Here is a 144,179-nt window from a genome sequence, read left to right as displayed (position 1 = left end):
CGAATGGCAATTTACTGTTTTAAGTGTGGTTGAGTTCTACGATTTCCTGTAGAAAGTGGGTTACCTGGATTGAGCTATGAACAGTAATAACATTGATAGAATTTACGGATGTGTAATGTGAGTGACGATTTTATTTTGCTTAATTTAAACTACTGTCCTCCTCTGGCAGTTGATATCCTAACCTATATAACCTGGAAGCTCAGTGGCCTGCCAAAGCACCGTGTCATAGGAAGTGGTTGCAATCTCGATTCTGCCCGCTTCCGTTACATGATGGCAGAAAAGCTCGGCATTCATGCATCAAGCTTTCATGGATGGATTCTAGGAGAGCATGGGGATTCTAGTGGTAGGCAATTTTTTATGTATTTATATTTTTATTTTTTTATTTGGAGGAGTAAAATGGCTGGATCTTGATTTATGTCAATTAAAAAAAAAAAAAAAAAAAGTGGGTCAGTATGGAAATTGCAAATAAAAACAAAAAGGAATGAAGTAAACTTGGTTAAAGTTTTTTGTTTGAATACAAAGACATGGTATTTTACATCAACTACATTGTGTTTTTGAAGATGTAATGTATGCTATTTCTGAAATTGATACCTGCAGCATGTTCCAAAAAGTTGGGTTGGGGTGTTTTGGGACTAAATGTGGCACCTTTTTTTTTTTTTTTTTTTTAAGGTGGTGATTAGCAGGTGATGCAACCCTGTTATAATTTAGTTTTGGAGAAAAAGGCCTAGTCCTTCAGGAGTAAGGATGGTTTGAAGCTCATCAGTTTGCCAGCAGATGCATTGATCAATACTATAGCAGTATGAGAACAGTTTTCCTCAAAGACAGATCAGTAGTGACTTCACCCTCTACAGTTCACAATTTACTTGATACAAACTATGGCCCAATCTTTGAGTGTAAGGGACAAGGAAAGAAACCATTTCTGAATGAGTGTGATCTTGAATTTCATGGTATTAGACTGTTCTGCATCTTTAGTGGATATTCAAATTTGGACTATGGAAACTTTAAAAATTTCAGTTGACACCATTCACAGATGCAAGTTAAGGATTTACTAGGCAAAGCAGAAGCTATACATCGCCAACTTCTCTGGGCATGGTTTCATATGAAATAGATAGTAGTGCAGTGAAATCCTGTTGTGTGATCCAATGAGTCTGCTTCTAAAGTAGTTGTGCTATCTAGGCCAAAGAAAAGGAACATCTCAAGCTGTTATCGGGGTCTGTTTTGGTTTGGTTTGGTGGTGTGCTGTGGCATGGGTGACTTGCTCAGTTGTGAGGAAACTACTAATGCTGAACGGTATGTACAAATTTTAAAGCAACATCTGAACCCATCCAGATGCCATCTTTTTCAGGGATGTCCCTATATTTTACTTTGGGACAACCCCAAACCACATTCCGCCTAGATAAAAAGTACATGGCTATGTAAGCAGAGTCCACAGATACTAGATAGGTCAGGGGCGCAGGCAGACCGATCTGTTTGAGAAATGTACAAAATATGGCAATGAAGGTCCTTTCACAGTTGTGTCACTGAGGACCTGCATAATGGATAAATGATGGGGATTCCACTTGCTAAAATTGTTTTTCCTTCAGTACCCAGTCACGTAAGTGTCATTAAAGGAAATGGTCCCTGCTTTTTTTGGTGAGTGTAGCAGTCGTCCGATTTGACACGAGCATATTTTCCAAAACGAGTTCTCAAGGTGAAATATGAAGTGTTTTAAAAATAATACAAGGTACAGTAATTACAAACCAGTCGTCCCCAGAACCCCGACTGTTTAGTCCTGTCGGGAATGTCAAATGAAAAATAAGGAGGAATCCTTCTCGGAAGAAAGAACAGATGTACCACCATGTCATAAAAGGCTGGAGAAACCTGCTTTGTTAATCCCTGGCAAACCTGCTCGCCTGCAGTAACCAGCATATTAACGTTTCACCTTGATGACCTATTAATCTGCATACCAGAGAGCTTAAGAAGCAGGTTTTTGAGGGGGGTTACTGGTGGGGGATCCATCCTGCAGTTTTCAGTGAGCAGCTAAAGTGGTGCTTGGGAGGAAAAGCATGCTGCTGTAGTATCAGTATTTGCTGAGAGGTCCAGAAGGAGACAGATACAGGATGAAAAAAGAAATGGCTACTTAATGGCTTTGAGCGTCCATTTGAAAGAGGCAGATGGCAGTACTAAACATATCAAAGTACCTGGCCTGGGCACAGCAGAGATGGCATGTAGGGGTCACTGACTAAAACCATGGCGTAATACCTTTTTGGTGAGTGAGATGCAAGCCGTCTATAATGTGTTTGTTTTGAGGTTAATGGGGACATTACAGGGGGCATTTTTATGCAAAGCTGCATGTGGAGCAGAAAGGTTTGGGGAGATAAGGAAAAAGAAATGGAAGCACAGGCCTTGGCTTTAAGGTAAAACCAGGGGAATGGAATACAGAACTTGAGTCTGGTCATCCTATTGCATGTAGTTCGTCTTCAAATGCCTAATCCCACAGAATCAAGGTGTGCTTGTGTTCTTTAAAAGAAGTAAAAGGCAGGATAGGGATACAATGTGGGAGATCAAATTGAAGGAGGCCAGGGTTAATAGGAGGTAGGAACTTCAAATCAGGTGGAGGGTAAAAGCCAAATTCTAATTAGAATCTGGCATAGAAATGCATTCCAAGATTTTCATGATCTGTCGTGGTTGCCTTTGGATTAATGCATACTACATGAATGACACTGACAAAACAAGGAACAATATTTAAATTTTAAAGCCTGTTGGAGCTGGAATGACGGAACTGACAAAAAGGAGATCAATTGTTTATTCCCCTTGGAATGCTGCCATAGTTGGTGAAGGTAATGTTCTGCCCTGTTGAAGGTGTGACAAATTTATAAATTTAAGCAAGTAATCTCAATGTGTTCCATACATTATAATGACCCCAAATGTACCCAGCAAAGGTACGGTACTGCAAAATAGGTAAAATGTATAAATTTCTGCATCCATGGACATTAAGACCCCAGTATCCTTATTGCTGAATCACATTGTCCTTTTTATTGAGGTCTAGGAAGGATAACCTGATAATGGAAAATGTGTGTTAGATGGAGATATAGAGATATTAAATACCTAGTAGACTGGACTTGAGTTTTGTACTCGGTATGAGAGACTGCATTGAAGAGCAGGGTGTAAAGGCTAACCTTGCAGGAGGGTTTATTGGGGCAGTGTTCTTTGACAGAATTTCACTCTATGCAATACCTCCAGATAAATGTGATTATTGCAGGGTCTGCCAAAAAAGCTAAAATATTCCTGGTGGTGCAGATCAAAAGTGCTTTCTTTTGATAGTAATTTTTAAGCTTTTTATGTGTGGTGTATATATTGTGTTTTTGTGTACTTTTAGTGCCTGTGTGGAGTGGTGCTAATGTGGCAGGTGTATGCCTGAAGAGTCTGAACCCAAATGTTGGCACTGACAAAGACCAGGAAAACTGGAAGGATGTCCACAAACAAGTGGTTGACAGGTAGTCCTTTCTTTTCAAGTGATCTACTGAATTGCTTTTGAATCGTAAATGTTCAATTTTGACCTGATGGATAAACAGGAAAATACTGTGTTACGTTGCAAGTCGGTGCCTTCAGCTGCTTTGAAGTTGAATAATGCAACACACAGTCTTTGACCCCTTGTGTATGATGATAAAGTGTTAACACTCTGGCCATCACTTTGTAACATTACTGAAGAAGCCATTAAATTTAATTTAAAAAAAAAAAAAGCTCCCTTAAAGTATGGAGAACCAGCTCGTAAAACCTGTGTGAATTAAGCTTTATACTTTATTTTTTATTTTTTTTTTTTAGTTTAAACTGACATAACTTTTGTCCAATCTTATTTTTCAGTGCTTATAAAATAATTGAACTGAAAGGATATACCAACTGGGCAATAGGGTTAAGTGTTGCTGACATTATTGAGTCCCTGGTAAAGAACCTTGGGAGAGTTCACCCCGTATCAACTATGGTCAAGGTACTGTTTTCTTTCTGCTAAATGGAATGGTTGGAGTGTGTGGATTATTTTTTTTTTTTTTCCCTCATTTTTGAATACCATTTTTAAAGCAACTTTTTTTTTTTTTTTTTTTTGTTAGTTTTCCTATAAAGTTTATTTTAACTTGCACAAAATGTTTTATATGTGAAATGCATGTGCTCAACTTTTGGTTTTGCCTGACGACTGGATGAGTGTCTAGGATGCTAAAAAGCCTCGTAGCCACTTATGCATGAGGTGTCCTGCTGGTGAGACACCACAGTATTTCAAAGTTGGTTGCATACATTGCAATATACCCACTAATTGGTCAAAAACAATGGATATTTTTTTTTTTTTTTAAATATACATGCCCAAGGATTTTTTTCCCCCCTTCAAATTGTTTCCATGTTGTTGTTTTGAGCAGTGTGTCTCAGCTGAGTGAGTGTTTGTTTTTTAAATCAAAGGTCAGATCCCAGTCACGCCACAAGTTGAAAGGCTTATTACCATTGGAAATCTGAGGTTCAGAGCATTCCAATGAGATCTAGTTATCTAATTAGTTATTCATATTCAGTGTCACAGCTCTGTGTTGAGATTTTATATGTATATGTGTGAGTGTGTGTGAGAACTTGAGTTGATTGTGGAATTTAACAAACCATAGGACAAACAGTTTGTCAAATACATTAAGCAGAAAAATTACTGGGGCTCTTTAGACACCAGCAGCAAGTCGTGTGTGTGGTGGGTTTTTTTTTTTTTCTCCTTCTTTTTTTGGTCATTTTAATGTATTTTCAGACTAGTTTTGTGTGCATGGATTTATATATTTAAAGAGCATCTGTAAAAGCCACAACTTCCCTCTTGCAACAATTTTATGTAAAAGTTTAAATGTGGGCATACTCCTGTAAAATTGCATATTCCTGCAGGTAAATATGTAGTATTATATGGGTGGTGAAGGAATTAGTCTGCTGGAAATTTGTTTTCTTTCCATGCACAACTTGTTAAAAGGTGTGTGTGTGTGTTTGTGTTTGTTTTTTTTTTAATAGAACATGTATGGAATTAATGAAGAAGTATTCCTGAGCCTGCCTTGTGTTCTCAATAATTGTGGAGTGGCTAGTGTTATCAATGTCACATTGGCTGATGATGAAGTGGCCAAGCTGAGGAAGAGTGCGGAGACCCTTTGGAACATCCAGAAGGACCTCAAGGATGTGTGATTTGCAAGGCCAAATACCCAGTGCTGAATGTCATACTTGATGTTTTGCTTTGTCTCTTGGTTTAACATTTACCAATAAAAGTCCATTTAATATTCACTTGGTGGAAGCTAGTCTCTGTTATATTTATCTGGGAATATTTGAACAAGTTTATTCTTTCAAAGGTAGCCTTACACCTGGATGTTCAGTTGTTATCCCATTTCTCTGTTAAACCTCCTAGGTGAAATCTTCGACTGGGGAGATTCTTATACTACTTGTATCCAAAACGTGTTCTCAAACTCCCTAGTTTGTTGATTCTAATGATTCCTTATCCAAGAACACTTTCACCTAATGAAATGGTATAACGGGGTACTCTACCCAAAAATAATGTTACACCTTTATTTTTTAGTGGTGGCCAAGAAATTTTGTATGCTTGTTTTCATGTAAGAGACAGTCCTGACAGAATGGAACCTAATAGTGACTAATGCTAGCCAACCACTTGAATGTGTGACACTTCTATAATGCATGTCTTGCAGAACGAACAAATCAATTCATAAAAAGGAAACTTAATCTCATCACTTCACATCTCTGCTTCAACAGCCTTGCTGTGCAGGAGCCATCATTCCTCTGCATGCAGGAAGAAGTGGAAGTGCCTTGTGATTGTTGCATGGGGTTGGGTTGGGGGGTCATTTGAATTTAGAGAATGTCCATCCATTATCCAAGCCGCAATATTCTAACACAGGGTCATTGGGGGGGGGCTTCTGCTGGAGCAAATCCTAGTCAACACAGGGTACAAAGCAGGAACAAACCTAGGGCAGGGTGCCAGCCCACCACAGGGCACATGCCAGGGACAATTTTAGAATTGCCAATGCACCTAACCTGCATCTTTTGACAGTGGGAGGAAACCGGAGCACCCAGTGGAATTGCTTTTAATAAAGTGTACATTTTTTCACTGAATTATTGAGCACTGCTTAGAGGAACAGGCATGCAGCAACAGCTTCGCTGTGAATTTTGCATTGCACCCAGGTTGACTGCTGTGTCTGCATGTACAGTATCTACAGAACAATTGAAGCCCATTCTGGGCGGTAGGTAATCTTTCCTGTTTTGTACAAGTTTTAAAAAATTGGCAAAAACATCTTTAAAATAAAATTGGCCAGACATTGAAGATCTGACTCCTATATCTGAGTAATTCCAAATGCCCCCCCTACTGTCATCTTCTTAGCTGGCCATACAATCGCAATCGGCAAGCAATTTTTTTTTTCTTCCCTCCCAGCAATTGTCTGGAATTCCATAAAAGTCTATGGTAATTATAACTGTCATATTTGCATTTTTTGACATTTGGTTGTGTTCTCTTGGTATATTTTTGCAGAGTGCCAAGTGGTGTGTGTTTTTTGTTTGTTTTTTTTCCCCTCTTCCCCTTCCCTCTATCTCTACATTACTCCAATTTAGTGTGCTTTGCCTTACCACTTGCTAACATTCCTGTTAATGTTGCTAGTTTCCCTTATCCTTAATAATAATAATTCTACACTGTCATGCTCATGTATATATTTTTTTTATTATGCAAATCTTCAAAACTCTGTATTGCTGGGCTATATTACTACAGCAAAAGCAGGGATAATTTTAGATAAGGGAAATGTGAAATTTATTTTTGTTAGAAATTTAATCTTAGGATTACACTGGCCTGAGTTTTTGCTCTCACTGAATATTATGTGTACTGTATAGATCTGATGGTTTTAAAAATAGTGTTCAACAGAATTGCTTTCTCAAATTTTGAACGGGAGGCTTAAAATTGGGGGATGTAGACCCACTCTTTTAGATAGTTACTATCCAGTGACCAAGTGCAATTTAAAAAAAAAAAAAAGTTATTTACACTTGCTCCATTTTCCACTATAATGTCTCTGCATTTGAGCAATGTCCTAGTACTACCTTTCCTCGTGTTTGTTTATCAGAGACCTCTCCTCTGTTCGCTGGGTGTTGTGGTCCAAATGGGAGTGTAGATAATGGATTTTTAAAGGCCTGTTGCACACAAGTGGTTGGTAGGAAGAGAGAAGCTCCTCAACTAGTTCAGTGAAGCCGATGGATGGATCAGTCCCACCAATGAAATTCTTAACTTGAATGTCTCCCATAGATTCGTGACCGTAATAATGTCAACAATACCGAAAACAAATGTACAGTTGAATATTAGATTCATAGAATATTGTAAGCTGCCCTGTATCCACCTAAATACAGAAATAGAAGAATAGTACATGGATTCTGACATGGTACTATACAGCTGTTACTGTGTACCTTTAAATGTGAGGTTATTTATTATATATTATATCTATAATTATTTTAAATTAAGTAAAACTGTACAATTGGCTGGTCTGATAGGCTGTCAGTTTTATACATTTTTAATAACATGTCCAGATAACACTAAGTTCAGTTTCAGTTGCAGAATCAAGTTTTACTTATCGGACATGGTTTAGGTGCAGGTATAATATATAAGAAGGACTCTTAGGTGAAGTCACAACAAAAAAGCTGCCAATCTACGCAGTTCCGAAATCCCCTATAGGACTTGTTTTGTTAAACTGTTTTGTCTCGGATAATGTAAATTAGGTCTGTGTTTTAATTTAAATGGCTAGCAAATCATTGCTTTCTCATGTTTTAACCGCCATTCTCATTGTGTTACAGACTCAAGCATAAGTGTGCCAGGTAGACCTCTAACTTTGTCAAGAAATTTGCCTGTACTGTCATTTCTATCACATCATAATACATAAACCCTTACTTTTCCATGGCCATGCATTAGACCAAAAAAAAAATCACATGACTAACTTAATTCATAAACAAAAAAAATTCAAAATCGTGGGAGATGCTTTCAATTGTGCCCTTGCAGTCATAAGTAATCAACCTCTCGTCACATTGCAAAATGCAAATATTTATTTTCCATCCATTGCATCTTCATCTTTTACTACAACTCATGCTTCTATTACTATGCTCTTCATGCTTTATGTGATGAGTTCTGCATCATAAAGTCCTTAGAGGAGCATTAATTGGAATATATTCATGAGTTTCCCTTCTGTTATATTGAATTATGTGTTACATTATCATCTTTTAGTATTACATCGATGAATTTCTTTTGCAGGGGTTATCTGAAATACTTTATTGGGCAAAGCACTCCAAGTAGGTATGTGCATATAACCTGATAATAACACCTTTCAATATGCTTACATTTAATAACACATTTAAATATTCTTACATTCTGAAAATGCTTCATACTACTAATATTGCATTTTGCCTTTGTGTCTTAACAAACTAAAATCAATTAGTTAAAATTACTTTAGTGTATTAAAAAACTAAATTAAGTCAGTGAGAACAATCTGAGCATTGCAAATTGCATGCAACCAGCAAATGTGCAAAGGGAGGAATAAAAAAATGACCATAAAGTATTTATTTTAGTAAATCTGAACTTGTTTGCAATTTATATGTTATATTGCATAGGCCTCACGTGATAGAGCATCTACACTCTTGTCTAGTAACCTTGCCTCAGAATGCCAAGAAGGACTGAAATTTCCTGCAAAGAGGATATCTGGTGCCTGCCTTGCTTGCTTGCTTTCTTTCTCTCCTCCATGATTTCTTGAGTCATTTTTTGCCTTTGTCGCCACCTAGTGGAGAGTTCTGTGATAGCTTGTTACCCAGTTGTTAGATTTTTGTAGGTAAATGAGTACATATTAAGCAACTGAACACAGCACTGTGACTCTGAATACTATATTCATATTTTTAAGCACCTGAATTAATTAAGAAACATGTTTGTATTTCATAAAATCCTAGGAGAATATGTAGCGTAACACTGGCAAAATCTTTAAAGGTCTGGCTTGGTACAGTACATAGTCCAAATGAAAGTTTTTTTTGACAGTTGTGTTATACATATTTTTAGTATGAGAATTATTTGAAGCATTTTATTTGTAAATTTCTTGTGATTTAAATAGACTTCCACCTCTTTATTCATTAATGTGCACCTTTTTACATTTTTAAAACAACTCATGCTACTGTATATATATATTCACTCTAAAATAAGTAATTGTTCAGACTCTTTACAGTCTTATTAAAACTGGTCTGTAATCCACACATGGAATAATTTGTTTTCAAATTACTGAACAAGGATAATGTCACAGAAAATATATACATATTTTCTTCCTGCATTTCTCATAAATCTTTGTGAATAAGTCACCACCTGATTAAGCAGATAGAAATGGTTAGCTAATATCAGTATTGTGTTTTGGACTGATGGCACGGCAGTACGGTTTTGGCACTTTTATACACACACACATCAACCAAGTACAAATAGCACAGCAGCATGTCAAACATGATTTGAGAGAAATAACACTGGTGATACAGAATTAGTATTTTTTTTTTCTTTCTAAAAAATGTTCTGTATGACATTATACCTTAAAGGTTAACACATCAAAAAGTGTTTTGTTTTTGCTGTTTTTAATTTTTCTAAAATCCTTAGTTTTCTGCTGAATTGAAAACAAAAAAAGTACTTCAGCATTGCACATAACACTTCTTAGTAAAACGTCTGAAAACGTTTCATTAAAAAAAATGCATGGAACTGCAAACATACTTCAGGGGCTTTTCTGGTACTCGGTTATTCTCAGTCCTGCTTAATTAGTTTTGAATGAGGAATTGTACAGTTGTGAAAACAGATTGTGTATGATTAGGATAAAGTAGTGATAAGGCTGGCATCCTATCACACATTTAGATTTCTGTCAAGTTTCAGGCATCAACATGCTTTACTTTTGAAAGAATTAAGGCTTAAAGATGGAAGAAAAAATAAGAGAACTGGCCTAAACCCTATAAGAAGATCCAACACCATTTGTGCAAGACTCGTAGTATTTAACCTGTTGTTCATTAAAACTATTTATATTTTGACTTCAAGTGTTAAGATATTTAATTACTAAACTCCACTTTAAAATCCTTTTAACTTTTTTTAATTTCTAGAGGTCACTTCCATGGAGCCTTATATAGTCAGTCAGTCGTCATCCAACCTGCTATATCACAGGGGTCTGCTGGAGCCAATACCTGCCAGCACAGGGCGCTTGGCAGGAACAAATCCCGGGCACCCACACACCAAGCACACACTAGGGACAATTTAGGATCGCCAATGCATCTAACCTGCATGTCTCTGGACTGTGGGAGGAAGCTGGAGCACCCGGAGGAAACCCACGCAGACATGGGGAGAACATGCAAACTCCACGCAGGGAGGACCCGGAAAGCGAACCCGGGTCTTCTAACTGCGAGGCAGCAGTGCTACCCACTGTGCCACCGTGCCGCCCTGTGCCTTATATATTCTTTTCTTTATTGTTTTCTGTACATTGCTTTTCAGCTGCTTGGTTTCTGTGTTTTATAATTTACATTAAAAGTAGCAACACTGTATTCATCTACTAAAATAAAGTGTAGTTTTTTTTCTTGGCTATTCATCCTAAGAGAAGCCATTGAATTTTATTTTTTGAAAAACATGTATCCTTATTTGTAATTTCCTCTTCTACCTGTGTTTTATCGTTTATATTACACTTACTGTTGTTTTTATTCCTTTTCCTGCAATCACATATTCTTATTTAAATGTATAGATGGGGTTACTATATTGGCATCCCTCTTAATGTTATAAGTGGTCTTTTTATTGTTTTTCTAGCAGTACGGGATTCAATGTGATGCTTGTCCTTCATCTAAACATGTCCGGTTATTTGGACCTGTTGTCAAAATGTTTCTGGTAGACAAATGCCACATGGCACCTTCATTGAAAGAATCTTCCCCCTACCACAAGTACTGATTTAAATGAAAACTATTTTCATGAAGAGAGATATTTACAATATACTGTATATACATATGCACTATACTATATTTATACATATTTACAATATGTATAATGTACAGCATATTATGCAGTTATAATTTAGCAAAAAAAAAATCAATAAACCAACTTTACAAGATTTAATGTTTGAACAGATACATAAGCTCTCTGTGGTAATTGAAGTGTGTATATCATTTTCCAAAAACGTAGAAGCCTCCAGAGGTGACTGAGCATTATACTGTTCTGAAAAATTTGCCATTTTGTGCCTACCTGTCTGATGTGTGATGCCAACAGGCATTGCATTTTTACTTTTACTGTAAGTAGTACTGCCTTAGTGGTTATTAAATCATTTTCTTATCATATATTTTATACACTTTGGATTTTTAAAAAAATAATAATTATACAATTTGATTCATTACATAGAAAATCTGCTATATTTGCAAAGGAAGGTTTTTGCAACTCTTCTAAGGAAATGGTATCTAAACAGAATAAACTTTGTTATGCTTTGCAAAATAACCTGCTTTGCATCAAGTCTGGATATTTTGCATTAGGACTGAAATTTGTGAAACAGTGGCATCACTTTGATTGAACTTGGCATTGTTTATTTAAGAAATTTGTAGATGGCTGAAGGTGCTGTTTGGACCAGACGCCCAATATCCTGATTTTGTTCATTTTTGTTGGTTACACGCTAACTCTCAGTACAGGCAATTTTGGGATGTGCTTGGATAATGTTAGACACTTTAAAAAGTTACAGAATAACCCCATATATACTTGATTGCATAAATCACATTGGTCATCATCTTTCCTGGTGGGCTGCAGTGGCTGTAGATTTTTCTTCCAACTGAGTTTCTTCATAAGAAGTCAATTATTGCTCAAGTGACATTTTTCTGCTTCAGTTTAGTTGTCTCGCTTGTTAAGATTCCCACCCTTAATTGGTTATTTTAGTTTTTAAAAGCTGCGTTCACTGTTTTAATTTTTCCTTATTGCCATCCATCCATCCATCATCCAACCTGCTATATCCTAACTACAGGGTCAGGGGGTCTGCTGGAGCCAATTCCAGCCAACACAGGGCACAAGGGCTGCTTATTGCCAATAAAATGCATTTATTATGATCAATCTGGTTTAATAAAATATTTGGAAGGAAACTGAAGAGAAAAAATGTGAAGGACTAAGAATTACTCATCTGCTTTAGGCTACAAATCATTTGGGTGATATTCTTGTAAAGGAAAGAAATCTACAATTTAAGAGTGACCTGACATGGCACAGTTTCATGCTTTGGTTAATTATCACTTTTCACCAATCTTCACTAATGTAGTTTAATCTAGCATAGTTGAAAATGAGAGACTAGGGAAATGTATTAAAAAGTTATTGAAAATAAATAAAAATCATGTCTCTATGCATATTTAAGCTCACATTATTTAAATAAACACACTGCATTATTGTTGGATATGTGTCATCATTCACAGTTTTTTACTCTACTTTCTACAATTCTTTGAAAATAATACAGATTGTGTATTTATAGATTACTCATTTGATGACTCATTTTTCAGGTTTTTATTATTTCTTTTAATTATTTAATTGATTACAGTGTTTTTTCTATCCTACTCAAAGCACTGTACATAGATAGTGGGGGACGGGGGGCACTTCAGCCATCACCAATGTGTAGCATCCACCTAGATGATGCAACTGCAGCCATATCTGTGCCAGTATGCTTACCACCCATTAGCTGTTAGGTGGTGAAAGGGGTGAGAGAAATTAAATGGACAAAAAGGAACATGGGATGATTAGGGGGCCAGAATGCACAAAGTCATGGTAGGCAATTTAGCCAAAATATCGTAAACATCCTGTTGTTTTCGAAAGACACTCTGGGATCTTTTCTGCCCACAGAAAGTAAAGATCTTGGGTTTATGTCTCATTTAAATGACTGGGCCATTTTAAATACAGTGTACCCATCACAGCACTGGGGCATTGGTATCCACACACGGGCCAACACCTTTTCCTGCAGCAGCCCAAACCTTCCTGGTTTGTCATCTATTCAAGTATAAGAATAAAATGCACAATTTGTTTTAAACTGCTTTTGTATTTAACGTTTTTGGGGTACTTAATATCACGTTTTATTTAAAAGAACATTCATAGGTCATCATACTTGGACCCCATCTATTTGAATTTATAATTTCCTGCAAGGCAGATTGGCAGTTTTTACTTGTACGAGTATGTAGTATATATTTGTACTTGTGTCCTCTACAATGGACAGGAGTCCCATCCAGTTGAGGTTTCTGCTCAGAATCAGTTGCTACTAGGTTAGACTTGGACCTCCAAGAACCCTAACCAAGAGAAAGTTGGGTATAGAAACTGGATAGGTGAATTTATTTCTGTCTCATTTATTGAGAAATCTGAGAACATGGTTAAAAGTTTATTTTATGAACTGAAATTATACAAAACAAGAATACATTGCAAGTTTTGGGAGTAAATAATGAGTAGAGTCAATTGCATTGTTAATTTAACAATATGCACAATTTATAAATATGATCAATGCAACTAAAGCAGTAGTCTAATAAAATATTTATACTTTCTAACAATCCTTGTTTTCCTTACAGTGGGAGAATCTTGATTGTTGATGGCTCAGAACGTAAGACAATAACTTGTTGTTCGTAAACACTGTACTCTTTCCATTTGTGGTGCTGTACATTTCACGCTTTCCAAAGCGCAGTCCAAATGGATTGAAGTTAAATTTACTTCTGGTAAACCGAAGTCTGCATGAGATCTGACTCTCCATTTCACTCTCCTGAATGAAGTAGCACAGGCTGGCCTGCTCTGCAGAGTTCTGCGATTCTGCTTCTCTGGTTGAAAGGTCGTGTTCTGACCCAAAAGACTTGCTGCTTGGGTACAGGTGATCTGGAATAATGTAAAGATGAGTGAACTGTTAAGACTGCTATACATTCAGAGTAACATTTTAAGTGATATTCTGTGTTGCAAAAAAAAAAAAAACACTGTACAGTAGATTTTCTGAAACTGCTCATTCAAATACAGGTTCATAGGGTGCAGAGATGTTGGAGCCTTTTCTTTCAGAAAGTGGCATAAAGCAGGAATTAAGTGCTTGTCCATTACAGGGCACTCACACTCACTGTTACTCACACTGCAGTAAATAACAATCACTAATCAGCCAAATCTGCAAGTCTTTGGGTTATGAAAAGAACCCAGATTTCCCCACAATCACCGGGATCATGGACAACCTGACCAACACACAGCATTTTGGGAGGCTAAAGGATTGTGTTTCAAAAATGGTGGTGCATAATACTGAAGCACCTCAGGGAAATATCTTGTCTTCCTTCCTGTTTACCCTCTACACAACAGAATTCCAGTACAAGATCAGTGCTTGCCATCTACAGAAATTTCCAAATGATTCATCTATCATAGGCTGCATTAATAATGGATATGAGTCAGACTACAGGAAGGTTGTGAAGGACTTTGTCTTATGTTGCAGGGACAACAACCTGCAACTCAACATCAGCAAGAGAAAAGAGCTGGTGGTGGACTTCTGACATGCCAAGAAGCCAGTTACCATTCAATGGGAGGACATGGAAGTGGTGCAGAGCTACAAGTACCTGGACTGGTCTGACAACTCAGTGGTTCTGTACAAGAAGGGCCAGAGCAGACTGTACTTCCTAAGGAGACTTGGGTCTTTTGTAGAATGCAGCAGTTCTGCTGGAAATGTTCTAGCAGTCCATAGTAACCAGTTGTGATGTTCTACATTCCCCTGGGGAAGCAACGTCAGCTCAAAAGAAGTACTGAACAAACTTATCAAGAAAGCCCACTCCATCACAGAGTGAACCCTTGTCACACTGGAATATGTTATGGAAAAGAATATGGTGGCAAAATTGAATGCCATCATGAACAAGTCCCTCCATTCCCTCCAGAAGGCTTTTAACCACAGGCTCATTCCATCACTGTGTGCTAAGAAGCTCCTCTGGGGTTCTTTTCTGCCCACTTCTATTAGGCAATTCAGTGCTTCCTCCTGATGTACTCATTGACTTCATTTTGAAATTAAGCTATAATGGCTATATTATTTGTCTTGTAAGTATACAGTATATCCTTATTTTTTATGTTTCTGCTGCCGTATGCATCTGACTGTCCCCATGAGATTAATAAAGTTTACCTAATCTAATTAAGGAAAAACATATAAACACAGGAAGAATATACAGATCTCACTTATGCAGTGTCCAAGCTATGTTTTGAAACCGTCTCTTTAGCTGTGAAGCAGCAGCACTCTCCACCATGCTAATATATACTGTATGTTGTGCTGTTACTTTTCATTGAGAGAAAAGTAAGTGACTAAAAATCTACATTATACTTTATAATGACATGTCTCAGCTTCCATGAACTTTTTGAAATCAATTTTTATCAATAAAAATCATATATGATGTCTCAGTTATTGTTTCCTACTTATACATTTTACCTAATGGTTATGCAAATTTTGAAAATTGAGCTGAGATGATGTTCTTTAGAAAACTTTCATTTCTATTTGAATTTTGCCAACCACAAAAAATGTTTTCCGCCATAATACAAAACATAAGCAATAGTATCAATGTCACAGACAGAAAAGTCCTTCATTTAAGTGACTGGACAAATGTTTAATCCACTCAAAACTAAAAGTATAAAGTTATGATCTATACCAAGAAAAAAATCTTTCAGGCTAGAACTCTACACCATTACCTCTTAATAGTTCCTTGGAAATTTTAAGTTTAGTTGAAAATTTACCTTTTGTGTTTTAACAGCTTCTAAGATCAGATTTTACATTTAGCTAAGGCTTTACATTATTGTTTTAACAATACTATAGTAAAGTATAATAATTCCTATTCCAACTAATACCTTTCTTTTCCCAAAGTATGGGATATTGTTATACATCTGCCTTGTAATCTGCTCTCCTGAACTTCTCTTTCATTCTGTCATTGAGTCTAAAACTACTGTAAAACTCTTGCTGCAATCATCAATTATGATTCTTGTGTTTCTATTTTTTGTGCATTCTATAATGAGTTCCTTTTTATTTGGATGTCTTAGCCATTCCTTAATTATGTAAGTTTGTGCAGCTGAATCTTTTCTATTCCATCTTGACATTATTAACAGTATTTGCTTTTTTTAATATTCATTTTCTCACTATTGATTGTAGAGCATGCCTGTAACCAACAGAATCTCCCATGCACCTGCATTATTCAACAGATCTTAGTCTACACTGATTTTACCATCAAGCTGCATTTTCAAGTCTGTGATGGCTTTTATTTAACAAATATTATTACATTATTCTCTTTATAAAACGTGAAAAGATCTGGGCTAAGCATCCCACTATTCCTGTTGCTTCAACACCCAAGTGTCCCACTATTCTTATTGATTCAATACAAAGCAAGTGTTTGTCATTAAGCTTATCTACAGAAATCTACAATACACACTACTACCATCATGCTATCAGAGGCATACTGGTGGCAGTCACAATCTGAAATCTAAAAACAGCTGTTGAAACAATTTAAACTATTTTATTGAATTACTTAAAGGTTCAACTTGTGTTTAGTATTGGAAGACACATTCATTTTCCAATGGTAATCTTTAAACCTTATCTAGATACAATACCTCTGTACTGTGTGTAGTCTATTCAAATTGTTTTGTTGTCCTTGCAGGACACAGAAGCTGCAGGCTTTTACTGTAAATCAATTGCCTAACTGCAAGTCAATCCTGGCCAATAACAGAATCTTTTAAAATTGTATTGCTTTTTAGAGCTTTCATTCTTATATTGTAGATTCTTCCTTTGAGAGGACATCAAGTAAAATCATTTCTGTCCTAGAGCATATAACTAATTCATAGTCTTTTGCTTTTTTTTATTAAAAGGAATACTTAATGATAAACAAAGTTTACCAAAGTTGAAATTGGGACCAAGCTAGATGGTTGATTCAGCTCATTGTTAACTTCCAGCTGGTTACAAAAACAAGAAGCAAATAAAAACTCAAATACAGCTGTTTCAGACTAAAAGAAACACTCAAGGGCTGAAGTACAAAAATACTGCTTGAGCAATATATACTTTTGCAGCAATATTAACTTCTAATTAAAAAACTAGGTTGGAATAAAAATCTACAGCAGCTGTGGTCCATGAGACCCATGAGGACAAAACATAAGAACTGTGATGTGATGTGAAAAATAGGAAAATGAAATGGTTTAAGCATGAAACAAAACAGAGCTACACGTGTATTTAACTACCATATCATATTCTATTATTCTGCTTTTTTTTAATTTCATGCAACTAAGACTTTCACTGCAATCTGTACATGCGACAGTAGTGACTGTATAAACCTATCTTTGTATTCACTCTTTCAACCTCTACTCAATGTTGTGTTAACCTCTCTGCTAGACTAACTAAACCCTCAAAGACTGCACAAATCCAGACATCTTAAATTTCTTAATACTATTATCCCTCAATATGTAAGTTTTTTTCACTTGATCATGTATCAAATAGCACAGTAATAGTTTTAGCTTTAATATAGAGAAATAATGCAGATTTATTCTGTGTTTTGTTTATTATGGTCTATTCCTTTAGTGCTGCAAGTCATAAAAATGCTGCCAAGTAAAACACCAAACCAAAAATAAAAATATCCTCATTTAAAATGAGAATTTATACCTAAATGTTCTAATTTCAATCTTGATATCTTATTACTATTACTATACTAGTAATATAGCCATTAACAAAAAGAATGTGGCTTGTGCTTGATTGGTTAAGCTTATTTTCACAAGCAGCTTCTTGTTTATGTGCTGCAGTAACTTATTTTTTGAGTCTGACTGACCTGCACCCAGCGAAGCTCTGTAGTTCTTTCATTTGCTTCAAAATGACACTCTTCCACTTTTTAATGTTTCATTTATTTGTCTCAGCTGGCACAATACTATCATTATTTGACCTTTGGAGTTTTAAGATGACAGGCCTGTGGGCACGCATTTTGAGTGACTCTACAACCGTGCATCCAAAAAAATTATCAACCTGCTATATCCTAACTACAAATGTCACAGGGGTCTGCTGGAGCCAATCCCAGCACGCAAGGCAGGAAACAAACTTGGGCAGGGCACATACACACACCAAGCATAATTCAGAATTGCCAATGCACCTAACCTGCACGTCTTTGGACAGTGGAAGGAAACCAGAGTACCTCCACTCAGACACAGGGAGAACATGCAAACTCCACACAGGGAGGGCCCGGGAAGCGAACCCGGGTCTCCTAACTGCGAGGCAGCAGCGCTACCACTGCACCACCCTATATATATATATAAAAAAACAGAAATCTTGAACCTAGCTGGGCAGTTACAGATTAAGACTGTATTATTGTATGCAGCAAGGGTCCTTTTAAAATCATGAGCCATTGTTATTTCACAAATCTGTTACCATCTATTTGTGGTTATTTACTTTATGGAGCCTGTTATGGATTGAAATAAAGTCTGAAACCTTCAGGTCAATGAGCCTTTTGGAAACCACAAATGGTTCCCCCTATGGCACTGAACCACTCTGGCATCTTTGTTTTTAAGAGTGTAGCTATGTGCTCAATATAGCCCTAAACATTTTGCTTTATCTCTTTTCATGGGTGACATATGTACTTTTTAATTTTTGAGAAATAGCAAAGCCACCTCATTTAAAAGAGTTAAGTTTTTTAAATTATTTTTTTTCAAATCCTTTGATTACATTTCAAATAGGCTACATCTTAAGAGTATATGTACAATATTAAAGGTTACCGCACTCTTTAAAAATAATCATGAGAAATGAGCATACCTGTAGTTTTATGATTGCCAGAAAGTATGTCGCCATAGGATGATTTTCCAATAGATACATTCTGGCAAACCACCACTGTAGCCAGTAAAAACAGAAATTTGGTCATGATATCTTCCTAGAGAAAAAAAAAGTATCAAAGCGTTAATGTATAATTTCACGTCCTTTAATGTGAACCCCATCAGGTCATCATCTTGTCTTTTTGTATATTACATTTGATACTGTACATATTGTGTTTTACTTCCCTGGCTCTTCAGCCATTTAAAATGAAACCTGAACACTTGAACACTTGCTCTTCTTCACCAGACATTTAATAAGTACTTAAAATACTATTACAGAAAATACAAGGTATTCAATAAGAAGACAATTTACACATTTAAACATCCACCTAAAACTATCTTTATATGTAAAGGGAAACAGGAGTAAACACAAAATGTATGCATTCTCAAGTATTAGTTAAACTTCTGACTCACCGAGATCCCAAACGCTCACCAAGAGGGTTCGTAAAATGGATTGGTGAACGGACAAGCGGATGGATTTATTCGTCGGTGTAAAACTGTTGATATGAAAGTGTTAAAAAAGCGGCAAGACGGGTAGATACGTGGTTAAAACGATTTGAAAAACGTAAATAATAAGTGGTCCGCTTACGGGACAAAACAGCAAAACCAGTAGAAGTATATTATAACAGCGAACATATTTTATCCATCCATACTTTCATTCATTCACCCGTTTACTAAGCTCGGTTACGGGGCGGGAACCAATGGGACGCGAGTCCATGGGAATCGAGCGCACGACTTTTAACAACGTAGTGTTGTATCTTATATGAAAATATCTGTACGTAAATATTAGAATATGCTCGGTGTAATGCATATGACTGTATGAACTTCGAAATATATAAATAATTGATAAACTTCTCCCGTTTGCTTCATTGAAAAAAGCAAGTGCAGAAATGAGCAGTCTCCCTTCACACTATCAACGATATACTATTTCACGATTTTTTTTTATCATAATGAAAGAATGGTACATATACATCCAAGAAGGGATGCATATAGAAATATTAAACACATTATTTCTAATAAACGTGACTTCTGAATCTTCAGTATTTACTAGTGGCTAATGATTGTTTTTCTTGTGCAAATAATGCTGCCTTACCATAAAACAGAAACACGTGTAGCATATACTGCGCAGTGAAAATCTACACAATACAGAAAAAGTACATGATCTCCACCGTTATTGTGGATGAGGAAATAAAACGAGCAACCGCGCCGCTTAGTAACACCACGCGCCAAAGAGGAAGATTTCAGACACTTTTAGGGTTAGAGCACAAGCGAGGCGCGCACAGCTTGCCAAGTTCTCCTCACCAGACGCTTCAGCTTCGCGTCTTCTCCCGGGTTAGCATCGGGGCTGTTAGTGTTGGCGCCTCGCTCTTCTTACCTGGATGTGTTTCTTGAGCGCGACGCTCCTCACCGCTCCTGCTGTTTCACGCTACTTTTCTCTTCCCTTATTTCGCTGGTTTCGAGTTTTGTGATCCTTAAACAACGTTTCAGTGCAGAGACTAAACAACTGTTAACTTAAGAATACAATGAAGTAGTACGAAACTCAGCAAATGACCACTACGTCCACTGGCACGGGGAAAAAAAGACGTGCAAACCTGGAAAGCACAAACAAGTAACCGACTTTACATAAAATACGCTGGATGCCAGATGAAAATACTATTTATCTCGCTCCCCCTTGCGTTGTCTCTCCCACTCTCCTTAGGTGGGGGCTGCCCTTAAAGTCACTCTATACCAAGGTGAGCTATTCATAAATGTTTATTTTTCTCGCTTTTAAAGTTAAAGCTGTACACATGCTTAATATTAATTCTTAATTATTTCATTTAATACTTGCCTGTGGAGTTGCTGTTGCTATAGAGTACAGAGCAGATATTCATTCCAGATTATACACTGGGTACATTTCCTCTGACTTCAGCGGGTACAAGTGGGCCACAGAAGTTTTTAGAGTCCTTATTCGTGTTAAATAAATTTGTAACATCAGACTAACTCGATTAAAACGTGCCCAGACAGGACGCAGACGGAACCCATTGTCCCAAATTTCTTTGATTATAAAATTAATTAGTTAAATTGCAGAATACCTTTACTTTTCAAAATAAAATTTAATGAAAACCTATTCAAAGTCAAATATTAAAAAATACGTACAGTAATGTATAATAAAATAATATAATATAATCCAAAATCCATGAGCATGTTTTTTTCTAACCTGATTAATCCAGACCAGGATATCTGGAGCCTACCACAGCTAGCACAGAGTGCAAGGCAGGAGCAAACAGTGGACAGGGTGTTAGTCCATTGCAGGGCAAACACACACCTACACTCACACACACACACACACACACACACACACACCAGGGCCAATTTAGTTTCTGCAGTTTTCCTAACCTGCATGTATTTTAACAGTATAAGATGTATATCCCTAATTGTTTCATTATTAACATAGTGATGATGCATAAATAACATGTTTAATATGACTGTATAACTTTAAAGTCTTATGTATGAATTAACAAATGAGTACAAATAATTTAAAACCACTGGAAAAAAATAAAAGCGTTTGACCACTGTTTGAGTTGATTGACAATGATCCTGAGATGATAATGCCCAGGATCCCCACCATGCAGACCACTCAAAAACTTAACTTAAGGGAACACTTCATACATTGGCTCTTGATAAATGAAATATTCAAGTGAAAATCAGTACTGAGTAATACCATGTAATTCGTTGAGAACAAAATGATGTAATGACAGTCAATGGAAACCAAAATCACTAACCCATTAAGGGCTGCATTCAACATCACACCGAAAATTGAAGTCACTTCAAGAAGTACAAAAACTAAACTTGGCGTAAAGCCACACAGATTTTCACGGCAGCTTCACACCACGCATACACACTTTTCTGTTCGGTTTTGCAAACTGGCGACACCCAATGTCAAAGCAGTTCTACTGTTTCTGTAATCTTTCTTTTTTAGTTTCACATTTGTGATGCGGGCTGTATCAAATAGAACAAAATTAATTCCATATTGTTTACAAATTTAAGGCACTTGATTGTAATCATTCTGTAACAATATAATGGTGCATGGAATGTCCATGGTCAGGTCAGGTTGGGGAGCGTGCACTGATAGAGCACCTTGCCGCACCAATCACATGACAAAACAGCTTGGGATCCTGGTTGACAACCCCCCAGGCAGACACGCAACACAGTCCCACCCTCCAGAAATTACCCTCTATCCGTCGCAGCCAGGTGTTATGTGGGCATACCCTTGGCCTGGTCCAGCCACCCAGCCCTCAACAATGAGGATCCTGTGAAACGGATCACCTTCAGGGAATCATGCCATGGGACCATAGTGACGTAACTGACGCTCCCTCACAATGTAGGTAATGGGCCTCGTTGAAGATTCCATGAGCAGTGCTCATTCGACACAAAGTCAAACCAGCGGTACCCAAGGATTCTCTGAAGAGACACAGTACCAAAGGAGTCCAGTCTTTGTCTCAGGTCACTAGATAGCATCCATGTCTCACAATGATCTAGCAAGACAGGAAGCACCAGTACTATAAAGGTTTGGACCTTTCTCCCTTTGCATAAATAATGGGAGCACCAAACACCCTTTTCCAGCGACCTCATGACCCCTCATGCTCTCCCAATCCATCTACTGACTTCATAGGAAGAGTCACCAGATACATGAATGTCACTGTCGTGGTAAGTAAACCTCTCAACAAGGTCAACACTCTCTCCTCAGGCAGACACACTGCTGATGGTTATGCCTAAGAGGTCATTAAAGGCCTGGATCTTGGTTTTAGTCCAGGACATTTGCAAGCCCAGACACTCAGACTCCTTGCTCAGTCTCTCGAGAGTCCTGATCAGAGCTTCCATTTTCACCACGAAGATCACAGCATCGTCAGCAAAGTTAAGATCAGTGAATCTTTCTTCGCCAACAGATGCCCCATAGCCACTGGACCCCACAACCTTGCCCAACACCCTGTCCAAGCAAGCATTGAACAGAGTAGGTGCAAGAACACAGCCCTGAAGAACCCCAGAATAAACTGGGAAAAATACAGAGATTCTGCCTCCACTGTGCACAGCACTCACAATACCAGTGCACAGGTCAGCCATGATATCCAGCAACCTTGAGGGGATCCCACAAAGTATCAGGATGTCCCACAGGGCAACTCAAAGTCGAACGCCTTATGAAAATTGACAAAGGCTGCAAAGAAACTCTGCTGATATTCACCTTTGTGCTCCATGAAAACACTCATTGCCAGGATGCAGTCAATGGTAGACTTCTTAGGTGTAAAACCAGACTGCTTTGGTCGCTGGTAGATGAGCAAATGATCACAGATCCTATTGAGGATTACCCTAGCAAGGACCTTACCTGGGACCAAGAGCAGTGTTATCCCCTTGTAGCTGCTGCAATCCAGGTGATCACCCTTCCCATTCGAGATAGGGATGTGTGAACGCTGGCCCCGGCACAGACAGACAGACAACATATTTTGCACCCGCACACTGTTTATTCACACTATTTACACAATATTCAAAGTCACGTGCACTCACGAACCCCAGTGCCTTCAGCACCGATTCCCCCAAGTCCAGGCCACACAGTCCTGTGTCTCTTTTCTCCTGGCCACCTCTAGTCCTTCCTCAAGCTCTGTCCTTCTGCCTCCCAACTTCCACCGCTGACTAGAGGGAGGCGGCCCCTTTTATGGGGAGCCGGATGGGCTCCAGGTGCTTCCCGGCACTTAACGGTGGCCACACCCCTGTGTGGCGGAAGTGCCAGCTGCGCACCCGGAAGCCGTCCGTGTCTCCCGGTCGTCTCCCGGCACTTCCTGGTGTGGCGGAAGTGCCGGGCTCCCGGGACAATTAGGCACTGGGGCGCCGCCTGGTGGTGGCCACGAGTCCCTACAGGGCTGGGCTTCAAAGCCCCCTACCCGAGGCCCCCTGCATAACCAGGACGGATGCCCCCACTCGGTCTGGAAGAGGTACACGCCCTCCTCTGGTCCTCTAAGGCGTCCCGGCCGGGCTCCAGCCCCGGCCGAGGACCACACGGGATAAACCGGCATCGGGGCTCCGCCTGGCGGTGACGACGGGCCCCTACAGGGTAGGGCTTCCATGCCCTCAACCCGTGGCTCCCAACAGAACCAGGACGGACGCCCCCTCACGGTCTGGAGGAGGCACAAGCCCTCCTCACGTCCTCCTGGGCGTCCCCGGCCGGGGACCAAAGATGACAAGTCCCGTTTTCCAGTCAACTGGGATGATGCTAGTCTCCCAAATGGAAGCAAAGATTGCTTACAATGCCAGGAAGGCAGCCTTACCACCAATGCAATGCAAACTCACTTAGGCGTTAATCAGGGGAAACTGGAATTTACAAAAACTGAAATTGATGTGAAAATATTCTTTTAAGTACTGAGAATGAAAAGTATGCATATTAGCTTTTCTTCATTCACAAGCATTGGTAGCAGTTTCTCATGTCAGTACATGATGTATATGAAAGCAAAGCCAAAAAATGCGTGAAAACCTTAAAACCCAAACCACTAAAATGTGTTACGTTGATTTTGCTGTGGCCTATAACAAAACCTGTGTATAATTATTTAAAATATTTTTTAGGTAATATGTGACATTCATGACAAAAGTCTGGCATCATTAAATACTAGTTGGGTTAGTATATGAAAGACATCTTTGAAACATAAGCAGCCATTGCTTTGCTAGATGAATTAAACAACATCACACTACGCGGAGAGCCTGTTTATACAGATTAGTTAGAATTTTTTACTACTGATGATGAGTGACTAATGTGCTGTTACCAGCTCACAAGAGTGATCCTTATGGACAGAACTGTCTTTTTGCTGGCCAAAAGGGGTCGGTGCTCTGTGCATTGTGGTTTAGGGTGTCCCATGCCTGCCAACCCCAACTTCCAAAATCTATATATACACACAAATATAATATAAATAAATGCATTAAAAAAAAGACGACACACATGTCTCTTTCTTTTATCTTTTTTTCACAATTCCTTGTGGTTATTTTTACTCTAAGACCAGTACTGCACAGGGTCCCTGCTACGCTCCCCCTGAGACAGTTCTGCTAATTGACCTCTGCCAGTTGCTGTGTGTAAGCCTGGAGAGCTCTACAATGGGTGATCATGCAACTCCAGTAGAAATGCACATTCTCTTTGTTCAGGTTTCCTTGCTTAAAGAAACTTTCCGACGGAATTAGTAGACAGCTCGGTAGTATTTTAACCTACTCTCAGTCAAATACCTGATTTTGATCTCCTACTTGGCTGACTGCCATTATCTCAGACTGCCAAGTAATTCATTTTGATTTTCTAGTAACCCTAGAGCTCAAATAATAGCAAATAAAATGATTGCTCTGGCTTATACCATCATCAGAACCTCTGTTTTATTTTCTTAGAAATGTTTATTTTTGCTACAGACTTACCGTTCATGTGCCATTTTATTAAAGTTACTCATGGGTGGTTGCTTGCAGTTTATATGGTGTTATTTCTATTCTTTCATATTAAAGATAAAGTATGTATGGAGATTTATGATTTAATAAAATCCATATGTGTGAAAGCTTTAGGAATAATTATTCTTGTGTACTGATATTTTACAAATATTTTCAACTTTTGAATACTCACAAGTCACGAGGTAGAATCAATTATGCTAGATATGAAAGGAGAGTAAACACATGGTGAACAGTGAGTCAAAAAAGACTAATGGCTGTGCATTTCTATTTGCAAACATAGAGGTAAAAATGAATGACTCCAGAGACAAGGATGCTGCTCTGTCTAGCCATGTCATGTTTTAGTCACAAACTAGGCATATCAAAATGTGAAGAAGAAGGCTAAAACGTTTTCAACAATAAATCATTGTTTCTCTTAACACTGCCAACACATTTAACTGCTTTTAATATGAAAATTTAAGATTGAAGATTTAGATGAAAATTGAAGATTTAATTACACTAGTATTTAAAACAATCCATTTTCAATTTTGCCTAATCCAGTTGAGGTAGTAGTGACAGAAGGAGAATTTTTATGAAGGACAGGGACTGGACATATACCATTTTGGAAAACCAGAGTAAACAAAGACAAAAAACATGAGAAAACATGCAAACTTCAATAAGTCAATGTCCAAATTAAAAGTCAAACATATAACTATTAAGCTATGAGCCAGCAGTACTAACTATTGCACCATACTGCCACATAATCAAAACAAATGTTTAAGGTAATATAATTTAATGTAGTCACCTTAATAAACAAACAACTTGCATTTTTTATAGTTGCTTTCTATAGTGACTACTGTTTCTGTGCAGCCAAGCTATGGTTTCACTGTTACCTTGTATAGTTGAAACAACCACAGGTCAGTTGATTTGCTCAGGATCATATAATGAGATTGAGGCAGGGATTTACCAGGTAACCTTGTGGTTTTAAAGTCAAGTGCCTTAGCTTCTGGAACACACTGCCTGTCAGTAAACAGATATAATTAAAGGGTTAAATCTTAGAAACAAGCAGGAAAGGCAATGCAGTACAATTCCCTACAATGAGAGAGTATGAAGTGTAAATGTTTTTGTTTTGATGTGGAGAACTGCAGTCTAAAATAGTGATACCTGAAGCCTGTAACTTGTAAATGCCCCACAATACACCTGCCAACTAGATAACTTTCACCCCTTCTAGCATGGCTTGTGTCAGTACTCCATCTCAATCCTCAGCCTATAATTAGAATTCACTTGATCAACTCATTGTCACCAGAATCTTGAAATTCACTCTGATGGGAGCCATTATTTTTGTTTTTTGTATAAAAACACTGAGTTCACCCTGTGATTCTGTAATAAACAAATGTATGCCGACGAAAGCCTTGCCCTAATCTGATAACTTTAGTTATTAATGTAATTCTACAATAACCTCCAAACAGATAAACATGTTTTTGAAATACATTTTTCCCAAATCTTATTTTCAAGGAAAACTATTTGGTTAACATAAACTTAAATTAGATTAATATTCCACCCAAAAATTATATTTGTTTGTGATATGTTACTTACACCATGTACTTTGTAGTGATGATCTCATGTTTTCATGCAGAACAAGAGAAAAAAAATAATGATATAATAGAACCTAATGATGGTCAATGCTGTACAATGGCAAATGTTGTGAAAAATGTCCATGAACTAAAAAATCTAATTGTACTCATTGTACTAATCCATATGTTCGTTATTGTTCTTATGTTCAAAATGTGCAACCCACATACATTTTTGCTAAAATATTATTAATTGCTACTTCTTGCAAAATCCTAACCATTTTCCCTGTATGCTGGGTGGCAGCATCCATCTGCTGTAGCTCCCATTTGGACACCCACAGGGCTGCATGGGAGTTTTAGTTACGGAAGGTGGCCCTGTAGGAATCCTTGGGAGCTGTGAGAGGGAGCTGTGGGGAAAAGGCTCCCCTAGGAATGGAGGTTCCACCAGACTCAGAAGTGCTTCCTGGCTACATTACTGTCTTGCTCAAAGTACTTCCAGGTCTGCATTAAAAAGGAGCCATCTACCTCTTCAAGGCAAGTCAAACTCAGTAGAGGATGAGGAGAATAAATGTAACCTAGGGAGAATAGGAGGAGAAGAATATTACTGTATTGTGGTAGGAGTCCAAGAAGATGTATTTTGTTAAAAAAAATAGCCCATTTGAATCCAGGACAGTTGTGAGTGTGGTTGTGTTTAGGGTATGTGGGTCTGAGACACTCCCTAGCAGTCAAAGCAGCTACATGTACTACAAAAAGGTTTATTATATTGCTGTATTACACTTTCAGACATTACACAAATAAAAAAGTACAACAAATGAGATGACAGTGTAGTTATGCTGTATTCAGTTTTATTCTTCAACACACAGGGTTATGCCAGGCTAAAGTACTTAATCTAAAGTGCATCACATAGTTAATTGTTTCAGGCTGAGCACCTTGGGTAAGCATGAAAAATACAGTACTTAAAACTCAGAAGCCTCTATTGAAACTAAAAATAAGCTGATCAGTACTGGAAGTTTTATAGTTTAGAATGATAGAATTCAGATCTATGAATGCCTAAACACAAAAAATAGTCTTTGAGTATCAGGGTGTCTGATATAAAGGATGATTTAAACTCTTTTACTGACAGTGAATTCTACACTGTGATTTTCAACAATCTCTGTGTTTCTGCAGAATAGTTTTACATGGGTGGCACAACAGTTAGTGCTTCTGTCTCTCAGCTCCAGAAAACACTGTTTAAATCCCAGTCTTATCACAGTTTCAGAAGAGATTCCATATTCTTTGTGTGTTTGCATGAATTTTATGTGGGCCTTACAATCTTATCATAAGTTTGTTCCTGACTTATACTTGGTAGTGTGAGGATATAGACTGTGGCCAAAGCAAACCTAACCTGAGAAAAGCAGGTATAAGAAATGTAAGTTTGCAAATTTCAAAAATGCATGACATGCTACTCTTATAAAGCAGCTGAAACTACTGTGGTTACTAAACTGGGTATCCTAAAGGAATCATCATAAAGATGATGTTACAAATACAGTTTGCATGATCTATTAACTGGCCTCTGTGCTTTAACAGTCAGGGTTCCTTATTACATTTTATGGTTTAAACCTTTTTTAACAAAAACTGTGTTCTGTATAAAAAGTGCTCTTAATTTCACTGACGTTGCTACGCTGTGACAAATTTACAAATCACCAAAAGACTTCACCACTAGTCAAAATGTTCAACACTGCCCCTCAATTGCCCTTGTGGGTATTGCTTGTCTCACCAATTTTTTAGTCAAGGCTATTGCCCCTATTTAAACGGCCTCATTAGCTGTTGTGGTGGTGCAGCGGTTAGCACCTAGTGCTGTTGTTTCACAGCAACTGTGTTCATATCCCTGCCCATTTACTGATTGTATTCTATCACATACTCACATACATAGGTTTTCCAATCACATACCAAAAAATGTATGGGCGAGGCTGATTAGTGCAGCATGTGTCTAAGTTGGGCAAATGAGGAATTGTGTGGGACTGTACCTAGTGATGGACTGAGATCATGTAAAAGGCTGCTTCATTCCTTGCTCTTGCTGAGGAAGGTCTGGCTACCAGTGTTCCTGAACCAGAATAAGTGAGTCAGGTTTTAGTTAACAGATGAATGCACAGATAATTGGTTTCAGAATATATATGGATGGAATAAATGGTCACTGCAGCACTGAATTTTCAAAACAGACTTGTGTACTCATCTGCCTAGAATTCAGTAGCTGTTACTTGAACTTGTGAGCATTTAAAAAAAAGTTATTTTGTTATTATTTATTGCTAGTTATTGAAAGAGTCAGATAGTAGTAGTAGTCAAATGTAGTGCTAGCTAGGAAGTAAAGTCCCAGATTCAGCACTGTGCACAGGATTACTTTACATCTACTGTGGTCCAGATTAGGTTTTCATTTTAATTGACAAAATCATGAGCACAGAGACAACATTACCTATCAGTGAAGTTATATTTGTTCTCTATTTTCTCCCTCCATCTGAACACAAGGTGTTCTTTGACATAGAATGGGCAAGAAAATATTGTCCTGTCCTATTTAGTGAATATTAATGGTATCCAGTCATTTTAGAAATACATGTTTAAATGTACCTAAACTTTTATATTTTTAATATCAACGAATGCTTCATTTGATCACAGAATACTGACAATTCCAAACTGACCCTGTGTGATTGTGGGTGAGTCCTCTGGCTTCTCTGCCATACTCCTAATGCTGCAGGTATAGGCTCTGGCCTCCTGAGACCATGAACTGGACTAATAAGTTTGAGAATGTAAATGTTATACTTAATATCCTTCAAAGTTTTTTTTTTTTTCATTTTTATGTGTTAAATCTGCCTTTGGCTTCGGTGGTTTTATTAGCAATTTTGCATTGTTTGTCTCTACATGCATTTGAAGTAAACAGAGAATCCAATCATTTTATATGCAAGGAATTTAAACGATTTAACAAAATGATGCAACTCTCATTAAAGGCATTTCCTTTTTATTAACCCGAGTTTTCGCCACTAGATGCCGACAAAGTTCGTATTTTAGAGATACTGCCCGCCGTCGCTAGGATAAAGCTTAATAGTTTTCTTACGAAATAAAGGTGAGGGAAAATTCTCAAGTAATTTTCTCGTCGCATTTTTGTTGTGTTGATTTGACTATTTTCAGTGGTGCCATCTTCCCTTTGCAATGTACATTCAACTAATTTCCTGCCAAATATTCATAAAATGTCCCATTACTAAATGATAATTTATTATTATTATTATTATTATTATTATTATTATTATTATAAATTACGAACTGCCATCACAGTAATGTTTTGTGGAATGTGTTTTGCTTTATTTCGGGTCTTAAGGACAGAATAACAATTCAGCATAGATATAGTTGTTTCATTCGATAAGGGTCAGCTGTGCAACTATATAAAGTACACAGCACACCTACGCGCATCTCAATCCGTTTATTGACTTACTGTCCCTTCTAAAGTGATTTTTCTGAATGAAGAACAAACAGGATCCTTTCTTAGCCTGAGGACACTTCCCAAAATAACGTTACCTGGGCGATCCCAGCATCCATATTTGCCAATTAGTTGGCGTCTATCTTCTCCCACCATCTCTTTATACATGATAGATCTGCCAGGTCACTTGCTGGTTGCGGCGTTGTCCGATGGGGCAATAGGCGGGGCGCCTTGTCCTCTACTTTACGTCGCCGCACTCCAGGACATTTCTCTGCCTCGTGTACTGCAACAAGAGATACAGTAAATCCAAAGGATCACATTTAATCTCATTGAATTACAGGCACAGGTCACAACTTTAAAACCTATTATCCACTATCACCACCGCTGCCGCCTCCAACTCCAGGTGCCCGGTCGAGCCTGGGTCAAAGTGGTGGAAGTGTATGAAAGTGTAGTGCATTACAACTAAGCTATCAGTGAGAGTAAAGTGGGGAGAACAGCGGTACTGTTTGAATCGTATAGGTGTCTCTTGCTAACTGGAAAACGTTCATACCAAGATGCCCCTGTCGAGATCCCTGTCAATGACCTCCTTGAATGGATTACCCCTATGGGAAGATGAGGATCTGCCTGTTGAAGACTTGATTCTTTTTGAAGTTGCTTGGGAAGTTACCAACAAAGGTTTGTGAGCGGCTTATACTTTTAAAGAACCGTGATTAACGGAGTGCCATCAATCCGCGCTTATACAGTAAAGTCAGTAACACTTTTATTTCCTTTAGCTGCCTACAATAATATAACATCAATGTTTATTTATGATTTTATGGAACTGGTGTACTTTGTTAACATTCGTCACCAATTAATTTTAAGGGGACGCCTTTATATAATATTCATGTACATTATATTTTACAAAATTGCATACAATAAAGGTTTAAATAATAAATAATAAAAAGAGATTACCACTCTGTAAAATAAAAAGGAAGATTAGAGACGCAATGTTTAGGCTTTTAGCCTTAATCAGGCGGGTCACTGACTTTAATAAAACAATAATCTTTCGGTTCCACGATTGATTGTTTAGAATTGTATGTTCACTTCATGCGTATTTAGCAATAAAATACTTTTACCCCAGATACTGTAATATTTGGTATTCTAAAGAGGTAGTGGTGTAATATGCATAGTGTTTAATGAGTTTCAGTAGAATTGGAACAAAATTCACTTTTATTTTAGTCATCTGATAATGAAAAAAGAAATCTAAAAATAACCAAAAGCCTACTCAAATTCAGAAGCCAAAAAGCAATGTCAAAAGATAGTATTGTTCTATTTTGGACCGCCCCAAAAAATTATTTTATTTTGCGGAGCTAAACTATAAGAAATTAAGTTACCTAAAATCTTGTAAATGGTTACTTTTCACATTACATTACTTTTCATTCTCTTCAGTAATCTAATAATGAAAAGACTAGTCAATCTCTTGGATGGGTATTAACATCTCCTACCCTTTACACATTATGTACTTTGATAGTTGATTTTAAAAATGCAATGTTTATGGAGTTAATGTATACATTTAATATATTTCCAGGATTTAATTATGTATTATAAAATATCTAATAAAGTCTATTGATATAACTGATATAATTATGTGAGATCTTGTCTTGATGGCTAGTTCATTATGCTTGACATTACTATGCTAAGATTACCAATTATATATCAGTCAATAATATACTCTATAAGAATCATAAGCTGATAATGTATAATATAAAATTTCTAATGAAAATACATATATGGCAATGTCAAAGTCCAATCAGTAATATTTAAGGCCAGGGTCCTGCTCAGTATTGATTCCCTGAGGTTCAATGAACTTGCATGTTAAATTTCGTGTTCAAAAGTTTTCCTGCACCAGTTCAAATCAGCAATTGAGTAAATTATTGACAAAACCTCTGCAACAGTTTATCACACTTTGGGTCTTTAAAGTTGCTTTTATATTTTCAACAAAACTTGTAAATAGCTGTACTTTTTTAAAACAAAGGTCATAGGTATTTTTGTATTTGTCAAGGCTAATATTTTTGAATGGAAAAGTTTTGATTACTAATTTCATTGAACTTAGAGTGTAATACTCTTGTTATAGGATGACTATTATTTTTCTTACTTTACTTTATAGCATCAATAATCTGCTCTCATATAAATCTACACCATGACCTGTGCAAATAGAAACAGATTTGTACCAATCTTTAATTTGTTTCTTGCTTAAGGTCATTAATTATCTCTGGAGTTTGGTGGTTACTTTCACAGAGGAATTTTATCTAGTTGTGGGTAATCACAGTGAGACTTAAATCTATTTTTCTGATGTATCTAAGAAAAAAACAAAACAAATCAAAACAAGTGATCTATAAATGTCAAAACTCATGTCTGAATTACTTCTTACATACCTTAATGCAGCAACAACAATTGATGAAGGCCAGGGATAACCAAAGAAATGAAACAGGTATAAATAGCTTCAGACTGAAAAATGTTTTTGAGTAAAATATTAAACCTGCAGAGGCTGTTCACTTTGTTCCTAATGCTTGAGTAATTAATTTTCTGCACTGGTATTTTGATTTATATGAAACAAATAATCAAACATTTAAATAAAAAATCATCACAAATTTTAAACAAAAAGACCAGGAGGCCTCATGTATAAATGTTGCATACGCATAGAAATGTTGCGTACAAACGTTTCCATGTTCAAATCGGGATGTATAAAGCCTAAACTTGGCGTAAAGCCACGTACATTTCCATGGTACCTCATACCCTGACGAACGCAAGTTCTCCCCTCGGTTTTGCAGACTGGCGGCACCCAGCGTCAAAGCAGTGCTACTGTTCCTGTGTGGTTATCCTTTCTTTTCCTGATGCAGCTTTATAAATACACTGAAACTAACTGCATATTGTTTATTAGTGTAATGCATCTGATTGTAATTAACCTGTAACAATATAATGATCCAGGGAATAGCTATAGTATTCTAATTACCATAGCTGCTTTAGCGTTGTTACTGTCACTGCACCTTCTTTTCTTCTTTCAGCTGCTCCCGTTAAAGGTTGCCATAGCGGATCATCTTTTTCCATATTACTCTCACTGCACCACTCGGAGCTCACAGCAGCTGATCGGAAAGAGAATTATCGGGATACAGCATCAAGCACACGCTGCCTCAGCCATGGCAAAACACTTCAGAGACTTTCCTGTACGGACCGCGGTTCAGAAACAGTTTCATCCCAAGAACTTTAAACACAGTCAATCAGTCCAGTGGTTCTCAACCTGTGGGGCGGGCCCCCCTAGAGGGGCGTGAAGTAACAAAAAGGGGGGGCACGAAGATGTGAAAAAAAGAAAACAAGAATCAAAAATATGAAAAAAGCATCTGTTGAAACCAAAACAAATTAACTTAAACTACATTCTGATACTAGAATATTAAATATAGAGTTAGATAAATGTTGATAAAAGTTAAGTAGGTATAATAAAATATGCATCTACATTTCAAAAAAATGTTAGGGAGGTGCGATTAAAACTGTTATGAAAATTCGGGTCGCAAATACTTAAAGGTTGAGAAATGCTGAATCAGTCCATCAACTGCTCCTTGTAGAACTGTTTGTACTTATAAGTACGTACAATCACCTTACTGTAAACTTGCACAACAGTTATAATATTGCACAACCTGCGCCACTTTATAAAGTGCATATTTACATATGATGACAATATAATTTTTAAGATGAAATGAAGCAAAATACGTTGGTTATATTATACAGATAAAACTTTAACTTCATTTACATATTCTGTATTGTTAATGATTAAACATGTGAGGACACGGTGCTGCAGCGCTAGCTAGTTAACAGATTGATCCTATCTTGTGCTGTATCTATTTTTGCTGGGCTGGCGTGACACTGGAAGGATAGATGGATAGAATAATTAAACATGTACTATGAAGATATTTCAATGTTCCTTAAAAATTTTAAAGAATCGTCGTTGTAAGCTTACAGATGGCTTAACGTCTATTACAGAGTTGATTGTATGGCGATTGGGTATTTGGAGAAAGAAAAGTAAGGACAGGAATTGGAGGTTAGTACGTTTGAAAAAGAAAGTACAGCTGCAATAATTTCATTGAAGGGCGTGCACAATCACTGTGCCACCGTGTTCCCATGTTTAATAACGTGCTTTCATTCCTATCATCATGAAAAAGATATCACGTATACATCTCAGTATTTTAATTATTCAGAGAGCTGTATTATTATGAATGTAATGGATTCTGTGTCCTGTCGGAGAAAGAGAAAGCCGGTTTAAGAAGCACATAATGATTCACACACATAGAGCACATAGAAGATCAATTACAAAACAAAGCATTTAACGTACTACTTTAGTTACGATGTGATTTGAGAAACTAGTAAATTAAACGATTTTAAGATGAAGTTTATGATGTTCTACTTTAATGACAAAATAAACTACGTGATTAAAGTGAAAATTTCGAGATTAAAGTTGACATTTCATGCTTTTTCCCCACTGTGTGCCTTTTGTTTTTCTTTGTACCCTAATAAGCTTTCATATGACACTCAGACGGTGGCCTACGACTCGCCTTTTTACAGCGATTTTGATATGTGACTTCTTTTTTTATTTTGGGCACTGTGCGACTTTGTGAACTTGAGCTTTCGAGTTTTTCTGACACGCTATGTCACTCGATCAGCTTCCTTTTCTTGTTTATACCACTATTTAAACCAACAAATAGTATATTTTTCATTGCCTCCACTTGGTATTCGGTGAAATTGTTCTATTTTTCCTCTTGGTTTTGCTATTGTCTTTTCACAGAATGCTGAGCTTAAGGGCTATTTATATTGATTTACATATTCAAAGAGGCGTAATTCTGGGAAGAGTTGGGGTGAGACACCAGGCGCGTGCATGTGCATTACTTTTCACTCTGATCATGATTTATGTAGCAGAAGAACATGGAATTTTGCGTATGCACCGATTCCTGCATCTTGTGCGTGCGCACACTCCCGCTTTTGTGCTTACGCCATGTTATAGTGTGAGTTGTACGCACGGTGTTATACATGAGGCCCCGATCATATTTATTAGATATTTAAATTTAATTCTGTTAATAAGATCTAATAAAACCTATACTGAAACGTCCAACATTTCCAGTGTTCACCCTTAAAATGTGTATACACTCTTAAAAATATGTCAGAGAGGTTCTTCAGCATGATGCCATAGGTGAATCATTTTAGGTTTCAAAAAGATTCATCCACATTAAGGTTCCAGAAATAATCTTTTATTTATTTAGATTTGTTACATTGCTCCACACAGTAAATAACCATGAAAATATGATAACAGATTTGTGAAATAGCAATGGCTCATGATTTTAAAAGAAATCTCACTGCATACAATAATTTAGGCTAAGTCCATGTTTTCTTAATCTGTTAGCGTCCTGCTATTTGGACTCCCATGTGTTAAAGATTCCTATTGTTTTTACATATTTGGAAGTTTTTCAAAGCACAAAGAACCAACTTCATATTAAAAGAACCATTCTTAGAATAAAATGGTGCTTTGACAATAAAAAACCACACAGCATAGTAAAAAAACACAAAGTGCCATTAAAGAACCATTATTTATAAAAATATACTGAATGTTATAGGTTACATTATCTTGTGCATTTTTAGGTATGTTTTAGTGTTGCGTTAAGACTGTCAGTCATGTTTATTTTCTCTTTTGAACAAATATATAAATACTTTGAGCTAAAGTTAAGTCAATTTCTGTTCGCCTTCTCTGCTACAAATTTGATTTTATCTATCTCTCTATCTCTGTCTATCTCTGTCTACCTATTTCTATCTATCTTTCTGTATCTGCACTTGAATTGACACCATTCCTGGTATATTCTAGCTTTGTGATAATGAAAAAGCTATAAAATAATTTTAGCATTACATGGAAAAATCAGAGTTCTCAAGGTGAAAATATTATGTGTTTTCATTTGCAATTGTGGTGTCCTGTCCACACTCAAACATTTTACCAGTGCCTTCCATATAACACTTGGTCTAGACCAGGGATGGGCTAAGTCATTCCTGGAGGGCTGCAGTGGCTGCAGAGTTTTGTTCTAGGCTTTTGGATGAGTAGGATATCCTTGCTCAAATTTTTCCCAAATCATGAGATACTATTACAAACATGATGCTTGGGACAATATGCTCTCTTGAGTCACCTGTATTGTATTTTGTTTAATTTCTACATCTGCAAATTAGTCTGCAAAACTAAAGAAACGTTTCACATATTTAAAAGGCGATTTCATTATTTTATTTCTGAAATTTGACCTTCATGAAATTTGACCTTCTTGCAATAGTAAAAATAAGTATTTTTATGTATATTAATTAATAACTTCACAGTTCTATTTTTTGGTCTCCTAAACCTCTTCATTTCAAGTTAGATTTGCAGAAAGCTGGAGCCTGCCTTGGAAGCACTGGACACAATGTAGGAGCCAAACCTGAAAGAGGTAATAACTCGTCATAGTCAATCACAACCCATGTAACCACACTCTCTCATACAGAGTCAAATTAGAGTCTCCAGTTAACCTAATATGCTTGTTTATGGTTGTATCTGTAAGTATATTTGCACATACAAAGGAGAGTATTTGCAGACCTCCACAAAGAGATTTACTAAGATAGAATTTAAACTAAGTCCCCTCGACTCAGTAGTAATAACTCAATTGTTCAAGTTAATTTTATACATCTCCTAATAATGTTATTTCACCCTTAAGGCCAAACATGAAAGCAGATCTTTCAACCTTAGTGTCAATACTTACGTTGATTAAGTTCTTCCAGACTTCATTATGAATTTTTTCAGGCAATTAATATGGATGCATTGCTATCTTTGAACAATGTTCACAAAATAAGCTTCAGCATTAGTTAAAATATGTAGAGAACCAGAACTTTAGACAGTTAGAATTGTTCACTCACTAAAAAAAGCAAATTTACATAGGATCAAGTAGTACAACCCACATACAACACTGCAGTTGTGAAAACAGTAAATAATCCTGCACATATAACTGAAAAGAACAACAACCCAGAAGCAAAGAGAAGTCGCCTTCCTATTCAAAACCTAAAAATGACTCTTCTCTGTAAAAGGTCATTTTTGAGGCTCCTACCAAAACCATGGTACTTCACACAGCTAATCTTACTACAATTGCAGATTTTCTAAAAATGAAAACCTCTTTTTTATACTGGTGGGTGGTGTAGTGGTGGAATGGTGAGTGCTACTGGGTCACAGATTCAGTGTCTTGATTTCAGATCTCACACATGGTCACTGTCTGTGTTGAACATGCATCCGCTTTCCTTGTGTGCATGGATTATTCTCCAGGTATTCTGGTTTACCTCCCATATTCTCAAAACCATGCAGGTTAGGTTGATTGGCAATTGCAAACCAGCTGCCAATGGTTGTGTGCATGAGTGTGATGGCTTTGTACTGTTTAAATAATTTAACCCTTACTGCTGACATAGGTGCTAGCCTCTCTGTAACTCCAAACTGGATTTGGCAGATCTTAGAATGTTATGTTATATTTGAATGTCTGTTTTATAATATTAATTAGCAAGAATAAATGCATAAATAGGTACTCTAGATAAGTAAGAAAGTAAGCAATTAAGTAAATGAATAAATATACATATACTTTGATCTCAACACGCACACCGGAATTACTATAAAGCAAAAAAAAAAAAAAATTCAAAATAACGAAAGGTTCCTAATTAGCTGTCACAGTCACAGAGAGCCATTATACGGATGTATTGCTGTTGGTATAAAGGAGCCCCAGTAGCATTTTTTGACATTCTTCTGCTGAATAATTCATTGGCTGAAAGTACTCAATGCTACTGTGTCACAGAGTGGATGTGGAGCAGTGCTCATAATGGTACACTGCTTTGATTTAGTTTTCTCCTTTCCTACTATTTCCAGGAAACCATATAACTAAGCTGGTCCTTTTAATTTGCCTGTTGATTTGGTGGGCCTCTTTTGAAGTGATCTTACTAGCCTAGCACACCACAGCATAGAAAGTCACACTGATCATCAGAGTTCTAGATGTGAAGGATGTCACTTCCTATATTAAAGAAGCACAGTATCCAATGGAAATAGAGACCAGTCCTACCTGTCATAAATGTGAATCCCCAAGTACTTGTAGGAGTCGACCACTTCCACTTCTTGAATAGTGACTAGTTCCTTGGTTTTGCTGCTGATAAGGGGCACAGAATTCTCTTTGAACCAAGAAACAAACTTTTCCACCTGACTCCTATACTCTGTCTCATCCCTTTTATCAATAAACCCCAAAAATGCAGAATCATCAGAGAATTACTGCAAGTGAAATGACCTGGGGCCTCATGTATAACGGCGTGCGTAGAACTCGCACTATAACATGGCGTAAGCACAAAAGCCGAAATGTGCTTACGCACAGAAAAATCCAGATACAGGAATCTCTGCGTACTCCAACTTCCATGTTCTTCCGCTACATAAATCCCGATCAGCGTGAAAAGTAACGCTCGTGCACGCGCTTTATGTAACGCCCCAACTCCTCCCAGAATTACGCCTCTTTGAATATGCAAATGAATATAAATCGCCCTTTAGCTCAGCCTTCTGTGAAAAGACAATGGGAAAAGCACGGGGGAAAATATAAGAATTTCAGCGAATACCAAGTGGAGGCAAAGGAAAAACATACTATTTGTTCAAATAAACCGTGGTATAATCAACAAAAGGAAGTTGATTGAGTGACATAGTGTGTTGGAGAAACTTGAAAGCTCATGTTCACAAAATCGCACAGTGCCAGAAATAAAAAGGAAGTCACATATCAAAGTCACCATGAAAAGGCGAGTTGTAGCCCACTGTCTGAGTGTCATATGAAAGCTTATTAGGGTACAGAGAAAAAAAAGGCACACAGTGTGGAAAAAGCACGAAATGTCAACTTCAGTTTCGACATTTCCACTTTAATCACGTAGTTTATTTTGTCATTAAAGTAGAACATCATAAACTTCATCTTAAAATCGTTTAATTAACCAGTTTCTCAAATCACATCGTAATTAAAGTAGCACGTTAAATACTCTGTTTTGTATTTGATCTACTATGTGCTCTGTGTGTGTGAATCACTACTTGCTTCTTAAACCGGCTCTCTTCCTCCAACTGGACACAGAATCCATTACATTCGTGATATTACAGTTCTCTGAATAACTAAAATACTGAGATGTATACGTGATATCATTTTCATGATGATAGGAGTTGAAGCACGTTATTAAACATGAGTTTCACGGCGCAGTGATTGTGTGCAACCTTCGATGAAATAATTTATTGCAGCAGTACTCAGGGGCGGCTCTAGGCTTGTGGTGGCACTGGGCAGAGGAAGAATTGGTGGCTCCTTCACCCGCCAATGTCAATATGGTATCTTATGCACGGTGGATGGCCATGCCCGTTGCGGACACTGCATAGCTGCCTTGTGCTCATGACACAAGCATTTAACTTTTGCCGAAATTTGTCGCTGCGTTTTTAGCTGTGTTGTTATTTTCTCTTTCTGTTTTATATTCAATATATATTGGCGTAGCCGCCACTGCAGTCCTTGCTTTTCTTTCCCCAAATACCCAATCACCACACAATCAGCTCTGTAATAGAAGTTAAGCCATCTGTAAGCTTAGAGCGCTGATTCTTCAAAACGTAAGATTATTTAAATGAAGTTAAAGTTTTATCTGTATAATATAATAAACATATTTTGCTGCATTTCACCTTAAAAATTATATCATCATCATATGTGAATACATGCTTTATAAAGTGGCTCAGGTTGTGCGATATTATAACTGTAGTGCAAGTTTACAGTGGGGTGATTGTACTTATAAGTACAAACAGTTCTACAAGGAGCAATTGATTGAGTGCGTTTATAGTTCTTGGGATGAAACTGTTTCTGAACCGCGAGGTCCGTACAAGAAAGGCTTTGAAACGTTTTGCCGTGGCTGAGACAGCGTGTACTTGAAGCTGTATACCGATAATTCTCTTTCCTATCAGCTGCTGCTGTGATTCACACTCAGATACAGTGATATAAATACTCCTAGTGGTACAGTGAGAGTAATATGGAAAAAGATGATCCGCTGTGGCAACTCCTAACGGGAGCAGCTGAAAGAAGAAGAAGGTGCAGTTAGAGTAACAACGCTAAAGCAGTTATGGTATTTGGAATACTATGAATATTCCCTGGACCATTATATTGTTACAAGTTAATTACAATCAGATGCGTTACACTAATAAACAATATGCGGTTAGTTTAAATGTATTTTTAAAGCCGTGTCAGGAAAATAATGTGTAACCACACAGGAACAGTAGCACTGCTTTGACGCTGGGTGCCGCCAGTCTGCAAAACTGAGCGGAGAACTTGCGTACGACAAGGTATGAGGTACCGTGGAAAAGTGCGTGGCTTTACGCCAAGTTAACGTTTTATACATCGCGATTTGAACGTGAAAAGTTCTTACGCAACATTTCTGTGCGTACGCACCGTTTATACATGAGGCCCCTGGTGGTATATTTAGAGGCTGAGCTGTACATAGTAAAGAGAAAAGAAAACAGGATTGTCTCTTGTGGTGCTCCAGCGTTTTTCACATCTGTATCAGAAACACAGTCCTTGAATCTCACAAACTGAGGTTTGCCTGACAGAGAGTCCATTATCCAGGACACCATATGCTCATCTAGCTGCCTATCTCTGACTTTACCCCTTAACAGGGATGTCTGGATGGTACTGAAAATTCTGGAAAAATCAAAACAAAATCTTCATAGTGCTGCCAGCTTTGTCCAGGTGAGAATCAACCTTGTGGAGCAGATAGATAATTGCATCCAACACTCCAATGTCTGTCCAATAGACAAAATTCAGTGGGTCTAGGTGGTCTACGAAAAGAAAACTCATATAGTCCAGGACTAGTCTGCTAAAGGTCCTCATAATATGAGACGCAAGTGCCACTGGTCTGTAGTCATCAGATAATGAGGCGCCTGCCTTCTTTGGAATAGGAACAATGCAAGATGTCTTCCATAGCAGTGGCACTTTCTGAAACCTTAGGGACAGATTAAACAGGTGACAGAGAACACCACAAAGTTGGTCAGCACATGCCTTAAGAACTCAAGGACCAACTCCATCTGGTCCTACAGATTTTCCTGAGTGTAGCTTCCTCAGTTGTCTCCTTAGTTGGTCTTCAGTAATACCAGTTATACATAGTCCACACTGATGGTCAGAAATTGACTTGTCACCATCCATTCCAGTTGACATGGTTGGATTTGTTGATGTAGTATGGACTGTGTGAGGAGACTGGTTGATAGGAAGACTGTCAAAGTGGGAGGGAAAATGTATTAAAATATTGGTATTAGCTTTGTCTTCATTACCCTTCTAGCACCTGAGCCCTGGATTACTTGAGTCCAGTATGCCCAGTCCATTTCAGACAACTTCTATGTTATTTTGATTGAGCTTGTTTTCTATTTTTGCTTTGTAAACTTCCTTTCCTTCACTCAGCTTTTTCTTTAGCACACACTGTATGTCCTTCAGAGCGTCTTTGTCACCAGATTTGAATGCTCTATTTTCTCATACAGGAGATCTTTTAGTTACTTAGTAATCCAGGCCTTTTTGTTTGGAAAGCAAAGCATTGTCTTTGTGAGTACCACTGTGTCAACACAGAAGTTAATATAGTCTGTGATGAAGTGACAGAGTTCCTCAATATATCCTCTACAAAGAAGTACATAAGCCTTGTGTGTTTTTCTATTACATAGCGAAGAGTGGCAATGTGTTTCATGACTGTTAGACATGAAATAAGGAATTTCACTGCACTCTATACACACGGCAAAACTACTACTGCTACTACTATCCAAATTAACTCTCTCACAAACTCACCCATGCTTTTATAAACTTGCTCACTCACATGCTCATTCATTTACTCTGCATTTAGCTTTTCTTGTTGAGGGCTGTCGTGGTAATACACTTTTACTGCCACAGCAGGAAAACTGTTAGTCAGAGGTGACAAAAAGGACTGGAATATCATTAGTCTGAAGAAAAGCAAAGTAAAGGCCAATACCAGGAAGACAAAATGAAAACAAAACTCAACATCAAAATTACCTAATCAAAAAGACAAAAACTGTGAAATTTACATAGAGCATTATCAATATTCTATTATACACAATATTCACAAGCTTGGCCAATGAAAGGTTCATTAATTTGGTTTAAGTATCATTGCATTAATGATGACAAACAGTGCTTCCTAATAATGGGTTTCCACATAATAACAGCCAGACGTCATAATGGTAATGCCCATGAACACAAATAATAGAAGCATAACAGTAATAATAATAATAACAAATTTTACATCAAAATCAAGCTAGAAAACAAAAGTGAAAAGAAATTTTACATAACTCAAAACCATAACAAAAAGTACAAAGTTCTCAGAGAAAAAATTCTCAAGTCCTAGAAAAATGAGTAAACAAACAGTGAACCTTATAAAAACTCATTTAGACACTCTTGCTTCTAGAAAGTTCACAATCATGCCTTGACTGCTTTAGAGATATAATCCCTTAATTATGCCTGGGATCATCTTACTCTGGGTCCGCTCACATTGGAAGCTCAAAGGTAGATTCCCACTACATGCCAAAACAACTCCAATGGGTTCTTTACATCTGAAAAAAGCAGCTCTACTCAACAAACCTGAAAAACGTTTCAGCTCACCAATCATGGACAGGAGCCTCTTTTTCAGTGCTGAGATGTCATGACCACAGGTAAAGATGGGAAAGCGGATTGACCAGTAATTTAAAAGCTTTGTTGGAGGGATGTGCTCTCACTTTAATATCACAGCCCAGTACACTGCTTGCAAAGCTGTGAATGCTACTATCACACCATATTTTTTTTTATGCTACTATCACACCATATTTTTTTTTTCTAGAGTTTATAATAAAAAATATTCCACTCAAACAAATTTTAGAGCAAACCATTGAGAATGAATATTAGAATTCTGGCCCTGATTAATGGTTTTACGTGTTTTTTCTGAGGTTTTGGAAAATTCCCTGGAATGTTATGCATATGCACTGTCTCAAATGACCTGATGGACCTGTGTGACCATCTTGCCTATATCGGTCATATGTACAGTATACTTCATGTTGGAACCTTGTAAATGCCTAAGGGATTGCTTCTTTCTAGAATGTATGCAGTACTGCAGTTTTTGTAACCAGCCCTTTAGCACTCACTTTAAATCCTTTACTATCTAATCTTCTTTCTGATTGAATTCCATTTTTGATGTATAGTTTTATATTTGTTGGACCTCTGTAATTCAAAGCCAGTATCGGATGCAAAAGCTGAAAACCAAGTTATTTTCATTTTAAGCAGACAGAGATTAAAAGGGGGCATAACTGTTTTTTAAATTATGGAAGGAGTTAGTACAGTGGATGCAGACTGTTGCTTTAAAATGAGTTCTTCAACAGAAAACACAGATGGAAACTTGTCAAAGGCAACTTCCACATAAATGTCAGTAGGTTTTTTCTTCACAAAAAGGATCATAGACAAATGCAATAAAATGTCAAATTAGTGTGGTGGACAGTGCGACTTTAGGGACCTTGAAAATTTAACACAATTTAATTTTGGAGCCTCTTGGTGAATGGGATAGGACAGTTAGTTGCTTAATGACCAGTTTTGTTCAAGTGGTCTAATTTTACGGTATTCTGCAACCAGTAAACTGTCACTTAATGATTATTTTATATGAAATGTGTTACTCTTGACCAAGGTCATGCCTTTCAGTGCTTGGTAGCCTGTACTAGCTATGCAAAAATACCTGGTATGAATTAAGCATTTCAAACTTACACTTGACATCCAAAGTGGCATGTACATATGTGAAATAGGGAGAACCTAAGTACTTGGTGCAAATCTACATAGACAAATGTAGATTGAGCAAACTCTACAAAGAAAGTGACTAAGCCAAAATTTGCAGTGCAAATCCTGGAGCTGTGGTACAGCAGCAGCACTAATTGGTGCACTTCAGACTCACATGTAGCTAAAAATTGTTATTGCTTATTTAAATGTACATTTTCCTTAATGAGAACATCTGTAATCTTATAGCTTGAATATTTCTTAAAAATACATGCTTTATTAAGTTTCAGTTTTCATTTTTCAAAACAGTCAGAGCATAGAAACATATATAACTAATTTTTCAAATATATTCTACTCTCTTCCAAAGCAGAAAATTATACCATTATTATGCGTATAGTTAACCATTTCTGTTGATCATATCTTTCTACTACAAAGGCTTCAGAATTTTGGTTTATCAGATTCTGTTCTTTTCTGGTTTACTTCATACTTACTTAATTTATTAAATTTATCAAATCATTTCAGTATGTATGGAAGTGTGAAATCAGAATTCCCTCATTATTTTCAGCAGTTAGACATTATGTTCCTTTGGGATTAGTGCTGGACCAATTCTCATTTCTCTATATTTTATATTTGTAATTAGAAGATGCAATTCAGGAGCACAATACTAACTTTAATTTGTATAGCAATTGTACTCAGTTCATGTATTATTTAAACAAAACAATAATAACTCCATGATTAATAAACTGCTTTATGAATAAAAAACGGTGAATGAGTTATACATATTTTTCTTTAACTTAAATAAAAAATAAGATTTTTCTTTTTATGTGCCCTGTGAGGGAAGAAAACATGGCAGACAATGTTATCTCAACAGGCAAAAATTGCTGACTTTATTATTGAACATGCTTTATACATAGTTGTTGCCTCTCCACTCATCACCCCGCATCCTCCCACACTGCAGTGAGTGTGAATTGTGTCTTTATAGAGGCGCAGTGTTTCCAGCTACGCCCTGGTGAGCTGAATGACTTCAGGCCTGTCGCCCTGATGTCACATGTGATGAAGACCATGGAGCGGCTGCTGCTTTACCACCTGAGGCCACAGGTCCGCCACACCCTTGACCCTCTGCAGTTCGCATACCAGGAGAAGGTGGGAGCGGAGGATGCCATCGTCTACATGCTACACCGATCCCTCTCCCACTTGGACAGAGGCAGTGGTGCAGTTCTGGAATTCTCTAGCGCCTTCAACACCATCCAACCTCTGCTCCTTAGGGACAAGCTGACAGAGATGGGAGTAGATTCATACCTGGTGGCATGGATCGTTAACTATCTTATAGACAGACCTTCCAATACAACTCTGATTCCTGCCACGTGCAAAAGTTCGCTGATGACACTGCTAGCGTGGGCTGCATCAGGAGTGGGCAGGAGGAGGAATATAGGAATCTAATCAAGGACTTTGTTAAATGGTGCGACTCAAACCACCTACAACTGAACACCAGAAAAACCAAAGAGCTGGTGGTGGATTTTAGGAGACCCAGGCCTCTCCTGGACCCCGTGATTATCAGAGGTGACTGTGTGCAAAGGGTACAGACCTATAAATACCTGGGAGTGCAGCTGGATGATAAATTGGACTGGACTGCCAATACTGATGCTCTCTGCAAGAGAGCATAGAGCCGACTATACTTCCTTAGAAGGCAGGCGTCTTTCAACATCTGCAATAAGATGCTGCAGATGTTCTATCAGATGGTTGTGGCAAGTGTCCTCTTCTACGTGCTGGTGTGCTGGGGAGGCACCATAAAGAAGAGGGATGCCTCATGCCTGGAAAAACTGGTGAGGAAAGCAGGCTCTATTGTAGGCACAGAGCTGGACAGTTTGAAATCTGTGGCAGAGCAACGGGCGTTAAGCAAGCTCTTGTCAATCATGGAGAGTCCACTGCATCCACTGAACAGTATCATCTCCAGACAGAGGAGCAGCTTCAGCGACAGACTGAGGAGATTGTTCCTCCCCCACACTTTGCGACTCTTCAATTCCACCCGGGTTTAAACATTAACACTATACAATGTTATTGTCTATTATACCTGCCTCGCACTCTCCACCTTGAATTTTTTAACTTGCACTACATTTTTTATCACTCTTAAATTAATATTGTTTTTATCAGTATACTTCTGGAGTATGTGAATTTCCCCTTGGGGATTAATAAAGCATCTATCTATCTATCTATCTATCTATCTATCTATCTATCTATCTATCTATCTATCTATCTATCTATCTATCTATCTATCTATCTATCTATCTATCTATCTATCTATCTATCTATCTATCTATCTATCTATCTATCTATCTATCTATCTATCTATCTATCTAAATGCTGAACACTGTTAATTCAAAAAGTTTGACTTGTAATTACTTCCAAAATGTAGATGTTATCTTCAACAAAGCTTTAGCCTTGAGTATTTCAAAATGTACTTTCTCTAGTTTAGAAATTAAGGCTAATTTTTAAGTTGAAGGATTTTGAAATGTTAGCTTATTCACTTGTCTCAAGCATTCTTTATTACTATTCTTTATGACCAGGCTATTTAAACCATACTATTCTATAGTTAATTTAAAACAAGCCAATAAGAATCATAACTAGAACTAAGATCCACTAGTTGTTAAATTACTGCAACTGGCAATATTGTTTAGAGCTAATGATTAAATGCTCCCTCTTACCTACAAAGTCATAAATGATTTAACTTCTCCCTTACTTAATAAAACTTATTGTGGTGTGAAGATGCTAGTCTGTTTAAAGGCTAAAATCAAGCAGTGTAGGAAGCTTTGCTTTTAGCTTTTGGGCATCCAAACTCTGAAACAATCTGCTTACCCAATCTGCAATATAAAACAAACCTCATTCATCTCGGCATTTAAGGCATAGTATGGCTGAAGACTCGTTATTTTAGCGTAGCATAGTCAGAAAACTGTAAGAGCTGATGGTGTTCATTTAGATATTGCTTTTTAATTAATTGTTTGATCAATCAGTAAATTTAGTTTTTGGTTTTCATGACTGTAATTGTTTTACTTGGATGTTTTATTTACAACTAGTGGACTCTTTCTATGATAATTGTTTTCAGATTATTTTTTTTTTGTCTGTGGAGTGGAAAAAAACGTAGAATAAATCTAAAATGCTTGGTAAAAAATACCGTGTACACTACTGGTCAAAAATGTTAGAACACCTCAGTTTTTCCAGTTTTTCTTCAATTTTAATCAGTTGAGATATAATCAATGACCTAAAATGGTGAAAAGGTAAGTAGTAAACTGTCAGAGGTTTAAATTTAAAGTTTAGGTTAGAAAAAACTGAAAATAGGGAACTGTCAGAATGTTAGAAATGGATTTTCTTCAGGAACAACTAATAGGTTACATACTACAGATGTTCTGCAGCAATTAAAGTAAATTAGGCCTTGCAAATTGAAGCAAACAATTCGTACAGGTGTCCCAATTTCTATTGATTACTTAAAAGCCCTCTGTCTGTCTTCAAACAGAGTTAGAACAGACTGTGTTACTACACCCTCCGAAGTACTACTTGGACAATGTTCCAGTGGTAATGACAGGAATATAGCAATTAACAAATTAAATGAGACAGGGCATTATTACCCTTGGAAGTGTAGGCCTTTCATTGAGAAAAATTGCAGAAAAAATCAAAGTGTCAGTGACTACGGTGTCCTATTCAATTCAAAGGCAATTGGAAACTGGAAGAAACTCTTGATAGGAAGAGATCTGGTAGACCCAAAGTCACAACCCAATCAGAAAGCAAATTTCTGAGGGTTGCCAGCTTGCATGATAGGTACCTCAAAGCACACCATTTTCACTATTTTAGGTCATTCATTTCAACTGATTAAATTCGAAGAAAAATGTGAAAAACTGAGGTGTCCTAAAACTTTTGACTGCTAGTAAATGTTTGTGTGTGTGTATTAAGAAGCATCATGCCATCTGTATGTTTAATGTATATATACTTACTTAAATATGATCAACATCTTCCATTGATGCAGCATGATATTTTCATTCAAAAACTGGCACAATGGCACTTTGTTTAAGATTGTTGCTTTATATCCTTAGGTATCTGGGTTCAAACCCTAACACCTCATCTGGATTTGGTTTCTGCCTATTGGTTGATGTTGGTGGGATATGTTCAAGCCTTGACTTTCCTCCAGTTGATTAACGAGGTTCAGAAGATGATTTATTAGCATTCAGAATAATAGTACAGTACAATGAGTAAACTGCTTATGCCTATTATCTGTTTTGCATCTACAGTTTATTAAATAACAATGGTTTTAGAGTGTGCTTCATTTGGTGATGAAGGTGCATGTGGTCAAGTAGGTGTGTGGTCAGTATAATCTTGTCCATTGCAACCAGAATTCACAGCAGTGTATGTCAGAAGCTATTTACCCTCTATGTTGAGTGGACGGGGATGATCTTAGTGTTGCACCTGTCAATCTGCAGTGTTCATATAGTGAGACTGTTGGTTGTAAGCTGTTTGGATGACAATTGCTGATTTGCGATATCCCTTTTTCTAAATTCTTGTTTAGTGAAGTATTTATTCAATATTGGCTTTGCTTTTGGAAAATCAAATAATTAATGAGACTTTTGATAAAGCTGCTATTTTACTTTTTCTCACATTTCCCTATAAATTGGACTTCAGGGTAGTTAGGCTTAAATGAAATAAGCAAGCAACAATGGCTTTAAGAAAAAGAGCAACATAATTTTTTAGAAAAATAAAGGGATGATCAAATAGGTTAATCATTTATATGGAAATAAAAGACATATGGAAGAAAAAAAATAACATTTATCTATCTTCTGAAAGTCTCTTTGTAGGGTTTCTGTTTTTTCAGAAGAACACACATTAGTTATCTCGATTTCAGCTGTAACTGTAGCCTTTAGTGGCCTAAATAAGGTCTAAAATTCTTCAACATAGCATTAACTACTTCTTGTGTTGTTTGGTTCCGATTTCTTTCCTTATTTTGTAAATTCCCATTTTAAATCTCTGGCTTTTAGATTTTCGGCTCTGATCTCTGGGTTGCCTGTTTCGGCAACATTTTGTATGTTGAATAAACAATATGGTTATTGAAAGAAACTATTTTGTTCTGTGAGTCAGAGGTTTATACAGTTTTCCTTCTCCCTTTTGAGATTTTAGGCTTGTCCTTTTTAGAGTGTAGATCGTAAGCCCACTTTTAAGTTTTAATAATACAATATTTTAGCATTCTGTCTTGCTTTAATGCACAGCATTGAGGGTGAGAGAAAAAGAGAGGGATATGAAACACTGTAGTTCAGAAATAATATTATTTACTACTACATTCTAAAATGAGAGGCTTTTTACACAATAAAAGTTAAAAATCAGAAATCAGCATCTTTGACTATTTGGTGTGGTAGGGAATTCAATCAGTGGCAGTGTTGTAAAAAAGTGTGGGTTGGTAAAGAACACGGATAACGTCATATAGGACTTTGATAATGTGCTATACATAATTTCAGTGGCAAAATCAATTGCGCCCCATGTTACCTTGATCATTGTCAGCAGGTGTTATTACTGTACATACTTGTGTCAAAGGGAGCCTTGAAAGGATTAAGCAGTTGGGTACCAGCACAATACAGAATGTGCAAGTATGAAAGTGTGCTGTGCTTCAGATAGTGCAGGGAGATGGCGAGCTGCCTTAAAGACCTGCCCAATAAAAGCCAATAAATGATAGTGATTCAGTGATTTGGGGATACAATTAACCTTTGGGATGGGATTCTAAGTTGGTGTGTCTTGATCAAATATAAAATTATCCCTGGCCCTAGAAGTGATTGCATGACATGGCGCAAAGTGACCTATGGTATGTATCAGAAGCCCATTGATATTGTAATTAGGGAGAAGGTTATTGAAAAGAGCTCTGCTGCCGTAAGGAAGAAATTATTAAGTCAAATAAGAAATAAAGGGAATGGGAGTTAAAAGGAAGCATTTAAGGCGCTATTTCTTGGATGTGGTTAAGTGCACTAGCAATCCCACCTAGTAGTCAGATATTTATATTGTCTCATTAATTTATACCATGTTTAAAACTTTGATTATTATTTAGCTAGAAAAAAACACTTCATTGATCCTCTGGACGCATTAGCATAATTCAAGGTTTGGAGCAACTAAAAGTCCAACCCCTGTTGTTTACACTATCAGCTATTCATAGTTCTAATTTACTTTGACACTGTTGAAGCTGTTATAGGAATACCAAAGCTTTCAACGTAATGTCCAATGTTCTGTGGATTGACATTATGCTTTGATTCTGGTTTTGTGGTAGAACTTTGATTGGTTTGGAGCAGTGCTCATTATCACAGGCATACAATAAGTCTTCATTGTGATGTTGTTGATTTGCCTTCATCAGCTTGCCTTGTGTGTGGGGCTTTATGCCTCATTTTATGACATTTCTCACCAAACTAATATGCCATATAACTGGCTTTCAAGTTGCAGATTATAAGAGTTAAGCTCTCCTTCTTGAATGGTTGATCATCTGGGTAAAATTCAAAGTCTCGTAAAAATATTTTCTTAAGATTCATCTTTCTTCAGGTCTCCTATAATCTATTGCCAGTTCCTTGTCTTCCTTCAAAGAAGGTTTCCTCTACTCCCTTATGGGGAACAACAGGCCACTGTGTGTGTGTGTACTGGGCACAAGGAATAAAAGTACCCTGAACAGGACGCTAGTCCATTTGAGGGCACATTAACAAACCAAACTTGAGTCATACAGCACAGACTTAGAGTATCTAGTCAACCTGGGCTTAGGAGATTGGATTTTTTCCACCATGCCCTGAGAAAAACAATATAAATAATTACAATTAAAGTGGACAAGGACAACCAAACTGTAATTGCCTTTACTTCATTATTACCACATAGACTTATCTTGCTCAACTGGAAGAATCCAAACCCACCTCTTTCAAGTCAGTGGGTAACTGATGTTATATACTATTTGAAATTGGAAAAAATCAAATTCTCACTTAGAGGATCAGTTCAAAACTTTTTTAAAACCTGGCAGGATCTAATCAATAACATTTTAGAATAAGCATTTATATTGAGGAAAAGGATTCTCTTCCCTCTTTCCTACTCTTAACGTTTTATCCTGGCTATTGGCCTTCCTCTATTTTTCTCGGGTGGGGGTTGAAATTGGTTCTGTTAAGCTTGACTTGATTGTATGGAATGTTTCTTACTTTTAATAAATTCAATAAAAGGGAAAAAAAGCAATGTAAATATGTGACGATTGTGCAAACTTTATCTAGAAACGTCCAGGTAGTGAATCATAAATCATCTTCACTGCACCTTTTGGAGTGCTAACTGTGACATCACAAATAAAATAAACATGATTTGTAGTAATGTTATGCAAAAAATGTTCATACATACTTGCATATTTTGTTTTTTGATTTGATATACTTTATTAATCCCAGAGGGGAAATTGTCTTTTTGCATGGCCTATGGGTGTCAGAGTACAGGGTCAGCCATAAATGGTATGACTCTTGAAGTATGCTTCAGATAGTCAGCCCAAGTCAAAACAGCTGAATTCAAGGCAAGAGTACTTGATTCCTGTTTTCACTTGCCAAATGAAAAGGGTAAAGGAGGACTACAGATGAGCACGATTTCCCTCTCACCACTGAAACTGGACTTTAGTGGCTGTTGAAGGCTGCAAGTATTAAACAGAGGGCCCCCACTCTGTTAATTGCGGTTAGACATTAAGTTTTTATTATTTGTTTCTTAAGCATTTGCTTTATTGGAAAAGCTTCCCTGGATAGGAGAGCAACAAGACTCATTTTTGAAAATGAAATTAATTAAATGCCACTAGTGTTCTAGTGCCTTGGTTTCCAAATCATCCTTGAGCTATCGCTAAACTATTCCGTTAGCCCTTGAACAAGGGCCTTAACCTGAAAATTGCTGCAAGGGTACTGTACAATGATTCACTTCCAGTGAATATCCAGTCCCCTTTTTAATTCCCCATATAGTATTTTAGAGAGAAATGTGGAAATATATAGAATATACAATAAATCAAGATTTAACTAAGATCAATGAAACTAACATAAAGAGAAGGTTATATTAAGTCAATTCTGCATTTAATGTTTAAAGCACTCTAAATGGGACTGAGGTCAAGTCCTTACCTGTAATCACTCTCTTGCCCTGTATTTGCAACTCCACATTGGGCAGACAGACAAGAAGCCTAACCAGGAGAGTTAGAAGTAATCTTATATAGACTGGTGAATAGCAATGCTCTTATCTCACAGGCTTGCAGGTTGCATGTTCTTGCAGGTTATAATTGGTTTAAGTGTGAGATACAGTAACACTCCACTTCACTTAAATTTATTGTCCTCAGCAAGGGGCATTCATGCTTCTGATTCTATTGCAGCGGTGATCAAGTTTACCCACTGAGCCATCTGCTGTTTGTCTATCACCAAGAACTGCATTCAGGTATCTCCACACACAGACTGGATGAATATACAAGTGACTTAATAGGCTGAGCTAAACAAATGTGTAATTCTGGTGATTTGACTGCAAGGTTATGCTCTCGGTCCTTTCTAACAGGCTTCCATGTCAAACACTGCTACAGTATTATAACATTCTATTTATAACAATATTTAGATGAAATAATATCAATGTTTACTTTTATGTTGAAAATTTCCAGACGTGCCATTTTGTGAAATCATAATAATGAATATGTTCTTTCCTGATTAAAAATAATGGTTTATTGAAAGCCATTCAGGTATAACTGCAAATGAGTAGCAACATATTTCTTATTCTTTGCAGATATTTTTCATGTAGATGGATTACATAGATCGCCACAAATGAAAAATGGTTTTGATGGCACAATTTAAAATGAATTATTATATATAAAGGCTGTAGTACTAGGGTGTTGTACCGTGTTAGCCATTATGAATGTAGAGAAGAGCCAAGCAAAATGACACCTTTTATTGGCTAACTAAAAAGATTACAATATGCAAGCTTTCGAGGCAACTCAGGCCCCTTCTTCAGGCAAGATGTAATACAGAAACTGAAGTTTCCTGTGTTTATATCCACACACTAGGACAAGAAACAACAATGGTAAATCTTTAAAGGAAAAATCTTAAATGTAAAAAAAGGCCGAAGGGCCAAATCATTTAAAATTCATGTGCAAAAACCCTTGATAAATTTTCAGGAGCACTGTTTCATTTATAGAATCTTTCCAAACTGTGCACATTTGTTTGTTTTACTTTTATATGCCAAAACACCTTGTAATGCTTCCTATTACATTAATTGTTTTGACAGTTTTAAACAAAAACTAAAATTCCATTTTTAAACCTGCTTAATTATGTGGTAATTTAAAAGCTTTGTATTCAAAAACAGTAAAATAAAGCCATTAAAGAATCAATCTGGTGGCTGTATACAATAGTTACAGTTACCCAATTGTAGTAATGTAAAGCACTATAATTCTAAATATACACATTTTTGATATTTTTTTCTTTTTCTTTTACAGTTGGTGGAATTTACACAGTTCTCCAGACAAAAGCCAAGATCACAGTGGACGAATGGGGGGAGAACTTTTTCATGGTGGGGCCTTACTTTGAACAGAATGTGAAGACGCAAGTGGAGCTTTGCGACCCCACAAATCCTGCTATTCAAAGAGCAATAGACAATCTGAAGACAAACGGCTGTCAAGTAAAGAAGCTCTCTTCTTTTTTACACACAACAGAGCACATTAATCCCACACTGAATTAGATTATAGACAGGCATGGACCAAGGCTGCACAAGCACTCAAGGTTGACATGGTAAACATTTAAGGCAGCTTACCTCTTATGAGATTTAGAGAAGGCTATTCAGTGAATGCTATTTTAGCTGCTTTGACAAATTAACTCTGTCTAGAGTTGCTTCCCTTTTTCCTTGTCCCCGACAAAAGCCAATGGACCAACTAGATTATTTAATCATTTATTTTTGTAGTAAGGGTATTCAGCAAGAAGAGGGACTTTTCAGATATTTAAATCTGTTTCTCCAGAGCCTCATTAGCTCTTTCATTTCACAACTGTCTATATTCGTTTCTGATCCACTTTAGCCATGCCAGCATACTTGCTTTAACGTCTCGGTTTTTGAATTGACTCTGTCTATTGTCAGTGGCACTCATCTGTATTACTGAAAACTCATCCAGATTAGATTTCAACATGATTCAGTGACAATAATATTTGATTTAGCAGGTTTTTTTTTTTAGCTTTTTACAATGCAGACATGTGAATAAAGGGATAACTAAAAGGGGTAGGAACAAATCTATCAATTATTTTACAATGTTTATTACACAAATAACTCAAAAACTGAAACCTGAGAAGAGCTACAAGGTGCTGAGTTCATTATTGGATAAAAGTGTCTTTTAAATAGGAATCAAGTCATATAATACTGTATATTTTTTACCATTTAATTAACAATTCAAAACTGCCCTGCAACACACTGTAGTTCTTTTCAAATGAGATGCTAATCTGTAGCTGTTGTTTGCTTTGACAGACATGAACTATGCTTATGCCTGTTGTTTTGGCAGAGTATCTGATTTTAAATAGCTATTGTTCTGTTTCATTCAACAGATCATAAACTGCTGTAACTTTGTCCTTTCTATATTTTTAATTACTCATTGTATTTTGCTAATCCAGCAATAAGACATTACTGTAATGAATTAAAAATTAATAAAAGTCATTATTTCATGAAAACAGGACACTGAACAGCACTTATTTTAATTGCTTTCAGATTGTGGCCTGCACAGGGTGCACTTGCATCCCAACACTCAGACACAACCAAACCACACAGTCATGGGTTCAAGGAAAGGGGGTTTATTCAAACAAAATACCTTCCACAAGTTTTTATTACCTGATAAATCAGTCACAGTTTAATTTCTTTCTTTCCTTTCCTTTTCCACCCTCACTCTCCTCCGATCATGCCTTGTCCACCTGTTGCTCACTCTGACTGATGGAGGAGGTGGAGTAGCTACTTTTCAACAAGAACCCTGGTGCACTTCCAGTAAAACAGAATTGCCACCTGGAAGCACTTCTGGGTCCAGTAGAACCTCTCTGTAATAGCAGCACCCAAAAACACCAACAGGTCTTCCCAGCCAAACTACAACTCCCATGCAGTCCTGCAGGTATCCAAATAGGAGCCATACAAGAGGGACACTGCCATTTGGTGTACTGGGGGAACGCAAAGCCATGGGAAGCAGTCACTTTCTGTCCTTTCCTCATAATGGCTCTCCTGACCAGGAAAGGTACCAGTGACCAACCCAGTTGGGATGCCCGTCCATCCATGTCTTTCCTTTATCATGGCTTCCTGACTGGGCAAGGAACCATCCACTGCAGCCAGAGAGCCATTCAGCCCATGTCTTCTATGACACTAGATACACTTGATGACTTAATAATTCACATTTCTTACACTAATAACACTGTAATCACAAAGCAACCATGACCCAATCTGCACATGGATTATTGCCATTTGATATAGCACAATACACACTTGACTCAGATTTACAGAACAACACAAAATGTTGCACAGTAAATCTAATAAATTAAAAAAGAGACTGAAGAAAGATCAATTAAAAGTATTCTACATTAGATATTATACCTGATATTAGAATGAATGAAATATAGAACATCAAGTAAATTTGGGTCCATAGCTATAAAAATGCTTGAAACATGTATTTTCACATACCAAACAGATACTTAACTCTGAGTTTTGAAAGGCACTTAAAAAATGAAAAGTATGCAAAGTGATGGCTTTGATCAGGGTTTCTCAACCACTTGGTCCAGGTCAACCCAAAGTGGGTTGCAGATTGCTGGTGGTGGGACACGACTTGGTATCATCCACTTTAATAAAACCCTTGTGGGCGTCCAGTGTCCGTGTGTCTTCTGGTGAAGTGCGCATGCGCGGGGCCACACAGCACGTGTTCAGTCTCTTCCTGTGCATTCCCTGTGCAGAGAGATACACACACATAGGCATGCGCGAGTCACACACACACACAGGCGTACGCGAGTCACACACACACACAGGCGTGCGCGTCACACACACACACAGGTGCGCACAGTCCGTGTGTGTCTTCTGGAGAAGTGCGCATGCGCGGGGCCACACAACACGTGTTCAGTCTCTTCCTGTGCATTCCCTGTGCAGAGAGAGACAGACACACACACAAGCTCGCGGGAGTCACACACACACAGGCGTGCACGAGTCACGCACGTATGGAGGAATATTTCGGACAAAATGAAATAAATAAATAAATGCGTAAATAAATAAAAGTACTGTGAAATGTGAGCATAAATAAATAAATGTGTCATGAAATGACAGCCTTAATAAATAAATATGTCATGAAATGAGAGCATAAATAAATAAATGTGTCACGAAATATGTTTTTCGTTGCTTATTTATTTATTTCATTTTGTCCGTAACATTCCTGCAAACCGTCATGAAATACGGCTTGAAATAAAACTGTCACTTTCACTCGTCAAAGTTGAGAGGGTGGGCTCTAACACGCCCTCTAGTTACTGATTGGTGAATCGATAGCACAAGAATTAATTAGAAAATGCTTACTACTGCCGATGAAATGGATTCTGCGAAGATATTACGTATTTCAGAGAGAATTGAAGATTTATCGGAAGAAATTACAATGTTGGCGGCCCTTTTAGACTCCGATATAGATGAAACTGTTTTTGAAATTATCGAAGAACAGGTGGAACAGACTCTACTACACTCCAGTTCAGGTGATGCAGTACCCTGCTCTGGACGTCCATCCTTTGACATTCCAGCTGAGTCAATAGAACACCTTCTGTTATGCGGTTTAAAAGTACAACAGATTGCAGATCTGTATGATGTATCAGAGAAGACGATCACAAGACGAATGAGCCAGTTTGATATACGGTAAGCTGCAATGGCTGTATTAGTTTAGGTACTTTGACATGGAATGCCCAAAGCAGCTCCACCTAATATTTTGAACTGAACAACTTTACCACTGATCAGAGCTGTACAGTTGTTTGAAAAGTAGCTGCGAATATGCAACTGACTTTCTACTCGTAAAACAAGGGTCAAATACTCAGTTCTAAAAGGGCGCCAACATTGTAATTTCTTCCGATAAATCTTCAATTCTCTCTCTGAAATACGTAATATCTTCGGCAGAATCCATTTAATCGGCAGTAGTAAGCATTTTTCTAATTAATTCTTGTGCTATCGATTCACCAATCAGTAACTAGAGGGCGTGTTAGAGCCCACCCTCTCAACTTTGATGAGTGAAACTGACAGTTTTATTTCAAGCCGTATTTCATGACGGTTTGCAGGAATGTTACGGACAAAATGAAATAAATAAATAAGCAACGAAAAACATATTTCGTGACACATTTATTTATTTATGCTCTCATTTCATGACATATTTATTTATTAAGGCTGTCATTTCATGACACATTTATTTATTTATGCTCACATTTCACAGTACTTTTATTTATTTACGCATTTATTTATTTATTTAATTTTGTCCGAAATATTCCTCCATACGCACGAGTCACGCACACACAGGCGCGCGCGAGTCACGCACACAACAGCGCTTAAGAGACACACACGCCAAATCACCAAGGAAGAACCTGAATTAGATTTCTGTTATTTGGAAAGCAGCAGTATTTAGCAGAACTCTACTTGGGCAGCATCACTGGACTTTTTAAACACCTCACTACGCATATGACTTTTTCTGTAGTGTGGGTTTCCTTGGATAGGAATTTGAATATCTTAACATGAGAGGTGTTGAACAAAGATTAAGCAAATTGGTTAATATTAGACAAATTGGTCAAGGTTCATTTTAACACAACTAACAGTTCCTACTATTCATGAAAAAGGAAAATGATTTTAGGCATACTTCATCCACAACACAGCACATATTTATGATATATAATGTTTTAGAGTGATACCCTCCCTAATCTTTTGTTTAAGAACATGAAAACAAGGACCATGTAATGTAATTTCCCATAACAATGTATAATAGTAAAGTTCTAAGCTTTTAAGTTTTTAACTCTTGAGTATCTTTGAATAACCTTTAAAATCTATCTATCTATCTAATTTTCTGAGCCATTTTCCATTGCAAGATCACAGGAAGCTTATGCATGCATCCTCAGATGCAAAGCAAGAGTTAACCCAGAATAGGACACCAGTCCATTAATGGGCAGAATAAAAAGGCGCAATACATTAAAAATAAGTGAATAAAGTCTCCTATTGTAAACTTTTCAATACAAGATTGTTTGTTCTGTTACATTTTTAGATTGCTTTGTTGAAGAAAAGCCCTCTGGCTCTTTGCTCAAGAAGTGAGATGGGTACCAAATTAGCATCTCTGAATTTTATCAAACATTAAATCACTACATTGTCATGTCCAGCAGGTGTCAGAACAGTCTTGAGTTACAAGGCAAGATGATCAGAATTTTCATTTGAAAAGCAAAATAACAGATATATGTTTGTATCCACATACTTTAAATGGTATTTAATATGATCTACAGAATACTTTTAGATAAAAAGAGATTCATGTCTTTTTGAAAAATATGTTCATTCTGAAGAAGACTTTTAACAAAGTCAGTTTTTTAAGAGCCTGAGCCACTGTCATCTGAAAACTTAAAAGATATCCCAGTACTAAATGTAATAATGTACCTTAGACCAATGTAGTTTATCCATCCATCCATTTTTCAACCCGCTGAATCCGAACACAGGGTCACGGGGGTCTGCTGGAGCCAACCCAGCCAACACAGGGCACAAGGCAGGAACCAATCCTGGGCAGGGTGCCAACCCACCACAGGACACACACACACACCAAGCACACACTAGGGCCAATTTAGAATTGCCAACCCACCTAATCTGCATGTCTTTGGACTTTGGGAGGAAACCGGAGCGCCCAGAGGAAACCCACGCAGACGCATGTAGTTTATGAACATGCTTATTACAAATTGACCATCATCCTTTATAAAGCAGATATCAGAAAGCAATATAAATAGCAAAATTATGCATTTTATTATAAGACTGCATCTTTCCATAGTCTCATTATAAGTGTCACTTTAATATTTGAATACTTGTTTTGAGAGTCACTGTCTAAGAATACAGTCAGCATAAAGGTCCTCACAAATAGAAATAAGCATGGGCATGGATACTTATTTGGCTCTTCAGCTGTGTTAAACCAGTGATTTGTGTAAGGAAAGGTACACATTTGAACTGGATGATTATGAAGGCACATGTGATGCAATTGTTAATGTGATTGAATTATGGCTCCTTGTCGCAGAGTTCAGAATCTGTCACAGCAGCATTCCCAGCTCCTCTTAGTGTCTGCTTGAGCACTCTCCTGATACTGTGTTTTAACTCTGGATGCCAGACGCACGTGATATAGGTAAACTGGTAATTCAAAACTTTACCAAAAGAAGTGGATTTAGATGTCTGTATTTCAGTGTGTTCTGTTTTTCCTCCAAGGCTAGCTCCAAACTTTCATCAGTGCTTCTCTAAACGAACATGTAGATTAGAAGAATAGGTGGATGGAAAGAATTGTGTTTCTATGTGTTCAACTTACTCTGCTGTGTATGTTATGCTTTGTACTTTGTTTATCGGAAAACATTAATAATGTATCTAACAGGAGCTAACTGTTTTACTCAGTAAACCTCTCTTATGCAATTTATTCAAAGATTTTGGGACAACAAACTCAGTGACCTATATATAAGTAAATGCATGATCTGTGTACATGCCATACTTCATAAATACGTTTTTCTATGACATTACATAAATTAATAGGCTTGTATGGTTTATGTTAGCAGGCCTTAAAATTATTAACCATATGTAAGAGAGAGAAGTGAAAAAATAATAACATTAATCAAATGTAAGAGGAATCTCATTAAAATATACTGAGAAGAAACACGGAGAGCAATTTATGGTAAATATGCCCTAGAAGCCCTTAGGCTTGGGACATGGCATACAAGTTACTTTAAACTTGCATGTCAAACTGTGACTGAGTTGTAGAAATTGGTTTTATTCTTTCGTTTTAAATTTATAATCATAGAATTGCAAAATCAATAGGAAGTACCAATTTTCACTTTGGTAAAAAGAAGTTACAAGTTTAGATAGAATAGCACAAAAGGACTGTTAAGTTAGTAATGCAACTGTAAGTACCGAAAAAAATGTTTAAATAGCAGTCAGTCAATTGCAATTTGAGAATGAACCAAAATAGCTTTATGAGGAGAACACGCAGCATTCTCCCTGAAAATCAGAGGTGACTAATTTTTCTCAATAAATAAAGTTTGTAAAATATTTTATAAGTCTCATGTTTTATGCATTTTATCAGAATTCAAGTGTGCCTGTATTTCTTGCAAACAATACAAACAAGCACTACTGTTGGCGTCACAGGTAATATAAGAGCAGACTTTATTAAAGAAGACTTTCTCTTAACCGACAATGTGCACAATTAGAAAATGCCTTTATCACAAAATATTCATAACTTATGCTAAAATAGATTTATTTATTTTCCACTATGCAAGAAAAAAAGGTAAACAGGTAAAAATGAATACCATATAAAATGTAATAAATGTTAGAGATTGATTAATAATTATTATTTTAACTTCTGACTGAAATGTAAAATCAGGAATTGTTATTTTTGCAAATAATACGTGTTGATGTATGCTTAGCAAAATTGAATTAAAAATAAACACTGTATATATCTCAGCAATTAAAACAGATTCTGTACTCCTTCCAGTATTCTTTCAGACATTCAGTTCTGGAAGAGTAAGATATTTTTATCAAATACATTGGCACAGCTTGTGTGTTTTATACCTCATTGTTTATGCTCCATGCAAAGTCCTCTTTTTAGCGTCCTTTTGAGCATTGATTGCATTAGGACTTGCTTTGTTCATGGGCTATGAAATCCTTTAAATACGCTTGTTTTGAAAAAAGAAAAACTTTTTTCCTGCATGCATTTTTATGTGTGTAGACTTTTGGTCTTCATCTGTTTTTTCCATTTGTCTTTGATAAAATGACTAATCAAAAGATTTGTTTTGAATTTGATATTTGTTAATGAATGCTTTAGATTTTTCCTGAAACATTAATGTTTATATTGAGCATGGTAGGATGCATTTTTACAATGATTTATTAAGAAGACATTCCTTAAATTTGTTATGTTATTTATAGTTTAGGTTCATTATATTCAATAACTTACTCACTGTGGCCATTGATTTGAATATGTTATAACTTAGTACAGTAACCGTAACTTTTTAGAGAGAATGAGAAGGTCAATAAATTGTCATTTTCAGTAGAAGGGCAATTGGGTTATTGTATCTGGCAAATTAGGGCAGAATCTCTGAAAGTTAAGTCCGGTGGGTTTTATTTTAGGCATTTTTTCAGCTGCCATCTCACTTGTGATCATTGCTGCCCTGTATAAATAAAAACTTTTTTGTATTTAAGCTCCTCAACAAAATTTTGCTCCTTCTATGCTTGGCATTCATGTCTAATTATATCTTAATTATCGTAACTTTTCACTCTGAATAGTAGTAGATCTGAAATGAATAGGTCTGTGTTTTTCCTTGAAGCCCATAAAGGTTGTCATTCTATGACAGTCATAGACTATCATCTGTTTAGTTTTAAAATTAGCCTCTGGCATCGTAAAGCAAAGAATTATTAACTATATTATTGTTGTATTGTTATATATATATAACTATATATATTATATAGTGTATATATAGTGTATATATATACATATATATATACATATATATTATATTATACTATATTGTTATATATTGTTGTAGAATTTTGCCTTACAGTAATATGGCTGCTCTATAGAGCCACACACATACAGCCTTATATGCATGTAGACAGGTGCTTTAAGCAAAGAGAGTTACTAGCTCAGCACAAGTAGACCAAATGGTTAAGCTACACTCATGCAAATCACCAAAGTGGGTGCCCGCTTACTGTACTACTTTAATTATTAGAGACATCCCCCATCAGCTGCTAACCTTTGTGAGAATATGACAATCACCCAGTCCAAGTGCTGTTATCACTGTGCCTTAAGTATATTATCATGGAGATTCCTATATGAATTATTTTGGTTTGCCTAAGCTACAGTTACTGTTAACTGTATTGTTCATATGTGTGTTAAGCATCTACTTTATTGTGCCCAACATGCTCAACCTTACCTATATGTGGACATGTGCAACAAGCAAAGAGACTTACTAGCTCTGCACAAGCAGACCACATGGTTCTCTTCAGACCTGGGCTACACCTGTGCCAACGACAGAAGCAGGTGTCTGCTAACCAAGGTTATTATAGTTTTGTCTTTTTATATTAGTTTTTATTTCTATATTTTTTCTGACCTTACTTGGAAATTTAGTTTAGTTTTAGTTTTACTTCATCGTGTATTTTTAGTTTTAGTTTAGTTTTTATTTCACAAAGACATTTTTATTTTATTTTTATATCTATTAGTTTCAGTTTTAGTTTTAGTAATTATGACATGGAGCTCCTACAGAGTTTAGTTTTGTGTCACAATCAGACAGAACTGTACATATAAAATTTGGATATGAGTTTAATGTTAGTGGAAGCTTACAGCACTACATGGTGTACAATCTGGTTTTGATTTTGTCTGATTAAAAACAAGCATAATCCCCTATATGCAATGAGGTTGATGTTAAGAACTTAAAGAATATGATATTTCAACTATCTATATTGACAGAAAGAGAAAAACATGAAAAAAGGAAGACAAATATTTTAAAATATAATTGTGCTAATGGATTACTTTCACAATATCAGGTATTTTGAGTTGAGAATATGAACTAAAAAAGATAAATGAATAAATATAGAATAAATACATAAAACCCTATAGTATGTTTAGTTTTTCATCACTTGGCAGACTCTCTTAGCCTACCTACCTTTGTTTGTGTCACTTCATTGTTAAACAATGTTTTTAAAGCAAAAGTGATTGGTCAGCAACAATATGCTGATCTTGTATGATGACCTAGTCAGTCGCTCAATCAGTGCCGTTTTATTTTAAAAAACCAGGAGTGGTCACCCGTACACTTTCTTGTATACTTGGATATGGGGATGGATATTTGAGGTGTAAACCACAAGAATTATTATATTTTTATATTATGTACGTTAAGGAACCGTCAACAACAAATCAAATCAAATTAATAATATACTGAACAATTATTATAAAAGTAAAGTTGAATAAATCGGACTCTGCAGCTGCATGAATAAAAAAATGTGTTCAGGTAAAGTACCACTTCGGGTGATGTATTTGGCCCAAATACACATCTACAACTGTAGTTTAACAACCACATGCCGAATTTCATCCATCTATCTAGTTGCGTTTTTGAGTTATCGTGTTTATATACACACAGACACACTTGCGCACACATACCATTTCAAAAAACGGTATTTTTGGACTCTGGTAGGTCTATAACGTCAAGATTCATCAAAATATCGAGGTTGAATGTTTTCATGATTATTATACTTTTTCTATACCTTGTATATGAGAAAGTAAACACGATTTCTCCTGTGCGAAGTGGCAGGTGAACTGCTGTCGACAAAAAGCAGTCACATGAGAAATAAACTGAAACGTTACTCACTTGTGATTTTTCTGTCCATATGGTAAATGTTTTGTTGACCAGCACATTCTGATTTCAGCCATTTCAATTACATCTTGATATACAACAAGCGCAAAGAAAGGCAGCACGTAAATTGCTTTCTATTTCACACGCTTTACACACCCGTATTCAGCTTGCTCTGTCACCAGAAATTCTGTTTTAGAGTTAAACTTACAAAGGTTAAAGGCAAGAATATTCATTTAAAAACGAAAACTAAAAATATTTTAGTAAATTATTATTTTATTTCAGTTAGTCTTTCCAGCTACTTTAATAGTTTTATTTAGTTTTAGTTTTTCATTTCGGTTTTGTTAATTATTTTATTTCAGTTTATGAAAACTTTTTTTTAATAATAGTTTCAGTTTTGATTTTAGTTTTCGTTAACTATAATAACCTTGCTGCTAACCTCACTGTTTTCATTTTAAGAGGTCTCTTCTCAGATGCTAACCCTGTGAGAATATGGCAATCACCCCCACGAGGTGCTCTTAACAATATACCTTGATCCAATCAAACAGCATAAAATCAATATTATTATAAAGCAAAACCTTTTAAAACACAGTAAAACAGATAACAAAAGTAGGAAATATATTTAGAGAGTCTTGTATGGTTAGAACATGTATTTGAAAAAGAGTCTTATTAAAAATACTGCAGAAAATAAAGGTGATGGAAGATTAGTCTTTTAATGGCCACAGAGTTTCTTCAGATTGTTGTTCAGTCCTCAGAAGACTTGTCAGTTTCTTTGGGTTCTGTTGTTCCCTTCTCTGCTCTCTTTGCACTTCTCTCTCCTGCTCAGCTCTGCCTTCATTTTTTTCAGCATGCATGCCAAACTTAAAGGCCTAATTTTGCATTGAATTAATAACGATTTCAAGAATAGCCAATAAGTGTCATTCTCAGGCTGTTTGTCCACTTGGATCCAAATTACCCCAGGACTAATAAAATTACAAAACGTATTTGTAACAAATCTATTTTTGAAGATTCTTATTGAATGATCTAAAAAGATACAAGGTTAAAATCAGTAAAGATACAGAATTTAAAATCAGTCTATAGCAGTCACTTAAAAATACATGAGTGTGGTTAAAATGGGATGTAGAGACTTTGTTGAAATAAAGTGAAAAGGCCCAGGTTTTCTAATTGCTGGCTGTTTATTCAAGGTGGCAGGTTGGTGGTAGGTTAATTAGTTTCATGATATTCCATTTACAGTAAATTGCAAATTTAGTTTTAAATTGTAAACTGCGTAGTTCATTCTTGTGAGTCTGACCGTTAAAATCTTCATATAGCTTTTTTTATGCCATATACATGCACAAAAGAACAGAATTACACAAGCTTTAAAAATTATTTAAAAAACACAAAACTGCTAATCTTAGGAATTTAAACATTGGCAGATTTTTTCCTCCAGGCTCAGGATTTTTCCATGTGTTATTTTTTAATGAAAGACAAGGGAAGAGACTCCTTTTTCCTAATATGTGTTTTTGTCACATCCCAGCTTAATGCTAACTTTAAATGTGGTAGGCAGAAGGAAAATGACTTAGAATTACAATCTTGATGTGGGCCATGAACAACAGAAAACCAATATTATTAGACCTACTGGTAAATACTATTCCAAATTATAATAATATGTGGGGTTTTGAGTATTTTGTTTAAGTTATAAATGTTAAATTGAAATATTATAAGAATCTAAAACTGAAGATTGTGTCAGAAATAAAAGATGTATGTTTTGTGTTTTAAAATGTTGTTTTTGCTACCTGTGTTATGCTGTAATCATGCTTGTCAAATTAAGTATTGCAGATGTCCTTTGTTCTTTCAGGTGTACTTTGGAAGGTGGCTAATAGAAGGGAGTCCATATGTGATCCTATTTGACATCACTTCAGCTGCCTGGAATCTTGACCGATGGAAAGGGGAGTTTTGGGACATATCTGGTATTGGCCTTCCCTTTCATGATCGAGAGGCAAATGACTCTCTAATCTTTGGCTCTTTAATTGCTTGGTTTTTCAAAGAGGTAAGTAACATTTCTTCAGAATTGAATTCTCATTAATGCAGAACAAATTAAAATTTTCACTTTTCTTCCCAGCTCACTGACCAGTTTCAGGATAGACCTAATGTGATTGCACATTTCCACGAATGGCAAGCTGGGGCTGGACTCTTGCTGTGCCGCTCTAGAAAACTTCCGATTGCGACTATTTTTACTACCCATGCTACTCTTCTTGGAAGGTACTTGTGTGCAGGAAATGCAGATTTTTACAACAACCTAGATAAGGTAAACACTATGAAGTTTTCAAAAAAATGTTTATGATCTAGTAGGTAATGTAATTTGTAATATAACATTTTCAAACCCACTTCAGGTTCACGTGGGACTGAAATCTATTTTGACAGTACTGGGTGCAGTGTAGGATCTGGGATGCCAGTCTATTACAAGGCTCACTTGCATTGGGCCAATTTTGAATCATCAGATTAATCTAACATACATGTCTTTGGGGATGCAGGAGGAAGATCTACACATTCACAGTGAGAATGTGCAAAGCCCACACAGACATAAACAGGTCTTGAGATTTGAATCCTGAATGCTGGATCCATGAAGCACTCACACTAACCACTGCACAGCCCTGAAACCAACGTTTATGATTTCAGATAAAGCTGCACACTCAAAGAGTAATTCACATAGCATACATAGAATGTAATAGTATAATTAAAATACATATTTACATATCTTATATTACTTTGTACATGAGATGTAGGGGAAAAGCACAAAAACAAATGATCATACTGCCTAACAAAAGTAGTTTATAGTGGAGCTAAATATGAAATAGGAGAACAGCACAATTTTCAGGTGACGGTTCTGATTATGTGGCTAGTTAGTGACTTACCAGTCCCTTTAACCTCAAGTTCACATCATGAACAAACAAAAGAATGTCTTCCTTAATACTCCTGCACTTCTCATTAACATAAACATGTGTCTCTTGTGTTTAATCCTGAATGCATTTTATGTATTTCCAGTTTTGTTCTGAAAGAAGTCTAATAGTCCCACTGATAAAATCTTTGAAGATTTTGTAAACAAACAAAAGGTCCCAATGACACTCAAAGAGAAGTCTAAAGTACATCTGTTAAGCCTGTCAAATGCTTATTCCTTTAGTCTGGGATTGTGACATTATTTTAAACCAAAAAAAATATTTTTTTCATTAAATAGGTAACAGAGTATAAAATCAAATAAAAATGTGCAAGTAAGACTGGTCAGGCTCCATGTAGTTAATCATCTCAAGCAGAAATAATTTCCTTTAAAGAATGACAGGACTTTTGCCCAGCGTCATCAGGTTTACGAGCATCTGGAAAATGTAAAGAAAAAAAGTAATAGAGTACTCATCAACTATATGGTTAAAAGTGTACTCTTAAAGAACTCTGATCATTAAAAGATTTACATAAAGTAGGTATACTTTTCAATAATGTTAGCTTAAGAAGCTATTCTACTTATTTTGAATTAACACTCTGAGAAACCTATACATCTTAATATACTGTAGAAAACACTATATAAGATAAACTAATAATTTCTACTGTCCATGAAATAGACAGGATCCCAGCTTCGTAGTTATTTATAATATTTCTGCAGTAAAATACAATCTGTTAAAAGAACAGATACTAGTAAAAGAACCTGCAGTAAAAGACCTCTCCAAAGTGTTTAAAAGCAAAGATGCGCCCTTGATTATTAAGGTGGTGTGTCTGACCGAAGCCATGGTGTTTTCATTTGTTTTTTATGGTTGCAAAACCTGGACAATCAATCAGGAAGACCGTTGAAGAATTGATGCCTTTGAGTTGTGGTGCTGGTAAAGAATATTGAATGTACTATGGACTGCCAGGAGAACAAACGTCTGTCTTGGAGGAAGTACAACCGGAATGTTCCCTAGGGGCGAGGACGGAAAACAGTGAATTTCATTGTTAGTCAGAACATGGCCTTTTCCTATTCACTGGGTGAACCACTAGTAGTAAAATAAAAATTTTGTAAAAGATATGCATATCTGACTTATGTGAGTTGCACCTACTATCCCTATGTGTTATTTTGTGAAAAAAAATCAGATTCCAGTAGCCTGTGATACAAAAACGTCCACCATAAATTATGCACAGCACACATAATTTGTAAACACTGTGAAAGCCCAATGTTTTGAAAATGACAGTGTATCTAAATACATACTCACGGAAATAGTTTAGTCCTGAAAAATGCACAGTATTGAAAAAGTCAAAAGGGAAAAAATAATATGACAAAAGTCACAAGAACCTTCCATAATAATTTAGACTAAAGGCTACCTAACTGCATCAATTTATCTGATATTGCTGCTGCTGCTGCTGCTTGTGTAAAAAGATCTTAACTACGCCTTTATTTGGTCTTAATAAGACTTACAAAGCACTAATCACATTAGTCGTACGTGTAATGTGTATATTAGTACCTTACTGGTGCATAGCAATTTCTTACAGCTACTGTCACAAAATGATACTGGCTTGATTTATAATTTTTATAAAGATGTTTAAGCTATTTTTGTCTGTTTGGGACTATTATCTACTGCATCCCGCAATAACTACTGGGTTTGTTGATATGAAATTTGGGAGCATTTGTAGAATAATTCGATAAAGAATATTGGCTAGTAGAGGTTTTTATCTGACATCTTGAAACAAAATGGCAGCCATTTACAATAAGACACTTGCAAAAAGAAACTGACACGCATCAGTAAGTAAGTTTTTACTATTTACCATCCATTAGAGAGAATGGCAAATTTAAATTGTAAATATGTTAAGGCCATTTCAAGGGGAGTTTTGAAAATAAGTGCACAATTGATCCAAATGCTCAATTTGATCTATCCACCAGTCTTCCCATTTTTAAACCTGCTTAATCCAATTTGTGTTATGAAGGAGAGCCAGCTATACTAGCAGTATACTGAGTGCAAGGAAAAAGTAACCTTTGGTAGGGCAGGATTGAATTGAATGATATCACCAAGTTCTCAGCCCATTTCAGACAACATAATCATATATCTCTCTGACATGGCAGAACAAACACTCAAAGTGTTTCTTTTCACCAAGGAATGTATATTGAAATGCAAATACTAAGTTGTTTACTTATTGAGTTAACAATGCAGGTGAAATATATGCTGTATACAGTTAAATTATATTACATCCACAAATAGCAATTATATCCAGAGACTCAAAAATAATTAAAAACAAAACAGGCCACCTAATGTCCATTTTATTTCTCTACCAAATTTCAACTCAAAATATGCTGACATTTTGACAGAGGTACAGTTTAATGTTTGCAGAAAGATGATAAAAAGACAGAAAAATTCTAATCAGTCAAGAATAAAAAATGGACTAGCACTTTTAGTGTTTAGGTCCTTAAAAGTATTGATGTTGCTAATTAAAAGACCTTTGTGAACTGAATGAAGTGGCTAACAGATTCAAATTTGATTGAAGCAGTTGAACTCTGAAATTATGACAAGTCATGTCAATCTGTTTACTTTGTGGTAAAAAATAGGCAACCTACAGAAAAAGGTTTGGGGATGGCCACCCCATATACTGAAAAAAATCAAAAGAGAAGTCAAACACATCTTTGCAAGGCTGAGTTCAAAACTGAACTGACTAACAAAATGAATCTGGGCTATAAATATGGTGGGTAAGAGGAAGAGGTGGAGTCACGGAGGCCAGAACAGGAACTGATGTGGCATTTGGATGGGTTCTGGGTGATGGAAGTGACATCATCAAGAGGTGCCAGAAGTGAAGTTATCAGTGGGTGAACTGGTGGTGATGTCACTGGGTGGCATGGTCTTTTGCTGGTCTGAAGAGGGACAAGAGGAGAAAGGATCAGATAAGAGTGCCAATCACTGGTCTAGCTGATGAATAACATTATTTGAACCTGTAAACCTGTATATAGTATTACTTGTTCAGAAATCTGCCATGAGATAAACTGGTGTGAAAAGAAACAACATTGTTTCAGTATGACAAATGAATTTAATTTAAGACCTCCAGCCTGTAGTTTTACTAATCTAACTGCCTTGGAAACAATCCATAAATCTAATAGAATCACTACTTTCATATCGTCTGGTCTATATTTAGCATGACCATTTTTATATCTATTCTGATGCTACTTCTTGATGGGGCACATCTATTGCTAAGCCACAATTTGGACATGAGGTACCACTTCTCTAATATTAGACTGTTAGTCCTTGACATTATGTCTTTGTGCCATGCTGATTGGCTGCTCACCACTCATTAATAAAACTGGATATTATTAAATTATTAAATGATCAAGCTCATAATATAGGCATACAAAAAGTTATGTTATAAAACATTTTCATGGATATATTTGTCGATTAAACTCAGTGAAAGGTGTATGAATTCACAAAATATTTAAGAAATCCTTCTGCTGAGTTTGCTAATGTAGAAACTTTAAGAAGGTTACCTGGACTAAATTCACAAACATTTAGTGGAAGCCCTCAAAATTTTATGTTCCACATTGCTGACATTACAGAATTATTAAGGATATAAAGGGCTGGACTGATACAGCAAAATATACTTTGTTAAGGCAACTACCATTGTATATTGTAAAAATTGGATGACTGCTTGTAAGTTCCTTTATTTTTCTTTTCATTAACTTCAGGTAAATTACCACTCTGCTTGCTGTACAGATGTAAAGAATCAATTCTGTTTCAAAACCAGATTTTGACTGACTTGCCACAACATTTATAAATAAAATTATTAAACAACTCCACCCTGGAAAGAATTTGCCTAAAAACTATCACAGTGGACTTGTTGCAAAAGAAATGGAAATAATTGGAGAGAATGTGACACTGGTAACCTTTAGTTATACTCTGGAGAAGTATTTCTATTTGTTTGACTGGGTACAACATATGTTTTAGTCAATGACTTCTTGTACATACAAGGTTCATTGTTTGCATGACAGAACCTCGCTTGAATTTTAGCATGAGACTGCTAAAGATGTAATTTCCTGCACTGATCTAATTAGATTTTTTATTTTTTTACAGTGAGGTTTAGCATTTCCCATATAACAAGGGTGGCTGACATTTACAGGCCAATGCCAATGTGAGTGATGCCAAATCTTGGCCTTCTGTTCCTATACACTGACATTGCTCACTGCTCTCTGTCTTGTAGTAACATTTATGAAAGAACTAAAAAGATCTAATGAGCCCTTTTTAGGCTGTAAAAGGTCAAGCTTTCCCAAAGGCCACATTTTACGCTGGCATTAGGATTTGTGTTTTTGCCATGTTATTCAGGCAATCACAAGCTGTTTAGGTTGATCACAGTACCTGGTATTCATAAGACCTGATTGCTTCTCTCTTGGATTACAATTTTTGTCATTCATTCTGACATTCTATATGGAATAAAAGTATAAGTAAACATTTAAACAAATAAATAAATACATAAGCATGTTACATTTATTTTATTCATCCACTTCCATTTTCAGTTTAATTTTTATTACATATGGGGTTATGGCACAATTAACCCAACACCATGTCATTGACCCATAAGAGGAACAGAGGAAGACATTCAAAGAGATATATCACACAAACCTGAGTTGAAAATATTAACAAAGACAGCACATTCCTCATTTGTTTACCCATTAAAGTATTCAGCACTGTATACATGTTATCTTTTGAACAGATTATTGTCAAGCATATGAAGTACAGTAAAATTCCTACCTACGTGTGACCAATGTTCAACATATCATCACTTTTCTTAATATATAATGTAAGAAAAGCACAAACAAAGCAGGTGATCCCATATAATTGTTGGCAAAAAATAACTAGAGTTATTTGACAGAGAAGCGAGAACATCTCTCCTGATGCAAATTCAAAGTCTGACTGCCCAAAGATGGCAATACAGCCAATTATGAGATAGATGAGGTAGATGAGGCAGGTTCAGGTAAAAGGAAACCGTAAGAGTCATGATTCTTCAACCTGCCATTGATCATCAGATGTGCAGCCAGAATACGAGGAGAGGCATTAGGTGACAGTGCCAATCTTCAATTTGGGTTAGAATTACAAATTCACAAGTCCTGAGGTTGTCTGCCAGGAGCATGTGTGTGACATGCCACTCACAGACCAGTTAGTGTCAGTTGGCCTGAACCGAGAGGTCATATACCAGAGCAAGAGCAATGGTAGTAGCATAAAGGGCACATGAGTTTAACTCTTTATGCAAAGCTATTTAATCACCAGGGCTTCATATCTTGTCTCTAAGTCTAATTGTGTCTGACTAAGGTACACAACCAGTGTTCAGTCCCATCAGTGCTTTAGGTCAGCACAACACCATGACCTGTGTCTGAAGCATCAGCCTGGAGGACAAAAGGATTAGAAAAATCAGGAGATATTAAAACAGGTGTTGACGTGAGGGCCCGCTTCAGGTTATGGAATGCAGCCTGTACTTTATCATTCCAGGACGGCATATCAGGAACTCATTTTTTTGTCAAATTCTCAAGGGCATAGGTTTTTTGGAGAAGCAACACACGAACCGGTGATAGTACCCTGCTAACCCCAAGAAAGCCTGGACTCACCACTTGGTTTGAAGATGGAGCCAGTGTAAAATGACATTAACTTTGGAACATTGTGGTCGGACTGTCCCTCCACTTACCATGTAGCTTAAACATTTGTAAGAGTTCAAATATTTGTAAGAGTTTGAAATAACATTTTATTGGATTTATCCAAAGACCACCTTCACAAAGTTTTAGAAGAACAGCTGAAACATGTCGTACATGCTCCTCCCAAGTGCTGTAATAGATAACAATATCATTCAAGTAGGTGGCACTATTTGAATTATGGGGACGTAGTACTTTATCCAACAGAGGCTGCAATCCAAATGGACAAACAACGTACTGCCACTGTCCTCCACTGGAAATGCTAAGTTAATTTTTTTCCTTGGCAGGCTCTCTTTTAGGGTTTTGACTGTACCTTTTCGTCATCCCAAGAGTTGACAAATAGCATGCCTTTATGTACCGCTACAGAAGAGTTTGTCCATGCATGGCATGGGATATGTATACAAACAGTGGAAGTTATTGCAAAAGCATCAACTGCTGTCGGGTTTTGAGACCAATATGATAAGGCTAGGCCAATGACTAAAAATCTCCTCAATGACACCAAGGTCTGTCTTTCACTTGATGTCAAGCTCCATCTCTGCATGTTTTACCTCTGGTAGTCGATATGGGCATTCTCTGACAATCACTCCTGGTTCAGTAACAGATATTACTACTGAGAGATCCATCCAGGCTTCTTATACACCATTTACAAAACAGACAGAATGGCTGATTCCAACTCCCATTGCTTTTGGGATGTAAAATTAGGTCCAACATTTAGCTGTTCCTTACTGACGAAAAGTTACTATCACTGACCAAAATGGGGTTTGGTATCTCGTTCCTTCTTGAGCTTCAGTAGGTTGGTTGTTTCACCAGATAGTTGACCAAACCTTTCCTTTCTTTAATTTCATATGGCCTCTGCCAATGTGCCAAAAATGTAGAGTTCAAGGTTGGAATGAGCACCATAACTCAATCACCAGGGGCCTTATGCATAAATGGTGCGTACGCAAAGAAATGTTGCATAAGAACATTTCCACATTCAAATCGCAATGTATAAAACCTACACTTGGCATAAAGCCACGCACTTTTCCACGGTACCTCATACCCTGTCGTACGCAAGTTATCCGTTCGGTTTTGCAGACTGGCGGCACCCAGCGTCAAAGTAGTGCTACTGTTCCTGTGTAGTTACCCTTTATTTCGTAGAACCACATTTCTGACGTGGCTTTATAAATACACTAAAACTAACCGCATATTGTTTATTAGAGTAATGCATCTGATTGTAGATTACCTGTAACAATATAATGGCCCAGGGAATAGGCATAGTATTCCAAATACCATAACTGCTTTAGCATTGTTACTCTCACTGCATCATCTTCTTCTTTTTCTTCTTTCATCTGCTTCCTTTAAGGGTTGCCACAGCGGATCATCTTTTTCAATATTACTCTCACTGCACCACTCGGAGTATTTATATCACTGTATCTGAGTGGGGAACCACAGCACCAGCTGATCGGAAAGAGAATTATCGGTATACAGCATCAAGCACATGCTGCCTCAGCCACGGCAAAACGTTTCAAAGCCTTTCCTGTACGGACCTCGCAGTTCAGAAACAGTTTCATCCCAAGAACTATAAACGCACTCAATCAATCGCTCCTTGTAGAACTGTTTGTAATTGTAAGTACTATTACCCCACTGTAAACTTGCACTACAGTTATAATATTGCACAACCTGCGCCACTTTATAAAGCATCATTTTTAAGATGAAATGCAGCAAAATATATTGATTATATTATACAGATAAAACTATAACTTCATTTAAATAATCTGTATTGTTAATAATTGAACATGTGAGGACACTGTGCCGCAACGATAGCAAGTTCACATATTGTTCCTGCCTTGTGCGCTGTATATTTGCTGAGGCTGCCGCTACACTGGAAGGATCGATGGATAGAATAATTAAAAGATATTTCAATGTTCCTTAAAAGATTTGAAGAATCGTTGTTGTAAGCTTACAGATGGCGTAACATCTATTACAGAACTGATTGTGTAGGGGAAAGAAAAGTAATGACAGGAATTAGAGGTTAGTTCGTTTGAAAGAGACAGTACTGCTACAATAAATTATTTCATCGAAGGGCGCGCATGGCACAACAGCATCTTGTGTGAGACATGACCAATTACTGTGCCATCATGTTTCCATGTTTAATAACATCCTTTCATTCCATTCATCATGAAAATGATATCACGTATACATCTCAGTATTTTAATTATTTAGAGAGCTGTAATATCACGAATGTAATGATTCTGTGTCCTGTCGGAGAAAGAGAAAGAACGGAAGCACGTAGTGATTCACACACACAGAGCACATTGAAGATCAAATACGAAAACAAAGCATTTAACATGCTACTTTAGTTATGATGGGATTTGAGAAACTAGTAAATTAAATGAATTTAAGATGAAGTTTATCATGTTCTACTTTAATGATAAAATAAACTACGTGATTAAAGTAGAAATTTCGAGATTAAAGTTGACATTTCGTGCTTTTTACCCACTGTGTGCCTATTTTTTTTGTCTGTACTCTAATAAGCTCAGACAGTGGGCTACAACTCGCCTTTTCACGGCAACTTTGATATGTAACTTCTTTTTTATATATTGGCACTGTATGACTTTGTGAACTTGATCTTTCAAGTTTCTCCAACAAGCTATGTCACTCGATCAACTTCCATTTGTTGATTATACCACTGTTTAAATCAACAAATAGTATTTTTTCCTTTGCCTCCACTTGGTATTCGCTGAAATTCTTATATTTTCCCCCATGCTTTTGCCATTGCCTTTTCACAGAACGCTGAGCTTAAGGGCTATTTATATTGATTTGCATATTCAAAGAGGTGTAATTCTGGGAGGAGATGGGGCGTTACATAAAGCGCGTGCACGTGTGTTACTTTTCACGCTGACCGGGATTTATGGAGCGGACCTTTTTAGAAGTGGCTTGTCGCATTGGGATAAGCCATTGGATTTCGGGTAGCATAATCCACGAGTACCAGGATATATTTATGTCCTCAGGCTGAGGGTTTGAGCAGACTGATAACCTGATACTATCCACTCCGGACCTCTTGAATCGGATATCTACTAATAGGATATTGTCTGTTTCTTTGTGATGCACAGCTTAGGTTTTCAAGGCACAAATTTGAAATTTGGCACATATTTGGCACAATATTTGACAGTGAAAAGAAATACCACAGTGTGATGGTTATGCCACTGTTGCATATATTCTCTTGACTAATGAAAAAGGAAAGAAACATTGTTCACTCTTAGTAGGGAAAGCAAGAGAGACACCTCTGAAACATGCCACAATTCCAAGATTGGAGTTAACAGCTGTGGTTGAGGCAGTCAAAATAGATGAAATGATACTTAAAAGTGAACTTTAAATACCCTTGCAGGAACAACAGTGCTATCCAAATTGTGATGGTGGTCTGATGTTTAGCATGTTTGCCTTTCAACCACAAAATTTTAATATGATTCATGCCGATTACATTTAAGTTTTTTCGTTAATCAAGTATTCCCCTCACTATTTTAATCATGACTCCAAGCTATTTTGTCTCTGGGGTGAGTTATTGCGATTTGGAGTTCTTTGCACCAGAACGATAACCAGTGCTAACAATATGCTATGAATGCCACAGGTTTAAGGGTAAAAAAGTCTGTTTGCAATTCAAAATTGGCCCTGTGTGGATGTGTGTAGTTTGGTCTTATTATCCAGGTTTTGTCCCTGCATTTTGTGAAGTACTGCAATGATAGGCTCTGACCTTTTCAACCCTGAGCTGGTTTAAGTGGTTATGAAAATGTTATGTTATATTATGCCTATTATGTCAATATATTTCAGTAACATACAGTCTGTCCATTTACACTTTTCCTAAATTGTTTGATCCTTCAGTTGTGTTTTTTATTTCATTTATTTCCCCTGAACAATAACAATTATTGAAAGAAAAATGGTTCAAATTATCTGCTTATTTGAGTCACTTTACACTCTTACTCTATGAATTGTCTTGCAGTTTAATATTGATAAAGAAGCTGGAGAACGGCAGATTTACCACCGATACTGCATGGAACGAGCAGCAGTCCACTGTGCCCATGTTTTTACCACAGTTTCGCAGATCACTGCCATTGAGGCTGACCACATACTGAAGAGGAAAGCAGGTATTTGTTGCAGTTTTTTACAATGGTTGAGTCACTTAAATTAGTATTCTGAAGTATTTGTGTCATCCGTGAAAGAAATCCTTTTTGTGTTCTTAGGATGTGTGACAGATATACAAAAGTCTACACATTCATGTAGAAATTTGAACGTTTTTGATGTAAAGGTCGAAATGAAGACAATTTGTGTTTGACATTTTTCATCTTTAGTATGATCTGGGAAGCAATAATATTTAAATTAAAATAGATTGATCATAGCTTAATATTCTCAAACATCCTTAATCCATTTCAGTACCACAAGTGTCAAAGTGTTTGTCAACAGTACTTGGGACAAAACAGAAACAAATCCTGGAAAGCACAAATGAGTTTTATGGTGGTGTGCTTTAACAAGATATTTATATCATCAAAAAGTAAAATTATAATAAGGATATTTACAAGCTTTCTATCTTCTGCTATCTTCTGTAGATGTTTGGTAACAGTTAATTAATTTCTGTTTATACCCACAAAGTGATAGATTAATTACTGTATATCCTAATAATGTTAGAGGGAAGTGGTGGCTAGGGATCTATGCCAGCAATCAGAAGTTTGCTATTTCAAATCCTGTAAATGCCAGAAGTGACTCTACTCCATTAGGTGCTTAACCTGCAATTGCTTTGTCCTGGGTATAATGTTAATCTGCATCCATCTTTTCCCTGAAAGCAACTTCTCCAAGTTACAGGGACACTTGGGGGTTGGTTGCAGGATTGACCTCCAACAACAGTAAAATACTTCACACTGTTCCATGGTACTGAGGTGTCACCCTCTGCACTTGGGTCCCAATCCAGATGGCTTGTCGTGTGGCGAGTCTGGCAACATGCTTTCAGGACATGCTCTAAATCTTTCTAATATTCTTGATAAATACTCTTCATCATTTGTCTTTAAATTGTAATTATATCAAAACTGTTTCACAGCTAGTACACTTTGGAGAAACATGTTTATGATATACAACAACCACAACCAAAAATGCCAATATAATTATGATCAAGATTGAACATAAATTACATATTTTCATTTTTATTTTTTTATCATTAATAAATTTAAAGAAGAGTTATTAGTCATGAAAATAATGTCAAAACAATAAGTCGAACAATGCAAAAATGAAAGAATACTGCAGAATAAACCCACAATGCCCTGTCTTCACCCAGACTACCCTATAGAAAAGATCCCAACAGTATCAAATGTCCTTGGTGCGTTTGCAAACTGGAAGAAGTATAGTAAGCACAAGAAGCCTCAGAGCAAAGTAGATTTTTGAGAGAAACAAATTAAATGTTCAGTCTAGAAACAAGATGGCAATCTTTAGCCAGCCAGCTCCTAATCCCACACAGAGGAGAGCCAGTTCCCAGTATTTCAGCTTTATGAACTTTTGATCAGTCCCACTGAAAGTTCAAATGAAACAAGTTTAAAGGAAGAACATTTCCAGAAATTTAAAGAGGCTAGAACTGCAATTGTTCCAAAAGAGAAATAGCCTTGGCAGGATAAAAGTGAAGAAAATGGAATCAGGTCTAGGAGGAAATGGTAAATGAAAAGGCAGAGACTGGGCAACAGTTCAAAAACATATGAATGAATGTAAAACATATGAATGAATGTATCAGGGTAATTTAAGTGACAAAAAGGATTAGTGGGCGAAGGAGTAGTACAAAGTATGTGAGGGGTAATGTATATTTAGTGTACAAGTTTGAATTTTAACCTAATTTATATTTTTTGAATGATGACAAGATGGTATTAGGAATAGTTTTCCAAGAGATGTGAAGGGAAAAAGGGAGGTCACACTGCAAGAGAGAAACTAGTAGTAAAGGTCTACAAGATGCCTTCTGCAGAGCTGCTGATTTTAATTTAGGAAAAAACACATTATTTTATAGTTATAATAGTAATCATCTGATAATTACAGCAAGGGAAAAATAATGTTTGATACAATGCAAGTAAATCACTTTCCCCAGTTGAAGGAAACCTTAAAAGAGTCCAATATGGACAAATATGTAATAGAAACATCTGCAGAAGTTACAGGGCTAATTAGAAACTTAAAATACTGGACTTTATATGGGAAGATTTAATATAGAGAAAATTCAACATATTGCTATTGGACTGGTTATGTTCTCTTTTTTTGGTGAAACCTTTCATTTGTCCCTCAGCTGGGTGAAGGACATGTGTAACTTGAATTATTTCTGGTGCATTGCAATAAAAAGTGCTTTGCAGTAATTCAAGCAAAAAGTGCTATAAATGCATGAAAAACATCTTAGTATATTGTAATGAAAGAAACCTTTGCAATCAGGTTGAAATAAAAATCTAAAGGAACACACATGAAAAGATGATCTGGGATTGAAATTTTCCTGGCATCAAATTTGTATCAAAGTAGAAGTGAGCTTTGTTGTCTAATGTCTGTATGAAACTTAAACATATGCAAAGCAGAATGTCAATTTATTTTCATTTTCTACCCTACTCTTCTTGATAAGGGCCACAGTCACAACAAGATGACCAGGATAGTCAGACACCCATTTTTCAGTGATGATCTTAATTGACCTCTTGAGATTTCTAGAAATTTGATGGTCATCAGGGAGACTTGATCATTTTAAAATATTGTACTTTTTCATAGTTTAATTACCAACACTCCATTTGTGTATTTGTTTGTGTTTATTTATGTGAGAGGCACCAAATATAACTCATTTTTTCCTTTTATTATTTTAATTAAAAGCAAATAACAATTCATACAATCAAACCAAACTTAATAAAACCAAAATTCAACCCCCACCCGAAAGAAAGAAAGTGAGGAGAGCCAGCCAATAAAGCAATAGTTTGAAGCAGCAAGGAAGGAAGAATATGCTTTTCCCTGATATAGAAGCTTATTCTAAAATGTTATTGACTTGATCCTGCAAGTTTTAAAAACATTTTGAACAGATCATCTGAGTGAGAATTAGATTTTTTTCCAAATCTAAATAGTATAGGCCATCAGTTACCCACTGACTTAAAAGTGGTGTGTTGGGATTCTTACAGTTGAGCAAGATTAAGCCTACAAGTGAAATTAAGGCAATTACACTTTGTTTGTCCTTCTCCACTTTAAGGCAATCTGGGAGTCCTCCAAACACAGCTGTTACTGGGTTAGGTGGGATTGTGACACCAAGGCTCTCTGATAGGCATTTAAAGATTTTGGCCCAAAATGATGTTAATTTGGTGCAGATCCAAAATATGTGGCCCAGTGAGGCTGTACTTTGATTGCAATGTTCGCAGGTTGGATCTTGCCCTGGAAACATTTTGGATAGTTTTAACTGAGATTCGTGTGCTTAATAGATTTTAACTTGCATAATTGAGTACTTTGTGCATGTGGTGCGAGAGTGTATTCTTTTCATGACTGTCTTCCACTCCTTTTCTGAAATGTTAAGCGACAGATCCTTTCCCAATTGTGCTCTTGGACCTTTGAAATAAAGGGACTTTTAAAGTGTTTTTTATAAATTGTGGAGATACTATCCGAATCATCAAGACTGATCAATATTTCTTCTGGAACAGAAATGGGTGGAAGGTGAGGAAACTTGGACTGGATCTGTTTAGCAATGTTCCTAGCTTGAAAGTAGTGGAAAAATTGTGTTGTTGAGAAATTAAGTCTGAAGCTTAGTTGTTCATAGGATGCAAAACATTATCAATGTACAAATACACCAAACACAATTCCATTCATTTGTGTAAGAGAGAAAAGCATTAACTTAAAAAAAACTGTAAACATGGATTATATAATATTGTGGTATGTGATGCATGTTGAGTAATATTTTTAAAATGGAATTAATACTTTTTTGCAATTTCTTTTGCAAAAAAATGCACACTTCCTGTGTTTACCAAATCCTGCATTTTCACTTCTATTTTATTTGTGATACAAACTGAGGCTTATGTGGTCTGCCTTTAGTTTGGACTATTGTTTTACTGTCACTGTTAAGATGCTTTGCTGGTGCTACTTGAAAAATAAGCAGAAGTTTTGCACTTCTTATAAAAATGGCCAAGATTTTCTTGTTGATAAATAATGGAACTTAAATTAAGAATACATCAGATTTTGTAGGCATTTTTCAAATAAATTTTATTTACCTTTTGTTGGGCTCCATAGAGACAACCTGGGCATTCAAACTTAATACTTTTCTTTAGCACAGAACTGCTCATAACAGTCCTTCTTGATAATAAGATCAATGGGTTATTACTAGTGCATTGCGAAGACTGAATCCTAATGAACTTTTTGTTTGATCTCTTTTTAGATGTTGTAACTCCCAATGGCCTTAATGTTAAGAAGTTTTCTGCCATGCATGAATTTCAGAATCTTCATTCTATGAACAAAACACGGATTCAGGAGTTTGTCCGTGGCCATTTTTATGGGTATGCATCCTTTTGATGTAGCTTTTTTACATTCATAACTACTACAACTAATACTACATACAGTAAGAGTAAAATCCACTATTTTTTGTTTTGTTTTGATCATCTCTTGAAGTGGAAAACTCCATCACTTTCTGGGAGAGGTGATCTGAAGTTTAAGCCTGTCCTATTAAGATAAATTATAATAAAATCAAGCCAGTTTTATTTAATAACATATTGCCTATGAACATTAATACACTTTCTATGACATTCATGAATATTTCTTGTGCTGCTCAAATAAATCACTTTGTATTGCTTATACAATCACTCTTCTGTAGCTGTTGTCATCATTAGCTTAGCACATCCCTTGAAGGTAGCCCTTCAGATTTAGGAACAGTCTGGAGAGAAAGGAGGGTGTGGCACCTCATCAAACATCCAGCTTTAAAGAAAAGCTTTTGCAACCCATACAGTATGAGTGGAGGCATTGTTGAAAAGCAAAGGCAAATGGCTGATATCTTCCCTTACTACTTTCCCTGATCATCACAGACACCAAAGAAAATTAGAGTAGTACTCAATAGTAATATACATAGATGGACTGTTTGAGGCATTTCATTAATATACAGTATGTAAACTACACCCTCAGCAACATTTATAATTATGCATATGATCTTGCAGGTACTGGCTTAGACCTTGAATTTTCTTTGGTTTTGGAATATCACTAGGCTTCTATTGTTTTGATTGATATTTGAATCCTGAGCTGTATTGTAGGACCACCTAATGCTTATACTTTGAGGGTATAAAATTGCAATGTGGGGAAGAGATGAACTTCAATTTACCAGAAAAGTTCATAAATCCATGCAACTGATAGTCAGAAGTGTTGCGTAAAGCTAGCCAGTTGCTGTCAGCCTAATGCAACATGCTAATGATTTTATGAGTTTAGCTTTCTTAATTTTGAGGATGTGTCTTATGAAAACTTGAGGTTTACTAGGCTCACAGCTTACTACCATCAGGTAAGGAAATACCAACAACAGACCTATTTTTAAATGAATAATGAAAACAGAAATATTTTTTGTATAAATATATACATACTTGTTAATTTACCAAAAGTTGAATAGGCAGTCTTTTATTGAGGGTGTTAATGTAAGGACTGCAATTGTTTTTTTAGAAATACACTGTTTAGTTAGTAGCCATTGACAGTAACTTAGTATTGCCCAAGGCAGGAGATTGTGTGTACATTTAAGGTAGCCAGTATAGATTATTTATTAATAAAAAGTATACTACATTGTTTTCAAAAAATTACTTTGTCATATTAGAAAATGCTTAAAATGCCCCTCTGGTGCTTCAGATTACAAGCGAGAATGGGATGGACTCTGATCCTCTATCTACATTGTACCTGAAGATTCGTCCATAGCATTAGCCATCAAGGAGATGCCAAGCAGAGTCTCGAACACTAAAACCGTAAAGGGCCAAGTTCAATTACTTTGGATGACCTAGGCAGAGAGAATCCTAAATAAGTTAAAATGAGCAAATACTGATGGAGCTCCATACAGAATGCATTGTTACTTTTGGCTGTTCCTGTGCTTTGCTACTGGTGCACTTTTTCTGCACTATCCATAGTGTTAATATTGCTTAGGCATACATGGTTGGGCTGCCTTGGTCAATGCTTTATTCTGAGTTGAATGTATAAGTAATACAGCCTGTAGGGTTGGATTAATATAATATTTGATTAATATTTTCCAATTTTAAACCTACAGACCTCTTCCTGGTGTTTAAAGCCTTTAATACATTTTGCTTGGTTGCATTGCCATTTTGGTTACTTAGGCTTAATGCCGTTTGGCTTAGTTCTAGTTTAGCCTCTAATCAAAAGGTCTATTCTGTTGATGTTAACTCATCTATTGGTGTGTAGGATGCCCGCTCATATTGACAATGAAGTCTTGCAATGAACCATCTTTTCAATGTAGTGCTTGATTTTGACCTCAATGGTTTGTGTTAGGATATAGCGGGTTGGATAATGGATGGATGCTTTGTTAAAATAGTACCTGGAGCTAGCACAGGGATTTATTTGATTTCATGTTGGAAATTAATATCGACAGATACCTGCCTACAGAAATGCAAATGTCTGGTTTAAGATTAGTTTTGACAGCTGGTCTAACCAATTACCAGAAATATATATGCTAATACATTCATTGGCATTACTATAGCTACAAGGTAACAGGCACTGTTATCACAACCAAAAGTGAAAAGCAGGCATGAATTGTGATCTTTGTCTGGTCTTATCTAAAAGGCTGCAGGCAATGCTTTTCCCTGAGGTCTTTAGTGTCCATTATGAGTTTTCACTGGACCACTTGAAATGACAAAGTGTTTTGGGGTCCAGGTCTTGTTTTGGTAATATTATTCTGTGACTGTACTGCAGTTACAGTCTTTAATGTAAAGGCATTACATTGGCTTCATATTAAGTATAGGATCAATTTTAAGATTCTTACAATTAACTTTACATTTTTAAAAGCTCTGGTCCTGGCTATGTATCTGACCTGATTAGCCCCTACATTACTGCTAGGTTTCTGAGATCTGCCAACCAGGCATTTTCTCTCCTACATCCAAAGTTATGGAACAGGTTACCTTTAAATATTAGGATGGCTCCATGATTATTGATTTTAAATCTTGTTTCAAAGCTAATTTTTACTGTCTGGCTTGTAATTCACCTTGAGAGTTGTTGTCCTCCCTGGTGCTGTTTTAATTTAGTATTTTCTGTCATTATTTTTAGATTTATTGGTTATTGTCCTTGTTTAGCACTTTGGCTTCAACTCTGTTGTTTTAAAGTGTTTTATAAATAAATGATTGATTAAGGTTTTACACAGTGATCCTCTTTTGCTATCTTAAAATTCAACTTCTGAGAGATGATAATCGGGTATGTTTTTTTCTACAGTGAGCTAAAAGTGTTTTTATTAAGTTCTCTCCTACTTGTGCACCTTTAGACTCAAAGCAGCATCCATGCCCAACTTTATTACAGGCTGTTTTCTATTGCTGAGCTCTGGCGCTAGGAATACACTTGGAGTAAATCGGTACCCAAGTCTTTTTTGTGGTCCAGGTCCTATGCAAAAGCAGAAATTAGGCTGAAGTTACTCAGGGAAAGAAAGGGAGATAGTACTGACACTGGATTATAGGGTAAGAAGAGGGCATTTTGCCTTTGGTATCTTAGGTGCAGCTGCATGTATGTCCATTTGTTTGTTTAGTAATTGGTGCTTATGTGTGCCCATTAAGGTTGGCATAGCTAAGATGTTTTAAAATCTGAGATATGCTTGCAAGTGTGTCATTCAATTGAAATTGATACTGCCTCCTCTGATGGTCAGATCCAAATGTTACATATCATTGAAGAGACCCACTCCAGCAATATTAAAGTGAAAGTCATTCTTTAATTTTCTAAGAGATTTTGTTTGACAGAATTCTGGGTTTTCTTTTAAGCATGCATAGATTACAGGAATGCTTAAGCTCACTTGCCATGCTGTTTAACAATAATAAGATATTTTTAGATACTTGACTATTCAAAGAAAAATGGGGTTTATGAGTAGGACTAGGATAATGTTACTGACTCATGTCTGAAAGTTTGTAGTTAAGTGGTTAGAGAAACAGAATGAAGTGAAAGTAAAAATGAATATTTCTGATGTGATGAATGTCACTATTGATGTGTTATTCTATGTAGTTTATGGAAAACCTTCATTGTCACACCTGTTTCTTTAGTTCCTATTCTATCCACTAGAAAAACCTGTTTCTGGCTTTTTGTTATTGTGTGAACAAACTCTTAACAATGTTATCTTGTAATTATTTTTATTCTGTCATTGTGCATAAACTACCCTGTTATAATTTGATTCTATACTTGCCTTTGATATTGATTGTACATATCATTAACCCAGCAGTATTTTCACATAGAGAACTTGTGCTCTGCTTCTTATCTGTATACCTGCTGTCCACTGTGTAAGACCCCTCACTGACATAAAAGAGACTGAACTTGTCTTTGTATAGATAGTTCTTTTTTAAAATTTACTCCATCATGAGACACTTTTATGCAAAGCAACTTACAAAATAGGTCAACACAATCGAAGTAAAATCGGTCTTGGAGAATGTTTTGAAACAAGGGCTATAGGACAGGGTTACAACATTGATCATCACAACGGAGTAGCTCTAAATCAAGCAAAACACTTAAGACTAGCACTCACAGTTAACTTTGCCAGTGAACTTTTTTCCTCAAAATTCCATTCTATTTGAAATTGTCTAACTCAGTCATTCTCAACGTTCAGGGTTCCCTGTAGCTACAGGTTTTTGCTGCTTCTGCCTGTAGTTTCAGTCAGTCAGTCAATGTTACTTTTAACTGATCTCATTGTTTAATTAGCTGACCAGTTTTTTTCCCTTAAAAGTGCAGTAGTGACTCATAGAAAATTAGGACATACTGTATTTTTTTTCTGTATATTTAAATGTTTACATTTTGTTTTTTTAATTCACTTTTTTTGAGGAGTTTGATTTCTTATTTGCATCTGAGTACAAAAAGTTAATGAGGAACAGAGCCAACACCAGTGCAAACGACTGTGAAGTTGTAACAACAACACTGTTACCCACTTGTGTGGTTACTAGTAAATAATTGACTAAATAACCAAATTATTAAAACATATTTAAAAGGACAACAAATCAATTCTTACCCATCTAACACATATACATTCCTACTTCAATGTAATTATGGCATAACCAGTTTGTAATTTATGGATGGTTGCAAAAAACATAGAAAAGCAAAACTTAAATGAGGTAGGAGTTCAAATTAAGATAAGAAGTGGGCTAGAACAAAATCCTTCAGCCACAGGGGGCCATGAGGGCCGATTGTTGACAACCACTAGTCTATGTTCTTGTCTTTCCTACTAATCACTAAAAGGTAGCATTTATTAACATTTGGCTTTTTTGTATTAGACCATGAAATAGTTTCTCCCACTGCATACCATATAAAAAGGCCATTGTCATTAACAAGGTACTGATCTAGGTGAATGAATAAATAAAAATAATTGACTTTTCAGTCAGTAATTGTCTAACCAGCTTATTCCTAAACAGAATCACAGGGTATGCTGGAAACTATCCCAGCTAGCATTGGTGCAAGGCAATTACAGTCCCCTGGACAGGGTGCCAGTCCATTGCAGGATGAACACACACACACACACATTCGCACACCACTAGGGCCAATTTAGTATTGCCAATTAACCTAACCTGCCTATCTTTGGACTGTGGGAGGAAACCGTAGCACCAGGAGGAAACCGTAACAGACACAGGAAGAACTTGTAAACTCCATGCAGGGAGAATCCATGACGCAAACTCCGGTCTCCTTAATGCAAGGCTTAATAGAAATGGCAAGCAAAATTTCATCTAATGCATCAAGATATACTAGTTTAAAGTGTTTCAGAGTTAATGGCTTGAGAAATGAAAATCCTATTACAGAACAGTGTATGTTATAGCATAATGAAAAGATACTTTTTTTACATTAGTACAAAAATAATATACAGCATATGCCAAAGTAGAACAAAAGGAAAGTCCTTAAATCTTTAAATTACAAGAATCTCTGACTGAGAGACCTTTTAATTCATAGATTGACTGGCAAGTTACAGACGAGACTGTCTGAACAAAGTGTTCAGTATTGTCAGACCACAGCAACTCATGTGATTGGGTGTTCCTTGCATAAAAGATGCCCATAATGAAAATATATTTAAAAATAGTGATATTAGTAAAAAAACCAAAAAAAACAAGCATCACATAATTCAGTGCTAGCATCTCCAGTAGGCACATATAGTGATCATTAATGTGACAATAAAATTCCAAAAGCTTTTAGATGTGCGATGTGAATAACACATTGCGCTGACAACTCTTCTTAGAATCAGCCTTTTTGAACTAGAGGGATATCACTGTTAAATGCAGGCTAATTGCCTTTAAAAAATAATCACCTAGTTATACAGTAGAAGAAGCAAAAACACAAAAGATCCAGAGACAATGAGCAAAATGATGAAAGACAGATTGAGGTTACTGTAAGTAAATGAGTAGTTTATTATTAGTGAGACAGTTGTAAGGACAATCAATATTCTTTGTTTTAAGACTATTGTGTCTGACTGAGGGAAAGCTAGAACGACCTTTGAATAATGACAGAATTCTCATTAGTTATATTTATGTATTTGTTTTCTTTTAAACAGCTGAAGTGTATTATTGGCTATTCCATGTAGAGTTTCCAGGGCGTTAAATTATTAGATATTATTACTAAATTTAATTATTATTTAGATTAGATTAAAAATAATAAGATGTTACAGACATATTTAAAATTGTAACATTTTTTTTATTTTCATTTTAGGCACCTGGATTTCAATTTGGAAAAGACACTTTTCTTCTTCATTGCTGGGAGATATGAATTCACTAATAAAGGGGCTGATATCTTTCTGGAGGCACTTGCCCGGCTTAACTTCCTGCTCAGAGTATGTTTTGTTGAGTGACTTTGCTAACATTTACCACCTCACATGTGCATGGGCCTAATTCAGTTCCACAATGAGGTACCTGCTGAATGCAGTTGACATTTTCTTTCCTTGATTGGCTGAACTTCCCATTCTTTATTATTCCCACAGTATAAAACTGCACTCTTGAAGGTTGTAAATCTGCCTACTTCGGTTATGTCAAAGAATGGCCACCTATCCATGGTATAGACAGCCCCACATGGGCATATGTGACAGCACCATTGCCTTCTAGCTCAAGAATCATTTAACAAATTTATAGACATCAATCAACTTAACCACAGTATTTTGGAATGTTTGAAGATATTCAAGCACACTGAAAGACTCAGATATAGGGAAAATCTGCCAAAACTTTGCAAACAATGACTACATGCAGTTTGAGTCTGCCTCTTACTACTTTGCTAACCATTGTTCCCTCTTTCTATCTGATATTTATTTTTTACATATAAAGTCAAAGTTATTGTTATTTTTCTTTAAATGTGGAAATGGAATAGATACTACCAAAACTCATTATTTCCTGGTTACTGGTACCTGAATAAACATTTTCACATTGTTTTCTGACAAATTCACAAAAAAATATAGACAGTTTTCCTTTTTCAAATGTATCTTTCTAGGGTATGTGAAACAATGCAAAGATGCCATCCAGGTGGTGCTGCGAGGAATGACAGCATGTTGGTGGTTGTTTTATTTTGTTTCACAGGTATTAGAGGCCTTAGCATAGCACACTGAAATCATAACTATAAAACAGTCAAGGATCAGTCTTTGGAATGAACATTTATATTCTAGGGAACACCAGAAATTGAAATTAAGGAGGCAATTGTTACCACAAGTTCTAACCAAAATGATAACTTTAGTTCCCCAACATTAAGAGTTTTATTAGATTTAATAAAAAGCAAACATGGAAATGTTTGATTCACAGAGGATCCTGACAGATAGTACATGTGCTCTTTTCTTATGTCAATTTGTTGATATAGGTCCACCAACTTTACACCCATGCAAAGCTTTATTCACTATTTAAAAATGTGATTATGTTGCATTAGAAAAATCCGGGCATAAGGACACTCAATGCAAATTATAAATTAAAAAACACCCTCCATCTTATCCAGACAACAAATTTAGTAATGGACAAGAATATTTAAGGCCTGTACATTTTTCACAAGGCTTATTGAGTTAGATCATTTTTTTAAATTTAAAAATGTAAAACATGTGGAGGGTTTGTGTGCTTTGTCTTGGGTTCCCAGTTATTGTAGCTGAACTCACGAGAGGCAACTTGACTTGATAACATTAAAGATTGGTGGATGTGGTGCGTTCACATTTCATTGTCTTCTAAAGGTGGATGAAATTCCAAAATAATCATGTCTGGAGTTGTGAACAGATAAAGTCAACAAAATGCTGTTTAAGTTTACAGTATACAGAAATATAAGCCTTAGCAATGTACCAATTGATTATAGCAATATAGTCATAATTATTTTTATGTTATGCATTTTCATTATATAATGTTCTGTAAAATGTCCTGTGCTATACACAATTCTTGTGTTGTGCTTGAATGTTTTGTGATAAATGAAAACATTTCAAGCTTAATTCTTCTATGATAATAATTTAGGGTAAGTTGATCAATAAATTTATTAATGATATAAGAAAAATTATCCTTAGAAAACATCTGACTCATGTTTAGTTGTGTGAGATCAGTTAGAGTTTGTATGAAGGTTATTTCTTTACAATCCTAAGTAGTTTTTTTTCTGTGAACAGAAGCCCTTAATAACCTTTGTGTGCTTGGGTGACTTTAGTGCCGTTGGGCTCTACTGTGGCAATCTGAGACCATGCAACAAATGACTTGGAACATTTATTTTCAAAAAGCAGCTTAGCACTACACACTTTTCATCTCTTTTTCCCTTTGGGGATATTTTGTATACGTGAAAAACTCTTTTCTAGTACTATTAAAGATGTTTTCTTTTTATGTCGCTGAAGAATTATATGTATGACCTTCTGGGTGCAGAGATCCCCATTTTCTCCTGACCTTGGTTAAAAAAACTTAATATCCCTTTTTTCCTTTAGGTTCACAAAAGTGATGTCACTGTCGTTGTGTTTTTCATTATGCCAGCCAAGACCAACAACTTTAATGTGGAGACTTTGAAGGGACAGGCAGTGCGAAAACAGCTCTGGTAAAGATTCTTGCCATTTTTAGTATGTTTCAGCATAATTGTGTTGATGAAAGAGTGTCTGAATTTATGTGTATTTTGATGTAAATAGAATATGATATATTGTATATTGAATAATTATATATTTGTAAAGTAATGGTGAAATTTAACATACTTTGTTACAGTGATATTAAAGCATAAGATCAAAAAAAAATTATAGATAATAAAGAGCTATCCATTATTACTCTCTGAAAATGTCTGCGAAAAACCTACTGTATATATGTATACATTCTGGATATGCACAGCCTTTTTTGGCAAATGTCTTTATAAACTGGGAAGTTCCAGAAATCAAATAAAAAAAGCATAGTTTGTTGTTAAATTGCACATAGTATGAAGTGTTGTGGCCATGTACTGCAGTAAAACATAAACAAAAGTACTGTAAGTCATAAATGCATTATGTATCCAAATCATATATAAAAATACATAGCATAATTGTACATCATCTGCATTTAATAATGATCACTGTAGAAACAAAGCCACTTCCAAAACAATTAGAAATATAACAGTTCAAAACATAATATTTTCCATTTTTAATTTCTGCTTATTAGTTGCATGCAACAAGTGCAGTGTGTAGTAAAATAACATGTAATTTCATTGAATTGTTTTTTCAACTGGTATGTCACAAGAAAAAACAAAACATCTATCAGTGGCTAGCTAGCATTTGTTTTTCAAGCCATTTATTAGTTAAACTAATTGTTTCCTCAGATATTGTCTGCCATATTTATGTAGACAAATGCTTGGTTCATCCTGCTTTTAAAAGGTAATTCCAGTTTCTTCATGTTAACAACATTTTATTCAGTTTTTCAACTGGTATGTCACAAGAAAAAACAAAACATCTATCAGTGGCTAGCTAGCATTTGTTTTTCAAGCCATTGATTAGTTAAACTAATTGTTTCCTCAGATATTGTCTGCCATATTTATGTAGACAAATGCTTGGTTCATCCTGCTTTTAAAAGGTAATTCCAGTTTCTTCATGTTAACAACATTTTATTCAGAGCTATATTACAAACACATAGAAAGATTTCCACTAGAATGTTCCTTCATTTGAAAAGTACTTAACATGGCACTTGTTATAAAGGGAAGAACTGATTGATGACATAGACGTCTGGGTGTTTGGCTAAGGAACTGAAGTGTAGACCACAAGATTTCATGATCAGTCTGTAACGCTGTGTCACTGTGTGATTATGAACACGTCATTTAATCTTTTAATGCACGAGTTGTAAGAATATGTAAACTTGTTATCTGAAATTAGACCAAATAAACTGTAAACTTGTTATCTGAAATTAGACCAAATAAATAGATTGTTAATAAAATGCCTTGCTTTATCACAAGAGAGAAAAAAAGACAAAAGAAAACAATTTTTTCCAGTCTGGGCCTTCTTACAGGGGTAGTTGCCCTCATTGTTCAGGTGTTATACTATTCCAAATGCCATAGCCACTTTAGCGTTGTTACTAAACTATCAGAGTACCACTCAGAGTATTTAACCTAGTGTATCTGAGTGTGGAATCATGGCTTTTCAGCAGCTGATTGGAAAGGTCTATTGTGTCCAGACCGGGGAGAAATATTGGGATAGGGCTTCTAGCACACATTGCCTCAGCCATGTGCACAGTCTATTTGAAATACTCCCATTCAGCAAATGCTTCAGAGCCTTTCCTGTACAGACCTTGCGGCTCAGAAGCAGCTTTATTCCAAGAGCTATAAAATGCACTCAATCAGTCCATCAAGTGCTCCCGGTAGGACTGTTTGTGCTTATAAGTACAATTGCCTCACTGTAAACTTGAATTACAGTTGTAATATTGCACAACCTGAGCCACTTATGCTTTCATATTGAACATTTTTCACTATTATCTTATTATTGTTATTATTATTATTGTTGTTATTTTACCATTTTATAGGAAAATAAGTTTATGGAGGATTTGCATATTGAATTTCATTGTATCATACAATTACAATAATTCAATTCAATTGAGAGCGTGTATTTACAGATGATGACAACTGACTTCTAAGTTGATTTAGATTTCCAGGCGTTATATTTGTGGAGCTCTTGATATCATTTTAAAGGTGAAATGCATTAAAGTATATATATATTACATTATACAGATACATTTTTAACTTCATTTAAATAATGTATATTGTTAATGATTAAATATGCGAGGACTTGGTGGTGCAACATCAGCGATGAGCTGGTGCCCTGTTCAGGGATTGTTCCTGCCTCACCGCTGTATGCTTGCTGGTGCTGGCATGACCCTGGATGGATAGATGGATGGAAAATTAAACATGTACTATGAAGATATTTCAATGTTCCTTAAACGTTTTGAAGAATAGGTGTTCTAAGCTTACAGATGGCTTGACATTTATTAAAGAACTGATTGTGTTTCGATTGGTTATTTGGAGAAGGAAAAGGAAGGATAGGAATCGGGGGTTAGTATGTTTAAAAGAGACAGTACTGCTGCAATAAATTATTTTCTTGAGGTTCATGCACGGGGCAGTAAGCATCTTGCAGGAGACAGGAACAATCTCTGGAAGGGGTGCCAGCTTGTCGCAACCACTGTGCCAACGTGCCTCAATGTTTTATACATGCTTTAATTTCTACCATCATGAAAATGATATAAAGTATACATCTTAGTATTTAAATTGTTCAGAGCGCTGTAACATTGAGAATGTAATTTATTCTGTGTCCTGTCAGCGTAAGAGAAAGCCTGTTTAAGAAGCACATACTGATTCACACACATAAGAGTACATAGAATACGAAGAATTTAACGTGCTACTTTAGTTATGATGGGATTTGAGAAACTATTAAATGATTTTAAGATGAAGTTTATGATGTTCTACTTTAATGACAAAATAAACTACATGATTAAAGTGGAAATTTCAACCTTTTTTTACACTGTGTCCCAGTTTTTTTTCTTTTCTCTGTACCCTAATAAGCTTCCCTTTTCACAGTGACTTTGATATCTGACCACTTCTTGTTTATTTTGAGCACTGTGCGACTTTCTGAACTTGAACTTTCAAGTTTCTCCTCCACTCTGTCACTCGATTAACTTCCTTTTGTTGTTTATATCACTGCTTAAACCAACAAATAGTATGTTTTTCCTTGCCTCTACTTGGTATTCACTGAAATTCATCTTTTTTCCTGTGCTTTTGCCATTGTCTTTACACAGGATGCAAAACATAAGGGGCTATTTATATTTATTTGCATATTCAAAGAGGCATAATTCTAGGAGGAATCGTGGTGTAAGCATGCTGACCGGGATTTATGGAGCGGAAGAACGTGGAATTTGGCGTACACACAGATTTATCCATCTGGATTTTTTTGAGTATACGCACATTTCCACTTTTGTCTGCACGCTATGTTTTAGTGTGAATTTTACGCACAGCGTATGCATGAGGTGATGTGAACAGTAATATTAAATAAAGTTAACATAATGACATCTTTCTCTCTCTCCCTATTTATATATATATTACTTTTTAGTCTGAATAGCAATCTGATTATTAGGTGGTTACATACCAGGTAACAAATGTGGATGGTCGGCCAGTCGGCAAACATTCATCACATCTTCTCAGTTGCGAAAAGCAGATCATAGATATCTGATACAGTATTTGCCAAATAATAAAAAGATGACACGACATGTGTTTCGCCCTTATTGGGGCTCAACAGGTGTATGCACTTTTGCATCCCCTTACGGGGATTGAACCTCGAACGTCAGGGCCTGTGACTTCTCGTAACTGGCTAAAAAAGAATGTAATACTACATTTATTTGAATCTAGACTCTTTTGTTAGAAATGTGTTGGCAAAACCAGTGTATACAGTGTTAACAAACCCTTAAATAGTAATCCTACTTTCTTTCTTTCTTTCTTTCTTTCTTTCTATACCTGTAACTCCCAAAGAAACTTTAAAAACTCTCAAACCAAAATAGCCGTTTTTAATAAGTTTCACTATTGCAAACTCACACTCAATATAAAAAATATTCAAAAGGAAACTTGGCTGTTTTGCTTATCATTACCTGTAGCTGCGTTTTCCCAAAATTACCAAAGTTTAGCAGCTTCAACTCAAAAAATGGGATTCAACAAGCCTGACGCGCAGAAATGATTCCACAGACAAAATATCTTTTGTTTTTAAAAGTTTAGTTAAGTTTCAAAGGAAAACAGTTCACACAAAAAAGAAAATTAAAATAGCAAAAAAAAAAAGAAAAATGAATGTTAAGAAAAGTTCAGTTCTAGGCTTAATCTTATTACATCTCAAATCATTACCATTTCAAAACGTTTCAGAACCATTTCTAAACGGTCAGAAAACTGTATGCTTATCTTATTTCTAACTTGAAAATGGGTCTTTCAAGGCCCTCTTTACTGGGACTTGTTCTTACCACAACTAAGCTTATTAAAACACTGTTTCTCAGTTATAGTAAAAAGGTTCTATCTCTTGCTAACTTATAGGGGGAAAAGACTGTACCATAAGTTATGACTATGAAAGAAGTGTATATTCTATTCAAATTAAGCAAACATTAATATGAGTTTAACTCAGAACTTTAACTTTCTAAGATTGGCTCTTACATTTCCGGCCCCTAATTGGCTATGCAGGAGTGGAGACAATTATTATACTTTACTTCAATATGAGCCAATTACTTTTATATTAACTATTCTTTTCAAATCATTAGCAATAACACTGCAAACAAATATTTTAAAAATTATTTTATGTTATTTTAAAAATGTTATATTTCAATCATTGGCTGTTTCTTGAAGCAGGCACAGTTTATTTACAGGTCTGTCCAGGGTGCTGGTTTTGGTCTGCACACAAACTCTTCTGACTGTGCCTTTGGTATCTGGCACTGTCTTGATGACTCGACCCATTACCCAGGAATTGTTGCTTTATCTACGATTAAAACAACGACCCCTGGTTCAAAATTTCTTCTTGGCACAAACCATTTTTGACGTTCTTGAAGTATTGGCAAATACTCTTTTGTCCTTCTTTTCCAAAACAAATCAGCCATGTATTGAATTTGTTTCCAGCGTCTTCTTGGGTATGGTTCATTTTCTGAAACGAGTTCAGGTGGTATTTCAGGTTTTGTCTTTAGTAATAACAAGTGATTGGGTGTGAGTGGTTCCAAATCGTTTAGGTCATCTGATGTCTTTGAAAGGGGTCTGTTAAATATTGAGTATTGATTTAACTGTACACATCATTGTAGGAAGGTTTTCATCGTCGAGTGTTTGTTGGTTTGGTGTTGAATTTAAGATCTTTCTTGTGCTTCTGATTTGTCTTTCCCACACTCCACCTTGATGAGAGGCTGATGGTGGATTGAAAATCCATTTGATTTGTTCCTGCATCATAGCGTCGCTGATTTTTTTGTGTTCCAATTTTTTAATAGCTTCTCGTAGCTCTCTTTCTGCTCCAACAAAATTTGTTCCATTGTCTGAGCGCATGATTTTAACTTGTCCTCTTCTATCCATAAATCGGAGTATGGCTTGGATACCAGAATCAGTGTCTAAGCTATGTGCAATCTCTATGTGTGCAGCTCTGGTTGTTAAACATGTGAAGATTACTCCGTACCTCTTGACTAGACTTCTTCCTCTATTGACTAGAAAGGGGCCAAAATAATCGACTCCAACATTTGCGAACGGTGGTTGGTTTGGTGTCAGGCGATCTTCTGGCAAATCTGCCATTTTTTGCTCACCTACTTTTGCATTATATCTTCTGCATGCTGTGCACTTTGAAATTAATTTTTCTGATAGCTGAATTTGCTTGAGGTATCCAGTATTTCTGGCATAACTGTGCGAGCACATAATTGCGCCCACAATGTCCAATTCGTTTATGAATGTGCTGCAATATGAGAGAAACAACATGTGAATGCTTGTGAAGAATTGCAGGATGTTTAGCTTCTTCGGGCATTGCAGCTTTGCAGAGTCTTCCTCCAACTCTCAGTATTCCATCTTGTATGATTGGGTCAAGTTTATAGTTTTGATTGTTCTTTTTAGCACAATTCTTTTTCTTTAGAGCCTTTAATTCTTCTGGAAATTCTTGCTGTTGACTTAGACAGATAAGCTCTGTTTCAGCTTTAATTAAGTCATCTAGAGAAATTGGACTTGGTTTTAAAGTCAGCTTATACATTTTCATGTGCTTTGTGATGAGTGATTTTTGTTCTTCTGGATTACCTTTAGTCTGACTGACTTCTAGTTGAAATGTTTTTCTTTCATTTCTTATGTGCAACAGTAAACTTGAGGAACCAAGCCACTGCTTTCTTCAAGCGATGCCAATCTGAGAAGTAAGTGATTAGTTTGTTGATGGGTTCAGTTGCCTCTTCTATTCTTGTCATGTTAAGTGCACAAGATTTAACTTCTAGATCATCTTCAAAAAGTGAATTGTTCAGTTAATCTGGTCTTTGTCTGGTATCTTAACTTGGTAGAACATTGTCTTAATGTCTGCCATTAAGGCTACTGGCTCCTTTCTGAATCTTGTAAGGAGGCCAATGAGTGTGTTAGTCAGGTCAGGGCTTTTTAGTAATTGCTCATTAAGTGAAATCCCCGGTAGGTGGCAGTGCAGTCAAAGACCACTCAAATCTTATTTTTCTTTGGATGATAAACACCATGATGTGGGATGTACCACACTCTGCCTTCATTGCAATTCAGGCTTTCTTTGGGTACCTTAAAAGCATAACCATTGTCTATAATGTCTTTCATGAAGGCTTTATAGTCTTCATGGAAATCTGAATTTTTGCTCCGCTTTCTTTTGAGTCCAATAGCACGCTGTTCAGCAATGCAGCGGTTATTCGGCATTTTAAGTGTTTCATCCTTCAAAGGCAAATTTAAACAATAGTGGCCACCTACCAGTCTCGCAAATTCTGAGGCTATGCACATGAACTTGATGTCCTCCTGTGACATCTCCTCCTTTTCTTCACAGCTGCACTCTGGAAAATCTGTGTAATACTGTTGCAGCAACATATCTTCAATCTCTGTTATTGACACACGATTGATTGAATGTTTAGGCATCTTAGCACTTTGTTTTGCGAGGTCATCTGTCTCTTTGTATGGTCCACCAACTAGCCATCCAAGTGCAGTCTTCATGGCGTGAGGTCCACCTCCTTGGCTAGGTATGATTCGTGACTGCTTGAAGATTTCTGGGTAGTTGACTCCTATTAAAAGTCAACTTCAGAGTCAATATGAGATAGACGTACCTCTTTAAGATATGCCCACTTATCGATATGTTCTTGTAGTATAATATTTTCTCTGTTCACTGGATTGGAGACCTGTGTGTAGACCTTTGGCAAATCAATATATTCAACATCATAGAGACCACAGACTTGTAAATCTGATAAGACAAAACATTGGGTTAGCATCTTTGAATCGTCATCATAGTTACTGATAGTTTTGAGGAATACTTGCGTCCTTCTCCCTTGAAGGCTCAATTGTCTCTGGAGTCTTTCAGTGCAAATTGTTACTGTACTGCTGAGGTCTATAAAGGCGTATGTTTCTACATACCTCACTTTTCTTAGATTTTACCTTAACAGGAACTACTTGAAGTGCGCATTCTTCTCCGGCCCCAGCAGTAAAGGCACAAGTTCCAGTGTCGCTTTCCATTTCAGTAGATGTTGCCACACTAGCCGTAGCTTTAGATGCTGCTCCACTGTCTTTTTTAATATGCAGGATATCTGGGTGCTGTAAGGAACATGTCTGACATTGCATTCTTTCTTTACAGTTCTTACCAAGGTGCCCCTGTTTGAGACAGCGAAAACATAAACCTTTAGATTTTAAAAAGTCAATTCTTTCTTTATGTGGTAGTTGTTTGATTTTTCTACATTCAGCGAGGATATGCTGGCCACTACAATAGGCACAAGGTTTTTCAAATGCACATGTATCGTTAACATTCATTAAGACAGAGATTTCTTGAGTCTCCTTTTCAGCAGCATCATATATATTTGTAGTAAAAACGTTTCCTGATTTCTTGTCCATGCTTAAGAGGAGATCTAATTTTGTCGTTTTTTTCCTTTTTCTCTACGTCGGCATAAACGGGGTGCATACATTTCTTAGCCTCTTTATGCAAAAAGACAGTTAAATCATGAATATCGATCTCTCTATCTTCTTCATCTTCAATTTCGTAAGCTACATCTCGCCACTTATATCGTATAAAATATGGGAGCTTTGAGAGAATAGTGCGGATATTTTCATTGCTATTGAATGCTGCTCGATTTCTTGTTTTGGTCATGGAGTCCATACAGTTATCTAGAAAGGTTGCATAATCTCTTAAGGCTTCCCCATCATTTTGTTTTATTTGAGGCCACTTCAAAGCTTTGCTTACGTGTGTATCTATTACAAACGCTTGGTTGCCATAGTAACTTTCAAGCTGTTTTCTAGCCTTTTGATATCCTTCATCTGGTGGCAATCGCGTACAACCTTCAATCATTTCTTGGACTGGTCCTCTTGTATATTGAATCAAATAATCCAATTTATCTTGTGGGTCTGCTAATATATTACCTACAGCGTGATCGAAAGTTCTGATAAATTTTGCATAAGTCAGCGGGTCACCTGAAAATAAAGGGACCTGTCTCTGCAGTACTTCTCCACGCGGTGCTAGAGGTGTTGTAGGTACTGGAGCAGGTGTTATCTTTTGATCAGCTAACAATTTAGCCATTTCAATAATTGCCCTTTGACATTCAGCTTGATTCTGCGCTAATATATCAATAAGACCGTGTCTGTACAATGGTGGCTGTTCTGAGGCAGTTAGTGACCGTACTTGTTTTTCTGACACTAGTTCATCTAACCTTTGTAGGATTCTATCAAGTGTCGATTGTTCAATTAACACTGCTGTAGAAGGTGATGATGCGGCAGCGGTTTTCTGGGCTAAAGAATCAAGTTTAATATCGAGAGCGCGTCTTAGCTGGGGAGACGTCTTTCCCGTTTTTGACTTTGAGCGATCTCGTTCTTGTAATTGCATCTCTTCGAATTGATTAACTAGCTGTTCGTCAGATGTGTGTGTTAACAGTCTATTTGCATCTTTCAGCCATGCCGTTGTAGCGACAGCAAATTCATTCAATTTCTTAGAGCTTTCCGCGAATGTCTTTTTCTGTTTCTTGATTGCACCTTCTTTACTTAGCGCTGATAGCAATCTTTTATTCAGCTCCTCAATCTGACTGTGCGTCTCACGAAAAATTCTAAGCTTTTGCGCTACTTCTATAAGATTTTCTTTAGTATCTTTAAGGCTGTCGATTTCAGTCATAAGCACGGAAAGCTGATCTTTCCTTCTACTTATATGATCTTTAAGATCTCCAATTACATTGTCTGGCTTTGAGTTCGTACTCAAATCACTCCCGACTTCACTTGCGCTGTGCTTAGACGTTGCCATGACAGCAGCTCGAGTAACTGACAGCGTATTTCCTGACAGCAACAAACGTCACAGTCGAACACTGATAACAGACGACTTCCTTACAGCGAGGCTTCCATGACTCAGGCAAAGGCACAACCAATCATCCACAATGTCTTTTATAATATCACAGTCTCTTAAATCTCAAGTTCAGGTACGGTGACCTTAATTTCATTTACGATCATGCAGAGATAAAAGGTAAGAGCACAGTACCTCGGAACAGCTCAGTTCTTTTTCTTTCGCTGACAAGTTCTGGAGCAGAAGCGTCCTCTGTCCTCAGATGGTAGATTCCAGTTCAAGTTCAAGGCCTTTAGAGGGCTAGTTTTATGACGAAAATGTGGCTGCGTTTTCCCAAAATTACCAAAGTTCAGCAGCTTCAACTCAAAAAATGGAATTCAACAAGCCTGATGTGCAGAAATGATTCCACAGACAAAATATCTTCGTTTTTAAAAGTTTAGTTAAGTTTCAAAGTAAAACAGTTCACAAAAAAAGAAAATTAAAATAACAAAAAAAAGAAAAAATAATGTTAAGAAAAGTTCAGTTCTAGGCTTAATCTTATCACATCTCAAATCATTACCATTTCAAAACGTTTCAGAACCATTTCTAAACAGTCAGAAAACTGTATGCTTAACCCATTTCTAACTTGAAAATGGGTCTTTCAAGTCCCTCTTTACTGGGACTTGTTCTTACCACAACTAAGCTTATTATCACACTGTTACTCAGTTATAGTAAGAAGGTTCTATCTCTTGGTAACTTATAGGGGGAAAAGACTGTACCATAAGTTATGACTATGAAATGAATTTATATTTTATTCAAATTAAGCAAAAATTAGTATGAGTTTAACTCAGAACTTTAACTTTCTAAGATTGGCTCTTACATTACCTATTATTGTTGCATTTGATAATCCACAAAGCAAGATTTGGACAGCTAAAAGTGTTGGCATGATGCACTTGACCAAGCTTGAAATTCATTTTACTGTGTGTACCACATGCGACAATAAATCTGAGAACTAATTACACAACATTTTTTATCAGTGCCTTGCACTTTGAAAAAAACAATACACCTGCATATTGTCATTACGTTCTCAGTACAAATAAAATATTAGCATTAAGTGCTTTTTGAAGTAAAAAATAAAAACACAGCAAGCCATAACTGAACAGAATGAAACACCTTTTTTCTGTCGCTAATACTGATGCAGTTTTTTAGAATTTGATAAGACAAGAACAGGAAAATGCTTTTGAGTGAGTAAAACTAATTAGTAACACTTATATTTTTTGTTGGTAGACATTTATTCAGACCCCCTCCATACTAAGGCATTATTACTTTTAGGCTTTGATGGTAATAGTAAGCTGAAATTTTGAATCAACTTCAAATCACCTTTGTAACATTATTGAATACTGGTTTAATATGGAGTTCTGCTGAAAACTCTTTCACACAAACACATAAAGTACTGTATGTAGCATGTTCAACAGTGAGCAGCTCAAGTGAACTAATAATATTAGCTCCTGGTGAAACAATACAAATATAGTGTACAGAAAAGAATGTAGTTACATAGTATGTCTGCTACATCCGATTAATTAATGGCAGAATAATTGAACCACATTGACTTAGAAAATTTCCAAGGTAAAGCTGGGTAACACAACTATTCACATTATAAGGGAAAATATAAGCATGTTTAAGGAATACTGGTGCTGTAATGAAGGAGTGTCAATCACATCCTCCTGGGCAGATGCTGGAGGCTCCTACAAGTTTGCAGGTTCTACAGAAGTGCCCAATTTGTGAATTCCGACCACAACATTATTGTTGCTACTCTGAAGATTAAGCTTAGGTATAGTAAGCTACCACCTACTAGAACAATTAGTTTGTTTCTAATGAGTTTGCACAAGTTTGTGTGAGGAACTTTCAGAATTGAGGATGACTGCCGATCCTAATGTGATGTGGGAGGCCTTCCGTGATAAGAAACTGAAAGTTGCTAAGGGTTGTGTTGGTGTTGCCAGTATTCCCAGAAGTTGGTGTTACATCTCACAGAGCACCCTGGATATCATCGAGAGGAGTCGCGACACATGGCTTGATGGCAACTCCAGTTTGTAATGCAAACTGACAAGGATGGTTGTGAGGGCTCTGAGGGCTGATAAGGAGCATTTGTTAGAGACATCTGTGAGCAAGTGACACATCATCTATGGTCTAGTGACCCACATCCTGCTTACAGAGGAACTGAAGCATTACATACATCCCAATCTGTTCCTCGTAGAGTTGCAGTCAGTGATGGAATGGTCCTTATGGATGGAGCTGCAGTTGCAACCTGCTGGGCTGGCTACTTTGAGCAGCCATTTTAAACTGATCATCTGGCTAGGACGTTGTACATCTCTGGGTCCACAGTTCTTGAGGCTGATCTTCCAATTAGCTGTGAACCACCCAGTCTCAAATGAGGCACATGACCTGCATTGTGAGGAAGCATCAGTTACAGCATTAAAACCATATGATACATTTCTCTGATGTGATCCAGCTTACAGGAGTGAAAGGAAACGATCGGAGAGAAAAAGGAAAGGAAAGAGGACGGAGGTTACAGGGAGTGAGGAAGCATGCAGTGCAGGAGAGACAGACAGACACGCGGTGTGTGCGTGTGGTGAGCGAGCGATCGAGCGCTCTAGGGCAGCTGTAAGGAAGCTGGGTGTTGGGCCAACACCCAGACGTTTCAGTTGGATGTCGCTCCCGCTGAGCGATCAGGTAGCGGGAGTGACCAGGGAAGGCGACTGGCCGCAGAGAGGCCATGGAAAGGCAGCGGAAGTCGAGAGACTTGGTGGTTGGAATCCCCAACGTGGGCGACCTGGCCGTTGGTGGAAACCAAGTTCTCCGAGGCTAGGATGAGTGCCATACGAGCCAGGGTTCGGGAGGTCTCCAGTCTCATGCGTGTGTTTCAGGAGGGCAGCTGCCGAGAGCGTCTTGCCTGCTGCTAAGCCCTAACGGGATAGGCAGGTGAGACGCTAATAGAAACGATGCACCGGATTTGTTATTGTTTTAAAGATTGCTTCCTAAAGAAGATTTTACCTCTCGTTTTAAAGGATTGCTTTTTCTTGTTATTTTAACCTCCACGTTTTACCTTTTATGGATTATTTGATGAAGGACTGCACTATTTATGAACACTGTTTATTTTGTTGACTGTTTTAATAAAAGCACTGTTGCGCCTTTTGTATACCTTCCCCTTGCTCAGTAACTTGCCTCCACTGACTAGCTCACTCGGTTTCATTATCGACGGTGTTGGGTTCAAGGGTTCCCAAACAGCCATGGGAGCGTGGAGCCAGAACCCACATCGTCACAGACACCGATGTAATACCTGGCTGTACAAGAATATGCCATGTAATGGAATTATTGATTTTTTATTTTGGCCCAATGTCAGGAGAGACTCTAGCTTCACACATCTATACAATTGAATTAAAAAGGTTAAAAGGAAAGTATACTTAGAAGTGAACGTGTCAACATTGCATGGTGTTGTGTGTAATTTGTCATTTACCAACCTTGTGATCAAACTCTGTGGTCTACCACTAATTTGCAAATCAAAGGTTAAATTGTAATAGATAGATAGATAGATAGATACTTTATTAATCCCAAGGGGAAATTCAAATACTTTGATACTATCAAATATTGCCTTTCTTAGACTGTGCTCATATTTTCAATCACACATATGTTAATTTTATAAATAAGTGGCAAGAAGTGTCTTCAGAATACATTTCTGAATATTTGTATCTATAAATCATTTTTCATCCATCATTTGGACTCTCTACAGTAAGTGCAGAATTGTGTCAATACAGTATACAGTAAATACATGTAGCTTATACAAATATACCCTATTGACAATACTGGATGTTTTGATTATTTCATTCTACAGAACAACTGAATGAGGAAAGGTTGGTATAATGAAGGAATAATGACTTACTTAGTAGTACTTAAACATTCTTTTGGATGGCATCCTCTTTATAGAATGAAATAGATAAACAAAAATAAGAATACAAACAAAATCACAGCCATAGAAGCATCTACCATTCTGGTTTATGTTATTGCTGCATATCTATTATACTTCTGTCTCTCTGAACTGGATTCTATTCTTTTTGCACAGGGATACTGTTCATTCTGTGAAAGAAAAATTTGGGAGGAAGCTGTATGATGCATTGTTCAAGTAAGAAATCAGCCCTTTCTGTATACCCATTTTTTTTGGTTCTTGTGAGCAGCAGTACAGTTTTGTACATCAGATACAACTGAATTAAATGCACACAGTAGAGAAAAATGCTTTAACACAAAAGTAATGTGGTCTGACCTCATTTCTAGCCTTCTTTTCTACCTTTCATATAGTCACCCAGAAAAGATGTATAATGGTCTGATGCTAGAAATAGTTTCAAAAAATTCTGCCTGCCTGCCTGGCCCTTTGAAATAAAGTGGGACATTAAGATTAATGTAATGGATGAAAGCATTTAAAGAATAGGGTACGTTTAGACTGTTTGAACAACATATGATCAAGGTCTGAAATGTCTGAAATGCATTTAATAAATATGACCTCATAGTCAGAATAAATGAAACCATGGGACACTCAGGCAAATAGTCAGAATAAATGAAACCATGGGAAACTCAGGCAAACACAGAGAAAAGGACAATATAAACAAACACAAGACAAGGTCCTTATTAGGTAGTGATGATTACTTTGAGCTAAGAAGCTCTACTCATATATGGTATTTAACACAAGTATACTTACTATTTACCACACAAAACTGAACTTAGTAAGAGCAGAGGATATGCAGTATTAGAAAGGAAATTGTAATATTTTATTGTGAAATTAACAGAAATTGTCTAGTGACTAAAAAGTGCACTCATAATAAAATATTGTTTCCATGTTCTTTGTAACATCTGTAATAGTATTTCTCTTTTACTGTACTAATCACAGACAACTATAATTCAGTCTAATCCTTTGTGAAAACAAGCAAACTGTAAACTCAATTAAAGAAATCAGTTAACTGCTGTAAGTCAGAAACTATAGAACAAATAGCTAGTGAAGACAAAACAAATTTCAAAATTTAAATTATGTACCATAATGCCGTGCAGTGTGTTATAACAGTGCCCACTGGGACTCTCAGTACTTTTGTATTTAACCCAGCAATGAGAAAGAATGACATTTTTAAGATTCTGAAATTCACATGAAAAAATCAAGTGACAGTAAAATTGAGGCACTTTAGCTCCATAGAACACTCAATGTATTTAAATTATTCTGTCATTATAAATACAGAAAATAACATATGTTTACAGGTACGTTTCTTTTTGCAGTACATTGTTCGTAAGACTCTATTCCCATAGCTCATATTCTTTATGCAAGCAATTGTCACTACATATAAATTAGTAAAGGAAAACATAAAGTAACTAGTGGAAAAATTGCAAGCTAGTTTGCACCATTTCCAAATTCATTTTGAGATTTATTTATTTACTAGTTGTATCCCGTGGCTTTGCCCACATAGTATGAAACAGGACAAACTTTAAAAATCAATAGATGTTGGCGCTATATCTGATCGTGTTCAGCTCTGATGTGGGATCATTCCTTGCGTTGGGAGAAAAGCACATGGTCGTGATATCTGTGGCAATCAGCAGCTACCCTCTAAAACACATGGAGCTCTGATCTCTCTCTCAAAAACGTCAAACGTTACTCCTTAACAATCTGTAGATGATAATGTCTGTTGTACAAACAGGTATCGCTAGCTAAGCGGAGGCAAGGTGCACTCCAGCATGGACTGGCATGTGGCAAGACATAAACCAACTCGAACAGAATCTGGTGAGTGAATGAGGAAGGCCCTGCCCCCTTACTCTCAGCCCACAGCCACTCTCTTGGATTTGCATAAATACATCGGTACCGCAAGCGAACTATGGTACTTAGTGTGATGAGAGAAGTCGCAAAATCAACCGGAAAGTTCAAGCAAATTATAGAAAACAACCAGATCTACTGTAAATCAATTAAGTAATTCTCTCATGAAAAGTGGACAGACATACAGACAAATCGCGCTTGGACCACAAAATTTTGAACACCTCTTCTTAACGAGCACCTATAGGCCAAGGGTAACCTACATTCCAAATTTCAAGTCCCAAGACCTCATGTTTCAGGATATTTTGTGATGAGTGAGTCAGTGGTATTTGGCTTTTATGTATATAGATTTTATTTTTATAACAAAATGGTATGGTAAGTTATAATTTTCTTCAGAGGTTCTGCAGGGTGAAAATGGAACATTCAAGGGAACAGCATATCATTATATGGACTTCCTATTACATGTCACCCGCTGCAGACATTTAGGTGGCAATTTCTATCCTCAAATTCTACTCATTCCATACCTTATCTGTTTAAGCTTTTGAAGAAGCAAAATGATAGTATTTTTAAAGTTCTTTTTATTGCCTGTTCAGTAACCTTAGTGGATAGAAACTGCCCCTGAGTCTACTGGTGTGAGTGTCAATGGTGCATTTTCCAGAAGGAAGGAAATTGCAAGTGCAGGATGGCTGAGGTCATTATTAATCCTTTTTGCCATTTTAGGGTAGTCTGTGTTATATATGTCATGAGCAGCTGCCTATAATATTCTGTACCACCTTCACCACTCTCTGTTTTATGAGCTGAGTTGGGCATGTGGCATGCCAGGATGTAATGCAGCCATTGACAATGGTCTTAAGTATGCATCTGTAGAAGTTCATAAGAACAGATGGTGAAGTGAAAACCCCTCTCAGCTGTCTGAGAAAGTGGAGATTCTGGTGAGAAAATGTATTTTTGTATTGCCCACTTCAATTCACTATTGATCGTTACTCAAAGAAATTTAAAGCTGCTTGCCCTCTTTACATCATTTTCTCCAATATAGTTGGGAGTGTGATCTGCCTGAACTCTATGACCAGCTCCTATGATTTGCTGTCATTGTTCTTGCACCTCTGAGACAGCAGGTAAACATTAAAGCAATTTGCTTGAAAACAGTCCATTCAACCCAACAAAGCTTGCCAGTCTTATCCACATAATTCTTCTTAAATAATATCAAATCTGGTTTAAAAAGTCCCTGAAGTCGTACTGTCTACCACACTACTTGGTAGCTTATGCCTAAGCTCTTCTCTGTAAGCTGTCTCAATATTGTTGTTGAGTAGGCCTATGATGTTGGTGTCATCAGCAATTTAATGATGGAGTTGGAGCTGTGTCTGGCCACACAGTCAAGAAGTACAAAAGGGAGTCAGCACACTGATGCTGATGTGATGCCGCTAATCTGCACCTTAAGTCCTAAATCGAGGAGTTTGGTGATAGGCTTTAATAGTACAACAGTGTTGAATGCTGAGCTGTAGTCCATAAACAGGACTTTGGCATGACAGTTTTTATTATCCAGATGTGTTAGGATGATACAAAGTGCAAGGGATATGGATAATTCAGTATGACAATTATTGTTTCTTCTTTCAAGATATTAAATGCATCCATTTCCACTCATTTTAAACTGTGCATACACTGCTTTACAGCATGAGCCACTTTACTTGTTGCCAGGAAATTATAGTAAAGAAATAGTAGAACTCATCCATTTGTATCTGGAAAAAATGAATGAACTCATACAGAAGGTGATTTAAGTGAAAAGGTCTGTGTGAAACCAAAGCAAGAAAGAATTCCCATTCAACACACATTACAGAGACATTGGCCTTGAATCGATCGCTGCTTTGCCTATTGCGTCAGAAATGATACAAAAAAAAGATAAAGATGTTGCTTCAAGGTTTTGGGGACAGCTGTTATTAATCTGCTTTGCTGCTGCATTATCGTGACTTGCATCTGAGTACTTCAAACCTCGGCACCGGATGAATGAAATAAGGAAACAATTGAAAGCAGATACAGTACATTAAATGACTTTCACTTATACCTCAATCTTTTATTTTAGCTGTCAGTGACATGACACAGAAACACTTAGGGTAGGACAAAACATCCTTCCATTTGTTTTCTGACTTGCAAATCCGGTTCTGGACTATTAGAAACCTCACTAGTTTCTTCAGTAATCCATTATTTGCAATAGTGAAGGTTTCTCCTAGTTGAGTCAAGAGTGAGATAGGTTGCTATGCACAATATAAAAACAAAATGTCAAATTTAAAAAGTATTCATATTTTCTCTGATGAAGTGAGTATAAAGGCTAACTGAACAGTTTTCTGTTAAATGCTGCTTAACATCACTGTAGACTTCCTTTGATCTTTATTTTATACTGCCTACTAGAAAGCACAATAATTGGATGTGTTACAATAAGCTCTGATTATGTAATGTCATTTATTACATTCTTAGTTCTGAATCACAATCTGATTATTGAGATTTATGTACAGTATGTAGTAAAGCAGCACTGAACTGAACAGCTGCAAGCCTATAGACAAACACCAGAAAAAAGATTTCCTATAACACTTTATATAAAGGGCTTTAGTTGTTATAATGTCCATCCATCCATTATCCAACCCATCCATCCATCCATCCATTGTCTAACCCGCTGAATCCGAACACAGGGTCACAGGGGTCTGCTGGAGCCAATCCCAGCCAACACAGGGCACAAGGCAGGAAGCAAACCCCGGGCAGGGCGCCAGCCCACCGCAGAGTTGTTATAATGTATTTATTATATATATTGTTATAATGTATTTATTAGTCATTTGTTTCCTGTGCAACACAAATGAGGTCATGTTATGTAGAAGTAATTTACTAATAGATGCACTATAAATGTCTCTGTTCTAATGTGTCATTAATGCCTTGTAAGTTTTATCAAGGGAAACAAAGCTTTTGTTTAGATAACTGACTAATAAGTGCACAAAATAAAGAAAGAACAGTGGTGCACCTGAGGAAGATGAAGATTTTTACAGTTTTTCTCTCCTGAACAGAATCCATTATATCAATGTATGAGTTATAGGTATTCTTTTCCTCATTCTTTCCTGTAGGCATATATTCATGAAATTTCATGTTTTTGCATTATTTTAATCTTTGCCTGAAGTAAAAACTCGAAGAAGTAGCATTGCAGCATAATTACAACTGATAAAAAATCAATATAATTTTTTTTTCAATATAGTGCCTTGATTCTCCATACAATAATGTTGGCTAAGCTTTAACCACTTAAATCCCTTCTTTTCAACATTTTTTCTGTTTTTCTCCAATTCAAAGAGGTTAGGTAGTTCATTACAGTTACCTTCTCATGTGTCTTTTCAGGGGTGAAATACCAGACATGAACAAAATACTCGATCGAGATGACCTCACCATAATGAAAAGGGCAATTTACTCAACTCAGGTGAGCCCAAGAATAGAGCTGATAGAAGGAAATATTCCTAAAAGTTTAGAAGAAAAGAGTGATTTTTTTTTCAGAACTGAATTTGTTGTAATAAAATTCTTCAGAGGAATACATTGTACAATGTCTACAAAATTTTTCAAACCCTGGTTTTGATTTGGCTAAACAGATTTCTCGGTTATGAATTAGGCATGTTTTCTGACTCACGTTTCTTCTTCTGGTCCATATTTAAATTCCTCTTCTCAGTAGAACAAAATGACAGCCTGGTGATGGTTTGTCCTTTAGACACACAACACAAAAATTTTAATTGCTTGGTTGTTTTACACAAAGTCATGTTTAGTTAAAACCAGAGAGTATCTCCACAATGACTTGATTTTTTTTTCTTTTGAGTGCTGTGCAAGCAGCATCCTTTTACAGCAGCTCTGTGCTTCTCACTGTTTTTCATTTTTTTCTGAACTTATTCACTAGTTACTAGTCTTATTTAAAATTAGAATTGGTCTGACCTCTGGTATGTCATTGATAGTAACCAATAGAAATCGAATAAATGGACTTTAAATGCGTCTTAAATTTTCCAATGAACACACAAACCCAGGTGCCGGCTCATCTTGACTTACATTCAAACAGGCTGCAAACTTGGAAGGAGTCACAAAGAGGACACTGGGAAAATAAAAGCAGGGTGTATTAAATACTGCCATATTCAGCTGATTGCTCTGCAATTGCCTAAGCAGCTCAGTTTCACTTTACTGCAGGAGCTGTTTATACACACAGGAATGCAAAAAAGGTTATAGAACTGGTCTACCATCTGTTGTAATGGGAAATGTTAGATTGCAGTCAAATAAGATGAACTGTCTGTGCTTATAGGTCATGGAGAATACAAGTACAGTTGCATTTTGTGTTTTACAGAGAGCTGGCTTAAACTCGAAATATGTGACACTGTTTTAATGGTGGTCGAATTTCATCTTATTCAAGCAGACAGAGACCCGGTACAATGTGGAATAAAGACAGGAAGGGGACCGGCTGTCTATGTAAATGAGTAATGGTGTAAAAGATTTCATATTACAGTTAAATTTACAGTTTGTAATTCAGACATTGAAATTCTAGCTGTCGGAATTCGTTAACGTTATTTGACCAGGAAGATCAATTACATCATCCTTATTAATGTTTATATTCCTCTTTCTGCAAATGGGGACTTAGCAATGGAAATGATTCACTCTGCCACCAACACTTTAATGATGACTCATTCTAACCCTGCAGTTGTATAATGCTGTATGTGGTGACTTTGGAAGGAACTATGACAAACGTCTATCATTTTGTGACTTGTTCCACTTAAGGAAATAACAAGCTGGACCTACTGTACTCAAATGTTAAAGATACCCTTAAATGTAAACTACTGGCACCTTCAGGCAAATCTGACCACAACCCAATTCATCTTATTCCCAGCCACAGAAAATGATTCTGCACTTATGAAGAGTATTGATAAAGGGGATGAGACAGTATACGAGTCAGGTGGAGAACTTTTTTTCTTGGTGCAGAGAACTGTCTGCACTTTAACAACAGCAAAACCAAGGAACTGGTTATTGACTTTCAATGCACCAATGAGCGTCTATGTCTGGTCATTATTCAGGGAATGGATGTAGAGGTTGTCCACACCTTCAAGGACTAGGGGGTCTACATTAATAGCAGGTATGACTGGTCTCAGAAAGCAGAGGAACTGTATAAAAATGGGCAGAGCATGCTTTTTTTCCTCAGGAGACTGCATTTCTTTAATGTGGAAGTAACATCTTCCACACCTCTACAACTCTGTGATGGCTAGTGCAATTCTCTACGCTGTGGTGTGATGGACTGGTAATATCACTTCAAGAGAGGCCCACCATATCAGCAGGCTAATTAAAAGGGCAGTTTCAATTATGGGACACACTCTGGATTCCCTTGAGGTAGTAGCAAAGGAGAGAATGAAAACAAAACCAAGTGCCATTATGAACAATGCTGCACATCCTCTCTGTAGCACACTAACACCAAGGACTTTCAGCCAATGAATCATTTAGCAGAAGTGTGTCAAGAGACGCTATTGGAACTCCTTAATACCAACAGCAATATGCCTGCATAATGCCTTACTGTGACTGTGACAGCCAAGTCATATATTATCTTTCTTTTTAATTTTCTTGCTTTTTAGTCATTCAGGTGTGTGTTCATTTTACACCATAGGACTTAGACAGCATGAAGTCATGAGTATGTTATGGACACATTTTTAACTATTTTTATTAAGCAGCTAAGCCTAAGTTAATAGTGAAATAATGAAACAGGACAATGATTCAAGCATTCCAGCAAATTTATATATGATGGCTGAAATAGAAACAAAAGTCATGGTTTTATAATAGCCAACAAAAAGTCTAGACACCTTAAGCCTACTGAGATTTGATGGCAGGACCCTAAGAGCTTTGTACAGAGACAAACACCCTAAACCTAAATCTCAGCTTCAAGTTATTGTTACGAAAAATGGTTCCACGTGCTGATTATTTATGGGGTGGGCATATTTTCAAATGCATGGCTTCTGCCTGTTTCCTTATGTATTTGGTTGAATAAAAAATAGCAAAATCATTGTTTGTCACCTGACATTAGATTTAAGTAAATTTAAATCTTAGATAGGACTGGATAATTGGTAGGTACATTTTAATATGCAAAACTATAGAATTGATGAATGGTTACTTAATCAAAACTTTTTTTCTTTGCTGTAATGAAAACTATCAGAAATTATTAGCAAATTTGGATAATCTTGTGCCTTATGTCACATTGCTTTGATTTTATAAAGAAGCCCTATAGTTGAGCAGAAAATAAAACAATACATTCTTAAATTTATAAATACATCTGAAATTTTTAATAACTTTCAGCGTCAGTCTTTGCCCCCTGTGACAACACACAATATGATTGATGATTCAGCAGACCCCATCCTCACCAATATCAGGAGAATCGGATTGTTCAACAGCCGTATTGACCGAGTGAAGGTACTGTAAAACAATATTCGATTTATCCTGAAAGAATCTGTAAGTTGTAGCTTGTAAGGAACCCTTTGTTTAAGAGCTGTTGTGGTTCTGTATGAATGACAAAAATGTATCGAAACTACAGTATGTAAGGTAAACCCTGGCTCAGTAACTTGGTCAAGTGCATGAGTAATAAAGCTAAATGATACCTATGGGAACAAGAAACTACGCTATTCTTCATTTATTTGTTGCACATTGATTGTATTTGCTTCCTTAATGCTAATGGTGATCCAGTGATAGTCATCAGAAGTGACACTGTATGGCCAAAGATTTGTTGAAACCTGACCATTGCCCCTATATGAGCTTGCTGGTCCTCTCATTCCATGACCATGGGCATTAATATGGAGTTGGTATCCCCTTTGCAGCTATAACAGTCTCCATTGCACATTATGGTCATTATGATAGACTGTGTGTAGCTGCTCGGCCATGGAAACTGATTTAATGAAATTTCCAAAGCACAGTTATTCTGCTGATGTTCCTTCCAGAGGCAGTTTGGAATTCTCTTCAGAGTGATGCAAAAGAGGAAAAGCATTTTTTACATATATATAGACAAAGAGAACAGTGACACAATTTAGTAGTCTTGTTCATCTTGCCAGATTCATGTTTCCTTTTTATTTTGCTTAAATTTCACCTTTCGCTTATGCACTACCTTTATTTATAAGAAAAAACTGTTGTGGGGGGTTGGGTCACCATAAGCAGCCAAGGGGGCACCCCCCAGCAATAAATAAAAAGACAACTAACTTATAATAAAATTATGTTTAAATTCTGACACTTTCTTGAGAAGTGCCCAGGCTGTCCATGTATTCTGTTTACTATTTTGTTTCTTCTGAGATCTAAGTGCTTAAGTTAAACTTTATTTAACTTTCGAAAGTGCAATAAATTATAACACACTTTGTAGTAGTACTCATTTGAAAAACCATGAGTTTTTCAACTGTACCGACAGTGTTTGAAGTCAGCCAGAACTCACCAGTATGGTCACTTTCTTTCAGTACTCTGTACTGGCACATCTTATAGCTTCTTATTCATTGGCAACGGTAGTGGGAACCCCACATACTTCCTATAATTCGGTTTGGAGTTTGTTTTATGACAGATTATAAGATAAGCAATACATTTCATTACCATAATCTATCCACAATATCTCTATGTTTTTTGGCCTTTGTCTGACTATTTTGTGAATAAATCTCACAGAAAGGGTATAAATAGATGTACTTTAAGATGTTATGTCACCTGTTCAATACCATTCCATGTAGTGCTTTGAAACTTCATTGAGAGCACCTCTAACAGCTTGAATCCTTTTTATAGGTACATAATTATACTTCTTTTTTGTTTTGAGGTTATTTTTCATCCAGAGTTTCTCTCCTCTACGAGTCCCCTTCTACCAATGGACTATGAGGAATTTGTCCGTGGATGTCACCTGGGTGTATTTCCCTCATATTATGAGCCCTGGGGTTATACACCAGGTAAGTTTAAGTCCAGAGTACACTATCTATCTATCTATCTATCTATCTATCTATCTATCTATCTATCTATCTATCTATCTATCTATCTATCTATCTATCTATCTATCTATCTATCTATCTATCTATCTACTGTATATATATATATATCTATCTATGGTAGAAACCATGTAAATTCTTTCTAGATTGCCTTTGCTGAACATAACATATAGAGACTTTTGGTACTGTGCAAAAGGACCATCCAGCTAAATGAAATATACTTTTTCATCGAAGTCAAGTTTTGCCATCATATGACACACACAGGAAATCAAAAGTACAGGCAATGGAAATTAACCACTACAGAGCAGAGAGACAAATTAAAAGAACTACACCTTTCATACCAGTCAGTCAGGAATTACAGTATATGCCACTTTTCAGATTTATCTCTATGGATTTTGAATAGAATAGAATTCCTTCCCGGGTCCTCCCTGTGTGGAGTTTGCATGTTCTCCCCGTGTCTGCGTGGGTTTCCTCCAGGTGCTCTGGTTTCCTCCTACAGTCCAAAACCATGCAGGTTAGGTACATTGGTGGTCCTAAATTGTCCCTAGTGTGTGCTTGGTGTGTGGGTTTGTGTGTGTGTGTGTGTGTGTGCCCTGCGGTGGGTTGGCACCCTGCCCAGGGATATGTTCCTGCCTTGCACCCTGTGTTGGCTGGGATTGGCTTCAGCAGACCCCTGTGACCCTGTGTTAGGATATAGCAGGTTGGGAAATGACTGACTGACTGACTAAATTCATCGGTATAGTAAAATACTGCAAGTATATTTTGTAAATACTTTATTGGCACGCTTGAAAAGTGATGCCAAGTAGAAAAAAACTATAGTAATACATTATAGTACTGTAAACCCAATGCAGTATAACAAGAAAAAAAATACATTAGAGTAAGTATTCCAAAAAGTACAGAACAGTATATACCATATATATATTTCCATAAAAATCCAGACATATAGATATATATATTACCATAAAAACCCAGAAATATGGAGTATAGCGTAAGCTGAAACTCTAATTTCTCTGCAACCTCAGCCTCCCCAGCTTCATCAGTTTCATCTTTGGACAGGGTCAAGTCACAAACGTTTATCCACATCACATAGGGTGTTAGTCCTTGCAAGGTAGCAAAGGAAAAATGCTTTGGTGTGTCTTATCCACTGTTGAATTGACTCAAATGAAACATCCTCTCATGCATCATACATTGCTTGCAAAAGGTTCTGCCAGTAATACACTTTCCACTGTCATGTACAGAAGCATTCCTGTTTGGGGATGAGAAATGGGTGTATGCACAGAGAAATTAACAATAAGTCTAGTGTGGTCATTGAAGTATTCATGAAACCGAGCATTTTAATGAAAAGTAATGCTGACCCATATGATGACATAGCAGGCCTGCTCTGATTGCCCTGGTTCCTCTTTTTCCTGATGAATAACATAATTCTCAAGATTATTCAGTAATTCCAGTAAAAGTGCTTTAGTGTAGGAGCCTAGTGTTGTACGGCGGTGGAAGATGCCACAGTCACTAATGGCAGCACACAGTGTTAGATTGCTGCCTTACTTTCCAGTGAACTCAAACATGCCAATGAGGTTTTACCCTCTTCTCCTCCTTTTTGTAAGATTAAATCCATCCTCATCAATAAAGATGTATTTGTGTGGATCAGCTATGAAGACAAGCTGCAATTTTTTCTACATTGTATTTGACTTTTGTATTCTATTACTATATACAAACTGTGCTGCAATGAAAGATTTGCTTTGCACTAGAGTACTCTGAACGCACAGTCATATTATTTTGTTGCATTGGAGAGGTAGTGCTCTATAGTATACATGCAGTATATACTGTACAGGAACTACATATATAAAAAGACACTGTATGTAATAGTACTGACCTGAACAAATTGAAAGTGTTGCCCCTCAGGAATTTCTCTCATATTGCACATGGTACGCCTGCTTCATTCTTATTCTTTGATGAATGATCTCATGAATATATGATCAGCTTTTCCAAAAATCTTCTGGTCTTTACAGTAATGATTTGCCTTTGAATTTCATTTAAATGAATTGTATTATTGGCAATGAGTATGTTCACCAAGATTATCTGTTGGCCATCTGTCAACAGCTGTAGCATGCCGTCTTCTGGGGTCTGTAAGCATTATATAAAACAAGTTTACAGTAAAGAACATATACTGTACAGTCAGCATGGTACAGTACATAAAACATTACACTGCTGTACAAAGACTACATAGCCCTTTACAGTAGTACTACAATGTGTAAAATGTAGCTGTTATTGGAAATAGCCTGTTTTTTTCTCTGAAAGTATGGGCAATAGATGTAGCGGCTCATGCTTGACAGAAGTTTTTGTCCAGTTTCTGCCAACTTAATCCTATGTACCAGTACATGGCAAACAAATGTGGCACTGTATTTCATCTGGGATGAACTGTCTGTGTTTCCCCATTCCCCTCTGCCTCATCTTCCTCTTTGTCTTGGTCTTATTCTGCCTCCAACTTTCTGTCTTTCATTAGTAGGATACATTGTTCCAAAGAACATAGTGTGACCATTAGGGGGTACCCCAGAGCTCCAAACACAAAGTATGACCCCCACAGACACAGTTCCAGTAATAGTTATTTCATTTTATAACAGTACCTTAACAGACTTTATAAGTCATTCCAACTTAGTACAATAAAACAAAATGTTTACCTGTCTCCATTCATTCCTCCTTAGCAAGCGTTGGCCTCTTCCTCCCAACTCTGACTCCCACAGTGAGGTGAGATGCCACCTTTTATGTTGGATCCAGGAGTACTTCTGGTGCCACAGCCTTGCACTATGGAAGCACTTCTGGGTCGCATGGAAACTTCACAAATCAAGGAGGTCCTCTCTGGGTAGCACCTACTGATGGTACAGACAGGGATGCCCACTCAAAATACAATACACCTTCGTAATGGGGGTTGTATTGTTATAGATATAATGTCTCCTCAATTCCATCCATTATCCTTCCACCCTAACCAGAATAAGAGCTGAAAACATCCCAGTCAAGGTTGAGCCTCTATCTGTGTTGTCCTCCCATTAGATATTCCAGGTAAGGCAAGGAGTTGTCCTTGATCTCAGTTGGGGTGCTAGTCCATCCATTTTATGGCTTTCACAATGGACATATCCATGGCCTTATTAATGTCATTGGGCTCTGATTTGTATGTGAACAATTTTGGTGCATAGTGTTTACACCTGGAGAAAGGTGTGGTAACTTAGTTCAGTTTGTGATGACTTGAGTTCATTGTATTGATAGTTAGTGTTTGCCGCATTAGGACAGGGTGCAACCAGTGATGCATAAGGACATTTGTTTGTAGTATTGTTTGACACTCTGTCACATAAATGAAAAAAGTAAATTGTGTTTTTATGTTTGATAATACTGTGTGTCTTCTGCAAGCTGGATTAATGGTTTAGGGGATTTTGTTAGCAGAACCGGTTTAAGGTTGTTAGTAAGCCGAAAACACTGTAAAATGATTTTCCAATGACCATTATAGCCTACTCTATATTTTACTGTAGAAGATGAAAGGCCAGTGAGTGTATCAGCAGCTTCAATTAGTGAGGAATTATTTTCCTAAAAATCAATTAGTATTTATTGTATGCAATATTTCATAGTGATGACTGTTACTAAGTTCATTATAATTGCTCAACAAACATAATTGCATATACAAAAGATTAAAGTATATGAATTGGAAATTACTTATAATTGCCTAACATTTATTGTATAGAGTGTTAAAGACATCCATGTTTTTGTAATAAACTGGGCTAGAAATGTTCATCTACTTGACTATGTAAATGGTCTTGTTTTATTCAACAGGAGAATGCACAGTAATGGGAATCCCTAGTGTAACCACCAACCTCTCTGGCTTTGGTTGCTTCATGCAAGAACATGTAGCTGACCCAGCAGCGTATGGTAAGTTAAGTGAGGTGATAAGCAATTCATAGGAAAACAAATAATATCTATAAATATTAGAGAGCTTTGCCCCCTGCTCGCTTCTCTCACTCAACCCCTTCAATAACCCCAGGGGATTCAACAGGAAATAAATACAGTTTTTTTACGTCCTCTATGCTTGATCAGCTGGCTTGCTGCTGCTGCTCCTTGTGCCATGCAGTGTGATCTGCATGTTGTGCAGTGCTTTGAACATTTAAAAACCTGTACAGCATCCGTCCTTTTGTCTCAGTGCCTTGTCTCGCGGGACGTTACAGTGTCTCCGAGAAAATTGCGTCTTGTCTCCTTACAAGCCTTCCAAGCTTTTTTTTTATAATTGAGGGAAATGTTTCAGTATTTATATTGCCTGCTTCTTAATTATTTTAACCTCCCACACAGTTCATTACCAGGCACTTGTATGTCCAAATTATACAATAAAAAGTATTTGTAACCTTCAATGTGACAGTTACTACTCTGCCTTGTCCTTTTTGCAGGTATCTACATCTTGGATCGTCGCTTCCGATCACCAGACGAATCTTGCAATCAGCTGACTCAGTTCATGTTTGGGTTTTGTCAGCAATCACGCCGCCAGAGAATCATTCAGAGGAACCGGACAGAGAGGCTGTCAGATTTGCTAGACTGGAGATATCTTGGCAGGGTATGTAGGATGTATTACCCTAATTTAAACAGTTTATAAATGTGTGAAACTCATACATGTAATATCCATGTAGTGCATTGTGGTATTGTAGTGATTAGCGCTGTTGCCACACAGTTCTGGGTTGAAATCATGGCTCAGAAAAGGATTGTGTAGCCTTTGTACATTTTCCCTATAATTACTAGTTGCATCTTAGAGACATGAATGTTCAGATAATTTGTTTATAATCTGTGTGTGGGTGTGCATGACTTAACTCTATGATAAACTGGCATCCTATTTTTGATTGGTTTCCACCTTGCAACCAATGTTGTTAGGATAGACTGGTAATGTGCCCTGAGCTAGACTAATTAACACAAGTTAATTTTCATGCCCCATATACAGTTCAGGTTCATGAGAAAAAATATCTAAGCTGCATACAGTATAGCATTCCACAAAAAACATCTTGCATCACATGGCCTGTGAATGACTCATTATATTCTTCCTATGATAATTTTCAGTATCCAGTTTACATGTGAGTGTGTCTTACATTAATATGGGATACAAGCACTAGGAGGTGGTAAAGCTAGTTGCTATGCAGCTATATATATATGTCTCTCTATTATAAAAAAAAATCCTAGGAGAGAAAGACTAGGGAAACGAGACATGATCTTCATGTGAAGATCACAGAAGACACTTAAAAGACCTGCGAGACGAAAGAGATTAGTTACGGAGAGTCTTGCGGGGACCTTAAACATGAGACTTTGTGCCAAGAGAATGACCCAGGACCCGTCTCGTAGAACATGAGATTCTTGGAAGACACGCCCTACTTACAACCAATATCAAATAAGACCATGGGCAGCAAAACACTCAGTCGTGTGAAGGCTTTGAGCACACACAGATCCAGGGCTCTCAGCGTATATAAAGCGTATAAGGACAATACGTTATAGATGAAACATCGATGATTAAGCAAAGAAGAAAGAACAGTGTGGAGAAAAGAGACTGAAAAGTGCTGGAGAGAAAAAATACAAAAAAGACAAAGAATAATCTAGGTGCAAATTCAGAAAATAAGGAAAATAATAATCAGCCCAGAACAAGTGGAATTGAAAAAAAGCACATTCAATCAGGCTCAGAATTAAAAGATAGAGTAAAAGACAAAGTGGAACTTCATAAAGTCGTTCAAAAATGTGCTATACACATGCAGAGCAGGTTAGAGATTATGAAAGCAGTGGAATTTGAAAGGCTCAAAAAAAAGTTGGCGCAATACAAATGCAGAGAAAGTTAAAGAATATGAAAGCAAGAAAATTAAAAAGTATCAAAAAAAAAGAAAGTAAAGATCGCAGTAGTGCAAACAAATGGTAATTATTACTCGAAAAAAGGGAAAAAATTACCACGGACCAGGTGTCATTGAAATAAAATAAAAGACAATGAGAACAAAAAAAAAGTAAAACGTCATAAAGAGGTTAAAAAGCAAGGGGGCCAAACACATGCAGAGCAGGTTAGAGATAATGAAAACAGTGGAATTCAAAAGACTAAAAAAAAAAGTAGGCACGAAACACATGCAGAGCAAGATACAGAATATGAAAGCAGAAAAAAATTAAAGTGCCAAAAAAAAAAAAGAAAGTAAAGATCGCATTAGCACAAACAAAGAGAAATTATTACTCGGAGAAATAACGAAAAGGTGAATAGAGATCGAATATATGGACAAAGGTGATATGTCAGAAGTATGTAAATATTGTAAAGCTTTGAAGTTTAAGTCAGAGAATATCAAAAACGGGGTTTACCTCACAGGCATTTATTGGTTACTTTGCAAAAAAAATTATTAACTACTGATGATGTAGATCGTTTTGTCTGTGTTGAAATTCCAAACAGAGAAACCTATCCTGAATCATGGTACAAAGTCATTAAACACATGTCTCACGGACCTCATTTAAAAGATTCAGCATGTTGGGACTCAAAAGATTCCAAATATTTTTTTAATGAAGTTCTGAAATAAAAGTGAAACTAATGAAATAGCAACAATTTAAAGAAAAGAAAAATCTTAAAAGTGTGTATCTGGAAAACAAAACACGGGGGTTGGCGAGCGATGCGAGCAGGGGGCAAAGCCCCCTAGTATAGCAAAAAAAAATGGTAATTGATAAAAACAAGGGTAGGCAGGTAAATGAAACATAGTTCGAAACAAGGTATGGGGTGGTATCTAAAAGACAAATGATCATGTATCAAAGCCAAAATGACCTCCAAAAAATCAGACAGTAAAGGACGAGAGGTTGAATCCTCATAATATAATGCTCAGAGCACTAACTGCTCCAGCACTTAATTTTCCTCTGAAACCATTAAGATTGTGTTTAAAAAGCCAATTCTTAAAACAAAGATTAACTAATAAAGTTTTCTGCATCACCAGATTCAATTTAGGCAGATATTACTGAAAAGAGTCACTGGAATATTAACAGAATATTCATAAAGGGTTTAACTACAAATGTTCATCTCATCAACACCAAAGTATTGTGAGTGCTTCCCAGATGCTTATGGCAACTAGATGCTCAGAACCCCAACAGTAAAATTAGAGACATTCCTAAGTTAATTTCCTCCTTTCTTTTGAGCTTAAACTACTTTTTTTCTGTTTAGAAAAAGAAGGTACTGAAGGTATAGGAACTGTTCCTCCAGCCCCTGTTCAAAAATGTTTTCATATTTATGTTCTGTAATATGTGTCCAAATCATTCTAGTTAAACCATTGAACTCCTCAACAGTCAAAAGGTTCTAAGCAAAAGTTATAACCAGGATGTGCAAGATGTTTTTTAAGAGAATCCACAATCTTGGATGATGAAAGACATTAATTTATATACTAGTGATTTAATGTGCCACATCTTTTGAGACTGCAACCCATAGCAGCTGGCCATTGTATCAAAGTAATAAACTTGTATTAGAAAGCAAAATGTTGTCATGGTAGTTCCAATTAAACTGAGAAAATAAAAGTTCATATTCCAACTGGAAGCACAAAACAAAAGTGGAAGTGAATTGACAAAGTTACAAAACCATAGTAAAAAAATTAGACAACCTCTGTCTGCAATTGGCTGTTGTCCTGTCCAGGGTTTGTTCCTGCTTCGCGCCCAATGATAACTATAATAGGCTCCAGCACCCCTTATAACCATGTTCTGGATTAAGCAGATTATTACATTACATTTTATTACATAAGCAGATTATTACATAATATGACCGACTCTAAGAAAAAAAAAACTCAGTAATATAGCAACATCTACATTATAATGGGACTAGTAGAGAGCATTCAACACACAGAGAGATTTCCCACCATTATAGTAATTGGTCCTTTGTTTAGATAATGTGGAAAGTATTGACTGTAGCAATAGAGTCTCAGCAGGTTTTCACTGGGTTGTGACATGCAACAAGGAGATGTAAACTATTATTCTAGCTGGTTTAGAATTGCTATAATAACTTTAAGAAATGGAGTATTATATCAGGACAGGTCAGGTCAGGTTGGGGATCATGCAGTGGTACAGCGTGTTGCCATGCCCACCACACGACAAAACAGCTTGGGATCTTGGTGTCACAACCATATAACAAGACAGAAAGCACTAGGACTCTAAAGACTTGGACCTTCATCATTTTGCAGCAACCTCATTACCCTCCATGCTCTCCCAGTCTTTCTACTGACTTCATAGGAAGAGTCACCAGAGACATGAATGTCACTGCCAAGATAAGTAAACCTCTTGACAAGGTTGACACTTTCTTCGCAGACAGACACACTGCTGATGGCTGTGCCTAAGAGGTCATTAAAGGCCTAGATCTTGGTTTTTATCCAGGACACTTGCAAACTCAGACACTCAGATTCCTTGCTTAGTTTCTTGAAAGCTCTGATTAGAGCCTCCATTGACTCCACGAAGATCACAGCATCATGATCAGTGAATCTTTCTTCGCCAACCGATGCACCAGACCCCAGGACCTTGCCCAACACCCAGTCCATGCAAGCATTGAACAGAGTAGGAGCAAGAACACACCCCTGACGTGCCCCAGAATCAACTGGGAAAACTACAGAAGTTCTGCCTCAGTTCAGTACCATTGTACAGGCCAGCCATTATATCCAGCAACCTTCTGGGGATCCCGCCAAGTCTCAGGATGTCCCACAGGACAGCTCGAGCAACTGAGTTGTACGCTTTAAGCTCCATGAGAACCCTCAGATGCGGTTGATGGTACACTTCTTAGGCATAAAACCAGACTGCTCTGGTCAAAAGTAGGTGAGCAAGTAATCACGGATCCTATTGAAGATGACCCTAGCAAGGATCTTACCTGGTACCGAGAGCAGTGTTTTCACCCTGTAGTTGCCGCAATCCAGGCAATCGACTTCCCTTTCCAGATAGGGATGACAAGTCACGTTATACAAGTCCCATGTTATATCCACTTACCATTTATGACCTCACAAAATTACATGAACATGCACAGCTTGGTTTTGAATGTCTAACTTATTACATGTATTCTGTTCAGTGATGAAATACTGTATACAACTCATTACCCATATTTAATCTGATCCTCACTTTGCATGCCATGAAAAAAGCTCTGTCTAGTAGGATCATTTGACCAACTTAAGACACTTGTCATCCATCTCCTTAAAACTTGATTCCTGTAAAATTATTGGGGTGCTATTTAACTGTAACAAAGAACTTGCTGCAGTTGAAAGTCATGTTATCATGTTAACATTGTTAGTATGTGACCATATGGATTGGATTGACACCAAACTGAACTATTGCAATCATCTTTTTAAAGGTCTTCCTACAAGAAAACTAAAAGGGTTGCAGCATGTTTAGAAAGCTAAATGTAGAATTTTGACATTATAAAAGTCTACGCAATACACCACTTAGCTAAAAAGAAGATGCTGGCAGTTGAATGCACACACCTTAAATAGAATGTTATATCCTACCTCATTGTTACGGTACTTGCACCATGGTAACATTCTGAATTTCATAACCTTTTTGTTATTATTACTTTTAGTATTATATGCATGCCCGACACCTGGCCCTGAGCCGAGCTTTTCCAGACAAATTCAAGATGGACCCCACAGCCCCACCACAGGTGAGAAGTCCAAGATCCTTCTTTACTTGCTGTTTTATCAGTTTATCTCATGCTATTTGCTTCCATCAGTCATTTCAATGTGTAAGACAAGGCAAAGCTGATGTAACAAGAAAATATGACAGCTGTTGACAGCTCATAATTGCATATACATTTGCCTTTAACAAATCATGTTATTTTGTAGTTCTACACAAACCACTCTAGTAATGCTTTCTTAATCTAATTTTGAATGGCTTTTTTATAAAGATCATTTTAAGAAGTAGTAGTAGTAGTTTAAAGAGAACGTGATTACCTTTCCTGTCATGACCAAAAATCTGCAATTTGTAGTTTGGTCAGCATTTTGAAAGTCAATGTAGACAATATTATAAAATTTCCTGCTAATATTATTGTCTCTTCCTGATAAAAGTGTCATGTTACTTTAATAGCATCTCTATTTTTTAATCTTTGGTAGTCCAGCGTTTCTCAGCCTTTAAGTATTTGCAACCCTAGTTTTCATAACAGTTTTAATCACGCCCCCCCTAACATTTTTTTGAAATGTAGATGCATATTTTATTATACCTACTTAACTTTTATCGACATTTATCTAACTCTGTATTTATTGTTCTAGTATCAGAATGTAGTTAAAGTTAATTTGTTTTGGTTTCAACAGATGTTATTTTCATATTTTTGATTCTTGTTTTCTTTATTTCACATCTTCGCGCCCCACAGGTTGAGAACCACTGTGGTAGTCCACAACATCCCTTTTTTTTTTACAGTTGCTTTTCTTTCATGCCCTTTATAACTGTTTCTTTCATTTAAATGTGATTTAAGTTAAGGTAAATGACCTGTAATTACACCCAACCTACCTAGAAGGGGGAGTTTCTCTGAAATGTCTTTCCCAATATTTCTTCCATTTATTTTCCTTTAAAGGTATTTTGGGAGTATTTTTCTTGTCTTCTTAGATAGTCAGTGCTGTGGGCCTGTCAAATAAAGGTCCTGTTAAAGCCCATTGAGGCATTCCTTGTGTGGTTTTGGGCTCTACAAGAATTGTTGTTGTTGTTGCTCTAATTACATGGGTCCATCCATTCTTTTTATGTAGTTTGTGTTGTTTAAGAATGTTCACAGTTTATCATGATCAATGAAAAATAGCTGTTAAGGATTTGGATGCATAATTGTTAGCTGTATGATGTCACTTCATTGAACAGATGGTACCACTGTTCTTCAGTCCCATATACTGTAAATTAACATGTATGTGTTTTTTTTTAATTCCTACTGAGAAGGCCAATTCTTAAAGAGTTCTCCCAAAAAACACAGCAGGATTAATTAAGTAATCTGCCATATCATTTAACCAAAACATGAAAAAAAAAATCCTTAAGTAAACAAAAAATAACAACAATAAAACAAATATGTATTCTTAATTACTGAACTGAACAGAATCAATATGAGGAAAAGGGAAGAAGTAAAGGGAAAAACTAAACTGTAGTCAGTTAATAACAAAGGAAAAAGTAATTAATATGCTGTACAATAATAAAATGGGAATGCAAGAAACATTGTCTAAATAGTAAAGTAGTCCAGAGGAATGCAAGATACAAAATGTCTCAATAGAGGCAAACACTTCAACTTAATAATAAAATGAGTTAGATGTAGCAAGGGCTGAAATTGCTGTGACCTTACTAAAGCCATCCTGAAGCACTTTGGCCTACTGGAGAATTTTATATTCCTAAGGTAACTGCAACCCTGACTGTTACAGCTCCTAAGAGCAATGACTTAGCATTAAGCCCTGCTGCCTTTAGCCCTACAGCAATTTGAAAATAATTAACAACTGGCTAAAAAAGGGTTGACGACGAAGAAAACGATAACAGAGTGAATCCAGGGGCATAAACTGAGCATGATTGGATGTTTAGTGGAAGATTTTTGATTGAATTCTATAGAACGAATGGAACATTCTTTTGTAAATGACAGCAATTGTAACTGTCACCTTCTGTAAATCTCAGATTTTCGCTGATATTACCAATAAAATCTTAACTTCCACATGTAAGAGCTTTGCTCAGTACACAAACACCATTACCAACACCTGCATATATCAAATATTTTACTTTCTTAGTCTCATTTTAAATTGTGTTTTATTAGTTGGGTCTAGGCTTCTCACATTTAGGATCAGCATTTGCCTTTCTGTTGTATAACTGCTAATTTGTACTTCACATGAGAAAATAATGGTTGTTTGTGATCTCTTCTTTAAAACTAACAGAACATTTTATGAATGGATTGTGTACTGTTAGCTATATTCCTTTCTTACTGACTATTGGGATTTCTAATTTTCCTTATTTCTTTAATAACTCACACATTTGAATCTGCTGTCACTTTTTTGATGTCATTAAGACTCATTCTTTGACACATCTGGCATTTATTTGTATATTGTTTGATGACAGGCCATTTAGAAAATGTGTGTATTTGTTCTTTTAGGTTATACCTTGTGTTTTACTGCAACATCATTTACTTCCAGGGCTGGTCACAGCTGTTGCTAGATGTGTGACTGCAATTGCTGGCCAAAATTGTGCATGTGCCAGTGTGTAAGGCTGGTGTCACCAATTTACCTAGGTAATCCTGCTATGAACTTGAAACGAAGAAAACACTGCCTAATTCACTAGAATATTTTTATGCACTACTAAAAAAGGACCATTTAAGGAATAAGACTTATTTTGATGTCATAATCACTTTAACCTGTAATTTCCTGATGTATCTTCCTTCTCTAACCTTTTTGTACCTCTTTATCTGCCACTAAGTGTAATAGAATTGTACTAAAGTATATCTTGTTATTTATGTGACATTCACACCATCTGCTTAAAATGTACCCTTTTGAATTTAAAGTTACCATAAAAATGTTGCAAAAAATGTCCATTTTTGTAAAACACTATAAAATAATAACAGATCCTCTAAAAAAGACTATTTAAGTGTGGTTTGATATACTCATTTTCTACAGAAGCGATATTAACTATACATATATAAGTTGTTTAAACAATATCATTGCTTATGTAACAAACATTTTTACATGAATTTTTGATTATGTATTTGATCACCTGCTTGCATCAATCCATGTCCTTTTTTCACTTTATTTGTTCTTTGGAGTTTCCATTGAAATATCATTTGGCAGTCCCAGTCAAGTTTAATATCTGTCAATAGATATCTGTTATAGAAAGCTGAATATAGGTTTCCATTTGGAGGACTAAAAACAAATATTTATAAAATAGGTCTAAGATAAAGAAAACATGACTGTAAGTGGCATGCAGTAGCTGCACTATAACTTGATACTGTGCCCACCACAGTATCTGGCCTTTTTGGGGCTATAGCTAGTTTGTGATGTGCCTTGTCATTGTAAGATCTATCCGGGAAAGTCAGAATTGACATTTTGGGTAGTGAGAGTTATTTATGCATGGAAATGAATGACTGCATGTATCAAATACCTTTGAAAATGTTTCTAGAATTGTTAAGAAATTTTAAGAAGTTAGGGCATATATAAGCATTAAATGGGTCACTGTGTCTGAATGGGGCAGACTGGGAAGAATCAAGGCAGCTTCCTTTAGTGTAAATCAGTGAGCTGCATAGGCTGAAATGACATAAGGCAGCTGAGTGTTAGTTTGAAGAATGAGCCAGTTTCACAGGCAAGCCAAAATTAGGCAGTTTTGGTCTGGTTGAGGGTCAGGCAGCTACACAGACCATTAAGAAACAAAGCAGCAGCCAAATAACAAGACAGAGACAAGGCAGCTGTCATTTTGATAGGTGATCGGCAGCATTACAGAAGAAACATAAACTCCGTTTTCTGGAAGCTAGCATGCTATACAACTCAAAACAGCCAACTCTTTGCTTGATGTCCAATCCAAAAGAGTCAAAACAGCCACCTAGGAGATAGACAGCTAGAAAGATACATAGCAGCCACTGCCATTTTGAATAGCTGGCATATCTGGAGCAGTATACAGTAAAGAGTCAGAATGTAATGACATGCAAAACAGGAAAAGAAACACCCAAAATATAAAATCTCCACAAAACACAAATGCCACTGTCAAATGCAATTAGGATCAAAGTCAGCCAAGTCTCCCATGGCAACTCCCAAGTTGACAAATAATTTTGTTTAAAAGCAAAACTCCACTTCTCGTAAAAAGTAACACTTTTTGTTTGTTTATTCACCTGTTGAATTGGTTTCTGTAGAGTTCATTGGTGTTTGGTCATAATAATTCTAGTGGGGCCACACCAGTATTTTCCTTTATGTGGGTACAGACCTCTCTCATGTAAACTTTAAATTACCTAACTAACTATATCTGCCTCTCTTTTGGTACTGTCTAGAAGGACCTGCACATTGACATACTTTTTGTATCCCAAATAATGTGATGCTGGTACCTAGTCTGTGTCGAAAGGCATCAGATTATTGTGTTTCCCTCTGACATCATCATCATTTGATAAAATCTGGCAATGTATGATTTCAATGCTGTAAAAAGTGAGAGCCTTGCTACCACCAGCTACTCAGGAAATTCTATTAGCTATGACCTGCCTAAATTCCAACAGCAACTTTATAAGTTTATAATTGAATGTTTTTTAGGTGAAAAAGGAGAAGCCACAATAGCATGCAAATAACACAAACATTTTCAAATTTAGTGAAAATCATGATGCAGCCTAATGTCTTGTGTGCTTTACATTCCAGATATTGATCTCCTTTTGTTTTTTTAACATATTACTCTGGCTACTGTTTTGTGATGTATGGTCCTATAGTGACCCAATTGTCCCCTTTATATTATTTATTGTGTTGATCTTAATAAAATGCCTTAAATCCCATACACTCGCTACTCTCTGGTCAGATTCTTTAGCACTTCCTCTCCCCTTCCATTCTATATCTGTAAGCTCAGGTAATTAGACTGAGTAAAAATACAAGCAGGAGTTAATCTACATATTTACAGTGCATCCAGAAAGTATTCACAGCGCATCACTTTTTCCACATTTTGTTATGTTACAGCCTTATTCCAAAATGGATTAAATTCATTTTTTTCCTCAGAATTCTACACACAACACACCATAATGACAATGTGAAAAAAGTTTACTTGAGGTTTTGGCAAATTTATTAATAATAAAAAAAACTGAGAAATCACATGTACATAAGTATTCACAGCCTTTGCTCAATACTTTGTCGGTGCACCTTTGGCAGCAATTACAGCCTCAAGTCTTTTTGAATATGATGCCACAAGCTTGGCACACCTATCCTTGGCCAGTTTTGCCCATTTCTCTTTGCAGCACCTCTCAAGCTCCATCAGGTTGGATGGGAAGCGTCAATGCACAGCCATTTTAAGATCTCTCCAGAGATGTTCAATTGGATTCAAGTCTGGGCTCTGGCTGGGCCACTCAAGGACATTCACAGAGTTGTCCTGAAGCCACTCCTTTGATATTTTGGCTGTGTGCTTAGGGTCGTTGTCCTGCTGAAGGATGAACCGTCGCCCCAGTCTGAGGTCAAGAGCGCTCTGGAGCAGGTTTTCATCCAGGATGACTCTGTACATTGCTGCAGTCATCTTTCCCTTTATCCTGACTAGCCTTCCAGTTCCTGCCGCTGAAAAACATCCCCATAGCATGATGCTGCCACCACTATGCTTCACTGTAGGGATGGTATTGGCCTGGTGATGAGCATTGCCTTGTTTCCTCCAAACGTTAAGTCTGGCATTCACACCAAAGAGTTCAATCTTTGTCTCATCAGACCAGAGAATTTTGTTTCTCATGGTCTGAGTCCTTCAGGTGCCTTTTGGCAAACTCCAGGCGGGCTGCCATGTGCCTTTTACTAAGGAGTGGCTTCTATCTGGCCACTCTACCATACATGCCTGATTGGTGGATTGCTGCAGAGATGGTTGTCCTTCTGGAAGGTAATCCTCTCTCCACAGAGGACCTCTGGAGCTCTGACAGAGTGACCATTGAGTTCTTGGTCACCTCCCTGACTAAGGCCCTTCTCCCCAGATTGCTCAGCTGGGGCTGAGATGGCGGCTTTAGATGGCCGGCCAGCTCTAGGAAGAGTCCTGGTGGTTTCAAACTTTTTCCACTTACGGATGATGGAGGCCACTGTGCTCATTGGGACCTTCAAAGCTGCAGAAATTTTTCTGTAACCTTCCCCAGATTTGTGCCTTGAGACAATCCTGTCTCGGAGGTCTACAGACAATTCCTTTGACTTCATGCTTGGTTTGTGCTCTGACATGAACTGTCAACTGTGGGACCTTATATAGACAGGTGTGTGCCTTTCCAAATCATGTCCAATCAACTGAATTTACCACAGGTGGACTCTAATTAAGCTGCAGAAACATCTCAAGGATGATCAGGGGAAAAAGGATGCACAATGTTGAGCTTCATGGCAAAGGCTGTGAATACTTATGTACATGTGCTTTCTCAATTTTTTTTATTTTTAATTAATTTGCAAAAATCTCGAGTAAACTTTTTTCACTTTGTCATTATGGGGTGTTGAGTGTAGAATTCTGGGGAAAAAATGAATTTAATCCATTTTGGAATAAGGCTGTAGCATAACAAAATGTGGAAAAAGTAATGCGCTGTGAATACTTTCTGGATGCACTGTACTTGTATATTATCGCTAAAAGGCTCAAAAATATTAAAGGAAGCAAAATACAATGTAAATATTGCCAAACTATAACATTATATCATAAGCAGCAGTGCATCTTGTGTCCATAGGCAGCTCTCTGCTTATTGTCAGTCTACCTTTGCTTAGCACTTGGCCATTGAATGGAGTATTGAGACAGGACACATGGCTGCCAAAATAGAGTTATCTTCTTCATGATCTTCTGTTCATTGCCAGATGGCGAGAGAGAGAGCAGTCAAAACAAGGTGACCAACTTTATACCATTCATATCACAAAACACAAACCAATAGTGTGGTGTGGTACAGAATGGCCTCCAATTCAAAGCCAATCATGAACATTTAAAAATTATTTAAAATTAAAATATTTCAGACCTATAGAATTAGTTTACCTTCGTTACCTTAGTTTTCTCTTCCTGGGCCATTTACCAACAAAAGTGCTCAGGGAAAACTCAAACTTTAGTTTACATTGTTTTTTGTTTTACTTTGTTTAGGCAGTTTATGGCCTTCTTGTGGAGGATAATTTATAGGCTCTACATCCAAACACAGTCACCCTTGCTAATCTGGTCTGATACACACTCATTCACCCCCACAATAAATTTCGCATCCTGGGTCATTTCTAAAGGTTGGGTGTGGGGGATTGGTTTGGAAAACATCAAAACACCACTATTCTCATGAATAAAGTACAACATGCCTCCTGAAGTACTATCTAATATTACATTTGCTTTGTCTAGCTTACAAATAAAGACCTACCAAATATTTATCAACTTGTATGCTAGAAATCATTCCACTACAGCTACTTTTAAGTGAGTAAATGGACTTTTCATTATGGTCACAAGTTTGAACGGAATTGCAAATGCATGATTAAAAAACAACAACAACAGGTGAGGACCTTCATACTCCACTGATCGGTAAACTGGAAAGTTCAGGCTGGACATGTGCACATAAACCCAAATCTATATATAACACTGCAGGTCCAACTGATCTATCCCCGAGCTGGAAACAGGCCTTCTTCACTTGGAACAAAAATAATTTCATACACATGAAGAAGCAATATATTTCTAGATAAGTAATTAAATTGCAAATATGACAGAAAAATTGAAAAAGAATGCATCAAATGACAATGTTGAGGTTTATTATACTTATTTTGCTCATAAGTTAAATTACTGAGGGAAGCGTATTACTTATTTTGCATGACAGCTAGTTGGTCTGTTCCCCACTGGTTCCTAATGCAGAAATGCCATTGGTACAGTATTGAATAGGAGTTAAAATGTTACTTAGGTGTGCAGATGGCTATGTGTATGAAGGTGTTTTTGCTAGAGTGCTTCACAACAGACTGGCCTTCATGCACAGGGTATATATCAACATTGTTGCCAGCATAGACTGTAGTGCATCTCAGCTCATGATGAAAGGCTTGATATATTTCTGATAAATTAGATGCCTATACAATTCCCATTTTCATTCAAATTAGCCTTTTCAAAGTGCATTTGCTTTACATCATAGAATCACTCTTGAGAAATGCCACTTTGTTTGAAAACAGCAGGAAATGGCTGTTTCTGTTTATTTTCTCATGAAAGGACCTACTGCTTTTTACTGCTAAAGGGGAAAAAAGGGCTGTATTAAGCTATTAAAAGTTAACATCAAAACGAGTCTGGAGTGCTGTATTGTTATATTGCTCCTGTAGCTGGTATAAAGTGCTATTACTACTAATAGGATATAATTATATTCTTAAGGCTTAATGCCGTTAATCAGCCTGAATGAAGTAAATAAAGTGAATACTGACTATTTCGGGTTTAGGGGCCTGATCATGATTCACAATTCACAATTTTGTTAATTTGCAGCTTTATTTTGTTATTCAGCAATACATGATCAATTTTACTATTCTAACATAAATTAATATTTTATTTTTATGTTTTTCACAATTTTTCTAGACTGAAGGGTTTAGGTATCCTCGACCATCCTCAGTACCTCCGTCTCCATCTGCATCTTTGCATTCAACACCACATCACAGTGACGCCGAGGATGAGGATGATGATGATGATGAAAGATATGATGAAGAGGAGGAGGCTGAAAAAGACAGACAGAACATCAAGACTCCTTTCTCCATAGGGTCCATTCCTATTGGAAAGAAAAAGCAGCATGGAGAGTATAGAAATTAAAGAAGCTGTTCTATCATTGTGCATTTGTTAGCCAACGTCCTAGCACTGCTTTGCTAAGTAGTAACCCACCAGTCAGAATAAGCTTTACTGAAAACACACAAGATACATTTTGAAGATTAAAGTAACCTTATGACTTAGGTAGAGATACTAAGGGAATTCATAAATTTCATTCTCTTTACTTTTCTGCTTCCACTGCATTTTGTAAAGTGTTTACCTTACTTTCCCTAGATAGTGAAGAAAACCAGGCTGACTTATATTTTATCTAGTTTTCTTGCCAAAAGAAAATGTTGACAGTGTTTCTGGTAAACTGAAATTGATGTTTTCCTAAGGGTGAGCATTGAAGCATAATTTACCAGTGGTCTGTGTAGAGCAATTCATGATTTGCTTTCATTGCTTCAGTTTCACTGCTCCGAGATCCTGTCAGTTACACATTCTGCCCAAGTGATCCTGAGTTTCTCTCCATGAATTCAGTTTCTTTCCCAATGCCACAGATGTACTGTACATTTCGCAATAATTATTGGCACTAATTCAGCTCTGTAAAATAATGTGTTGTGTTGTGTGTGCACATAAAAGTGATGGAGCATATTCAAGATTGCTTCTTGTTTCAAATCTGCTACTATAGGTACAAACTCTGACTCAACCTTAACCTCCAATGGAGGAAAGTGAATATGGGTGGATGGGTAGAAAATCTGGCTCCAGAGGCAGTATTGCTAATGCATTTTTTTTGCAGTTAAGGGATGTGATTTGTACATGTTTTGTTAAATTACAGCCCTTTGAAAAGTGATCTTTGATACATTCTGTCCTACCTTCTAATTTCAACTAACTACTGTCAGTCCTGTCATTTCTTTCTAGAGTCATTTATTTCATATTCAATCTACTATCTCACTTAAAAATTTATTTTTTAACATTTCTCTCTACTCCAGGCCAAACAAGTCTAGAACCAGGTACATAACAACTGAAGACTGAGTTCTGCATATATACTGTAGGGCTCAACTCTTCCTTAAGCTCCACTATGTCTTTAGATAACGCAAGTCAAATTTGCTTTAAAACTGACTACACTTTTTACATGTAAACCTTTTCTTTGTTTATTTCTTTACATAGTACAGTAAAATTCTTATGTGTATGCCTAAAATTGCAGTGGATCAAATTACATATCCAGTCGTTGTCTTTACAGAGTTTACACATCCTTCTTGTGAAAGTTTTTTCATGCCACAGGCCCAAAGACATACAGGTTAGGTTAATTAGTGATTCCAAATTGGGTGGGTCCTGTGATGGTTTAGCATTTAGTTCAGGATTGTTTCTTGCCTTGTGCCCCCGATAATGACTCGGAATTTGATTAAAGATGTTTGAAAATGTTAACTTATGTCTTTCACAATCTGACAACATGTTAATTCCTGAAGCATTCAAGTCAATACATTTTCAGTAGTATGGCCTTCTTTTACTGTAGTGGCTTATTTAGACTAACCATAATGGCATTTTCTGCCATCCATGGAATTAGGCTATAATACTGGATGGGTTTACAGCACTTACTACTGTATGCACAAAAGAAAAATGAGAAAATGGATAAATTACTTGCATACTTGCTTGTGTAGACATAGATTATGTGGTTAAATGGGTATGCATCTCCTTATTGGATTAAATAATATGTTAAAGCAGAAAGTACTTCATTTATACAATATTTTGAGTAAACATTATCATTCATTAGGAATTGGTTTTCCTTGCTTTTCTGTATTGGTAACTTTTACTTTAACTTTGCCCTTAAGGTTCTTCTAGGCCAAGTAACATATGCTTGGCCATTTGTAAAAACTGGAAATGAAACAAATTCCATATCATACCATCCTCTAAAACTATTTAAGCCTGAGCAGGATTGTGTGGGGGGAGCTGGAACCTATTCCAGCAAGCACAGAACAAAAGGCAGGAATAATCACCTGGACAGGGCTCCGGTCTGTCAAAGAGTGAACACACCACACACATACTAGAGCTAGTTTAGTGTTTAGGAAGAAACCAGATCACCCTCCATGCAAGGAACATCCAGGATGCAAAGTCTGGTTTTCTTACTGTGAGGCCACAGTGCTACCACTGTGCCACAATGCTGCTAGGCGACAAGAAATAAATATCATACATATCTAAAGTTTGTTGAGCAATGAAAATGGGTAAACTGGCACATATGCTTGCACACCAAAATGTAGTACAAAAATGAATGCAGTATTACGTTTACAAACAAGTACATTTGCATCAGCCTTAAAATATTTATGTATTCTTTATGTGGGATGTATTTATTAATACCCTGCTTGGAAATATAAACAGATTTGTTAAATCTAAAGTATCATCCATGAACCCTACATATATTTAAGGATATACAGTATAGAGGTGAAAAAACAGAATATGAGGTGTTAACCCCAAGAACGTTCAATTTTTCATTCTTAACTGAGGGGATCAACACTCTTTTCTTTTTTGAGAAGAACTGAACCCCAACCAGTCCTTTTTTGATGGTGTGGCTTATTATGCCTGCCAGTTATCATTCTTGTGTACAGATGTTTTCATAATATATGACTTTCCAAGGAAACTGTTCTGACATTCTTCTAGTGATATGCAAAGGCTATCTTCACCTAAATCATCTTCTGCCACAACCCTGAAAAAAGTGCCATATTTTCAATGTCTTGTGTTCAACTTTAGATTTTACCATTTGCTTTAGGTTGTTTATTCAGACCATGAGTAACACTGATGGACGATAACCCCCTTTTTTCTTTCTTATACTCACCTTCATATTATTTTGCTGTTACCCCATCATTCCTTGTTTCAACATTATTCCCAGTAACTCCATCTGCTGACCATTTATTGTCTCTGTGGAGCTGGGGGTATGTTGGTATCTACTAACCTTAATGTACAGTGGGGTCATCTCAGGAAATTAAATGCTTTTACCCCAAACCTTGGTTATATACTCTCTGTTTAGTTTTGGCAAACTTTCTAAACTTCTGAAGAATCTGGAAAATGGTGCTAAGAGTGTGTGGGTCTTGCCTTTATAACATCATGCTGCCTTGATGGCAACACAAATAAATAATGGTTAATTGGTCATTTGGTTAACTGATTTTTTTTTTTTTCTTCTTCACTGGATTCTTTTGTTGTTTATTATACTTCTGTACCTTTCAGTGTGTGGTAAACTCCAAGTAGGTGTTAGCCACTCTGCCATAAACACCTAATGGATGGAGTGTTGCTGAGATTGTTGTCCTTCCAACAGGTTTTGCCATCTCAGCAGAGGTCTTTTGAATTTCTGTTAGAGTGACAGTTGGACACTTGGGTTCTTTGTCTTTTTCCTGACCAAGGCCATTCTTGCCCAGTTACTCCATTTGGCTGGACAGCCAAATCTAGAAAGAGTCCTGGTAGTACCAGACTTCTTCAGTTTCACAGTTATTGAGGTCACTATGCTACTGGGAAAACACAAACCTTCAGAAATGGTATTATAACCTTGCTATGATCTGTGTCCCACCACAATATGGTCGTGGAGGTCTACAGAGATTTCCTTGTACTTCACCGCTTGTTTTTTTGTTCAGTCACTTCAGTTTGCAACATCTGGACTACAAATAGGTTCTAGACACATCTCAAGGATAATTAAACATGATTCACCTATCCGCAATTCGGAGTACCACAGCAAAAGTTCTGAATACTACTTTAAATATGAGATTTCAGTTTTTGATTGTTAGTAAATCTGAAAACCTTTCTGACAACATACAGTGCATCCATAAAGTATTCACAGCACATCACTTTTTCCACATTTTGTTATTTTACAGCCTTATTCCAAAATGGATTACATTCATTTTTTCCTCAGAATTCTACACACAACACGCCATAATGACAATGTGAAAAAAGTTTACTTGAGGTTTTTGCAAATTTATTAAAAATAAAAACACTGAGAAATCACATGTACATAAGTATTCACAGCCTTTGCTCAATACTTTGTTGATGCACCTTTGGCAGCAATTACAGCCTCAAGTCTTTTTGAATATGATGCCACAAGCTTGGCACACCTATCCTTGGCCAGTTTTGCCCATTACTCTTTGCAGCACCTCTCAAGCTCCATCAGGTTGGATGGGAAGCGTCGGTGCACAGCCATTTTAAGATCTCTCCAGAGATGTTCAATCAGATTCAAGTCTGAGCTCTGGCTGGGCCACTCGTGAACATTCACAGAGTTGTCCTGAAGCCACTCCTTTGATATCTTGGCTGTGTGCTTAGGGTCGTTGTCCTGCTGAAAGATGAACCGTCGCCCCAGTCTGAGGTCAAGAGCGCTCTGGAGCAGGTTTTCATCCAGGATGTCTGTACATTGCTGCAGTCATCTTTCCTTTTATCCTGACTAGTCTCCCAGTTCCTGCCGCTGAAAAACATCCCCACAGCATGATGCTGCCACCACCATGCTTCACTGTAGGGATGGTATTGGCCTGGTGATGAGTGGTGCCTGGTTTCCTCCAAACATGACGCCTGGCATTCACACCAAAGAGTTCAATCTTTGTCTCATCAGACCAGAGAATTTTGTTTCTCATGGTCTGAGAGTCCTTCAGGTGCCTTTTGGCAAACTCCAGGTGGGCTGCCATGTGCGTTTTACTAAGGAGTGGCTTCCGTCTGGCCACTCTACCATACAGGCCTGATTGGTGGATTGCTGCAAAGATGGTTGTCCTTCTGGAAGTTTCTCCTCTCTCCACAGAGGACCTCTGGAGCCCTAACAGAGTGACCATCGGGTTCTTGGTCACCTCCCTGACTAAGGCCCTTCTCCTCCAATCTCTCAGTTTAGATGGACGGCCAGCTCTAGGAAGAGTCCTGGTGGTTTCGAACTTCTTCCACTTACGGATGATGGAGGCCACTGTGCTCATTGGGACTCATTGGGATTATAATTATAATTGTATATAAAATATAAAGATAGCCAAGATGGAAATAAAATATATAATTATGGCAAAGGTCTCATTGTGAATAGACCAAATTGCAGATATCATCATCTTGCAGATCATCTTTGCCTTGGCAGGACACAATGTGACTCATGATCGTATTTCAAAGAGTGTCAGGATCATTTTTTTTAGCTCTTTTTCTGCCTCAACTGGAGAACTAAAAATGTAGAACTTGCCTTGAACATTCACTCTCAATTTAGCAGGATACAAGTGCTGTTATTTCTGTAAAATTTGTCAGGTTTAGTAGCTGTTGAAGGTGAGGAATCACGGAAAATATGAATGTAGCTATTTTCAAATATAATTTCTTGTTTAAGTCTGAGAGAAGTGACATCAAATTTACTTTAGATTGTAGTTTGTTGAAACGAACAATAAGGCTTCTAGGTTTTGAGGCATTCGATCCACGTATGCAGTAAGTTTTCTGATATTTTGAAATCTGACTTAATGTCCTCTCCAATTATTTTAGACAAAAATTCAGCAGTGAATTTCACTGGGTTTGGACTTACACTGTTTACAGGGAGACCTTCAATTATGATATTATTACTTCTGTATTCTCTTCTACCGCAGTTAGTCTGTGTCCAAGCACTTTGCATTAAGATTTTGTAGTTGTTGCTTTTTCTTCAGTAGCAAATGCCACTGTTCAACTGTTTCAATATGAGTCATAAATGTTTGCTTGACATCTTCAAGCTGAGCTGCAAGTCCTCTAATTTTATTCTCAATCTTACTCACATTTATCTGTATTTTTTCCTCAATTTTTTCTAGCATGCCTTTAAAGGTTGCCTCAAAGAGATTACGTTAACGTTTCCCTAGGCCTTTAATATCCTGAAGCAGCTTCTTGTTTGTCATGTTTATGTCATTTATATCTTTCCTTATGTCCTTTGTAGCTTTCTTTATATTACTTTTTATCACAGGAGGCTCACTTAATAAGCAAGGATCAGTTTTGGTTGCAAAGAATGTGGACTGGCCAAATATTTCACCACAATAATACAAAAAAAAACAGAGGTTTGGGAATCTTAATACACAAAATAATTTCATTTGTAGTATCAGATATAGTATCTGATCCTGAAGGAGAATATGTAATGGTGATGGGTAATTTATTTAATTGCCATGTAATTTTGCTTCAATGGCGATAACATCTAACACTGCAAAAATAATTATACAGTTTACAATGAATCACAACTTATCAGACCCATATAAATTTCTAAAATCAGACCTAAGAGCATATTTCTTCTACGCATCAGTACATCATTGCTACTCAAGAATTGATTATTTCTTTATAGATAACAATTTTTTACCCATGAATAAATCTTGCAAGTACAATGCTATTGTTATCTCCGACCATGCCCCTCTGATCATGGAGCTCAAATCACTGTGCCCCAAATACTCACAGCTGGCATCTCAACCCACTGTTATTAGCTGACAAGAACTTTAATCTTGAAATTGAAACTTTAATCATGTACTTTATTTTGTAATCAAAGTAGAACGTCATAAATTTCATCTTAAAATCGTTTAATTTACTAGTTTCTCAGATCCCATCGTAATTAAAGTAGCACGCTAAATGCTTCTTTCTATGTGTTCTTGTATGTGCTCTATGTGTGTGAATCACTATGTGCTTCTTAAGCAGGTTTTCTCTTCTGCTGACAAGACACAGGAAACATTACATTCATGATATCACAGCTCTCTGAACAATTTAAATATTAAGATGTATACTTGATATCATTTTCATAATAATAGGAATTAAAGCATGTATTAAACATAGGGACACAGTGGCGCAGTATTAGCGATGAGCTGGCGCCCTGTCTAGAGATTGTTCCTGCCTCCCGCAAGATGCTTGCTGCGCTGGTCGCGACCTTCAATGAAATAATCTACTGTAGCAGTACTGTCTCTCTCAAACTAACCTCCTGTTTGTGTCCTTCCTTTTCTTTCTCCAAGTAACCAATTGCCACACGATCAGCTCTGTAATAGATGCCAAGCCATCTGTAAGCTTAGAACGCCAATTCTTCAAAACTTTTATGAAACATTGAAATATCTTCGTAATACATGTTTAGTTATTCCATCCATCTATCCATCCAGGGTCACACCAATCCCAGAAAGCATACAGCGTGAGGCAGGAACAATCCCTGAACGGGGCGCCAGTTTGTCGCTAGTGCTGCGCCACCGTGTCCTCACATGTTTAATTATTAACAATATACATACATTATACATATGAAATATTATAACTTTAGTGCAAGTTTACAGTAAGATGATTGTACTTATAAGTCCTACCAGCAGCATTTGATGGACTGATTGAGTGTGTTTAGAGCACTTGGGATGAAACTGTTTCTAAACTGCGATGTCCCTACAGGAAAGGCTCTGAAGCGTTTGCTGTATGGGAACAGTGCAAGATGCTGTGTACTGATAATCCGATCAGCTGCTGTGCAGCTGTGATTCCACACTCAGTGGTGCACTGGGAATAACAACACTAAAGCAGTGATGGTATTTAGAATGGTTTGACCATTGGTGCACCATTATATGGTTATGGGTTGATTACAATGAGATGCCTTAAACTAATAAATGATATGTGGTTAATTTCAGTGCATTTGATAAAGCCGCGTCAGGAATGTGAATGTAAAATCTAAAAGGAAACCACACAGGAACAGTAGCACTGTTTTGACGCTGGGTGCTGCCAGTTTGCAAAATCGAGCAGAGAACTTACATACGCAAGGGATTGAGCTGGCGTGAAAATGTGTGTGGCTTTTTGCCAAGTTTAGTTTTTATACATCGCAATGTGAGCGTGGAAATGGGAGTATGCAACATTTTTGTGCGTGCGCACCATTTATACATGAGGCCCCTGGTCTCCAAATGAGGCACTTTATAGGAAAAGACAGGCTTTGCAATCAGAATTAGGCCTCTTGACAACAAATGTAATGGAACAACTAATTTTTACATCATGACATCATTACTATTAACGTGGAGAGAAGGCTAATAAGATCATAGCTCAAAAAATCCACAAGCAAGAAGTTCGCAATGCAATATCCATAATTACAAACAGACGGAGAAAAATCATTATCCATAAAAAATATAATGCACACATTTAGAGAGTACTATTAGTCCTTATATTCTACTCATTTTAAGGAGGACAAGACACAATCTAAAGCGTTTTTTGATGCATTACAGATACCACAGCTAGATACTCTCAGCACAGAGTAACTGGATAAACTTTTGACACTCTCGGAAATACTAGATGCTATAAATTCACTTCAGAGTGGGAAAGTAGCAGGTCCTGATGGCTACTCTGCTGAATTTTATAAAAGCATTTCAATTAAGTTAGCACACCCCTATTATCAACAACATTTATAGAAGCCAAGGACAATAACATTCTACCTCAAACATTTTGCCAAACATTATATACAGTTTTTCCTAAGAAAAATAAGGACTTATTACAATGTGCAACATACACACTAATCTCACTTCTGAATAACATTCAATGTGATTGTTAAGATACTCTCCAAAGTTCTAACTAGAATGATTGAGAAAGTGTTTCCTTAGGTAATATCACAAGACCAAACTGGATTTATTAAAGGCAGACACTTAGATTGCAATCTTTGACTTGTGTTTAATGTAATATATTCAGCCACAAACTCTAACACCCCAGAGATCTTATGATCTTTGGATTCAGAAAAAGCATTTGATATGGTGAATATTGTGAATATTCACCAATTTTCACAAATTTGGGTTTGGCCCGAATATATGTGCATGGATCAAACTATTGTATACCAGTCCAGAAGCTTCAATTTGTATTAATAGCATTATTTCAGACTACCTCAAACTAGAACATTGTACTAGACAAGGATACCCCCCTGACACCACTGCTGTTTGCAATCACCATTGAACTATTGGTTGTTAACTTTAAAAATGCATCTGAGGTAAGGGGTATTATTAGTGAAGAACTTGAACAGAAAATACCAGCATATACAGATGATATAGTACTGTATATATCACACCCACAAAATACCATGCCTGCTAACAGCACTAGCTAATTTTCAAATGATATCTGGACTCAAAATTAATTTGAATAAAAGTTTGATTTTTCCAGTGAACTCTCAAGTAAATGTTAACTTCTTTTTCAACATGGAAAAAGTTTATCTGCATGGAAAAACTTAAACAACACATATATACCCTCCATCTCACTTTAGCAGGGACAATCAACACTGTCAAGATGAATATCTTTCTCATTTATTTGGAATTCAAACAATCCACACATCCAAAAGCCGATGCTACAACAACCTAAAAAAGAAAGGGGCATGGCTCTACCTAACTTTCAATTTTATTCCTGGGCGGCAAATATACAAGCTATAAAAACCTGGACATTGACACAAATGGATGAACGCACACAAATTTGGTACGTAGTAGAATAAAATCCTACAGTACTTCTTTATATTCCTTGTTCTGTACTTTAGAAAATACAAGTTATCTTCAATATACTAATAAACCAAATTCCTTCATTCACTCAGAACATGGACCCAATTTAGGAAACACTTCAAGATAGAGAAGCTTTTATTTGTTGCACCTCTACATGATAACCACATTTTTCCACCCTCTCAAAATTACACAGTTTAGAATGTGCTGAAAACATACTGGATTAAACAATTTAGAGATTTGTATATAGATAATGTCTTTGCATCCTACAAACAATTACACTTCAAATTTAACTTCCCATCAACACAATTTTCCTATTGCTTTCAAATTAATAACTTTGCTAAACGGTAAATGCCAAATCTTCCTCACCTCCCACTTATTTCTATTCCAGAAGAAATATTGATCAGTCTTGAAGATTCAGACAGCATTTCTATAATATATAAAAACATTTTAATGTCCCTTCTTTTCAAAGATCCCAGAGTACAATAGGAAAAGGATCTCTTACTCAACATTATAGAAAAGGAATGGAAGGTAGCAATGCACAGAATTCACGCTAGTTCCATATGTGTAAAGCATACAATTATTCAGCTTAAAATCTTTTATTAAGCACATCTATCTCAATTAGAATTGTCTACAATATTTTCAGGGCAAGATCCAACCTTCAAATGTTGCAATTTAACTCCAGCCTCACTAGACCACATGTTTTAGGCATGCACCAAATTAACATCATTAAAAATCTTTAAGTGCCTATCAGACAGCCTGGTGTCACAATCTCTCCTAACCCATTAACAACTGTGTTTGGTGGACTCCCAGATGAGCTTAAAGTGGAGAAGGACAAATTATAATTGCTTATACCACACTGCTAGCATGTAGGCTTATCCTGCTTAACTGGAAGAATCCCATCCCACCTGTTATAATTCAGTGAGTAACTGATGTTATATAATATTTGAATTTGGAAAAGAATCAGTTTCTCACTTTTTTTAAAACGTGACAGTATCTAATCAATAGCATGTTAGAATGAGAATTTATAATGAGAAAAACATCTTTCTTTTGGGTGGGGGTCTAATTTAACTGAGTTAAGCTTGATTTGATTGTATGGAATGTTACTTGCTTTTAACAAAATGATTTTAAAAAAGTCTTCAACATAATAAAGTGAAGGGTTGGGGTCAGAATATATTCTACATCCACTGCAAGTAAAACTAAACCTGAACAAGCAACCATCAATGATTTTCACAAAATGAAATGTCTTTTTCTCATTCATGTCACAGGTTCAGTTATGGTGTTTTGTGTACAAAACTTATTAATCAGTATGGTTGGATCTGGATCAAATGCATGTATCTAATTCACATCAGATTTGAGCAAGGTGGGGGCCATTGCCTGTGCACTTGTGCTGAACCTTCCCACAAGTTACTGAAGTGCCACCATATGCTTTGGTATGAGTCTACCATGTTAGCTTGCCATGTGCATTTTGAGCAGCTGTGGTTTGTAAAAGAAATAATAAGTAAAAACTAAAGGATGATAATTTTGTTTGTTATTAAATGTTTGTAGTTCACAATACATGGATTCTCAGAAAAGTGTGCTCATCCATCAAAAGATGATTCACTTCCTCTTGTAGTTATTATCTCTTATATTGGGCTGCCAGAGGAGGTGGAGTTGAGGAGGAGTATGCGTGATGTCACAATTCTTCAAGCAGGATCTTTTTCCACACTACAGGTGGAAGCAGAAACTTTGTTGGTGACTGTGCTCCTCTCCTTTCCCCCACTGGCATAATTCAACCTCCATTCCATCCCTGGTCTTTCATCTTGGTCACCTGTATTCCTCCATGCTATTTTCCAGAGAACAAAAGAGGTACTCATGGTTCTAAAAGTTGTCCTCCTTCTGGAGGCTCATATTGTCTCTAATATTCAGAGCTCATACAACTAAACCCATGCTTATAATGTCACAGATAGAGTATGGAAGCAGCAGTACTCAGTTACAACCAGATCAATTCAGAGGCTTTAACCCTTCTATCACAAATTTTATATCCCAGAGCAGCACTTAACAAAGGTTCTTATCAGTGACTGCATTTCTAAAAACTATGAACTTACTATGCCTCTTTTTTTAACACTTCTGTACCGTTTTTACGTGATTTTGCTGACAAACTCTATTGGGTTCTCTCATTAATAGTTACAATGATGAAGTATTGAAGTTTTTATAGTTGGAGTAGGCCCTTCTCCTAGTTATTTCGACATGAAAGCATTGTAGGTGTGTGCTGTAAAGATGCAGTATTACAGCAGAAAAAAAATGTAGCCACACTTATGACGAGAAAGAATTCCATGTTGCCATAGTTTTGGGGGTCAGTGACTGAGGAGCAGGAATATGTGTCTGGGGTGATACAAAATATGGAAGATACCTCATTGGAAATTAAGGTGGTAGAGAACTCGTTGATTCTTCATTTTTGGCTGAATAACAAAATCTTATTTTTGTACTGTAGGATTAGCTATGTAGAATGGCATCACTTAGAATATTTGTATTTTAAGTAGACACGTCACATAACACAGATATCCAATCTGTAACAAGGGCTGTGCCACATTGTACTTCTGACCAGCAGCTTGGAAGTTTTTATGACACATACGCACTTGTGGACATTTTAGGTGACAAGGGGTTGCAGGTATGATAGGATATTTCATCTTGAAAAGTGAAAAGACAGCATACAATGGAAACAAAAACATTTATGACCAGTGTAGAATGAAAAGGATGATATACTCTACTACAAAAAGATGTTTTAAGCTATTACTTCATACCCTTAAGATCTGAGAAAAGTTATTATAAAAGGAAATGGTAGATGCTGGAGAAAATAAGTTTGGTTTCAGACCAAAAAAAGGGACTACTGATTCAATCCTTGTATTGCCTATTCTTATGAGAAAAGAAGGACAAATCTAGCAGATCTTGAGAATATCAGTTATAGAGTGCCAAGAGAAGAAATTTGTTGGAGCAAGAAAACGAAAAGGGTCTCTGAGCAATACATAAGATAAATCAAAAGCATCTGTGCTGCAGTTACGTGTGAACAGGAATAGGAGAAGACTTTGAAGTTAGAGAGGAATTATATACTGTAAGGGCTTAGCATTGAGCTCATTAATGTTAATGCTAATATTAGATGGGATCGACAAGTAGATGAATAAAAAGCCTGCATGGTCAAGGCTTTTTTGCAAATAACCTTGAACTGTGTCATGGTGTGATAGAGGCACTGTAACTTGAATTAGAAAACTGGAGAGACACTCTGGAGGGGCATAGATTGAAGATGAGCAGATCAAAAACTGAATGTATGATTTACAACTATAGTGGATATTGCAAGAATAGAAAGGTGAATCTTTATGCACCTAGGATAAATGATTCCAAGAGATGAAGGGGTAGAGGCAGCAATAAGGCAGAGAGAATTGTAGTGGGATGAAAAAAGTGGAGAATGTATAGCAGAATATTGTATAACTAAAGGATAGCAGCAAGACAAAATAGAAAAATTTAACATGGTAGCTAGACTAGAAATGTTGAATGGTGCAGAAAAATTGAGAAAAACAGCAGATGAGTCTGAAAGAGTGGAGGTTCAAGAGATGAGAAAACTAAGATGGGTATGGAAAGTTTGAAGATGAAAGTGATGTGACAGAGGAAATTCAAGTGGGTTAAATGTGCATGAAGTTTAGAACACAATGTGCTAAAGGAGAGTATTAGAGATGCAGTTGCCAAGATAAAGATGGAGCAGGAGACCCAAAACAAGTTGGAAAAATGTGGTAGAAAAGAGTAAGTCTAGTAAGGGGATAACTGTAAAGAGAGTG

The 144,179-nt window shown here is 36.7% G+C and overlaps 3 protein-coding genes across 4 annotated transcripts in view; 2 read left to right on the top strand and 1 right to left on the bottom strand.

Annotated features, from left to right (window-relative positions):
* ldhba (lactate dehydrogenase Ba) overlaps positions 1–5,262 on the top strand; it is an 18,182-nt gene extending 12,920 nt beyond the window's left edge. For both annotated transcript variants that reach the window (XM_039769702.1, XM_039769703.1), the window contains exons 5-8: positions 170–343; positions 3,359–3,476; positions 3,844–3,967; positions 4,999–5,262. In XM_039769702.1, the coding sequence (XP_039625636.1) occupies positions 170–343; positions 3,359–3,476; positions 3,844–3,967; positions 4,999–5,166 (584 nt within the window). In that variant the 3' untranslated portion in view covers positions 5,167–5,262. The remainder of the gene's footprint in view (positions 1–169; positions 344–3,358; positions 3,477–3,843; positions 3,968–4,998) is intronic.
* Positions 5,263–13,334: 8,072 nt separating this feature from the next.
* Positions 13,335–20,477, bottom strand: kiss2 (kisspeptin 2). The gene is made up of 3 exons (XM_039770197.1): positions 20,196–20,477; positions 18,765–18,879; positions 13,335–13,864 (listed from the first exon to the last, which is right to left on the bottom strand). Exons 2-3 carry the CDS (start codon positions 18,868–18,870, stop codon positions 13,542–13,544), a joined length of 429 nt encoding a protein of 142 aa, XP_039626131.1. The 5' UTR covers positions 18,871–18,879; positions 20,196–20,477; the 3' UTR covers positions 13,335–13,541.
* Positions 20,478–30,465: 9,988 nt separating this feature from the next.
* Positions 30,466–134,109, top strand: gys2 (glycogen synthase 2). Its single transcript, XM_039769701.1, has 16 exons — positions 30,466–30,931; positions 53,561–53,742; positions 65,482–65,673; positions 65,746–65,931; positions 76,274–76,418; positions 80,678–80,795; positions 87,142–87,262; positions 89,351–89,457; positions 102,957–103,016; positions 108,048–108,126; positions 111,012–111,125; positions 112,495–112,621; positions 116,474–116,569; positions 117,079–117,242; positions 122,217–122,297; positions 130,814–134,109. Exons 1-16 carry the CDS (start codon positions 30,811–30,813, stop codon positions 131,039–131,041), a joined length of 2,121 nt encoding a protein of 706 aa, XP_039625635.1. The 5' UTR covers positions 30,466–30,810; the 3' UTR covers positions 131,042–134,109.
* Positions 134,110–144,179: the final 10,070 nt, after the last annotated feature.

The sequence above is a fragment of the Polypterus senegalus genome, chromosome 11 (assembly GCF_016835505.1).
Source record: "Polypterus senegalus isolate Bchr_013 chromosome 11, ASM1683550v1, whole genome shotgun sequence".
Taxonomy (NCBI): Eukaryota; Metazoa; Chordata; class Cladistia; order Polypteriformes; family Polypteridae; genus Polypterus; species Polypterus senegalus.
This window is presented reverse-complemented; position numbering and strand designations above follow the sequence as displayed.

What these genes read in the sequence shown, in the direction of transcription:
- kiss2 (XM_039770197.1), bottom strand. Translation starts at nt 18,870, where the DNA reads ATGACCAAATTTCTGTTTTTACTGGCTACAGTGGTGGTTTGCCAGAAT. An exon ending in TGGCAATCATAAAACTACAG is followed by an intron (nt 13,865 to 18,764) that starts GTATGCTCATTT and finishes ACATTATTCCAG; the next exon opens with ATCACCTGTACCCAAGCAGC.
- gys2 (XM_039769701.1), top strand. Translation starts at nt 30,811, where the DNA reads ATGCCCCTGTCGAGATCCCTGTCAATGACCTCCTTGAATGGATTACCC. An exon ending in TTTACAACAACCTAGATAAG is followed by an intron (nt 65,932 to 76,273) that starts GTAAACACTATG and finishes ATTGTCTTGCAG; the next exon opens with TTTAATATTGATAAAGAAGC. An exon ending in ACCCCACAGCCCCACCACAG is followed by an intron (nt 122,298 to 130,813) that starts GTGAGAAGTCCA and finishes CAATTTTTCTAG; the next exon opens with ACTGAAGGGTTTAGGTATCC.